Consider the following 144,179-nt stretch of genomic DNA (forward strand, 5'->3'; position numbering starts at 1 on the left):
ATTCCTATACTGGCCACAAGACAACAAGATAAAGTTCAAAGTCTTTATGATGTCATCCTCCAACAAGTTCTATTCTATTAACTTCAAAGTCTAGCACAAATTGTACCCAATCAAATTTATTCTACTCTTTCACAATATCCATATAAAGTGCTTTTACTCAATCAATTCAATTATCATAACAATAATGACATAAGAACACTCTCACCATAGAACACAATGAACTCAACACAAAGTTTGAGTGCCAAATATGTTTTCTTTATGGATTGAATTAGAAAATCATAAATGAACTCAAAGTTTCACTTTACTTTCCACTTCAATAGAGTCTAGTTGCATATAGATAAAAGTTGAAAATTATAATGAGCACCCTCATATATATATAGGAGAGGGGTTACGAAAAAATTTAGGAAACAATCAACTAATTATAAATAAGTCAAAAGTAGAGTTTGATTTGACTTAGGACAAGTGTGTGCTCCTACATGCAAAACTGTATATACAAAATAACACATGAAGTGTCGATTGGAATTACAAAAATGCATCTGTAAATACAAAGTATGAAAAATGACTAAGTGTCTAGATATCCATCTTGAGCATCATTATCTCCATTTTTCTTTAATAAATCTTCAAACTTTTGGAGAGCAACTTATACTTTTGAATCCTTTGGTTCATCAACATGACCTGAGATGACTTGAGCTTGTGTAATTGAGTCTTTCAAGCTGAAATATTTCTCTTTCGATTTCTTCAAGATAGTTCCCAGACTATCCAAGATAACTTATATTTCTAATAGTTTATCAATTGATGGGAGAGTGAAATGAACCCTCTTGACTTCAACTTGGACAAGCAAATCGAATTCTTGTATGGCTAAATCAAGAGGTAGTAGATTACGATATTTATTAAGTAAGTCATAAGGAAGTTCATCAACTTTATTAGTGATCCTTTTAATTGTCTTCTCACCCAAACCCTTTGCCTCCTCTAGATCTTCAATGAGCTGCTCTAGAACTTCCATGTGATGTTTTAGCAACTCTTTGTGTTGGGTGTACATTTTCTTGGAAGGAATTACATCATGATCAACCAAAACATCTAAGGGGAAATCCTTGATCTTTGTCCAAGCATCAAAATCCTTCTCATACGTAGTAATTACCTCCAAGAAAACTTTTAGTGTCAATTTCAATTCGGATTGAACACTCTGCACATTGTCGATCAAATTGGTGGAAGAACTCAAAAGGTGAATTCCTTGTTTGAGCATCTTGTCCATCCATTCCCCTGTTTCTGTACCTTGTGAGGTAACTCGCTCGGATTGCTTTATGACTTTTTCATCAACCAATGAGATCACTATCTCAATCACTTCTGAAGCATTTGTCATCTTAATTAACATAGTGGTGAGTTGCTCCACTTGTGCCTTAAGCTTATCTTTCTTGACCTTTTCTTGACCGTATCTTACCACAAGAGCATCGAAAGCTAATTGAGCATCTTCCACTGTATCCAAGCTCAATTCTTCCTATCACATAGTCCTCTACTTGGAATTCACTTATATTTTTATCAAGGGGAGGTTCTGCAACTTCTGCATACTTGTTCTTGGCACTATCTACCTTAACTGTTGAGATGGTCTTGGCTTTCTTTATGGTTTTTGGTTTGATAGGCACTAGTTGACCGAAATCAAAATAATTAGGAGCTATAGCCCACTTCTTCCTCTTGGGAGTGTTAGAAAGAAACTAAGGTGGCAAGATGGAATCATCATCAATACCTATAGCTAATGGTTGGGAAAAATTTCCTTGGCCTTGAACAATAGTAGCTACAATTGGAGGAGTGGAAGTCATAACAAAAGATGGGTTTTTAATAGCCGATACATTAGGCAAGGGCCCCATATTTGACATGAACTCAAAATCCTCAAACATGGATGTAGATACTTCAAAAAAATTGGGGAAAGGGGAGAAATCATTTTTGATATCTCGAGGAGTATCTAAGACAACTTCACTAGCATGAGAAGAAACAATAGGAATGGTCACACTAGGAGAATCAGACACATGAAATAGTGGACCCAAAAGGTATAGATTTGAAAACATGAACTTGCAAAGAAGTAGCAACTAAAATAGGTCTTGACACCTGTGGAACATGACCTTATATGTCTCCAAGTTCAGTGGCTCTAGAAATTTATGGTAAACCTTATTCATCAAACTCTTCTTCTTCTTTCTCTTGTTGATGTTGTCGTTCCTCCTCAAGCTGGTACATATCAATAGGTTCTTCCTAACACTCCCCTTCTTCTGGTTCTTATTCTTTCTCTTGCTAAGAACCTGATATAGAAGACTTCTCTTGTTCCTACAATGAAGTTGTACTTGGGAGATTTAGGAGAAGAAACATGATCTTGCATATTCTTTGTTCTCAATTCTGGTCTCTTTGCAATGGGCCCAACAATATCATCCTTTGATCTAATGGCAAATGGATTTAATTGGATTCCTTTTTGTGCTAGCCAAATATTGGTATTTGCAAGAATCTTTTGAAATATCGCCCTTATAGAAACCACCTCCTTTTGAGACCATTGAATGAAAGGGAGAGGAGTATTGGAAATATTCCTATTTTCATAGACCGGATCTAAGACATTACCGTCATCAACCAAGTCATCAAGAATATCTTCTAGGTTGAGATTGATTATTTGATCTTTCATGAGGCGACAATAGTCTAGTCTCATGATATCTTCCTTAGTTAGGCAATCAACCCAGATATCTTCAACTCTGTAGTTCTTTTTCAGTTTGTTCTTCATACCTTTGTCATCAAAAGCATTCCTGGATTTGAATTTACTCATTGTCACTCTTCTCATCTCATCCTCCATAGCTTTTGCTTTGAAACCTAAGTTGATAGAGTATCTCTTAATAGACAAAGTAAACTTGAAACCTGTTTAATGAGAGCCAAATTGTTTCTCATGAACCACCACCATTTGCCTTTCCAACTCCATCAAAATAATTTTATCAGATGGGTACCTCGGTAGCATGAAAGACTGATCATTATAACATCCTATCCTTAGATAGGTGAAGGTATGGAACTATAAAAAACATACATCCATATTGGTTGATAACTTCCCAAGCCTCATCAGAAACCATATTCTTCTCAAGTTATTTAAATCAAACATACATATATATGAACCAAGGAAGGCATCATTAACTCTTGTAAAATGATGTAAACTTCCTTTAAGAGCTAATTGGGAATAGTGTTTCCAAACTAGACTTGTCTTCTATCTCCCTTGAGGACAAACTTGTGTAATTCCTCATAGCAGCAACAACATACACCAAGTAGGAAGTCATATGGAACTTCAAGGTGGTAGGTATCATAGTGAGTTGCTCACACAAGGCGTCACTTATCTACTTACCCCAGAAGATTTTCTTATTGTTTTGTTTGATGATATGAATTTATTGATACATCCACTCATAGTATGTATTGGAAGTTAGAAGCTCTTTTACTCTACTGAGAAGAGTAATTAAATCGTTCACTTCCTCCTTGAAGTCACTTCAAGGAAAGGTCTTGCGCCATCTGGAAATTGTAGGCCTAGGAGTCTTCAACCAATTATCATTGATATGCCTTCTGTATTTCTTTGAGTGCTTTTGATAATGGGCCTTATTAGACTTTATGTCTATATCTACATATTGCCCTATACTTGGACACTTGAATAAGGAGTCAAATAAATCCTCATTCAACATTAACACTTTATTACCATCCGCATCCTTCACACTTCGACTCACTGGATTAAAATGATTTACCACTGCATGCACAAACTTTGGGTTTTGCACAGACATAGGGAAAGCTGCAACTGAATGAATACTACTATTAATAGTAGGTTCCATTAGATAGTAGTGCAGATGATTCTTAATTTGCCTTGGGAACTCATCGATATCCACATGGCCTATCTCTATGTCCCTAATATTTGTGATAGTTGACGCTACTGCGGATGGTAAAAAGTCTGGATGAGGATTTTTTTTTGTGAACTTCACTGTTTTCTTTCTCGGAGACAATTTTCACATCTAAAAATAGCTTGAATTTCAAAAAGGTCCTCTAGAAATAGTGGAAAAATATTTTCAATACTGATAAATCTTCAACATTGGAAGAATTTTAACATAGATTTTTTTTAAGTATTGATTGTAAATTGGGCCTATAGACCCAATTGGTACATTGGTGAACTTAGACATATCACTGGTTTAGATGCAAATCAAGCCTATAGACCTAATTTTTACTTCAAAGTGGAAAGGTATGTAAAACATGTAAATTGGGTCCATAGGCCCGAATTACATTTAAAATAGCAAGCCAATTGTGGTGTAGTTCGGGACCATAGACCCGAACAACATCATATGGGTAGATTAAAAAAAACTCTTTGGTATGGTTCAGGTCTATGAACCCAAACAATACCAACAAAAACTATATTTGGTGAAGTTTCGGTCTATAGGCTCGAACAACACCAATGAAATAAAAAGCATGAATGGTGTTATGATGTAAGTTGGGTGGATAGACTTGAACTACACCCAAAGGTAACATTTGAATTGTGTAGTTTGGGTTTCCCAATCCGAGCTACAACAACGATGGTCGAAAGATAAGGTTGGTGTGTATCGGGTCGAGGAACCTGAACAACACCACAATACTCAAAGGAAGTATGGTTTGGGTTCACCGACCCAATCCACAACATAGACTAGTAATGCAAAAAAAGAAATGCTATAGGTTGGGCCTGTCGACCCAAGCTAAACCAAAGGAATGAAAAAGGTGTAGTTTGGGCCTGTAGGCCCTAACTACATAATGCACCCATAAAGACTAAAGAAAACAAAGGTAATCACAAGGGCATGGATGCAAACCATACAAAAATGCGATGCATTGTGGTGTGATTTAGAGCCATGAGCTCGAATCACCATGGAAAAAATAGAGAGAAAAGAGGGTTCTCAAGTCCATGGGCCCGATTAATCTAAAAACCTAAGCTAAAAAATTAAAACAAGAGAAATGAAAAAAGGAAAGGGAAAAATGCAACATACCTAGCTTAGATCAATATGAAAAAGCAAGTAATCGATGAGCTTTGTCTTGAGAACCAAAAGAGCAAGGCAAAAATAAAATCCAAAGCTATAAAAATAATTTCAAGGGACAAATGAGTCCTATTAAAACTCATATTAGAAATCATTAATGCACCAAAACATGGGCATTAAAGAGGTCCAAATCGGGTCTTGAACCCGATTTGCATGAAAATATGCATTCTGGGTTCGTAAACCCGATTTGCATCAAAATGTGGAAAATAAAAACTAAGTGGTGTGTCAGGTTTAAGGTCCGATAATGCACCCATGAGATCAGAAATAAAACTAACTCTAAAAATGATCCAAAACATAAATTAATCGCTTTGGATCAAAATGAGCTTAGAGATTATGGGCCACAATTTTTGAAGAAAATTGTGGGGGCTATCCCAAAATTGGACTCAACTAAAGCTGGGATAACATATATCATTGAAGTATTGCATGGAAACTTTGTAAATAATTTATAACCACGATTAATTTGGATATACATTAAGTTATGTGGTGCTTTGTGTTGGCATTATGTGAACCAGCATGAGCCTTATGTAAACTGGCATGAAGACATAATGATATTGTATGTTGTCATTGATGTCAATATGAGACATAGTGTTAACTGGCACATGAGATAAGTGAAGAAAGAGATACCGACATATGTGTGAACCGGCATGCAGTTATGGGAACCGGCACATGGAAGCATTGTATGACTATCGGTTGGTAAGGCAGCTTCCACTTCGGGGTTTCCAGTTGGAGTATCTCAAGTCTGAGTGACTCAATCGTGATCTTTGTGTGATGAGTTAGCAGTATGATGGAGGACAAATCGTGTTACCACGTAAGCTCTGTGCATGTGAAGGATCTTGCATGAAGAAGACTATTCCTATCTACCTCGGGAATGTGCAAAGTTTGTCAAATGGTGATAATGCGTGATGGGTTATCAGCCGCCATAAAAATGGTGGATAATGGACAATGGAGAATGTCTTGAGATCGACTCAAGACTGGTGCATTTAATGCAATATGTTTTAATGGTCAGGATTGAACTGTTTAAATTGCTCAACCTAACAGGTTTAGGGTTTAAGGTTTTTGCTACAGACCTATATGTTCCCTATAAGGTCAATGTTAGGTTTCTGTCTGAAGGTGTTGGCAAAATTTGTGAGTGTGTATCCAACAAAGGTGATACAAGATTCTTGCCAGACCATAGGAGAGAAGAGATACCTGCAAAGTGTATGTGCAGAAGGAAAAGAGGAGCCTAAACGGATCTGTATTAGTATTAAGTGTTGTTAACAAATCATTGTAATACCTGTTGATCTCTAACCACTTCAACAGTTGCAAAATCCCCTAACAGGGTAGCCTTAACTGGCTTGATTCAAAATCCCTTAAATCGGGTGGCCTTAACCGACTTGCTGTAAATCCCTTAACCAGGTAACTCGAAGCTAATGAGTTCTGAGAAGCTAGAGAAGCTTAGGAGACCCTTTCAGCTATTGAGTTCTTAAAATCCTCTAACAAGGTGACCCTACCGGGTTTAACCCTTAACCGGGTGATCCCTAACAGGATCGGTTCCTACCAGAACCTATTGTAATGTTCTTAACCGGACAAGGTTCCTAACAGAGCGGACTTCTAAAGAGTTCAAAAAGCAGCTTGTGGGTATTCATCCCCACCGTGGTTTTTCCCAGTTGGGTTTCCACATGAAAAATATGTGTGTCATGTGAAATGCTTTTGTCTTGTGATGCTTTGTTTTATCTGTTATGCACATGAAGTTTCTATGTTTTATGCCTGTCTATAAAACATATTGAACTCACTGTTGTGAAGATTTGATGGTTAAGTTTACTAGTTCATGCATGAGAATATTATGATAATGTGGTATTGAGCTAAGAGAAAAGCTTAGTGAGTGACTGGTTCATGACTGATTGAGCTATACTGGATGCTACCGGTTGCACTCTGTTTTACTGGTATCTTTGTTTATCAGTCATTGCGAGTGTTTGTTGTCAAACTGATTTTGGACTGTATTTGTGTCTGTATTGATTCACCCCCCCCCCTCTCAGTACCGGTTTGGTACTAGTGGTTCATCATCAAGTTAACACTTTGGAGATCAGGTTTTTCTCAAGGCACATCTATGTTTCTTATCTTCTCATGGTTGCTTCAATTCTTATTGTCAATCTTTTTTAAGTATTTTTTTAATTAAAAAAATTGGTTTAGGATCTAAGAACCATTAAAATTAGGGGACAATCCATATCACTAAGCTATTCCCCATATATCTCTCAAGTCCAATGATAGACCAAACCAAAAATACATACCCATCTAAAATACTAATCCATATTGAAATACCACAAAAAAGGTTGAAGCCATATAATATTACCACTTAGATATCAATAGGCTATAAAATTAGCATATATGCGAGTATCAATGTAAGGGTTGAGGCAAATTACACAAGCCTCATGAAACCCTTATTTATGAACTTACAATGAACACATATAAAATTAAGGACCAAAGCCTTCTTCTCATGCCTTCCTCCACTTTCTCATCATCATTATCACAATGGTTCAAAAATATTGGAATTGTATCCTTCAACAGTGTCACCTTAATCTACATTGAAATATCTTCCATAACTCATTGGAGATAAATTTGACATTATTAAATTCTATGGAGGTGTTAAGGAAGTCAGAAAAATGAACATCTACCTAATGCATGACATCATCAATACCATCATGCAAAAAATAAGAACTAGTAGCCATGAATAATGTAGAAGTAGCAAAGAGGAATTAAGTAACATTGAAGGTATTCCACCTTCCTCATGTATAATTGGAGTCTAATGAAAGCTTATCCATCACTAGGGAATGCAAACTCTAAGAAACCCATCCATATCTTTTGCCAATTCCCAAATCATAACCATCCACAACCAAAGAGTAGGGTTTGAGATCTATTTATCCACAAAATCCTTTAAATCCACTATAGCCTCCTCTTTATAAGCTCCACACTTACACTTTATGCGAGTCTTAACCTGAGCCACTTTATGCTTCACCTGGGCACCACCTCACATTCTACCACCCAAATGATGCACACTAGTTGCAAATGCCATGGTAGAGAGCTAAAAAATCGAATTCCTACACTTGATATGAATGAGTCAACTCTTTCTATAATCCCCTTCAATGAAAAAAATATGTCCAACCATCTCTCCCCATAATCACTTCCCACACCATCCTTATTATTACTCTAGTACTTATTGTCGTTATTCAAACCTATTACCTATTGATTATTTTTTTAATGTTATTCACATGTAATGTTTTTCAATTTTAGAGATGTATTGTTTGTAATATTCTCCTCAAAATATGAAAATACATGTTTAGTAGTTGAATTTTATTGTAAATTTAATTCCTAATGCGTTTCTATACACTTTTTTTAATTGTGATGATGAGCTCAAGATTTGAGGAAAACAATAATTCATAGATGAATACAAATGGAGTGAATGATGCTCTTTTATTTTTCCCTTATTAATCCTTAAGAATTTAAAGGAATGATATCATATACATTATTTTACAACTATATTAAATATTAGATGTAATAATTTAGCATGACAATATTACCTAAATATATAAAAAGAAGCATCTTATATATTATATAAAATACTAGATCAATTATTACGAAATTACAATTTTTTAATAACGTAATTAATTTAAAATTACAGATTGCAACCATATAGTATTATAGTCCATAGTTTATAGTTAATAATTTGCACTTATTAAAAAATCTCATTTATTCAATCCACATGTTTGGCTTTCATTTTAAAAACAATTGGTTCTTCTATGAACTATTGAAAGTGGGAAAAAAAATAGGGAATGTTAAAAACTATTGCACCTTCATTAAAAATTACAATTTTATTAATGCATAGGAAGCACAAATTGGATGTTCTCTTATGAATTAATAGTTGAAAATTGAAATGGACAATGATCGGTTTGAGAGGTAGAGTCTTCTCTTTTTCCTATGATTTTTTTAATATAAAAAATATGTATTTGAAAGGAATTTAAAATATATTTGAACTAGATAATTTGTTTTATTATTCACTAATGAATTACCAACATTGTCTTCAAAAGAATCATATTCTAAAATCTATTCTATCTTGTATTATTGCTTAAAGGAGATTATATACATTAGGTATGTTAGTTATAATAAACTAATTTTTAACCAACAATCAACTAACAATTATTATTAATACTATCTATGATATAATATTTTAATTCCAACAAGTAATATAATATATGTTTAAATTTGTGTTGATTTATATATTGTTGAAAGTGTTTTTTATTATCAACAATTTAATTAATAACATGAAAACAAGATAACATTTAAATGAATAAAATAAAATAGAAGAAAAATGTCTCACTTTCTTATGTTAGAATCATGTTTTTATGAGGATAAACCTAAACAAAATAGAAGAAGAATATCTCACTTATGTTAGAATCTTGTCTTTAGGAGGATGAACCTTAATGCAATCATATTTTACCTTTAATTTATTTTGTAGTGTAGTATCATGCTCATGTTATTGCTTAAGTGAAATAACAATATAATATAGGATCACTTGATAGTCGTTTGATTAAGATTAGAATGATCTTTCAAACACTCATGGAGACTAAAAGTGAAATGTTCTTTGAAAGTGTGTATAAAATCTTTAAATGGAACATAATAATCGAGTGAGAATCATATTATAATGGGGGCTTTGTCCATTAAGGTTTAAATGCATGAATTAAAAATGTGTCTTCATGCATGTGAGAACAATAAAAGGGAGGAAATGTGTAAAAAATAATATATGCAATGCTTTGATAACCATCTTCAATCCATGTATCTTTGATAATACAAGCACTAGAAGTCATGGGATCCAAACCAACATGAGACATATCAAAATTTTGCACTTCGAAGAAAGCACAATAGCTCACTGGTCTAGCTCCATAGCACCAAGACCATCCATAAAATTCATTACTTTGAGAATATGGTATAAAAAATCTTAGATGTATTCATAAAAGTTAGTGATTAAGCAGTAATATAAAATTAAAGTAGTGGATTCATTAGAACCATAAGTTATATTATTATCAACTATAAGGTGATTGATATTAATTTTTAATGTTATAAATTGATTCATATTGTCATTAAAAATTATATTTAACCAATATAAAATCATTATAAAATTTTTAAAAGATAGTTGTTAAGATGCTAGCCCTATATAAATGAATAAATGTCATTCTAAGAAATTTGATAAAGTGATAATATCTTGTATTATCTTATAATGTAGTGATCTAAATTCATATTGTATTCTATTGACATTCATATCACATCTTTGAGGTGATTTTAACTTCATGTAACTTATATCATGATTAAAACAATAATATTTCTTATTGTTACAAAATATAGTTAGAAATTTAATAATAGCATGATATATGACTTTAGGACACAAGGAATTTCAAACATATATTTAATATTAAGATGAAGTTGCATGTGAGTAGAAATTGATGAGATGAAATATTTATACTTTTTTTAAACACCCATTTTAAAATTCACTTGTTCTCATCTCTTCTCATCTTAGTTTCTTTATCGTTTCCTTGTCCAAAAAGTGCTTTGGAAACCCATGTTTCAAGGGAAAACATCCTTAATATAACAATCTAGTCTAATGGGTTATTTTAAGTTTTTTTGAAAGTTAGAAGGGGAATGGATGCCACAAGCTAGAAAATTACAATTATTAAAAGTTTTTCTGCATTCCCTCTTAGTTATAATTTGTGTTAATTAAGTAATTATCTAATATAATTGTTATAAAAATTAAAACTACTTAAAAGTAATTTTTTTGTGGTGTTAAGTACTTAAAGAAATATTTAGATATAGTGTTCTTAATTCAGAAAATAATTTGTAAGATAAAAGAGAAAGGTGAAGCGCAAATTAGAGATATTAATAATCATTAACAAATTCTTAATTACTAAAGTGATTGGGAATGTTTACAAGTATAGGTTTTGGAGCAAAGAATTTACACAAAATCTTCTTGATAACAATCATAACTATTCACTAATAATTGATATTCTAACAACATATGTTTTTTTTTTCAATAATATTGCATGGTTTAAGTAAACGACCCATCGAAATTGGGGAAAATCCAATATCCAAGCCTGAACCCCATATTGTTTTGCTGGTTGACAAGATATCTGACCAAACAAATTAACAATAGTGAACTTAAAACCACACTACCACTAAAACAAGACAAACAAAGCCTTAAAAAAATGCTACCCCAACCTCACTATCTAGCGTAGCATCAAAAGAAGTTTGAGAAACTAACATGGGTCAAGGCAAATTACACAAACCTTGCCACTCCCTTAATTACATGATTACATTTTTCACATACTATGTTTTAACCCAATACTTTAGTATCCTCACCTTTGTCTTCATCCTTGTTTGGATCACAACACTTTGAGAACAACAAAATATCCTCCATGAGAAGAGCAACCTTTAACTTATTACCCTCAATAATTTCTATAGCCATTTGAAGACATGTTTGCCTCATTTAAAATCATGAAGGTGCTTCAAAAAGCAATCAAAATGTATCTCATCTAGGTGGACCATGTTTTCAATATTGTCGTGAAGAAGGTAGGAACTAGCTATTGTTGAAAATATGAACACACATGAAAGTGATATAGAAACATTAAATGTATTCCATTTACCCCTTGTATAGCCTGGATGCAAAACTGACTTTTCCATTTTCAAACATATACTCACCCTTAGAGAATCATCCATTCCCTTGGCCATCTTTTAGATACAAACCATCCATTGTCTAAGTGTAGGGTCACTCATTTCTTGATAAAAACCATCATGAAGCCCACCGCTACTTCTTTGTTAGTCACCTAATGTTTGCTCTACTTCAGTGTTTTCTCCTCATTTTCCTTTACATGACCACAACCTACCAAATTATCACCCAAATGGCAAGTGCCAACTATTGAATCCATGAGAATTTGTCACAAGAAGCCACCATACCTCAAAAATATCAACAAAAAAGAGAGTAATGAAGGTCCATTCCATCACCTTCAATGGTTATACTTCAGAATTGAAGGCCACTGTATCTAGTAATTACTCCACACTCTCTCCACCTCATAGTAGTCATCTTACCCCCCATCACTCTATCCCATCAACGAGAGAATTCCAAAACAATTCTTTATGGATTACATGAATAACATTAGATAAAAAAATTTCCACCAATAAACAAAGGAACACCCACATTTACGTTTCAATTCGACTCCTTTGTTATCTATCCTATATGGGATAATTTACTAGTATATCTTCAAACCACTAAATTTGTATAAAATATTTAGATGGTATCGATTCCAATCTTTAATTCTAAATGTTACATCCTTTCATTACTTTTATCACAAATTTTGAATTGCCCTCTATCCATTTTTTTTTCCATCCTTTTTCTCTTTCTATCTGATAACTCAATGATGAACAAATAGTACCAAACTGGTACTGAGAGGGGGGGGGGGTGAATCAGTACAGACAAACACACACTCTTAAACCAGTTTGTTAGCAAACACTGTGCATTGACAGACAAACCGTAACACTGGTCCTTAAACAGACTACAACCGACAAATCCCAGAATTACTGAGATAGGCATAAACTAGTTGACACTTATCTTCTCATACAATCTAACACTTCATTTCCATTTCACCCTAATGCATGAATAGGTAATCTACCATCAAAGATATACATATAAGCAACTAGATCAACATGATTCACCGCTTGACAGAAAACAACATAGCATCACATGAAGAAGACATCACACATGACACACATATTTTTCACGTGGAAACCCAACTAGGAAAAACCACGGTGGGGATGAATACCCACAAGCTTGTTTTTGAACTCTTTAGAAGTCCACTCTGTTAGGAGCCTTGTCCGGTTAAAGACTGATACAATAGGTTTTGTTAGGAACTAGTCCTATTAGGGATCACCCGGTTAAGGGATGGCTAGAATACCTGGTTAAGGGTTAAACCTTGTCAAAGGTTACCTTGTTAGAGGATTTCAAGAACTCAATGGTTTTGAGTCACCCTGTTAAAAGATTTACAACAAGCCGGTTAAAGCTACCCTGTTAAGGGATTTACCAACTGTTGAAGTGGTTAAAGATCAACAGGTATTACAATGATCTGGTAACATCACTCAATGCCAATGCAGATCCACTTTAGCTCCTCTTCACCTTCTGCACTTACTCTCTACAGGTATCACTTCTCCCCTCTGGTCTAGCAAGAATCACGTATCTCTTCTCTTGTATACACACACACAACTTTTGCCAACAACCTCAGAAAGAAACACAACATCAACCTTATAGGAAAATAGATAGGTTGGTAGCATAAACCCTAAACCCTAAACCTGTTAGGTTAAGGAATTCAAACGGTTCAATCCTGACCATTGAGCACATTGCATTAAATGCAACAGTCTTGATCTAATCTCAAGACATTCTCCATTGTTCGTTTTCCACCGATTTCTTGGCGGCTGATAACCCATCACATGTTATCACCGTTTACAGACTTCGCACATTCCTGAGGTAGATAGGAACAATATCCTTCATGCGCACAAGGCTTACATGGCAACATGATCTGTTCTTCGTTACCATGCTAACTCATCACACAAAGTCACCGGTTGAGCCACACATGCTTGAAGCACTTCAACCGGAAACCCTGAAGTTGAGACTACCAACCGGTAGTCATACAAAGCTTCCATGTGCCGGTTCCCATAATCATATGCCGGTTCACCTTGAACAAACACACCACTTCACTTTGGCACAAATGCCAGTTCACAGTGTTATATCGGTTCTCACATACGCCGGTTCTCACCTCTTCAACATATTGACATCAATGACAACATACAATGTCATTATGTCCTCATACTGGTTCACATAATGCCAACAATCTCCCCCTTTGGCATTGATGGCAATATACAAAGATATCTCTCCGCTTCACATCTTCTCCCCCAATTTCTGCAAATATCTTCTCTGCTTCACATCTTCTCCCCCTTTGACAACAATGCCAAAGTGGAGGCACAAGCTGCCCTGTTCCATTATGCTTTTCCCCCTGAGGAGTAGCATCCTTCAACACATCAATCCAATTTTTTTTTGACTATGCAATACCTGACTGATGTGGAGCATATGCCTTTAGTTTACCTCCTGAAGGGGCAACACCCCTAGTTCACCTCTTAAGTACATAAATGTAGCCTTTGGGAGAGGCTTGGTGAATATGTCTGCTAACTGCTCCTTGCTGGAAACATGTTCCAGTGTAATCTCTTTGTTCTGAACCTTTTCCCTCAAGAAATGATACTTAAGCTCAAAGTGCTTGGTTCTAGAATGCAAAACCGGATTCTTGGAGATGTTAATTGCACAAGTATTGTCACAAAATATACTTATCGGTTCAGATACAGGAACTTTGAAGCCATTTAATACATGCTTCATCCAAATTTTCTGAGTGCAGTTCATGAAAGCTGCAACATACTCTGCTTCCACTGTAGACTGAGAGATACAACTTTGCTTTTTACTTATCCATGAGACCATTCTACCACCAAGAAAGAATGCACCACCGGTTGTGCTCTTTCGGTCATCTACATTACCAGCCCAATCAGCATCTGTGAACACTCTCAGGTTAAAATCATTATTGTATGGATACCATAACCCATAGTCAATAGTTCCCTTTAGATACCTAAGAATTTGCTTGACTGCAACCAAGTGGGATTCTCTAGGACTTTTCTGGAACCTTGCAGTAATGCTAACTGCATGTGCAATATCCGGTTTGCTGTGTACTACATAATGCAATTTACCAATCATTGATCGATATTCCTTCTCATCAACCAATGTTGAGTCATCCTCTTTGGATAGTTTACAACCGGTTACCATCGGTGTACCAACCGGTTTGCTATCTTCCATGCCAAAGGCCTTCAACACCTCTTTGACATACTTGGACTGAGTGATAAAGATTCCATCTTTCATCTGCTGGACCTGCAGTCCAATGAAGAACTTAATCTCCCCTATGAGTGACATCTCAAACTCTTTCTTCATCTCATCTGCAAATTCATGACTCATCTTGTCATCTCCACCAAAGATAATGTCATCAACAAATACCTCACAGATCAGGATCTGATCTCCTTCAGACTTCAAGTAGATATTGCTATCTTCATTTTTTCTCTCAAATCCAATCTTCACAAAATGGGAATGCAGACGTTCATACCAAGCTCTAGGTGCCTGCTTTAGACCATATAAGGCTTTATGTAGCCTACATACCATGTCATTGTCTTCAAATAGGGCAAACCCATCTAGTTGCTCTATATACACCTCCTCTTCAAGTACACCATTTAGGAATGCAGATTTTACGTCCATTTGATATACTTTGAAACTTTTAAAAGCTACATATGCAAGAAGCATACGAACTCCTTCCAATCTGGCTACAGGAGCAAAGGTTTCTCCATAGTCTTCTCCTTCTTCTTGGGCATATCCTTTGCACACCAGTTTGGCTTTGTTCCTAATCACTGTGCCATCCTCATTCAACTTATTTCTGAAAACCCATTTGGTACCAATGACATTTTTATGCTTCGGTCTGGGTACCAAAGACCATGTACCATTTTTGTCTATCTGATCAAGTTCCTCATCCATTGCCTTGATCCAGTCTTCATCTTTATGTGCCTCTTTGAATGATTTAGGCTCAAATTCAGAGATCATACATGAGTTTTCTCTGACCTTTCTTCTTGTAAGGATTCCTGCATCCTTATCTCCTATGATCTGCTTAGGATCATGATTCAGCTTAACATACCAAGGAATGGTCTTGATAGATTCCTCTTGCTTTTCTTCTTCATCCTCATCTCCATCAATATCAGCATCTACATCTACCGGTGTAGGAACATTGTTACTGGTACTTGGTTGACTGACAACTGGTTCCCAAAAGGTTACAACCGGTTCATTTACCGCTTGCTCACTACCGATTTCCTTCGTTTTCTCAGAGGTTTCATCAACTCTTACATTGATGCTTTCCATGATTCTCTGAGTCCTATTATTGAAACACTTGAGAGATTTTCTCTTGGTGGAATACCCTAGGAATATTCCCTCATCACATTTCGCATCAAATTTGCTCTAGTGTTCACTCCTCTTGATGTAACATTTGCTACCAAACACTCTAAAGTAGCTAACCACATGTGTCTTACTGGTCCAATATTCATAAGGAGTTTTATCCTTACCTTTCTTGATGAGTACCCGGTTCATTGTATAGACTATAGTGCTCACCACTTCTCTCCAAAAGGTGTGGGCTACCTTTCCTTGAATCAACATAGTTCTAGCTGCTTCAACCATAGTCTAGTTATTCCTCTCTGCTAGGCTATTCGAATGTGGAGTTCGGGGGGCAGACAGTTGCCTCTTGATGCCATGTTCTTCATAGTACTTGTTGAATTCATCGGAAGTGAATTCCCCTCCTTGATCAGTTCTCAGGCACTTGATCCTTTTACCACTTTCCTTCTCCACTAATGCTCTGAAAGCTTTGAACTTTACAAAAGCTTCAGACTTATGTTTCAAGAATGTGACCCACATCATTCTTGAGTAGTCATCAGTGAGAATCATGAAGTACCTATCACCCTGCACACTCCTAGTTTTCATAGGACCACACAAATCAGTATGCACAAGATCAAGCAAATTGTCAGTAGTGAAAGATTTACCTTTAAAGGTTGAGGAAGACATTTTCCCCAATTGACACTCTCTGCACCAGGTATTATCCGATTTGCTTAGCACCGACAACCCTCTAACTGCCTTGATCTTACTAGCCTTCACAATGTTATCGAAGTTTACATGGCAGAGTCTCCTATGCCATATCCAGCTATCATCAAATTTAGCCATAAGACATGTACTTATATTTGCATTCAGCTGAAATAGGTTACCTTTGGTCTGCATGCTAGTGGCCACCAATTCACCATTCTTTCCTTTGATTCTGCACACTCCATTCTTGAATTCCAGAGTGAGACCACTATCATTTAACTAGGCAACACTCAGAAGGTTGTGTCTGAGACCATCAACCCAATACACATTGTCAGCACTACTCTTTCCATTCAGAGAGATGGACCCTTTGCCTTTGACCATGCATGGTGCATCATTACCAAAGCAAACCACACCACAATCATACTCTTCTAAGGATAGAAACTTGCTCCGGTCACCAGTCATATGGTGAGAACAACCACTGTCAATAATCCACTCATTGGAATTATCAAACCGGGCGACAAGAGCCTTCTTGTCTGACACATCTTCCTTGACAGCAACAAACACAATATCTTCATTTTCTTCATCTTCCGATTCCTCATCTGTGACACCTTCATCAACTGCCACAAAACAGTTTCTCCGGTTTCCTCCTTTGAATTTCTTGAACCTTTCCGGTTTGTCCTTGTTGTCGCCAATAGGACAGTTTACAGCAATATGTCCTATCCGGTTACAAGAAAAGCATTTCAAAGGAAGCTTACCTCTGTATTTGCCGGTTCCTTTAGGAAGTTTCCTAGCAAGGAGAGCTTCAAATGCCATCAAAATCTCCTCATCATCCATTTCTCTGCTCTGTCTTGGTTCACCACTGGTGCTAGCTTCTTTTCCTTTTCTGGATGGTACAATAGAAGCTTTAAAAGCTGATTCAGTCGTTTGAACACTGCCATCAAAACTATTTAGCTCATAGGCTGTCAACTTTTCAATGATGGAGTCTAGGGATACCTTAGTCTTGTCTATTGATCTCAACTCCTGAATAGTAGCAACCCTTATTGCATAGACTGGCAATAGGGATCTCAGGACTTCGCTTACCATAGTGGAGTCTTCCATTTTACCACCTGCACTCTTGGTATCTCTGACTACAATTTTGATTCTTATTCCATACTGTTGAATGGTCTCACCTTCAACCATCTGCATGTCTTCAAACTTCCCTCTAAGGCTTTCTTCCTTAACTTGTTTTACATGCTCATCACCGCCATAGATATTTTCAAGAGTAGCCCATACCTCTTTGGGATTTACCTTATCTTGGACATCAATAAACTTAATGTCAGATAAACTACTAATTAGGGCTTCCATGACTTGCCCATTCCCCTGCATTTCTCTCTTTTGGTCATCGGTGAGAGTACCGGTAGGGGCAACATAGGCATTCTCAACATAGCTCCAGTGTTGAGCACCCATGCTTTTGATGTATATCTTCATTCTGTCTTTCCATATACTAAAATTTTCTCTGTTAAACTTTGGACCTTCCCTCTTCATCATTTGACTGGGATCTTTACCTCAAGTGGTTAAGCTTATAACACAGAGGACCTGGAGGATGCTCTGATACGAATTGATAACTCAATGATGAACGAATAGTACCAAACCGATACTGAGAGGGGGGGGGGGGTGAATCAGTACAGACAAAAACACACTCTTAAACCGGTTTGTCAGCAGACACTGTGCATTGACAGACATATAGCAACACCGGTCCTTAAACAGAGTACAACCGACAAATCCCAGAATAACTGAGACAAGCATAAACCGGTTGACACTTATCTTCTCATACAATCTAACGCTTCATTTCCATTTCACCCTAATGCATGAACATGTAATCTACCATCAAAGATATACATATAAGCAACTAGATCAACATGATTCACCGCTTGACAGAAAACAACATAGCATCACATAAAGAAGACATCACACATGACACACATTTTTTTCACGTGGAAACCCAACTGGGAAAAACCACAGTGGGGATGAATACCCACAAGCTTGTTTTTGAACTATTTAGAAGTCCGCTATGCTAGGAGCCTTGTCCAGTTAAAGATTGATACAATAGGTTCTATTAGGAACCGATCCTGTTAGGGATCACCTGGTTAAGGGATGGCTAGAATACCCGGTTAAGGGTTAAACCCTGTCAAAGGTTACCTTGTTAGAGGATTTCAAGAACTCAATGGTTTTGAGTCACCCTGTTAAAGGATTTACAACAAGCCGGTTAAAGCTACCCTGTTAAGGGATTTACCAACTGTTGAAGTGGTTAAAGATCAACAGGTATTACAATGATTTGGTAACAACACTCAATCCCAATGCAGATCCGCTTTAGCTCTTCTTCACCTTCTGCACTTACTCTCTGCAGGTATCACTTCTCCCCTCTAGTCTAGCAAGAATCACATATATCTTCTCTTGGATACACACACACAACTTTTGCCAACAACCTCAGAAAGAAACACAACATCGACCTTATAGGAAAATAGATAGGTCGGTAGCATAAACCCTAAACCCTAAACCTGTTAGGTTAAGGAATTCAAACGGTTCAATCCTGACCGTTGAGCACATTGCATTAAATGCAATAGTCTTGATCCAATCTCAAGACATTCTCCATCGTTCGTTTTCCATCGATTTCTTGGTGGTTGATAACCCATCACACATTATCACTGTTTATAGACTTCGCACATTCCCAAGGTAGATAGGAACAATCTCCTTCATGCAAGATCCTTCACGCGCACAAGGCTTACGTGGCAACACGATATGTTCTTCGTTACCATGCTAACTCATCACACAAAGTCACCAGTTGAGCCACACAGGCTTGAAGCACTTCAACCGGAAACCTTGAAGTTGAGACTACCAACCGGTAGTCATACAAAGCTTCCATGTGCCGGTTCCCATAATCATATGCCGGTTCACCTTGAACAAACACACCGCTTCACTTTGGCACAAATGTCGGTTCACAGTGTTATACCGGTTCTCACATATGCCAGTTCTCACCTCTTCAGCATATTGACATAAATGACAACATACAATGTCATTATGTCCTCATACCAGTTCACATAATGCCAACACTATCATCATGTCCCATAATAGGTCTTTTATTTTCCATGTTATTAGTGTCCCTACAAAATTCATAAGAAAAAATAGCCTAAAGGATAACCCTTATTGTCTTGATATACTTCTCAACCCCCAATATTGCCTGGGTTATTCTTTTCTACCATGTGAAAATAAAATTGAACCATCCTTCCTCTAGACTCAGTTAGGTGCAAGGATTTCCCTTATGGATTATTTTTTTCTTACTATGCATGATCCATCAAAATCTAGGCCACATGTATGCTTATGCAAATTAACCTTGATGAAGGGACCTCAAGTCATCTTTGTGAACTTCTCCTAGCCGATTAATAATTATTTTAGTTTTATCCCAAATACACTTCATTGCCTTGCCCTCTCATTTTTTATAAAAATTCTTCTATTCCTCTCCAACTAGAGATTTCAAACCATTAAGGTTGAGAAAAAAATCCATATAAAGTTTAATATGAGACTCTTGATTTTTATATCCCAATTAGCCAAACAGCTAAGATAATGAGGATGATTGACCCAATACATCCCCATCTCCCCCCAAAAATTCCATAAATGATTGGAGAAATCAAAATGTTGAAATGATCATTATTTTAATATCTCTACATGACATGAATGATCATTATCTTAATATCTCTACACGACATGCATAGGGAGGGGTCAACCTTGCCAAACTATTGAAGTTTTTACCATGTAAGAGCACACCTTCTTGACGTAATCTACAAAAAAACATTTGCCTTAGGAAGCCCTTTTGGATACCAAATCTTTCACTCAAGAGAGAAAAGGATCATTTGGGTTCCCAAAGAATTGAAGAAAAATAGATTGAACAAAGATATATCAACTACAATGACTTCCCCACACCATCATACCTTTTTTCTCCACCACAAGGATAGGCCAGTTATCAAAATTCATCTAGAGGACATCACAAGCCTCCTTTAGCTCTAGTATAAGAGGCATAAATTTTCTCCTTTCGAAGGAGAATACAACCTCCTCTTAATAATCTCTTATCAAATTACCCACATTGTCTTGAAAATGAGACATTAAAGGCCTTATATTTTAATGCCTTGTAAGGAATTATTTTCTAAATAGTTATCTTGCCAAAATTTTATATTATCACCTCTTCCTAATTTCCATTTGATATTAGGAGAAATCAATTTGTAGTAGGATATTATGAAATTTTATATACTAGAGACATTGGGAAGAGAGTCATCTTCCTTAAATATCTCATCTACCCCAAAAGGAATGTATTTAGATTGCAAAACCTTGTCCCAATTTTTTTCATTCTTCACACATATCCTTAGGTGCAACTTTGACCCTAATGCTTTGTTCATTTTTTTTTTGCATTTTGAAACTTTATTGACCCATTTTCTTGTTGGAATCAATGAACACTGAGAGGGGAGGGGTGAATCAATGTTCCGATATTTATAAATTTTTTAATTTGATTCTTAATCAACCAGATGCACAAATAAGAATCTAAAATGCAGAAACACAAAGCAAACAAGCATATAACCATAACACCAATATTTTTACGTGGAAACCTGGAAAGGGAAAAACCACGGTTGGATTTGAACCCACAATATTATTCCACTATGGCCAGTAGCAAAATAATAGTACAAAAGGGGAATGCACTTGCATTCAGGCATACTACTTAGAGCTCACTGTTGATCAGTTACAAAAACAGGGCTACAACCCCGGAGGAAGGAAAATTCCTTAAAGCTAATATAGGATGATTACAATGAGTAATGAACTAAATAAAGTATTTGACCATGTCAAATAACAGTTCCGGTTAGGCACAAAGTGATCCGCTGCATTGTTATGATAAACTGCTCAATTTTGCCTTGCTATTGATTACCGGATCAACAAAATTCAAGGTGTGCACATGAAACTATGCTCAATCTTTCCAAAATAATCACAATCATCATATCCACACCCAAATGAATTAACAAAGTCAATCTTATATACACACACTAGCAAATTTGATCTCCTACAAGTCGACTTCACAAAAAAACAAAGTATGAAACGTGTAATGCTGCAAGTTGGCTCAAATCCTTTTTAAAACATATTTCGGACCATAAATACATGTTCACATGCTTCCTATAGGTCTCACCAATTATCTCAAACACATCACCAATCACCAGAATCTATCCAAGAAATCCGGATCACACTTTACACCAATAATAATGAAGATAACACTATTTTACTGCTCTACCGGATACCGGATTTTCAAAGAAGCTTGGGAAGCAATACCGAAGGGTGGATTTGCATGATAATATGCTTCTGATATTCAACTAACTAACCTTGTTCACTGAAACCAAAATCTTCTTCATCGGAAATGAGAAATGCCCAAAAAATTATACACTAAGCTTCACCAGGCAAACTTGATACCAGAAAACTTACTCAAGACATCCGGTTAACCAAAAATCCATACCGGATAATATCAGAAAGATGAGTTGCCATCAATGACAACTCCTAAGAATCTGCATGTATCAAATATCACCAATCTTCACCAGAGCATCACCAGTTAGCATCAAATGCCAACAATCTCCCCCTTTGGCATTGATGGCAACACTGTGAAAAATGATAAGTACTCCAAAAGCTGCAAGCAATCCGACAATCTGAAATCTGTGCACTCAACTATCTCTAACTGACTTCTCCTAAGAATAAGTATCAATTTTCACTGCCCTATCCAATTCTCTCCCCCTTTGACATCAATGGCAAAGGGTAGGAATCTGCCAAAACTTATGTACAAAAGAATGCAATAATTTACATGAATTTAAAAATATTTGTGTAGGTAACCTTCAGGGATTGTAGGTACCCATTCCATCCTCTCAGAAAAAAATCTAAAACACTAATTAGAGCACTGAACATGTATGCATGCACTTCAACACCTTTGAGAACAGATGGCACCTGTTTACCTAAGGCACTGACTGCATCTTGCTAAGCTCCGAGTAAGGTGTCCATCCAGGGAGTAATCAGACTTCTCAGTTCTCCCACTCTGCTCAACATTTTATCTTTTTGTTTATTCAAGCCCTTTATTTTGTTAGTAAAATCCATTATTTAGGCTTCAAGGGAACTAGGAAAAACTGAATGAGGGGCAAATGAATGACCGATACTAGCTAGCTTCCCTTCAAAATCTCTTATTTACTTATCAATATCAGTAGTAAACTTAGGCAAAAATAGACACAATTTTTTTTATTTTTCCACCTTCACTTAATGCATCCTCTGCACTCTTCACCGCAGTCTTCAAAACTTCTCTATCATCTACAATTGTCTTCAAATATGTTTGAAGCCTCATCTTATTGAATTTATTGAAAATCTTTATATCTGTCGCTTTTTCTAATAATACAAAATCATATTCAACTGTATTCAACATATCCTTAAGCTTACCGGATGCTGAGTCATTTGTAATCTACTTAAGGGTAGGAAAAACATTTTCCAAAACTGCAGTGAACAAATATATTACTTTTTTCTTCCAAAGTGGACTCAAGTAAGTCCTCACTGGCCTTGATATGCGCAAGAGTGGCTAACTTTAATGCTTGAAGAGGGGATAAGGTCCTTAGATCAACCAGACCATGGGAAAGATCATCTTCAATTGTAATATGCTTTCCCTTATCAAGGACAATAGCCTTGGTTAAGGTTACTAGAGCTTTAATTGTTTCCCCTTCATCCTTCTCCTTCATCGGTTCTAAATTTATATAATTTTCATCCTCTTCACCCTTTTCACCAAATTTGCCAACATTTGCAGTCTTTCCTACTTCACCTAACTCCTATGCTATCATCTCTGCAATTATTTCTATTTCAGGAGGATCCTGAGTAGCATCATCAGAGTTATCCACTACTTGATTATCTGGGACAACCTGTTCAATTGAATCAAGTTATATAGTTGGCTGAACTTGTGGAACTTCTGTCTATACATGAATCTCCAGAGTAGAAGTATCTTTGCTTGAATGCTCTTCTGACTTCTCCAGAATAACTTGATAATTATTCTCTTTCAATTTTTTCTCAAAATACCTTCAGTGTCTTTCACTACTTCATCCACCCTTCTGACCATTATTTTATTCACTCTATGCTTGCTTCGGAATTTTTCCTTTGCAAGTCACCAAATCTTAGGTATTTATTCTCTAGTTATTTTTAGTTATTTTCAGACACATATTTACTAATGTAAATTCTTTCAACCTTTCATCTTCTATGCTAGCGGTGTGTCACCGAGCATCCAGGATATCATACAACTCTTTGGGATCATAGATGATAACTCTATCAAAACCTTACATAATTTATCCATATACTCTATAATTTCTTCTACTGCCCGCTGGTCTTTATCCTCAAAATTTTCATAATATACAGAAACATTTTTCAAATTACCATCCTTCAAAATCTCATCACTCAACTGTTGCAAGGTCAATGGAGGCACAATTTCATATGGGCTTTCAATCTTACCGGACTTGCGAGCCTCATCTATTTCAGGCTTCTACTTCATTCCTGTTCTAACCTTTCCAGATGGCTCTATTTGAGACTTGGCTTTCTTAGCAGGAGGAGCATCACTAGATGTAGGATTCCAGACTACCCTTGCACAAGTAGTAGTCTTCTTAACTTGCCTCACCTCTTTATCCAACTTTGTTTCCTCTTTTGCTGCAGTATATTGTTTTGTAGACTTTTCTTTCTTCCTTTTCTTTGCTCCACTGGTAGATACTACTGGTTTGGGCTTAGGTGGAGGTAGTAGTTTTTGCACACTGAAGGCAAGTGCATATTTACTAGGCTTGGCTTGTGTCTACTTGGGAGGAGCCGATTTAGCTTGTTGCTTCACCATATCTTCCTCCTTCAGAATGTTCTTCTCTTTGGCCTTCTGCACTATTTCCCGGGTAATACCCATCTGCTCTGCAAGTTCCTCTACCTCCTTTCTTACTTTCCTCTTCCTTCCGACATCAGTTAATTTCTTATGTAGGTTAAGGTCCTTTTCCTGAAAAGTTCCAAATCTTTCTTCCTTCTGATCTACCGATTGACTCAATATATGTTGTGCATATACTTCAAGTGTGTCTGCATCAACCTCATACCCCATGGGCATGATCCACAATGTCCTCAACTCAACAACCTCCATATGGCATTGATCTTTATTAGCCATAAAACAAATTATTTGCTCATATTTCTCAACTATCTCCTTAGGAATTCTTTCTTGGGATTTCATAGAGACTTGGAAGGTCTTAAAATAGCTCCATAATGTAGATATTTGCATTGTGGCATCACCTATGCCCCACAACCCTTCCTTAATTTTCATTGCCACTAGTTTGTCATAAGCCCATTGGACTTTTCCTTTTATTCTGGGGATCTCATTTAATAAGTATAATGCCAGACAAATAAGAAGGGACCCAAACTTGAAAGTGTGTTTCTTGTCCTATTTAATCTTCTTCAAGTTACTTATCAATTCATTTAGGAGAACTGTGCACAAATCATATCTTTTATCTTCCTTGATCATCTGATATGCTGAAAATATTGCAGTACTAGAGACCGAGTTTTGCCTGCTTGATTGATAAAATTTGTAACCTACCACCATCGAGGCAAATCTGACATCATGCTCCAAGATATCACTAATAGTCATTGCCCTGTTGTCAAATTTGGAACCAATAGCAGCTATCACAGTGTTGTTTTGTACTTTCCTTAGTCCGGGCACTTCACCGGTTACACTTAAGCATGTGACTGCTTGAATAGCCTTCTTGGTAATTTTATAAGGCTTGTCTAGCCAAATGAATTCATCATGGACCCTGCTAAGGACATACCAGACCCATTCCACTTCATTGAATACAAGAAAATGAATGAATTGCATAAAACCCTTATCATGAAGAATTTTATGTTCTAGCTTTAGGTTTCCAAGGCTTTCTGTGAAATGCTTGTTGTAGAGTGTAAGCATGTCTGCATTTTTGAGTTCTTCAATGTCACAGTGAATGTATGCTCTTATATCCTCATTGTGAAGAACGTCGTATGAAACTAAAGAAAATAGTGCTTCCGGATCATCTTCAATCGATTTGAAAGGGTGTCTCTTGAAAACAAGCCTTGCCCTCTCAAAAATCTCAACAACCAAAGGGGTCACAATTCTGGACGTAGATGCCATATCTAATTTGGGGTTTAAAATAAATAGCTTGTGAAAAATAGATAAATACCTTTAATTCTCAACCAGGTAAAAGAAATCGCTCTCTAATCGCTTCAAGCTTGGTTTCGCTGTCAAATCTCTTTTACTCTATAGCTCTGCTCTTTTCTCTTGATCACATTGTGAGGAATAAGCTTTCGAAATGCCTTTTTAACCTAATTTTTCAGTTGTAATAAATGCTCAACCTCAAAGCTTCTGGTTACATTGTTTTTCATAAATTCTTTCATTAGATTGCCAAACTGCTACAAAAATATTTCGGATATCAATTGCATGCTCGATTTGAATCTTCTGCAACCTTCTGGAATTGGTTACAAATCTCTGCAAAGTTTTTTTTAAGAATATGCATGAAAAAATCCTCCTAAGGCCAAAAAGCCCTAGTTACTGGATGAGGTTCCATCATCGGATTCAGGTGTGGAGCCATTCTGCACATTCTGATCTTCTTTCTTTACCCACATCTTCTTGTGATGATCTATGATTTCATCTAGCTTTTCTTTTCCTTTCTCATCAGATTTGTTCTTGTTCACCAGTGCATTCCTGCTTCTGCAATGTCTTTCAATATGTCCTACTTTGTTACATGCATGACATACAATATTCCTTTGCATAGACCTAAAGTTTATCTGATTTGGTCTCATCCTGCATTTGTTAGATATATGTCCAAACATCCCACATGCAAAACATCCTTTGTTCTGAAAATTGATCATCATTTTGCACATATTTGACTTATGTCCAAAATTGTTACATTTGAAACATTGACCGGTAAAGGTAGGACCAATATTCATCATCCCATTATTCATCCTACTTCTACATTGGTTTTCAATATGACCAAATTTATTGCAAGTAAAGCATCTACCATTGAATTTATAACTATTAGGCTATCTTATCGGAGGTTTCTTGTTCTTTTGTTGATGATTGCTTTGACCAAAACCAAAGGATTCTCCTTTCTCAAATCCAAGTCCTCACATGTATTTTCCATGTCTCTGACTTTCCAACATCTCATCCAACTAGACTGAACTAGCTTTGAACTTCTCTTTGTACTCATTAGCAGTAGTCAGCTCATCTCTCAGAATTATGATCTGTCTCTCAAGTTATTGTCCATCATTCTTTGTCTGCACCAGTTCAAGCTTCAACCGATCATTCGCATATGTCAATCTGCAACATTCATTAGATCCGTCCTTCAAGGATTGAGTCAATATGTCTTCATTCTTCTTCCTGTCTTCAATCTCCTTAGTCAACTTCATCACAGTAGATTGCATCTCATTCTTCAAAACTACATTCTCCCTGGCCAACTTCTCACATTCATCAATCTTGTCTTGATTTTCAATGCTTTTCTCTTCTTTCTCCTTTAGCTTATCCATTAGCTCCTTTCTCTTTTCCCAAGAAGTGTTTAATTGATCTTTCAGGGTTTCAATGAAGTCTTCAGTTGCATTCAAATTTCTTTTCAAGCTACTCTTTTCCTTCATTGTTGCATCAAGATCTTCAAGTGCCACTACAAGCTGTCTCTGCAAAACAGAGTCCATTGATTCAATCTTCTGGATATTCCTCAAGCTGTTAGGCTTCCTTAGAGGAACTAAGCTTTGATACTAATTGTTGGAATCAAAGAACATTGAGAAGGGGGGGGGGTGAATCAGTGTTCTAGTATATATAAATTTGTTAATCTAATTCTTAATCAACTAGATCCACAAATAAGAAACTGAAATGCAAAAACACAAAGCAAACAAGCACATAACCATAACACCAATATTTTTACGTGGAAACCCGGAAAGGGAAAAAACCACTATGGGATTTGAACCCACAATATTATTCCACTATGGCCAATAGCAAACTAATATTACAAAAGGGGAATGCACTTGCATTCAGGCACACTGCATAGAGCTCACTGCTCAGTTACAAAAACATGGCTACAACCCCGGAGGAAGGCTCACTGCCTTACAAGCTAATAGAGAATGATTACAATGACTAATGAACTGAATAAAAGCATCCGACCATACCAAATAATAGTTTCGGTTAGGCACAAAGTGATCTGCTGCACTGTTCTAATAAACTGCTTAGTTCTGCCTTGCTATTGATGACTAAATCAACAAAACTCAAGATGTGGACATGAAATTGGGCTCAATCGCTCCAAAATCATCACACCCATCATATCCACACCCAATTGCATTAACCAACTCGATCTTATATGCTCGCACTAGCAAATTTGATCTCCTACAAGTCGGCTTCACAAAATATCAAAATATGAAACGTATAATGCTGAAAGTTGGCTCAAATCCTTTCCAAAATATATTTCGGACCCAAAATACATGTTCACACACTTCCTATAGGTCTCACTAATTATCTTGAACACATCACCAATCACCAGAATCTATCCAAGAAATCCAGACCACACTTTACACCAATAATAATGAAGATAACATTGTTTTACTGCTCTACTGAATACCAGATTTTCAAAGAAACTTAGGAAGGAATACCAGAGGGTGGATTTGCATGAAAATATGCTTTTGATACTCAAACAACTAACCCTAATCATCGAAACCAAAATCTTCTTCATTAGAGATGAGAAATGCCCACAAAATTGTACACTGAGCTTCATTGGGCAGACTTGATACTAGAAAACTTACTCAAGACATTCAGTTAACCAAAAATCCATACCAGAAAAGATCAGAAAGCTAAGTTTCCATCAATGATAACTCCTAAGAATCTACATGTATCAGATATCACCAATCTTCTGTGGAGCATCACCAAAACAACATCAAATGCCAACATTTCTTAACCTAATAGACATTCTCCCATTTGAATAGACTATATTTATGTAATTTATCACTACCATACCAAAGGGATTTCTTTGCATCTCCTCTAGAGTTTCAACCACTTTGCTGGGAATCAGGAAAACATACATGGTGTATACTAGAATTGAGGCCAAAGAAACCTTGACGAAATTAATTATTGCAACCATTTAAATCCATTTGCCTTTACAAGATGCTAATCCTACGAACTTTATCAATAAAACTCTTCTATTCTAATTCTAAATTCCTTCTATCCACTAGAGGCATCCCCAAATATTTACTTGGTAATTTATTAACCTCAAATTTGATAATTCTTTGAACTTCCAATCCTTCTTGACATCTATCATTTAAAAATAAAATTGTCGATTTGATATCGTTCACCTTCTATTCAACCACCAACTCATATTGCACTATAGTTAATTTTTATTGAATTGGCTTATGTTTAGTAACTACTCCAAATAGAAGAGTGTAATCAATTAAATGCATGTAAAAAAAATCCTTATGCTTGAAGGGACCTGAAGCCCATTTAGATTACCTCTCTCCATCCCAATCTTCAAGGATTTATTGAGAACCTCAACAACAATATTGAATTAAAAAGGAGAGAGTGGATCACCTTGGTGTAATCCCCTTTTGGAATGAACAAAATCTGTTGGGGAACCATTTTTGAGTAGAGAATATGGGATTGAAGAAATACTACTATATACACAATTACACTAATCTTCACAAAATCTAAACTTTCACATTACTTTATTAAGAAACTCCATGAAATCTTAACATAAGATTTATTCAAGTCTAATTTAATGACCATGCCTGATCTGTTCTTCAACTTGATGGGGTGAATAGTCTCATGTGTTATGATGATACCATCCAAAATATATGCACCCTTCATAAATTTACTAATATAATCCCCTACATACATTTCTTAAGCCTGGTTGTCATGGCCTTAGAAACAATTTTATATATTGTATTACGCAAAGCAATCAATCTGAATTCATTAAAATATGTGAAGTCTTAAACCTGGGGATCACGATCACGACAACATGGGTGGAGTTCCAAGCCTTTAATATTTCTTTTTACTTCTATGCTCTTGAATAACCTTCTAGACATCTTCTGCCATTAACTCCTAGAACTCTTGAAAAAACTTTGCTTGAAAACCATTTGGTCTCAAAGCTTTCCTAACACTACATATAAGTTCATGATTTCCAATATGGAACTTAATTATAGATAATCTCTTGTTGGGATATTAGAAATGGCTAGCATGTCAAACTTCGAAAGAATGCATCATTTCTTGCTAGACAATAAAATATGTAAAATTATTTACAATTTAAGATAAAACGGATAAATCAAAAGTTTGAAGTTTATGTTTATCAATAATAAACTAGTAGCAAATGATCTCCATTGTGATATCAATGATGGACAATATACATACACCTTTTGTACGATGCATGCCTCTAGAATATACCTACAAAACATAAATAATTTAAATAATAGTTTGCAACATGGAGATATATATAATGTTTTTTTTATTATTGTAATGAATGATACTATGACGAGTGGAAGGAAGGAAAAGGGAAAAACTTTAATTTCAATGACAAAGTTTTCTCGAAAAGAAATGCAATCGAGTGAAGAAACTTTAAATATGTAGTACACAATTATGTATAATATTAGTAAGGATGAGTTCAAATGAAATCAATCAAATTTTAGGGCTTCAATTATGTACACTTGAGCTGGTCTAGTTGTAGAGAACTTGCACTTTTGAAAAAGAGGTCACAAGTTCAAAATCTCGTAGGGGATAACATATACATGCCTTGTTTGTAGCACAATTAGGTGCCTCTCGCAAGAAGTATGGGGTAGTCCCATATTACTATAAGCCATCTATAGATCCATAAACAAATCACTCGGTATCATAGACTATAAAATGATCCCATACTTCCATTTCCATAAGAATGATTATAGTCAACTCATTTAATTAGACATAAGAACTAATTTTACTACATTAAGATGAAGAAATATGATGTATACTAACTAAATTATCTTCCAATAAAAATGGTTAATAATAAAATATTATCCAAGACAAAATTTTGATAAAAGAATTTTAAGATTATTTGAATTGTATTTTGTATAAATAATATTAAAACCTTAGATATTTTTTATTTTATTAAAAAAACACTATATAACCTTTTTAATTTTATTCTTTTGTAAATTGAAGACATCTCTTAAAATTTAGATTCAATTAGAGAGAGTTATATTATATTAGATGAACATATTTCAAAACAAAAAGATTTTAAAAAACCCATGCTCTTTTAAGCCTTATGATTAGTGAGGAGTGCTTGATTTTACAAGAGATGGAAGAGATATTACTTTGATCAAGTTTGAATTACTTTTGCTTATATTGTTTTGAATTTGAGCAAGAGGTTATGTCTAAGGACTTCTTTCTTAGGTGTAAGGATCACCAACTTCCAGTGTCTACTAGGAAGACTTGGTTACATGTGAGATTTAATCTTTTCATTTCTTTTTCACATATTTTTAAGAAAGGTTAAATATTAATGATATTTTGGTAGAATATTAATTATAAAAAATAATTTATTAATGAAATTAGAAGTTTCTTCTCTTTAAATGGATTATATAAAGAATATTAAAAAAAAATTTATGATATTTTTTGGATGGAAAAATGGATGGAATGTCTAGAATTTAGAAAAATTATAATTTGAAAAATTATATTATTTATTTTTAGTTACTTATCTAAAACATTGCTATCTATAAAATTTAATGTTTTTTTGAATTAGGATTATGAATTATTACAAAATCTAAAATAGATCAAAGAAACTACTTTCTACAAGTTTGCTAAAATGGTCTATATGATCTATTAATTAAGAATAAACAAATAAAACATGAAATGTTTTAAATATAAATTATGCATAAAGATGAAGATGTAAGAATTTGTGATCTTTTTATATGAAATGAGAGAGATATTGCTTTTATTTGCTTTTATGTTTGAAAACATTAGTTGTTTCTTAAACACTTGACAAAATGAATAATGAATTAAAAAATTTATCCATTAGTTGCCACTATAAACTAACAAGCATGCACTTTTAAAATGTTATTATACAAATCTTATCTAGAAATGTTAATTGCATGTTTGGTCTTACTTGGTTAAATAATATATCATATGAAACACTATTTGATTAAGTTTTATATACAACATCTTATGTTTGATATTCTATGGATTCTCATTTGAATTGATATAGTATAGTGGATATGAAATGATAAAAGAAAATATGATTTAAAAAAAGAGTTTAGAAAAGCAGTCATTTATTTAATCATCCACTAATTTGCAGATCTCATTTGAGTTTAATATGCAAAAATATGACCTTTACAATTCTATAAAGACATGAATTTTTAAAATTAGAGTAAAATATAATAATTTTAAAACAAGACTAAAGACCTTCTCTCCTTCTAAAAGTGGAAATTAGTAACAATAGGGATAAAAAGATTGATGTGGACATGGATAGGTCATTACCACATTGATTTAGAAGACAAGGATAAGAATAACAAGTTGTTCTATTTTTTGGGGTTCATGTATCATAAATAAATCTTAAGAGAAACTTAGAGTGGTACATTTCTACTATTGTTTTATAGGAAATTATTTTGTTAGTTAAAAAAAATAAAATGATATAAATATATTTAAAATGTCTTTATTTTTGTTTTTTTGTTTTTTACCATGAAACTCTTTGAATATATATTACCTATAAAATATTTTACATAAAAAACTAGATATATACACTCTCTCCTCAACATTAATTCCATATATTGTTAAAGTTTTCACACTCTTATAATAATGACAATGATAATGCCTCTTAATATTTGTTAGATGATTTTTTGTCATTAATTTGTGTGCTCAATAAATGACTAAAATTGGTTATTTTTGATGTTATTACTTTTCTTTTAATCTTTCATCTGTATCCATATGATATATGACTAGTTATAAAATATCATCTTTAGAAGTTAAAATACTAGAGTTTCTCTATTTGATTATTTAAAATTTGTTTCACAATTATTCATATTATTTTAATTTAAATTTTCAAGTATATATATTTAAATTTTTGATTTAAAAATATTAATTATTATATTATTTTTGAAATTTAATAATTTTAAAACAAGACTAAAGACCTTCTCTCCTTCTAAAAGTGGAAATTAGTAACAATAGGGATAAAAAGATTGATGTGGACATGGATAGGTCATTACCACATTGATTTAGAAGACAAGGATAAGAATAACAAGTTGTTCTATTTTTTGGGGTTCATGTATCATAAATAAATCTTAAGAGAAACTTAGAGTGGTACATTTCTACTATTGTTTTATAGGAAATTATTTTGTTAGTTAAAAAAAATAAAACGATATAAATATATTTAAAATGTCTTTATTTTTGTTTTTTTGTTTTTTACCATGAAACTCTATGAATATATATTACTTATAAAATATTTTACATAAAAAACTAGATAGATACACTCTCTCCTCAACATTAATTCCATATATTGTTAAAGTTTTCACACTCTTATAATAATGACAATGATAATGCCTCTTAATATTTGTTAGATGATTTTTTGTCATTAATTTGTGTGCTCAATAAATGACTAAAATTGGTTATTTTTGATGTTATTACTTTTCTTTTAATCTTTCATCTGTATCCATATGATATATGACTAGTTATAAAATATCATCTTTAGAAGTTAAAATACTAGAGTTTCTCTATTTGATTATTTAAAATTTGTTTCACAATTATTCATATTATTTTAATTTAAATTTTCAAGTATATATATTTAAATTTTTGATTTAAAAATATTAATTATTATATTATTTTTGAAATTTAATTATTTACGTGGTTTTTTATTAAGGGTTTAAAAAATTTAATTTTTGACTTTTTTAATGGTTATTAAAAATAGAAATTCTATTCATATTGTCACATTGTAGTTCAATTTGTTGACCATATTTTATAAGGATGAAGGTATCTTTCTTTATTACCTTATTTATCAAGGTTAAAATGTAGTACAGTTGAATTAAGTTCAATTTCTTGATAAATTTGAAAATTATTTTTTAATGAACAATAATTTAATTGAAAGATAACTGCCAATTTATGTATATATTTATTTACAAACATTATTTATTAAATTAAATAACTAATAAAAACTCAACCATACAAATATAATAATTAAATAAAGAACTCTGAAATTCTTGAACTTGAAATTCTTGAACTCCATTCTTTTAACATAATATCAGTTTAAACTCCCACCCCACCTCACAAAGAAAAAAAAGAAAGGGGTACGGAAGTAACGGTGTCAATTACCGTTGGCAAAGCCCTTTCACATGACAAAGTTTCAATACCATGTCCGAACAGAAACAACAAACACCATATGATGCATGGCATCATGTCACAAACATCCTCTACGCATGCATCTCAACTAAGATCAGATCCCCGCCAAATAAGAGGATGCACTGCCACAACACGTGGACTATCTCAGCTAAATCTGGCGGCAATCCAAATCGGTATGTTTATTGTTTTGGCACCACCACCACCATGATGAGTGGGAGGACATATCCATCCTCCTCTGACTACACTCACTACCTTTGGTGCATTGCCTTCCCATGCTCTTCATCCATAACAGTGGTGTTGCCGCCTCAAGTCTTCCATTCTATTCGGTTCAATGCAAATGTGAAGGAGAAATTTGGTTCCTCAGATTCGGTGGATTCAGTTCTTAAATTATGTTTGCCCCTAATTTGAATGCATAACTGTAACTCAATTGAAAGTCCATGTGGGCAGTTTTTTTTTCTAAGTCATATGAGGTTGGATGCCAAATTGGATTACTGTTAGTTTCTTTATTTTCATGAAGGAATCTCTTCTGTCTTACAGGAAACATTGTTTCTTGAATGCATAGTCTAACTCCATCTAAAGTCTACTTGGGCAAGTTTTTCAAAGGCAGACGAGGTTGGATGCCCAATTGGGTTATTTTTAGTTTCTTTATTTTCATTAAGGAATCTTATATGCCTTCATAAAGACAGGAGGATTTGTTGTGCCCACTGTATGTATGGTAGAGAATTCAACTCGATTCAATTGCTGGTTGCAGAAGATAACTTCACAGTTTGTTTGAAGTTCTTTTAGAGGGATTGTGGTCTGCTGGTGTTCTCTGAAGTTTTTCTGCAGCACGATTCTCTCATATGCTTTATAAAGACAGGGAGGATTTGTTGTGCCCACTGTATGTATGGTAGAGAATTCAACTCAATTCATTTGCTGGTTGCAGAAGATAACATCACAGTTTGTTTGAAGTTCTTTCAGAGGGATTGTGGTCTGCTCGTGTTCTCTGAGGTTTTTCTGCAGCACGATTAAATAAACTGACCTTTATGGAGGCCAGAGTTTGATTTAGTTGTATTTTCCATTGGCAAGGTAAGCGAGATATTGGGGATTCTGATGGCATCCAAAGGTGGATGCAAGAAGACTGCTGCAATATTTGAAGATGATGATTATCTGACTTTGGATCGACTGTTTCTCAGTTTAACAAAGGAAGTTACCTTTTCTGATGGAAGCTTCACTCTCTGCATGTGGATTTATGTGGTGAAAAGTAGCAAGGGAAACATTATCATAAACCAGGTAAAAGTGGCCCTTCTTGCTATTTCTTTGAGCTGGTTTAGTAACTTTTTTCTAGGTTAAGGTTAAGAGTTTCCTCAGATCATTATATGGAAATGCACCAATGCCAATTCATTTGTTCTATGGGGTTTGAACTTCGGTCCATAATCATGGCATTTGTTCTATCTTATCACTGCACCATTGCCCACTAGACAATCATGTTATTTTAATTTGGTTTCAATTCAATAGAAATAGATTCTAATCCATAGGAATCGCACCAGAAAGTAGAATACCTTTATGCTTGGAAATTGCGTCTTTGTGTTTTGCTTTAGTACAGGAGCATGCCAATGGGACTTAGCATCGTTGCGCCAATTTCTCTATCTTGTCACTAGACTGTGGCCTACTAGACAACCCGGCTATTTTATTTTGTTTTCAATAAAATGGAAACATATAATGATCCACAGGTAATGCACCATCAAGCTTAGAGCACACTTATGCTTAGGAGCCATGAACACGGTTTTTTACACTAGCACAAGAAGTGTGCTCAATGGAACTTTAGTCGGGTCATCATCGTGCCAATTTCTTTGTTTTGTTGCTGGCTAGAGAAGCTGGCTTTTTATTTTATTTTAAATATAATATCAAGATACCTGCTTTTTGTCTGCTGCTCTATTTTCTATTTTATTTTGGTACTGTTGATTGATTGGTTTTATGTTTTTCTGCATATCAATGTAGACACCGCCTTGTTAGCGATCATGTATAGTCATAAAATTGAAATACCTACTTAATACACAAGCATATGAAATTTAGGAGGAACCTCTTTGGCTAAAAAATACTTGAATTTGATTTTTTCAGGTTCAACAGAATGGTGAAGCTGCTTTGCCTTTTCTCACTTTGGATAGTGACAGGAAATTATCGTTATTTCCTGCTATGTTGTGTAAATTAGATGTTGATGGTGCTCTTGCTGCTGCTATTGAAAATTGCTCTGTCACTGCTGAAGTACCATGCCCTTTAGATAAGTGGGTTCATGTTGGATGTGAGGTTAGCTCTTACTATTTATTATAGTCAAATCAATTTCTAACATAAAAAAAAATTGTGCTTCATTACTAATGTGGGAATGTTAAGCCATATGATATAGTATGTGGTTGGTTTGGATTCTTTCAAAATTAGTACTTACTAGCAGAGATCCACCTTATCATGGATCTTGTATTTGCTGTGGGGTATCCAAAAACTTGAGATGACAATTCTTTTGCTCTTACAGTTATGTTATATAGAATAGCCACCTTAAGTCTTTTGGATACCTCTCAACACATATCAGATCCATGTTAAGACGTATCTGTGCTAGCAGTAGACTTATCCTAGTTCCTTTATAGCTACAATCCTTAGAGACAATTGACTTGTAGTTACCTAATCTTTTTGAGTCTTGAATGGGCTGCCATCTTGGACAAGTTTTCTCTTCTTTTCTTATTAAAAACAGTTATATCTATAGGAATGTTGGCAGTGATTATTCCCCACTCATCCACCAACACACACCAAAATTCCAAGTTGATGTGGGCGTAAAATGTGTCTCTCATCACGAACCAGCTCTTTGAAGTAACAAAGATCTCCAGTACTCCTTAAAATGAACACAAAAAGATATCATGAGTGGATATGACTAACTAGGAAATTAAAAAACATCACCTCAAACTGATTTGTATATTCAAGGTGGCTGTTCGAAATCCATTTATTGAGGTTTCCATGGTAGCTTCATTGGGACAATCATAGTGGCATTCCATTTACACAGCATAACTTAGGTTTAAAATGGGAAAAAACTTGGTAATTAATCAACAGCTTACTATTTGTAAGATCAGGAAAAAGCACTTTGACGAAGGGTTTGTGAAAATCTGACAAGGCCAAAACTAGAGTGGAATACATGGCAGTCTTGAGAGTAGTAAATGCCAATTCAGCTGCATCTGTCCAGACAAAGGAGTTCTTTTTGAGAAGGGCACTCAAGGGCCCAACAATTTTGCCGTAGCGATGAACAAATTTGCAATAATACCTTGTCAAGCCTAAAAAACCTTGCAAACTTTTGAGGGACTTTGGTCTTAGCCACTCTTGCATCACCACAAACTTGTACATCAGCATGTGAAACAATGTGGCCTAGATACTGCACCTGGTGGACTTCAAAGGTGCACTTAGAGCTCTTACCAAAAATGGAATGCTCCTTTAAAATCTTGAGTGTGATCTCCACATGGTGGAGATAGTCCACGTGTGATTGTAAATGAGAATGTCATCAAAGAAGACCAAGATAGATTTGTGTAGGCAGCCAAAAAATACTGTTTTCATGAGGCTTTGACAAGTAGAAAAAGCATTGGTTAATCTAAAGGGCATTACCAAAAATTCAACTTCTTTGACATGAATTTGGCGATAATAGCCAGAACGAAGATCCCGTTTTGTAAAAAAATTGGCCCTTGAAAGCTCATCCAACAAATCATTAATAATTGGATTTGGAAATTTACTCTTGATGGTTAATTTATTGAGTTCATGGAAATTGGGGCACATCCACCAGTCACCATCTTTCTTGGGAACCATAACTACAAGAGAGGTGTAAAGATTGATACTTGGGTGATTGATACCAGCCTCTTGTTGCTCTTCATCCATCTTCTCAGTTTCACTCTTTTGCTAAAAGTGGTATCAATAGGGAAAAATATTTGGAGGATGGCTATTAGGAATGAGGGGGAATGGCATGGTCTTGAGACTGTGACAGGGGCAATCCTGTAGTGTCCTCAAATACTTTTTGATACTTATCTATGAGGCATTGCAATTTCGATGGAGGAGAAGAATTTGAAGGGGGTTAAGTCTCTAGAGAGTGGAACTAGGCAAGGATACCAAAACCCCTTCTTTAACAAATTTCCATAAATTAAAAAGACCATTTAAACAGTGCCTAACTTTAGCCCTTGTAATGCATACTCTCTACCATTATGGTTGAATTCAATCCATAGTTTGGAGTAGTTGCAAGTGAATGGAGCTAAGGTTTGTAACCATTGGAATCTCAACATTACATTTGCCTTGCCTAAGGAAAGAGCAAACATAATAGTGGTCATCTAATAGTCCCCTAGAGTAAGATTTACATAGTGACACTTACCTCCAAATGACAAAGCATTACCATTAGCAATCATAATCTAAAAACTGTTGTAGGCATGGACATAGTAGTGGAGTTGGTTGACAAGTTTTCTATTAATGAAATTATGTGTACTAGCTTCATTAATCAAGACCACTTATCTTTCAGCATTTGATGTTGCCAATGACTTTTTAAGTATTTGGAGGAGGAGAAGAGAAGCTGGCTAGAGCATGAACAGAAATATGGGCATTGATAGTTGATTTCTGTTCTTATGGAGCAAACTCTTCTTCCTCTTTAGAAGAGTCTTTTGAATGATTGAATCATTAGTGCCCCTATAGAATCAATGAGATACAAGCATTGCTCCCAACATTTGTGAGCTTTTTCCCATGTTGAAGAGAGGCAAGAATAATGATTTCAATTCATTCTCAGGCCAATGGCCAAACTTATAGTTGTAGAAATGCAAGAAAATATACAAATATTCAAAAGAAGTGAAAGAGTATAAAATAGCTCAAGGCAATAGGGAGAGAACCCTTTACAATGAGGCTTAAAAACCTATATATAGCAAACTGGTCACAGAGAAGAGACCAATGGTCAAAGAGGGGAAGCCTTGACCCTGTCATATGCAGAGGAATGTCAATTTGGGAAGATAGGGAAGTGCACGGAATTGACATGGTTGTGCGTGCAAGAAACCCATCCATACCTTGACAAGGCAATCCCAAGAAGAAAAGAGTTCTAGAAGGTGGATTGTCTGACATTCCAAAATCAGAGTGTACAAACCTAACATGAAGGCCATCAAGTAACCATAAATAAGCATGGCCTTGGACTCCACTTGATGGCAATTCTGCAAAAAACATTAAATGCGCTCTTGTAGCTCCATAAATTAAAGTAGACAAGTCACAGAATTTGGTGGATCATTAAGAGCCTTGAGTGTTGATCATGCCATCTAGAAGTGCTGATGTCATTGAAGGTTAGACGTTGAGTCTTCGGGAAAATGCTACAAGGAAGAGGAGGTGGGAACCCCAGGGTTCAAAGGGAAGAGAGGGAGGAGATAGGAGGAGTTTGGATTTCGGGGTTCGGGGAGACAAGATATCTCTTCCCAAAAGGGAAGGGGTAGACTGGTTCCCCACATCCCTAAATCCGGAAAGGAAGGGAAGGCCAGGTTTTGGGATTCAGGGAGACGGGATGCCTCTTCCCAAAAGGGAAGGGGTAGGCCGATTCCCTGAATCCCGAGATCCGAAAAGGAAGGGAAGGTCGGGTTTCGGGGTTCGAGGAGATTGGATACCTCTTCCCAAAAGGGAAAGGGTAAACTGGTTCCCCACATCTTGAAATCCAGAATTCTTAAGAAGGAAAAGGGAAGAAGAAAGGACCAACAGAATCAAAGGTGTGAAGGCAAGATGCAAGGGGAAAGAGAAGGCCCGAAGCCTGCCTCATGACGAAAGAACACTGAGCATTTCATGATTCCATTGGTTTTGTGCTTGATCAACTAGGGCAGCACTAGTCCATGGAACATATCTCTGATCAGTTCTCGCTGATGGACCAAGGGTATCTTAAAATAACAACACCGCCCATCTCAGTGCTGTTGTCAAATATATTCTTAGCATTCCCCACCCATTCGGGAAAACCATAGAGAGGAAGTTGAAGAGGCATCTTCCTTCTTTAACCCTTGAGGAGGCATCTTCAAATGATGCAAGAAGGTTTTTAACCTACATTTCTTTATTTCTGAGAAAGGAAAAGCAAAATGACAGCAATGTCAAAACATTTCAATTGACAATATTATCTTTGGGCAGTTTAATACCAGCATATACAAAAGAGATTTTTTGATCTAATAAGTTGAGTAAGTGGTGCCACATGAAACGAGCATTGAGTATGTACACCCCAGCATTATGAATACTATCAATGGTGAAGTTTGGGGTAATATGTGACTGCTTTAATCACCTATCTGCATTTATACAATCTATTTTAAATCATTTTCCAGAGGGGCCATCATGGGGTCGCATGATCAACAAATGTAAAGGTGAACTTTATAACAAAGTTTTGGAAGAGGGATTTGCTCATGATGTTGAAGCTTACACATATGATGATAAGGTCACTAAGTAAGCAAGGGTGATATGGAAACCAAGATTAGTGAGTATTTTTTTTCTTTTGCTCTATAAGATGTTGGAGGTCACAAGGGGACCTCCTCCCCATTCAACATATTCAACTTAGAAGCAACATAAGCCACTTAATCAACTCAAGTCAACATAGAACCCATATAAATGTCACTTTGGGGGATTCAAACATGGATCTCCAACATGAGAACCTTATGGCCTTGCCATTTGAGCACGACCCTATTGACCCAAGATTAGTGAGTATTCCTGCTAAGAAAATAGTTTATTTGTTGCAATTCCAAGGATCGATCAACATGGATCCATGTTCTTTTGTCTTGGCATGAAGTGAATAAAGGTTTTCGGAGCTGTTATTGCTCGAGGACAAGCAATCTTGGGAAGGGTGGGCTGTAATGCCCCCACCTAGAAATAAATCATTACTAGTCACCTACAATAGGAGGGATCAAAGAGGAATAAGTAATATCATAAAAACTAAAAATTAATTAAGTAGGTCAAAAAGGTACAAAATGAAGGGTGATGACAATTAAAAAGAAAAGGTATATAAAGGAAGATATAACCAAGAGGAAGGCATCAATTTATCAAAACATATTATTTAAATTTTTTCGTGGAATACGAACTAAGGAATTGGTAATTTGAGGACGAAATCCCTCAAGATTAGAAATTTAAGGACAAAAAACCTTAATTTCTATTGTCAAATTAGTGGATGAAAACCCCTAGCTTAGGTAGAAATTTAGGAACATTACCAAGGCATTCATATAGAGAGAGATCATTGCAAAATTGAAAGAAGAATTATAGTAGAGGCTAAAAGGATAAGTTTTAGATTTTCAAGAGACACATCATAAGCATTAAATCCAAATTATAATTTTAAAGATAAATTATTATTAACTGACTATGCAATTAATATTGTGGGTGAGGGTTATTTATTTAAGGCAAAATAAGAAAATTTCAGATCACAACATTACACCTAGGCTCTTTCATTTTTGTCCATCCCTCTAAACAAGATTTAGTTCATTAGCACCTTCCTTATCATCCATGAAACTAACAATCTTCATTTTATTGGCATTCATCATCTAGATGCTTCTTTCAATAGGTGGGACAATAGATGGCCAAAGCTTTTCTCATCTTTGCTTGTCTCCTTGTATGCAATATATCCAATTTCTGAGCCATTGTGTTCAAAACACCCATCTTCAAGTCCAAAAAACTGCCAAGGTCTCTTTTGATGATACCACTCGAAGCTTCAATGGTACTAATAACATGAGATGGTGCATAGAACAATCTTTCGTTGCCACCTTTTTTGTGCCATAGATGTACAATAATTCTTGCACATGTCACAAATGTTATCTAAACCCAATTGAAAAATATTGCCTTCATCCATATAAATCGAGGGCTTCTATACAATCATCTCACACTCCTCTTAGGAATATTAACTTCACGGACTCCAGATCTAGTCCATATTGCCTAGATCTATAAGATTGAAGTGGAACTCTTCCATGTAATCTTCCAATGCTTCATTTATCCTTTGTACCATATGGAAGATCGTGTCATGGTTATCGACAGTCCTAATATTTCTTCAAGAAACTTCCTTTCAATTTGATTCTACCATGCCCAAGTCCCATAGACCATTGCAACACATCTTTACAAGTTGCAGGAAACATTTTTAACTTTAGCATGTCCAATTGATAGTCATAACTTTGGGATAAAACATCAAGCTCAAATGAAAGGTATCAAGATCTTAATTAGAAAGACCGTGGAAATCAAGCAATATTGATACAAGAAGTGAAAATAGCTCTCCATGCAAGTTGAGGAAGTGTGTGTGTATCAAACACCTAGAAAGTCCATTGCAACCTTTTAATCAAACGTCTTCACCTTTTAGAGTCTTGCTAAGATGTAGTAGTTGACCATTTTGTGGAAGGGGTTGACCACTCTATGTTGGAGTGCTTCTTAGTTGGTCTCAATGGTGATGTTTCGATCTGCTCTTTTGTTGTAATTTATTCCTTTTCTATTGATGGTTCCCAACTAAACCTACATCATTGTCAGTTTCATTTAGAAGGAATCTCCCCTTGCTATTGCGTCTACAATGCATGCAACTAAATGATCTAAACTCTATAGCAATGGAAAAGAATACTGTATAAAAAAGAACTAATGGAATATCAACCTTCCTGCTATCTTGAATTTACAATGCTGTATCTATCTTAGCCAAAGAGGCTGTGTGCTTCACATCTCTCCTGAGCAATGGCAGCAAAAAGTGATGGGTAAAATTTGTTCAATGTCAAACAAGGATTGTAAGCTTGAGAGATGAATGTTCGGTATGCATAGACAAGTAGCTTTTATACAAGGCTGAGTCGCTATATGATCAATGCACCTAAGTTGGGGGGTGAGCAAGAGATCATATGAATGATCTAATCTTAGCCTATGGGAAATCTAATTGTAGGAAATTAAAAAAAAACTACTATAGGTAGGAAAATGTTGAAAGTAAACCAAACTTTTCTTGAAAGATAAACAACCAATCCATAATGGCTGAATGATACATGCCTTTTTAAATATTAATACTTTCAGATTAATATAAACCTAGAAAACCAAAATTTAGTTTCTAACTAAATTGATTAGATGAAGGATTTAGAGTTTTCTAGATTTAGGCATAACATAGAAATGAACAAAAATAAGAACAAGACACGGTTAACCTGGGAAAACCTCCTAGGAGGAAAAACCCAACCAAAAAAGATCCTTAGATTTGATTATGGATTATAGTCATATGAAGATTACAAAAATTATCTCAAGTACTTGAAGATGATTGCACATAGGGCTGATAAAGTCTTCAACAAGTCTGCACTTTCATAAGCATCAAGCCTGCCCCATTTAACACAACAACCAGCAATCAAATCCACACCCTAGGTTTGCACTTTATTGTATCTTAAGTCTGCACCTTTGCCTGAGACTGGACTGCAACCTTAGCTCCTTGAATCTGGAACAGTTTGCCCTCCTTATGATGGTATTTGCACTTGGTATTAGTGCCTTTTATGACAGATATAAATCGCCAATATTACTTCAAACTTCGCATTTTAGCCAGATGTATAATTCACATGGAATGATTGAGTAAGTGAATGATAATGTGAAGTTGTCATTTATTTATATGAGGAGCAAGGTCTTTAGTTATGTCGGCTTGCTTTATAATTTACTTTTATTTATTACTATTCCTTTTAGTGAAATGCCTTGATTGAATAGGGTCGGCTCTATTTTGGGGGAGCACGTTGAGTGTGGCGTGAGGAATCAAGGAGTGTCGTGAGAGATAGGGCCCAGCCCTACATGTTGAAGAAGGGGCCAGCCCTTTGGGCGGATTCCAATGTTGCCCAAGGCAATTGGAATCTGCCATTCCTTAATTACAATCAACACTCCCTCTTAATTAGGGAGGAGAAACATAACCATAATCTTCCATCTTGCACACAAGCAAAGAATGGATTACATAATCAGAATATTGTAGTCTTCCATCTTGCACACAAGCATATAATGGAACTACATAATATAATCTTCCAGCTCGCACACAAGCATAGATTGGATCCACCTTACATTGCCTGCAGAGGGTGGAGAGGATCTTTTCTACCATCTTACATTGCCCGCAGAGGATGGTTAACAATTACTCTTCTCCTACATTGCCCGCAAAGGGTGGTTTGATACAACACAATGTATCACTGAGGTTGAGACTCCCTCTCAATCAGGGTTTCATTTTCCAAAACACCGAGTCTGTCCCTGAAGTACACAAACTTCACTTTGGACAGAGGCTTGGTAAGAATATCTGCAACCTGCTCATCAGTGCTGACATACTTCAGCTGAATGGCGCCTCTTTGCACCATATCGCGAATAAAGTGATAATGAGTTTCCACATATTTTGACCTGTCATGAAACACTGGATTGACAGACATTTTGATACAACTCTGATTATCACAATGAATAACTGTAGGATCCCAAGGCTGACCAAACAGCCTAGCAAGAAGCTTACGAAGCCACACTGCTTCTCTCGAAGCTACGCTTGCTGCAATATACTCAGCTTCAGCAGTACTTAGTGCCACTGAGGATTGTTTTTTGCAAGCCCAAGAGATCACTGCAGATCCTAAGCTGAAACAAATGTCAGAAGTGCTTTTCTTGTCTTTGATGCTTCCAGCCCAATCTGCATTTGAATAACCTTCCAAGGTTATTGAAGTGTTAAGTGGATACTTCAGCCCATAACCAACTGTGCCTCGCAAGTATCTTAGGATGTGTTTGGCTGCAACAAGATGAACATGTTTGGGCATGCTCATGAATTGGCTGAGAGCATTCATTGCAAAGCATATGTCTGGTCTAGTGTTAACTAGATACATCAGTGATCCAATCAACTGCCTGTACTCCAATGGATCTGCAAAATCAGAGTTAGCTGCAGAAACACTTAACTTCTTTAAGTTAGATTCCATAGGAGTAGACATAGGTTTACAATCCATCATTCTAAATCTTTTCAAAATATCAATAGTATACTTTCCTTGACTTAGAAAAATTTCTTTAGATCTTTGCCATACTTCTAGACCTAGAAAATAATGCATTAGACCTAAGTCTTTCATTTCAAATTTTGAAGCTAGTTCTTTCTTACATCTAATGATAAGTTCATCTTTACCAGTAAGAAATAAATCATCCACATATATAATTAGAATTAGCATTTCATCATTGGATAATTTAAAATAGATGTTAAAGTTAGCATCATTTTTACAAAAACCTAAACTTAACAAGTATTTATCAATTCTTTCATACCAAGCACGAGGGGCAGGTTTGAGGCCATACAAGGCTTTCTTCAATCTGCACACATGAGTTATTCCATCCTGAATCTCATAACCCTCAGGTTTTTCAATATAGACTTCTTCCTCAATGACACCATTAAGGAAGACAGTCTCAACATCCATCTGTAGCTTCCAACCTCTAGCAGCAACAATAGCTATTATATTTCTAATAGAAGTATATCTAGCAACAGGAGCAAATGTTTCTTCATAATCTATGCCTTCCTTTTGAGAAAAACCACGAGCTACAAATCTAGCCTTATATTTTTCAATACTACCATCAACATTATGTTTAATTTTAAATAACCATTTAGAGGAAACAACAAATTTACCTTTGGGTCTAGGCACAATATCCCAAGCATCATTCTTGATGATTGACTGATACTCTTCATCCATAGCAAGCTTCCAGGCATGATGGTTCAAGGCTTCTTCAACATTGCAAGGTTCAGATTCAATGAGATTGCACATCAATGCAACGTAGTTGGAGAATACTTGAGGTCTCTTGGTTTCTCGGAAGGTGCCACTGGGAGCAGCAAATCTTTCGGCTTCTTGAATGGTGTTTCTTACCCACAGTGGCCTCTTTTTGGTAACAACAATGTCACTAGGTATGTTAGTGGGATTCATAGGCTTTGGTGGATCATTATGTTGTTCTTGAGGTGGAGGTTCAACAGGCTCCCTCTGAATCTCAAGGTTAGAATCAACATTCATATCTTGATTGTCATTAGCTTCATCAATAATAGAAGAACCTTTTGATTTCTTAAAAGCAATATCTTCTTCAAAAGTAACATCCCTACTTACCTCAACATACCTTTGACCAGGAATATAGATCCTGAAGGCCTTGGAGGATTCACTGTATCCGACTAGCATGCCTTTCTTCCCGGAGGGCTCCAACTTGGTTCGCTTTTCCTTGGGCACATGAACATAAACAAGACTTCCGAAAATTTTGAGGTGATTGATGTCCGGTTTGGATCCTGTGAAGGCTTCTTTAGGAGTCATGTTCTTTAGAATGCGGTGTGGACATCTATTCTGAATATATACCGCTGTTCTAGAAGCCTCAGCCCATAGAAAGGTCTGCAAATCTTGATCATGAATCATAGCCTTTGCAGCCTCAACAATAGTTGTATTTTTCCTTTCAGCAACTTCGTTTTGCTGAGGATTGTATGGAACACAAAACTCCCTCTTAATTCCTGACTCAACACAAAAATCATAAAAGCTACCGGAGGTGTACTCACCTCCATTGTTAGATCTTAAACATTTAATTCTTTTACCAGAGGAGTTTTTAGTTAATGCCTTGAACTCTTTAAATTTACTTAAGACTTCATCAACTTCTTTAGATTTCAAGAAGTAGATCCAAGTTTTCCTAGAGAAATCATCTATGAAGATTACGTAATACAGAAATCCACTAGGAGATGCTATAGACATAGGACCACATAAATCAGAGTGAACAAGTTCTAGTTTATCTTTAGGTCTATTTTCACTTTTATGAAAAGGACTTTTAACATTTTTACCTATAGCACAACCTTTTTAAGTGTTATCATGAATTTGACTGAGTTTAGGCATACCTTTGACTAACTTTTCAAGAGAGGGAAGTGCTTGATAGTGTAAGTGTCCAAGTCTTCTATGCCATAGCTCACAGGATTCGGGAGCCTCATTAATGAGGGCTTGAATAGGGTTAGTAGAGAGCTTATATAGATTATCATATCTATTACCAATTACACGAGTAGATTTAAAACTAGATTTCTTAGGCCAAGCAAGTACTTTTCCCTCAGAAAATGCAATTTGATTACCTTTATCTTCTAGAGCAGAAATGGAAATTAAGTTTTTTTTAATTCCAGGAACAAACAAGATGTCACTAAGGTGAAGTGAAATACCAGAGTCTAAATTTAAAGAAGTAGTGCCATAACCTCTTACCGAATATCAAGCGTCATCACCAATTACCACGTGAAGACTGGTATCCTTTTCTACTAAGTTTGAAAGATGATCACGGTAGCCTATGATGTCTCTGGAAGCACCACTGTCAATCAACCATGTATTACTGTCTGTAGGTATGCTGCTTGACAGGACAGAGATGAATAAGAAGTCATCATTTTGTTCTGAGACTTCATTTAGGTTGGCTTCTCTTTGAGTAGGATCATTCTGACATTCTTTAGCATAGTGACCAACTTTGTCACATCTGAAACATCGAACACGAGAGATATCTCTTGGTTTCTTCCAAGAGTGCTGAGAACTAGGTGGTCTGAATTCTCTATTTCTCTTTGGATAATAATTCTTCCAATTTCCACCTTTCTTGCATTGGGCTGCAAGCATGTGTTGGTCATCTACATGAGGACTTTTGGTTTGCCCTCTTGTGATAAGGCGAGACTCTTCTTGAATGCAATCATTCTTAAGGCGATCAAGGGTAGGTAACTCAGTTCTACCACTTATGGTTTGAATAAAAGACTTCCATGAGTGTGGTAAACCATTTAGGGCAATAATGACAAGGTCCTTGTCGTCCATGTTATGTCCAATTGAACGTAGCTGATTCTTTAGTTCTGAAATTCTGATAAGAAATAACAAAATCTTCTTTTGACATTTTGATATTAAGTAGTTGCTGTCTTAAAGTAATTGCCCTGCTGAGATTGTTAATTTCATAGGTACCTTGTAGATGATTGAACATTTCCCTTGCAGTAGTGAATGATGCAATAGAGGTGACTAGGTGGTCTTTAATTGAATCAATGAGAAGCTTTCTGGCCTTGACAACATCCTTTTTGAATTGTTTTAGCTCAGCTGCATTCGTAGGTTCAGTTAGCTCTTTCGCTTCTATGAAGTGAAGAAGATCTTCTTCCTCTAGAGCCAACATGATTCGAACCTTCCATGCAACAAAATTGAGATTTCCATCAAGCCTATCTTCAACTTTCAGCCCCATTGACCTGACCTGTGAATGAGACAACAATCTGGAAATAAAGGAGTACTAAATTCTGAAATCTGAAAGTTGATCTAGCCTATAGCTCTGATATTATGTTAATTTTAATACTTTCAGATTAATATAAACTCAGAAAACCAGAATTTAGTTTCTAACTAAATTGATTAGATGAAGGATTTAGAGTTTTCTAGATTTAGGCATAACATAGAAATGAACAAAAATAAGAACAAGACACGGTTACCCTGGGAAAACCTCCTAGGAGGAAAAACCCAGCTAGAAAAGATCCTTAGATCTGATTATGGATTATATTCATATGAAGATTACAACACTTATCTCAAGTATTTGAAGATGATTGCACATAGGGCTGATAAAGTCTTGAACAAGTCTGCACTTTCATAAGCATCAGGCCTGCCCCATTTAACACAACAACCAGCAATCAGGTCCACACCCTAGGTCTGCACTTTATTGTATCTCAAGTCTGCACCTTTGCTTGAGACTGTGCTTGAGACTGGACTGCAATCTTAGCTCCTTGAATCTGGAACAGTTTGCCCTCCTTATGATGGTATTTGCACTTGGTATTAGCGCCTTTTATGACAATTATAAATCGCCAATATTACTTCTTCAAACTTCTCATTTTAGGCAGATGTATAATTCACATGGAATGAATGAGTAAGTGAATGATAATGTGAAGTTGTCATTTATTTATATGAGGAGCAAGGTCTTTAGTTATGTCGGCTTGCTTTATAATTTACTTTTATTTATTACTTTTCATTTTAGCGAAATGCCTTGATGGAATAGGGTCGGCCCTATTTTGGGGGAGCACGTTGAGTGTGGCGTGAGGAATCAAGGAGTGTCGTGAGAGATAGGGCTCAACCCTACATGTTGAAGAAGGGGCCAACCCTTTGGGCGGATTCCAATGTTGCCCAAGGCAATTGGAATCTGCCATTCCCTAATTACAATCAACATGCCTTACCCCACACATATGTTCTTTTTACACTATAAATCCAAACAACTAATTAATCTCACAAAATAAATATTGCTAAAACAAAAATTAAACTGACTAAACGATAGTTATATTCACAATATAGCACAGGTTTACCACACAACAGGAATTAAACCTTATATAACTAGGAGGAAATTTACTGGATACTTTTTCCTTCAACAGGCTCTTTCCCAAAATATTATGGGCAAATTCCTTTCACACACAATTATTAAATAATTAAATACCAGTGTTTTTCAGCAATATCTGCCCTTTCTCAAATTTAGATCTGAATGGAAATTGTAACTTAGCTATGTTGTCTATACTTTGGTGCTAACTAGTTTATATAGACAGATTGTTCAAACTTCAAACTAATTTTAACCTTTTCCAAAACAACCTCGTCTAAATTAGAAAATGAAACATGTTTGATCCTCCCTTTTTCAACTAATCTTGAGTCTATCAGTTTGCACATTTGAGCATCCAAAATGGTTGATCAATCCATAAATTGAGCCTCTGTCACAAATGGATATAAACAGATAGCTGGGAATACTGTTGACCTATTTTCAATTACCATTATTCCACGGTGACACGTCCCCCCTCCCCCCCCGAAATCTCCACATTTTCGGGATGTGGGGACTTGGGGGGAACACCCCCCATCATTGGGATGTTGCTGAGATGCTGGGATGTCCCAGGGACATCTAGGAGTCTCTTGTGGCTCCTAGTTAGAAACTCCAACTGAAAATCAAAAAGGCGATAAATTTGTGAAAATGACATTTGTAATGAAGGTTTATGAGGTTTTGCAGGCCTTATTTGACAAAGACCTATCCCCAAATCCCTACAAGGGGTGCTACCCCTTGATCCCATTGGGGAATCTGCCCCTAGACCTCTGCAAGGGGTGCTGCCCCTTGACCTCGTTGGGGGCTCTGCCGCAAATCCCTACAAGGGGCACTGCCCCTTGACCTCAAATCTCCACCCACCATTGTTATTGTTAATGCAATCATTGCCATATTTTTAATGCTTATTTGTTTAAACTTCACTTAGTATGCCAAACTTTAGTTTGCAATTCTTGTATTTATTATTGGTTTGCTCCCTAAGTTTCTGAAAACTCTGCCCACCATTGTTAATGTTCAAGTTTCAATGCAATCATTGTCATGTTTTTGATGTTTATTAGTTTAATGTTTAAAGTTAGAAATAAAAATCGCCATGAATCGCCTAAACTCGGCGAGTCCGAGTACGAGTCATGCTCGCTGAGTCTCTGGGACTGGGACTGGGACTCGTCCGAGTCTGGCGAGCAAAATCGCCAGACTCGCCGAGTTGGCGAGTTTGGCTCAAACTCGCCAAACTCGGCAAGTCCTAAGCCCCAAACTCGGCTACTCGTTGGGTTAGTAAAATGGCAAAAATTTTTTTTTTTAAAAAGTTTTTAAAAATGAATGGTATTGTCTTTGTTCACTACAACCTCAGCCTGAGAATGAGAAAAATTAGGGTTACAACATGCCAGCCAATAGAAAAATAACACTCGACGACTGCCCCTTGACCCTGCAAGGGGCGATGCCCCTTGACCCCACCTTGGGGGCGCTGCCCACAAACCCCTATTAAAAAATATGGGGGGAAACTGTGTTGATAGAAGTAGGGAAAATTTAACCTTTGAGTCTGACACTGATTGGATCGACCAGGTAGATATAGAGGCTGAGACTGTAGCCATGGCAGAGGAGGAGCGGAGAGCACGAGCACAGACAGGAGATTCAGAGGCAGATAGTGACATGGATGTTCCTGATGTTGGTGAGCATGGCATGGTGTCACGGGGAGCGGCTATGGGTGTCGAATCATCTAGGACCTACCTTAGACGCCTTCGCAGGGGGCCGGGGCCGGAGGGTGCAGGCTCCTCTGAGCCATAGGCTTGTAATTGTATTTACCTTTGGTATTTGTATGAAACATTTGATGATGATCATATGATGACATGGATTTTTTATTCCATGAGTTTTGTAATATTGTATACATTTGACAATATTTATATATCTATGTTTGTTATTTCCTTCAGCTACAATTTGCGTTTATGCTGATGTGATTGATGTATACTTTTGTATGTAATCAAATGAGCCGAGTTTGATGATGTTATTGTGTCTTTAAGGTGTATTCAATAAAGGGTGCCTGAAACAAGTTTTAAATCTTAAAAAATCTCTAAATTTCTTGAGTTTTTCACTTTCCCGAGTCCAGCCGAGTCTAGAGCCGAGTCTGACGCCAAGTCCCGAGTCCGAGTTCGAGTCGGCCTCGCCGAGTCCCGTTTCTTTGGTTTAAAGTTTACATAGTATGCCAATGTTTCATTCACAATTGTTATACACTTATACTTATTCCTTATACATCTTTTTATAACTAATATTTCAAGAACTATATGTATTTGTGCCACCTCCCTCCCCCCCACCTCCTGTAATGTCTCCACTTTGAAATAGAATTTAATAATAAATAATAATAATAATAAAATTAAAATACGAAAGAAAAAAATAAAAATAAAATAAAAATATAAAAGAATATAATTAAATATAATTAAAATTTGATTAAATTTAATGAATGGTCAAAAGGCATGAAATGATAAGTTGTGACTCCCCCAAATATGACGTATAAAAGGGAGAAGAGAACTCATTTGAAGGGGGGATAATTTGGGAATCAGAAGTGCACCTCGACTTACAGGTTTGTCCATGAAATAATAGTTCTCGCACTTGCTGAGACGAAGGAGATACTTGCAAAGTTCAACCTGAGCTTGCAAAATTGGACCAACAGCTGGAATCAATTATTATAAGTAATATAGATAAAGATACAGATACAGTGAGTATGTGTGGAAAATTATTATATGGTAATTATTAATTATTGTTTGCTATTTGTGAAGAAATTTATTTATTTAGTATGACGATGTTCAAATTGTAAGAATTGCTCCTTCAATTATTAAGTATTTATATTACTTTGCATCACCCCTAAACCTATCTTGTATCTGCTTCCTAAGTGTCGTTTGATAGTTTGATCTAATCATCTATCCATTTAATGATATGATTATAATTATCCATCATGTAGGGTAAGGTAGGAAGGAATCTGCAATTAGGGAGAACAGCTAATGGCACCCTGCTATAGTGACCAGTATGGAGGGGGCACCCAGAATGGCTAAGGGTCCCCTATTGCAATTTCCCTTCCAATCCCTATATTGAGGGACTGTTAATGAGTGTAAGGATCTCCAGCCATGGATGTGTGGAGGAGGATTGCATGAAGGGAGAGAACAACTATTTTAGGGCACCCTTTTCCTTATTTGCTTCCTTTTGTGCTCTTAGGGAAATTATTTCGTCAAAGGGCAGAAATAATGAAGAGTTGCACTCTTTGAAAGGGTGCTAATGGTGAAAGGATGTGTCTCTTGCCAAAGGGCATACATGATGAAGAGGTGTGACCTCTCCCTCACATTGAGAGATATAAAGGAAAGGAATCAAAGCATCCAGTGACATCACCATCAATCAGATCCGATCAGATCATAACTGTTATTAAGTTACAGGCAGTAACATCCTTGTTCTTGGTGGTATGCATGGGGATGTGCTTAATATATGAAGCCTGATAATGTTCTTATGCAGAATTTAATAGTAATATTAATATAGACTGCAATATGTATGACAGTCATACTTAATTTCATATACATCTATAGTACATGAAAGACCAATATATTAAACAGTCTAGTCCTTGATCTTTTGTTAATGCCTTCGTGAGGATGGGAATGATTTGTGCAAAGGGAAAGACAGTCTAATTCCAACCAATTAGGTAGTTCCGAGATGGGGTAAGGATCAGATTCTGTAAACCTTGAGGGTATAATCCCGAGATGGGGCAAGGGTCTGCATCTGTAAACCTTTCTCAATGCCCTGGCAACATAATCACCCATTCCTCCCTTAGGGTTTGGTAGTAACAAGGTGAGATCATAATATAGAAGGCTATGAATTATGAAATGTAGAATTAATTGTAAAAATGCATTCTAACTTGGTAATGCATTCAGTAATGTATAATAATTGTTGGAAATATGAGAGCTTCCAAGTAGGGACATTAGACCTCTTGGTCTCCCCATCCCTGAAATCTGTCCCCCTGCCCCCCGTCCACCCATCGAGAAACTCTGTTGGACCATGGCAATTATTTGCTTCCCATTTTAGCTTTTTTGATTGACTCTCCCCTTACAACCACATCCTTCTGATAACCACCTGCCACTATTACATGGTTATAACAAAAAAAAAAAAAAAAAGTTTGCTGCAATGTCAGATGACAGATTCCTTAGCAAACAAAAATAACTGTCTTACAAATTCCACAACAAACTGAAATAATTCTTCACTCACCTTTCTGTGGCAATGACAGTTGTCTTACATTACATAGCAATAACAGCATCTTTGGTAGCTACAGTACTTCTCGGTTACAAAGCAGTACCACATTTCCTCACTGACAAGAGCATCTCTTTGTACCAGTAGTTGTACCTTTTCTTTCGATAGCTTGCCATTTTAAGTGGTGCAATTTTCTGTAATGACACAAAACCCTTTCAACTACTGGAGCATTACAGAAATGAGGAATCTGGTAGGAAATGAATCCGCAACTATCAATTAACAGTTTATAAATCAAACCAGAATTAAGTACTTCTGATAATTCTACCTATTTCAACTTTAAAACTATAAAATTAATTCATAATTAGAAAATTATGACATCTAAAGCAACTGTGTATTTGTCAATATTTTGGTAAATTTCAATAGTTTTTCGGACTCCAAACTGCTGTTCTGAAAGGAATTTAGTGGGCTGTATTACAGAGAAAACTGCTCTTAAATGGTCGGAATTCTTAAAAAAAATTCTGGGTTTTGTTCTTCATTCTTTCCCCTTTTAAAACACATTGGTTTATAAAATTTGTTTAAGGGACATAAAAGTTATGATTGTTTTAAGTTTTAACAATGTCCTGTTTCGCTGCAATCAGCAGATTGAAAATTGATAAGTGTTTTCAATAGGTATTATTATATAAAAGTATTATAAGTAACTGAGTGAATTTATTAAATGATATTCTCCCTTCCATTGGATTCTAGAAAAGTTTTTAGATTTGGAATTAGCAAATGAGTAAGTAAAACTTTCCGTCCTTGGTATTAGTTAGTGTTGAGTGGAGTTAGGGAGTTATGGTTGGAATTTTAAATTATTTCTTGGGTGGAGTATTCAGTAAATGTAATTACCTTGAAATTATATTATTGAACTAATGCTAGTATGGCCTTTGTCCTTCGGTTACTATTTTAGCCATCTTATAGAATGTCATGGCATCATTGTGAGATGATTGAGATATTCTAGGCTGTAAACTTTGAATGTCATTATTTTCTATACATAAGTACACTACTATGTGGATTTACGTCCTCTTCCAGGATATGTTTAACAATGGACAAGCATATTAGATGCCTGATGCATGAACATATAGGTATGTTAATTATCAATGATTCACTCAATGAAGTGAATTCCATTATGCACGCTGGCCACATACTACTAGATCATTTGTGATGGGTTGGGCTTCTCCTATGGAGTAGTGTTGACGTGTCTAAAGTCGTATCGCTACAACTCTATCCGGCCAACGCAGAATAGAATGATTTCGCCGAGTATCCTATCCTCTCTTGTATAAGGAAGCCCTAATGCTATTTTTAATTGATCAAAGGGGACTGTTAGTGTAGGTTTTTTTATTTTCCTTATGTTAGGGGGTATTTATTTTTCCTACACATATATTATTAAGCTTGTTTAGGTTATTAGGTGTGGTTAATATGAGGACACGTGGTGGAATACATTAGTTACATGTGTAACTCTCCACCTCACATGGGTAGTTGAGTTACACACCCTCTTTTGGCTTGTTGTGCCACCTCTCATAACCACTATTTTGTCATTTCCTAAGTGGGTTATGGGGTAGTTGGGTTTCTCACCCTCTTTTGGCCTTATGTGCCACCTCTTATAACTCCTTTTTTGTTTTCATGTAAGGAGGTTATGCCACATGTTTTGACATTTACCAAGTAGGTAAAAACCTCCCACCTTTTATGGGGTAGTAGGTAAAACCTCCCACTTTTTATGGAGGTGGGAGTTAATGCACCTCTTGGTTGTATATGCTATTATTTTTCTATATAATAAGCAATATACTTTCACCTTCACTAGTTAAGTGATAGCTCGGTGAGAGTCTTCTCTAAATTCTCTTCTTTATCTCTATTTTTCTCTCATATCAGATTTACCTTCATTCAGCTATTTTGATCTTCGATCATCCGTTGCTTGGAGTTGCATGTGATCTATGACCGACATCAGATCCTGGCTCGATTCTTGCTTCTCACAGAATTTAACATGGTATCAGAGCCGTGTTGTCTGGTATAGCTCATTGCTTTTCTGATTTATTTGAGAGATTTGAGATTGTTAGATAGCTAATATTTTTCTTAAAAACCAAGTATGCTCTTCTCCTGCATTTTCGTGTGATCTAGAGAATCAGAACAGTTTAAAGGAAAATAAGCTTCTAGTTAAATCTGGTTTTATATATGTGTTCTTTGAGATCTGGGTGATTGCAACATTTTTGGTAATATTGGAGGCTTCTTTAGCATTTCCAGAGTGTCCAAAAGGCTTGTGAAAATCATAAGTGACTTTTATTTCACCAAATTCAGAGTTTGGAGAACACAGTAAAAAAAATCAGAGTGAAATATTTTACTAGAGCTGTTTTTATTTCGGCCCTAGTGTTCTAACCTCCGTTCATTTTCAGAAAAAAAGATTTCTGGGTTTTGTTCCCAGCATCGAAAAACTTCTGGGTTTTGGAGGGTTTTTCTAGAAAATTAATAATTTTTGCAGAAATCGAGTTTCAACAAGGCTTAAGCCGTTTTTCTATCAGGTAAATTCAGCAACCTTTCTTAAAAGTTGCATAACTTTTGCTTCGGGTGTCAGTTTTTTGCAAATGAGTACTTGACGGAAAGCTGGAAATGAGCACTCTTCATAATTGCAGGTCTTATTGAAATATTCTACCCTTCTTTGTTAGATATTGCAGGTTGAATTAGCTGCATGTTTTTTTTCCCCTTCTATAGATCATATCTTTCTTCTCACAACTCTATTTTACAAAAACGAATAGTTGTTGGAAAGGTATTAAGATACATTGAGCAGCTATAAGGCTAATTTTTTCAGATTTTGTGTTAAATTTATATGTATTTAAACTTTCTATTTTAGCCATTAAAGCCTTAGAAAGCATTGTAATCTGATAAAAGCCTTGTAAATGCACTAATTATAAAGTGCCAACCTTGTAATATTTGGGAGGGGGTGATTTCAAAGACTAGTGAAAAGGGGGGGTGTCTCTTGTGTCTTCTTTCTTGCACTCTTCTTGACTCTTTGCAATCTTCTTTTCTGCTATCATGGATGCATCTACAGTTCCACTTTTAACACCATATAATTACTTTGAATGGAAATCTAAGATGATAATATATCTGAAAAGACATGGATATCATCATGTTACTATGGGATTTGAAACTGAACTTCAAGATGCTGCAGAAAAGATTAAATGGTTTAATAAATGTGATGAAGCTTTTGGTACATTGTGCATGTCAGTCTCTCCTGACCTTCTTTTTCACATTGAATCTGCTACTACACCAAATGCAGTATGGACTACTTTGGGAAACCTCTTTGGTAAGCAGGATGAACTAAGAGGTCATCAATTGGAGAATGAACTCATAGGGTTGAATCCAACCAATTTTGATACTATACAAGACTTCTTCACTAAACTTAAGTCTATAAGATTGCAGTTGGAACAGTGTGGAACTAAGAAAGATGATAAGCAACTGATCTTGAGTATTCTTTCTAAGCTTGGTCCTAACTATTCAGTGTTTGTTTCTACATTCTATGCTACCAAATGTGCCCTAGGTACCACATTTAAAATGCCTTCTTTAGATGATTTTGCTGCAGAACTCACTAGGGAGCAGGACAAATTGGTTCAAATGGGTACAATAAAGCCCTCTAAGTCACATGCCTTAGTTGTAAATCAAGGCACAAAAGAACAGAAAGGGTCTAGTAAGCAAGATAAGAAACAAAAGAACCAAGGAGAGAAGAAGAAAGATCAGAAATCTGCTACTTCAAAAGCAGACAATGAGACCTCTTCATCAAAAGGTGAACAACCTAAGAAGGAAAAGGTCAAGTGTTCTTATTGTAAGAGGCCTAGTCATGATGAACATAAGTGTTTAAAGAAACAAATTGATCACCTTTCAAATCTTCTTGAAAAGAATAATATCAAGGTTCCTGATTCAGTCAAACAGAGTTCATCAGAAGGATCTTCTAAGGACATAGATAAGAGTAAGGGGAAAGGAAAGGGTAAGGCCCTAGTTGCTATTGCTTCACAACCAAATTCTTGGATAATTGACTCAGGTGCTTCACACCACATGGCTTCTTCAAAAGATGATTTCACATCTTTAGAGCCATGTTCTATGCCTTCCATCCTAATGGGTGATGACACTCTTGTTGAAGTGCATGGGAGAGGGTCTGTTGATGTGGGTGAAGGAACATTTCAAGATGTCCTTTGTGTTCCATCTTTATCAACTAATCTCCTATTTGTTTATCAGATCACTCACACTGGTTCTGGCAAGCAAGTTGAGTTCACACCAGATGCAGTGGTAATCAGCGAAATGCATAATGGGTCTACTGTTGCTGTGGGAAAAGCAGATCATCATTCTAGATTATATCAGTTTTCTCACTTTGTTCCTGACTCTCCTTCGACAGTTTTACTTACTCATGCAGATGAGGTGAGTTGTTTGTGGCATCAACGGATTGGCCACTTGAACTACCGTTACTTGCAACAACTCGGTCAACAAGAAATGGTTTCAGGGTTGCCTTCTATTCGATTTTCTGATGGAGTTTGCCAGGGGTGCATTTTTGGTAAGCATCCAAAGGAGAAGTATGATAAAGGTAACGCTTGGAGAGCTACACAACTATTGGAGTTGGTACATAGTGACTTGGCAGGACTATTTCCACAACCATCCTTCAGCAAGGCTAGATATGTCTTGACATTTATTGACGACTTTTCCAGATATACATGGGTTTACTTTCTCAAACAAAAGTCTGAAGTCTTTGAAAATTTTCTAGATTTCAAAGCCTTTGCAGAGAAACAATTTGGGAAGTTCATCAAGATTCTGCGTACAGATAATGGGGGTGAATATGTTAATAATCAGTTTGAACAGTTTTGTGCTTCAGAAGGTATCAACATGCAGCACATAGTTCCATATAGTCCTCAACAAAATGGTGTAGCAGAACGAAAGAATAGGTCCTTGAAGGAGATGGCTAATTGTATGATTCACTCCAAGTCTTTGGCACCTCAGTATTGGGCAGAGGCCATCAACTGTGCGTGTTACATCCAGAACCGAGTTCCTCATAAAGCTGTGAAGGGGGTAACTCCCTTTCAAGCTTGGACTGGTCGAAAACCCACAGTTAAACACTTTAGAGTGTTTGGTTCTCTTGCATGGGCCCACATTCCAGCTGAAAAATGCAAGGCTATGGATCCGCAGAGTAAGCTTTGCATATTTGTTGGATATCCAGATGATGTCAAAGGGTATAGGCTTCTCCATCCCACTACTCATGAGTTGTTCATTGAGAGGAGTGTTCGTTTTGAGGAGAGTTCTTCTAGTTCTTCTCATACCACCTCTCCATCCACTATCACATTGGAGAAATTGCATTATGATGACAGTTTTTCAGAGGATCTTAATCCTCCTAATCTTGATGAGGAGTCTTCTTCCTCTACTTCAGATGGTGACAGTGATGATGAGGATTCACATTCCTCTCATAGTCATCATTTAGAGGCTGATGATTCTCCCCCAGACTCTCCAGCCTCAGTGCCTCTTTGGACTCGACAAACTTTTGAGTCAGCAGGAGATTGGCTTGGTGATCCATTAGATACTAGAAGAACAAGGTCACAATTTCAGCAAGCTCCACATCTTTTCATTGCTTCAGCTTCTGATCCACAGTCCTTTCGAGAAGCTTCAGGTGTTCCTGAGTGGGATGCTGCAATGCAAGAAGAGTTCAATTCCTTGGAAAGGAATCACACATGGGATTTAGTTCCTCTTCCTAAGGGAAGGAAACTTGTTCGATGCAAGTGGATCTATCGAACAAAATTTGCAGCGGATGGGTCGGTTGATAAGTATAAGGCTCGCTTGGTAGCAAAAGGTTTTTCCCAAGTTCCAGGGGTTGATTACTCTGAGATTTTTGCTCCAGTTGCTAAGATGAATTCCATCCGACTTGTTCTTGCTATAGCTGCAGCCCATCGTTGGGAAGTTCATCAGATGGATGTGAAGAGTGCATTTCTTCATGGTGACCTTCAGGAGGAAATCTACATGGAGCAACCACAGGGGTTTGTTCAGGATCCTCACTTTTGTGTCGACTTCGAAAGTCTCTCTATGGCCTCAAACAGGCTCCTCGAGCTTGGTATGCCAAGATGGACTCATTTCTTCTAACGGTTGGTTTCACTCGGTGCCATTCCGATCCGAACGTATACATTCTGCAACAGGATGAAACTCTCACATTTCTGGTTCTCTATGTTGATGACTTGTTACTCACAGGGAGTCACTCATCCACCATCAAAGCAGTGAAAATTGCTCTACATGATAGATTTTTGATGTCAGACTTGGGTCTTCTGCATTACTTCTTGGGAATTGAGATCACTCAATCATCTTCAGGAATCTTCCTTGGACAACCCAAGTATGCACTTGATATGCTCTCCAGATTTCACATGGCTGATTGTAAGCCTGCACCTACTCCATTTTTGTCAGGAGTCAAACTTGAGGCTAAGTGCTCTTCACCCTTGGTTGATGGCACTTTATATCGACAGCTTGTTGGAAGCCTCATTTATTTGACTCATACGAGACCCGACATTTCTTATGCTGTGGGCATGGTCTCTAGATTCATGCAGGAGCCACATGAGTTGCATTGGAAAGCAGCTAAGCGGACCCTCCACTACATTTAGGGTACTCACAATTATGGAATTCAGTATGTAGCAGGTGTGGATATTGACTTGGTAGGATATACGGATTCAGATTGGGCAGGTGATTCTCAGGATCGCAAGTCTACTTCTGGGTATTGCTTTTCACTTGGTTCTGGTCCAGTTTGTTGGTCGAGCAAGAAGCAGTCTGCAATTGCTCTTTCATCGACAGAGGCCGAGTATCGAGGGGCAGTCAATGCCACCACTGAGGCTATTTGGCTTCAAAATATTCTTACTGAGTTTGGTATTCCAGTTAGAAAGCCTACCATCATCTTTTGTGATAATCAGAGTGCTATACAAATCTCAAGAAATCCAGTTCATCATCAAAGGACGAAACACATTGAGATACATATGCACTATATTCGGGAGCTCATTCAGGAAGGCATCATCGATCTTAAGTATTGTTCTACATCGGAGCAAACTGCGGACATCTTCACCAAACCTTTCACTGAAAGCAAGTTCCTTCATTTGCGATCTTTGCTTGGGATGCAAAAGGTGTCTACTTCAGGAGGGGCTTCTTAGTCCTTCATTCTTTCTCTCTCTATTTAGGGGGGTCTATTCCTCTTATGGGGGGGCTTCTTCTTTTGGGGGGGGATATTTATGTACATGGGTACCTAACATGGCCTCATTTGCCGGGACCCATCTTTTCACCCACCTAAGCTATGCTTAAGGGGGGGTGTTAGTGTAGGTTTTTTTATTTTCCTTATGTTAGGGGGTATTTATTTTTCCTACACATATATTATTAAGCTTGCTTAGGTTATTAGGTGTGGTTAATATGAGGACACGTGGCGGAATACATTAGCTACATGTGTAACTCTCCACCTCACATGGGTAGTTGAGTTACACACCCTCTTTTGGCTTGTTGTGCCACCTCTCATAACCACTATTTTGTCATTTCCTAAGTGGGTTATGGGGTAGTTGGGTTACTCACCCTCTCTTGGCCTTATGTGCCACCTCTTATAACTTCTTTTTTGTTTTCATGTAAGGAGGTTATGCCACATGTTTTGACATTTACCAAGTAGGTAAAAACCTCCCACCTTTTATGGGGTAGTAGGTAAAACCTCCCACTTTTTATGGAAGTGGGAGTTAATGCACCTCTTGGTTGTATATGCTATTATTTTTCTATATAATAAGCAATATACTCTCACCTTCACTAGTTAAGTGATAGCTCGGTGAGAGTCTTCTCTAAATTCTCTTCTTTATCTCTATTTTTCTCTCATATCAGATTTATCTTCATTCAGCTATTTTGATCTTCGATCATCCGTTGCTTGGAGTTGCACGTGATCTATGACCGACATCAGATCCTGGCTCGATTCTTGCTTCTCACAGAATTTAACAGGGACAACCTCAAGGTTCCAAATGTCAGTTCTTGACTGTGGGATAGCTCAACGGTCGATGTGTTTTGCTTGGAGCACAAGGGGCCTTACGTTTTGCAACAAGCTGGTTTGTATCTGATTCTTGAACTGGGAAATAAAAGCAAAAGAGAAGGGTTTAGGAAACCTAAAGTTAATAAGACTGGTATGCGGGTTGACGGATTCAACATAACCAATCCCTGCTTGGTCAGAATGGCTCACAACCTCGTAGGAATAGTGCAATCTTCAAGGGGACTTGGAAGATTTTCAGACTGCAAATGCATGGCCAAACAACCAATTTTGGCGTAGCTCAGACAGACACCTGCAATTGAACTAAACACGATTTAAAGGCTTAGGCTAACCATACACAAGGATACACGATCAACATATCCTCAATGGTATGAGCCTGAATCCATTAGATACCTACACACCAAGAAGATCTATCTAAATTGCTGAAGAAAACCATGCAAACGGAAAAAAACCAAGATAACAAACACCATTCTTCAATGTTTATATATTGATTTTGACTGCCCTTACAACAATTTTTTGCAGCATTTCTATGCTAGTCGTAAAATCTAACTTTCTACAAAACTCTAACCTAGTCTAACTGAAATCTAACCATCTAACAATAATCTAACTATCTAACCCTTTACAAAAGAAAGGCCTCTGCCTTTTATAGATTTTGCAATTCTGAATTAATGGCCAGGATTGACTACATCCAAGGGTTGCAATCTACCTTCCAGAAGCATGGCAGCTTTAACCTATGCCTACTCAATTCTCAGTTATCCCTTCAACCACCTTCTCAACTGCCTACCACTATTTGGCTTTAATTTGGTCTATTAGGTAGCTAGACATAACTGTCCACAACTGACCTATGTTCCACTTTGTTTCAAAATATCTTGAAAAAAAACCCACAGGTAGCTTTACATTAAACAATTTCAGTTTTTAGAAACTGAACTTCTGGAATTAAATTCAGCAGTGTATCCTTCTGAGAATGCATATTTGTAGCATTTTGAATGTTCTTCGGTCTTTGGTCTCGGTGGTGGACTTCAACTTGTCGTCCAATGGCACACTTCCCAATGCTTGCTTCCGATCTCACGCTCCTGCATCTTCTTCTCCAACTCCCAATGCTTGGCTTTGATGTTGTGTTAAGTCGTCACTTTAGCTCCTCCCGATGTCGTTTTCCTACGAACAATCAATTTCACCTTTAATCAATCAATTTGAAAAATTAATTAAATTAATTTGACAAATATTAAATTTTATTTAACGTTTGGCTTCGTCTCGGTGGAGTTCGGGCTTGAGAAGCTCTTTGTGAAATGTATCTTTTAAATGTCTCTCCTCAAACGTAAAATCCGATCCTTCATCTTGATTCGCTCTCCAACTTAGATGAAATTTAGGCCTGAGAGGTGTACTGCGAGATGTTAAGTTTAAGCCTTTTTAAAAAGCATATCCAATTTTGAACGCTTCACCTAAAATGTGAGATTTTGGCTTTCCATTTTAACACCACCCTTGTGAAATTTTGCGTGATTTTACCTTTTAATCACTTAAGTCCTAGAATTTCGGGCATACTGGGGGGTTTTGAGAGATTTACTTTTTAGGTTATAACCCCCCTTTTGGCAATTTCAGTTTCAACAAGTAAAATGAGAGATGATCTTTAACTTATGTTTATTTGCTCTCCTGACTTTTCGGCCCTTGGAGCTGGAATGAGAGATGTTTCTAAGTTTATAAAATGTCTTCGCCTTCACTTTCGACCAACTCTGGCGTCTTGAGAGACTTGATTTCATGTTTTACTTGCTCTCAAAGTCGAATTTCGGGCCTCTCAATGTTTTGGGGAGAAATTTTAAAACGCCTAGCTCCTTTGAGTTTTCGGTCTTTTCATGTGGGTTGAGAGGAGAGACTTTATTAAAATACCCCCACTTTAGCAAACTTCGGCTAAATGCATCCTTTTGTGAGGCTTTATCTTGAGTTAAAACACTTTGTTTTACAAACTTCGGGTCACTTGAACGAAATGAGAGATTTCATTTAAATGCGTAAGTTGGAAAACTTTCATTGGCAAGTTTCAGGCTTATGAGTCATTTTGCATGATTTAATTCCTTTTCACCTTCTCGACTCATTGGGCGATTTTGACTTGTTATTTCCTTGTTTGCTCTCTTCACTGATGATTTTTGGCTATAGAGCTTATCGCGCAAACTTTGGGTTGTTTTTTTGTTATTTTCGGCTTTAGAGTCCAAATTGCACGATTTGGAGTTTTTTTTTGCTACTTTTGATTCTATGACCTTTTGTCTTCAAATTTCGGCTAATCGAGCTGAAAAGTTCGAATTTCGTTTTGAATATTAAAGTGCCTTTGAGAAAATTCGGCCATTTTATCCAGAATGCGCGATTTTGGAATGCAACGCAAGGTTTGTTTTTACGCCTTTCACTTTATTGATATTCAGGTTTTTGAGGATTCGCGCAAAGTTTAGGGTTTGGAATTTTCAGCCTACCTGCCGATTTTGAAAGTTTAAACTTCATTATTCTTTTTTGTCTTGAAAGACACTTTGGCGAACTTAGTCTATGTTATGATTTCTGGCTCATGAAGTGAAATTGCCAACTTTGGTTTTCTTTCATCACTTTCGGCTTATTAGCCAGTTTTGCGTGATCTAGAACCTTGGAATTTTCGGCCATGAAGCCAATTTTGTGCTCTAAGCGCTTTTACCCTTTTTGGCATGTGAGGTGAGTGCGATTATTGTTCTCACAAACTTCGGCACCTACTGCAAATCGCGCGACTTTGCTTCGTTTTTCCCTGCGATGTTGGGTTTGCAAATGAAAATGCGACTATAGTTTATGTTTGCCTTTCAAAAATCGAGCCCTTATGGTGAAAATGCGCGAACTTGTGAAACTCGGGCTTTTGGATGCTTTTGTTGCTTCACTTAGTTTACACAGTGAATCGGACCTCTGAAGATTTGTTTCCTTTGCCCTTGCGACCTCACATGCCTATTCTCATTCTATCGGGCAGACTGCAACTAAATTGGGGGGTCCCTGTCAACAGGACAGGGATGTGGTGCAATATGCACAAGTAGCATACAAAAGATAATGTTTTGTGGTAGGGTGGATATCACCTCAATGATGCTCTCTCTTTCTCTTCTGCTTCAAGTTATGGAGAAGGAAACGAACAAGGTTTGGTAGTACAAGTGTTGATGTATTTATTTGTCTTGTGATCTATTGATTGAAAGAGTAGTGTTTTAAATTTGCTACGAAAGAGAATGGCTAATTTAATTAAATTGTTGTATGTGTTGTCAATTTGGTTTCAAGGTGTGTGTACTTGCATTTGTACATAAAATGATTTGAGTTTTATAGTTACGATGGCGTATTTTAAATTGATTTGCAATAATCATGATGATTGTAGAATTATTTTATATATGATAAGAAAGAAAAAAAAAGATTAGTCCAGTATTTGACTCCTTTGACTTTGGATTATGTTTATTTTTCTCTTTTATTTTCATATTTATTGAGTGTTTATCGGAGTGGATATTACACCTTAGGGATGTGTGTGTGACTGAAATTTCTGAAAGTGTCTTTTTATTTGTATGGTTTAGTAAATTAAAGCGGAGAGCTTTCAATTTTTGTGACTGTTTTGTTTATCTTTTGTAAGGTACACGGCTAGGAATTCCAAATCCATTTCATCCATTCAAGTCCTCAACAAATTTTAGTCATAGTTCTCTTTTGATACGAGTAGCTTCAGCTAGCTTGTTTAATTGTATTGCAAGACCTTCTCCATACAAAAGAATTGCCTTGTGTGTGGTCAGAGCAGATCCCACATACTGCAGCAGGAATGGGTTTCCATTGGAGGCTCTATCTATATTAAGTTTCCACCATAACAAAGGAGGAGATAATTTTGCCAAGATGATTTGCAATTGCTTTGTGTTCCACCCCATCATTGGAGATTGATGATATTTATATATGCTTATACAACTTTTACCTAATTAGTGGATGGATACTGCAACTCGAAACCAGTATTTCTTCAAAAGATTATCTTCAACTTATATGAATAAAGTCCAAAGCATAAATGTACGGAAGATTTTGGGTTATGATGTATCCTATTTATTTTCTTATATGGATATATATGGCATCACATTATGCATCTGGTTTGTGTGGCAAATGATGATTCTTTCTTCTGTTTTAACTTTTGGTATTTGGAACAGGTTAGCACAAATGTTATTCGTCTTCACATTGATGGAGTAGTGGTTGGAGAAAAGAGAGTAGCATATGCATCACAGAATGGTGTCATAGAGGAGAACTTGAAGCCTCTAAACTTAGTTGGTACTGATAGTAACTGTAATGGTGTACAAGGATATGCTCATTATGTTAGGATCTTGATCCAACCCGCTGTTACAAATCATTATGTCAAGGTGCATAACTGTAAATACAAAATAGAAACCAGAATGTTCTTGTTCTGTAGATTTATATAAATATTAACAACTTTGTAATGTAAGAAAATTCACTTATTCTCCAAGGTTTTTGCTTATCTGAGATTAACAGAATCCACCGCTGGAATTGGCACTTGATGGCTCATCTGGTGCTTCAGATGATTACAATCTTGAGGAAAGTGGTGATGGTATATGGAGTGTTGTTGGAGGCAAGGTGGGCCTGTTTGTTTTCTCAAATTTCTTTCTTGTTGTTCAATCTTTTTTTAAATGATTAAACAATTTACTCTCTGAAAAAAGAAGAAAATTTTCAGAGAGTGGTTGAAAAGATTTTTCTCATTTCTTGAGGGTTACTAGAAAATTTCCACTGTCATGAATTTCCAAGAAGTTATAAGGGTCAATACTCAGTTTTGGTTTAGCACTCACATTGAATTCTCTCTGTTGGTTAAGATTTCAATGAATTAATCTCAAAAAATAGGTTTAGTTATAGAACATCTTTTTCCTTTAGTCTGTTTTACATCCCAAAAATTCAGTCTTACAAAATTGGTACATTTTCACCTAGCAGAATTTGTGGTCTTATGTTGTGACCCTTGTTTGAAATGCCTCTTTATCTTTCCAGGCATCCTGTCGAAGGAATTTTGCACTTGATGTTGTCTTATTAGATGCACTTGGTCGTTCCATTCACAAAGATATGGAGGTGCTGAATATTTTTAAAGCTTTGTTTATTATGTGAACAATTTCATTTGGTGTTTAATCTATTCTATGATTTTCAACTAGGTGATTTGTGTACTTAAAATTATATTTTCCAGCTTGTTGCATTACTTGTGTATGCGGATAATGGAACCCTTGTTGAGAAACCAAAAGACAATGCAGAAGCTCCGCTTCTTACCACCTTTGATGGTGTTGAGTTTCCTTCGACTGAGCGTCCAATCAGACTTATTCATGGGCGTGCATCTTTTAAGCTCAAAATATCCCAGGTATCTCTTATACCTAGTTATATTAACTAAAATCTTCTGATGCGTAGGAAAGGTAATTTGCTGCTTAGTTGCTTATTATAATTTTTTAATGTGTTATCTCAGTCTTAGAAGTTATAACAGTTTCTCTTAATATTAGATAAACTTCAACAAGTTATAATGGTTCTTGATTGTGCCTTTTCTTTCAATTTACAGCTGTCCTCTAAATGTGACAATAGGCTGTTTCGAGTATGTTTTGATTCATCTCACAGTATGAACTATCCATTTCTTCGAGTATTCTCACGACCAATCCGTTGTGTCTCAAGAAATCGTAACAGTCGAACACTATCTGTATCATGGAAAAAGCCTAATGCTTCTGCATATCAACTTGACACAGCATGCTCCCCAAGAACTGATGAGCCTTCAGAATCACAACTGGTAAATGGAGACAACCTTGTTCATGGATCAATCACTCAAACTACAAAAATTACACCAGTATTGAAGCGTGTAAAGGTGGGACATGAAAAACTGTCCATAAGACTTGCAAATAGTAATAGTGATTTAGATCAATATTCTAATGTAGAAGGTAATGCTTGCAACTTATCTGGTAATGATACATCGATTGCATCACCTACAGAACTGCCCAAGGTTTTACATGGGCACAGTCCCTTGGGAGCTGCATATGGACATTGCAGAAATGACTCTTCTGATCATGCAATGCCTCTGCCAATAAATTCAAATCAAACAGATTCTTTGTTTAGTACAAATTTGAAAATCAAGTCAGAAAATTTTCAAGGAACGAATAGTATTTGTGACAATATTTATGCACAAAAGTCAGCTGCCATGAGATTTGGGGCATCAGAGGGAGCATTTTCAGACTATGTAGTTTTTAAATACTGTCTTGAAAATATATTTAATCGTTCTCTTTTCTTGAAAGGAACTGTTATGTCCAGAAGTGACCAGGATGTGGCAGATTTTGCAGCATGTGTTTCTCAGTATACAGGATGTCATCATAATGGGTAATTTTTGTTGTTTTATCGCAGTCAGGTGCAGGCTTATTAAATACCATAAGGACATAAAATTTCTCTTTCAAAAATGCATTATATCAACTTTTCAGTCATTTTGGGTTGAAATCAGTATGTTTGATAGAATTTCATATTGCTTGTCAAATCTTAAATGGATTGATAATTAATATGCTTCCAAAAAACCAGGTATCAGATTTTGATTGCAAAGCAGTTGATCCAAGAAGGAATTGATCTCTGGAAGATGCTTACCAAAGACATGTATCCACTTCCATGGGACACTGTTATACATCACATGGAAAAGAGATTTATTATGATTACAAATAGTAAAAGAAGAAAGTTCACTTCTCAGGTCTGGTTAGAGCACTCCAAAATACCTTCCAGCTCATTTGATAGCTTGCAAAATCTTTTTTCTTAAAACATTCAATTATGTTTGAGTCGTAGAATAATCATGCATAATGCTGGCAGGACAAGGAGTTCTTGCGGAGAATAGCTGGTTGTAGTGAGACTATTGTCCGTGAAGAGTTTGACCAGTTGTGGCAGTGGTTATTCCCTGTGGCATTGTCTTTGTCCAACCCCCAGATAAAGAGAGCCTGGGAAAGTATGGAGCCTAGATGGATTGAGGGAATGATATCACGTGAGGAAGCTGAAGCTTTACTTAGTACTTCAGAGGGATCTGCAAAACCCGGATCATTTATAATTAGGTTTCCTAGCTCACGCAGCTGGCCACATCCAGATGCAGGTGCCTTGATTGCTACTTATGTTGGTACAGATAATGGGTTGCACCATAGAATTTTGTCACTTGAAGAAAGGTGCGTGATTTCCTTTCTTGGGCCTGGAGAAAAACCTATCTTCTGAGTATGGTTTCTGCATATATGAGTTCAACCTTAATCATCTTTCATTTATTGGAAATCAGGCTGAGATATTTTGCATATTTGTCTGAATGAACTTTTTTACTAAAATAAATTATAAATAAAGAATTTGGAAGGTCAGCTTCCCTAACTAGTATAACATGTATTTTTGTATATATCATTACTGTGAAAATTAGGAAAATCCTGTAGTGATGCTGGATATAAATTAGCACACCTACATATCATTCTCAAAGCACCTATTCCATTTAAATCACAAATCAAGGTAAAAATATGTGCTCTTCAGATAAAAATAAAGTAAACAATGTAAAAAAATAAAAAAATAATTCTAAATAGTTCTAAAGTAAAATAAAATAAATCTTAAGGAAATTAAAGTAGTTCTTCATTAAATGGCCTAAATAAATTAAAATAATTCTTAAAAGTTTGATAGGTTGTGAGGTTGCTGGCATCTTAATGTAACTTTTTTAGATTGTTTATACTTTATAGGATAGATCTATAAGTTATTTGTTATATCAGCGAGTTATTCTATTTACTTGTTATTTTATTTGCGTAAGAGTTATTTTATTTTAATTCAGAACTATTTTATTTTCAAGGAGTTATTTTATTTTACTTTAGAACTATTTAAAAATTATTTTATAGTTTTAATTTTTTTTGAAATATATGTTCACTATGCTTTAGTTTTTATATGTACATGGTCACAACATGACACACTGTTGATGGTACTGTAGAAGGCTCTCGGTGTAATTATAATCCTAATCTAACAAACAGGATCCACAAGCATTCATGAGAAAGAAAGTAACCTAATTATTATCCCACTAACCATAAATGGGATAAGTCCAAAATTCAGATTGAGAAAGCTGCGTGCTTCGCTTGAGGTGTTGAGCTTTGCGTGCTGGCTGGCTAATTGACTAACTCTGAGCTAATAGAAGAATGCTGCGATTCATTGCTGTGCAATTAAGATAGCAGCTAACAAAATTGTTTGCTTTAGTAAGCACTCTGAATGCGAGCTTGAATTGTAACAAGGATGCTCTGCAATATGGTGGCTGCATGGATGCTTCAGATAGCTCAGTTTGCTAACTGCTTTGTTAACGGTTATGGATTCTGCTGTGCACATACACAGATCAAGAGTTGCACAATGTGTAGGTTGTTTTAGTTGGTGCATTTCTGGCATGTGATGTGCAAATGCATAGACAGTATGTGATTATGTAACAGATTGATTTGTTTGTATGGGACATTGGCATGGCTAGTACACAGTCAGCCAAGTTTTTACTTGGATCACAGTTTTATTAACTCTAAGTAAGCCACCTTTATTTTGTATGTTTATGCATTGGATGTGAACAAGAAAGACTTTTTGCTTGCATGTGTGCAACAAAACCAGGTTGCTTAACCTTGCACATGTATTGAGATCTTCAGGAAAGGAAAAAATTTCTTTGAACCAAATTCAGTACATGCAGGGTTTCAAGGGAAGTGCTTTAGTTTGAAATGGTTAGCAGTAGCACCATTGTTTGTCCAAACTTCAGGGATGGGGGGACATGCGACGTGGGGATGCAGTTTAAGGGATAGCAAAAGTTTTCCTACATTTTTGGGACAGCTACTAAAATAACTTAAACAAAAAAGTAAAGCAACTGCAATTTTTAAAAGAAAAAATATTTTGACTGCTGAATATGCAATGAAAATCCTCCCCCTATTAGCTTTTGAGGGATATTTACATATTTTATCCTGAAAAAATTCCCTTCTAAAAAATTTCTTCACCAAATGGAGCAGGCTGACCAGTCCTGAAAAAGCAGGCATACCCCTCTAAGTTCCTTACTCTTTGGGATGTTATGGATGTCACATGAACCCCTGGGGACATGTACCTGTAGAACACTGGTTAGCACTGAATGCACTCAGAATTTCTGGGTGCAAAGAAAAATTCCAAAACAAGAGGGACTGGGTTCCTAGAGTTACAGTAGAAATGGCATAATCCTAGAGAAATCAACAATACTAAAGGACGATTTTGGAATCTCTTGTGCTGGCTAGTTCACCAGCTCCTAGCTAAATAAATGAAAGAATCTCATGAAGTAATTTTATACAATTGCGTTGAAGATTGGCCACAAAAAAGTTTGTTTCAGTAATTACTCGTAATGTCAATCTGATTCCTGATAGCTCTACAGCTTGGTGGTTGTGTGGTTAATTCAGATTCCCTTACGTTCTGATAGTGCTTACAAATTCTATTGCAAAAACATGTGAATTGGCTGCGACACAACTTGCAGGTGTTCTTAGGTGGCATATTAGGTGTCAACACATTAATTATGTGCGTTGTTTTTGCACAAAGGTGTGCAGATTGATTTTGTTGTGCAGGAATTTGTCACAGCAGGCTGCTGTCTTTCAACTCTGTGTTTGATAATAATTCTATTCTTCAATAAAGCCACCTTCTTGTTGTTTGGTCATATCAGTCAATTTCTCTAAGCAGAGAAAATTGCTTCAGATTTATCTCCTATTTAACTTGGCTGAAACATAATGAAATGAATACTTGGATTCAATTCAAGCTAACTCATATAGGGAACCCTCGAGACAGTCACCCTGCACTTCCTTACCAGTAAATATGTCTTCCACATTTTCTTAATCACATGTATATCCTAATGGTTGCTAATCATGAGATATACTTGGTCAGAATTTTCTTCTTTAGTGCATGCAAGCTTGTAAGCCTTCCTGTTTTAGCCATCAATTGTACATTTTTTTGATTGAGTTGGCAAGGCTTAAGTTTGAAGGTGGGTTGAAGGCTCCATTGCTAAGCTGCATTTTTCAGGGTGCTTGAGTTCTAGGCTTGAATGCAAATAAATTCTGTAGTAGGAGATATTGAATGCTAGAGGCTAGGTGATTTTGTAAACTAGGGATTGCAATTAGTTGTTGGAGTTGCTCCATCCATGTGAAGGATAAAAACCTAATGGTCTCAACTCTGTGTCCCATGTAGGAGAGTTTGCTCTAAATGATTTGAGCAAGAGGGTAGAATGACATTGCTTGATGAAGGCAATAGAGAAAGTAAGAACCAATCTGAATTCACATGCATTGAAAGTATGACCCGCCACTCCTTTGCCATTACACCAATGTAATCAAGTCTCATTTTTAATCTTATAACACATACTAAGGTTAACTCTGTTGCTGAGTTGATTTCAAAGCCCAAAATGCTACCTTCATCTCCACCCTTCCCCATAATGTTGAAAACAGAACCACAATCTTCCAACTAATCCCTCTTTGCCTTAGCATGTGACTCTTGCTCCCTGAAAAACCTGTAATCCATGAAGCAGTTGCCATCCCTATGCATGCTTTTGCTAGCAATGTTGAGAATGAGAAATACCATCCAAACGCTTCAAATTTTAATTGAGTCCTCTGTCCATATACCACTGACTAACATAAAGAATTTACCCTGTTGAATCCTTAAGGTCCTTCAAGCTTAAACTGCCCAGTAAGGAAACACCCAAAACCTTTCCAACTTGTTGCCCTACAATCTTTAGGTCATCAAAGAAAATTGAAAGGGCATTATCAACTGTCTATCTAAAAAGCAGAGGGCCTCTCTATTTCTAGGTTTTGTTATCAAAATGTACTCCACCATAATGAAACAATTGAGAAAATTCTTGTTGCCGATCGTATGTGGAGGAAAGAGACCGCCCCTTCTCATTTTCTCAGCAAAGATTTACCACTAAAACTCAAGTTGGGAAAAAGGCAATGCACGGCCCGCAAAAGCATTGGTTGATAATTGCGTTCTTCTCTGGCTAATGTTTTTTTTCTCATGTCATATGTCTAAAACCTTTGTTAAGTTCAGCTAGTAAAACTAAAACTATAACATTTTAGGTTTGCCGTTTTGCTTTGGTTGATAAGAGATATATATGTAAATTAATGTAATACATGTACTCTCCCAACTGATGCTAAATACAGGGTTTGGAGGTTTTGTAAATCTGTAGCATTTTCAATATTTATATATATTTTTCTTTACTATAAAAAATGGTGTTAAAGAGAGTTGTGGCATGATTGCTTCTCATGTATTCAGTCCACGTATTTTATAGCTACAATATTGATAGAGTAAGACCATTCACCCTAAAGGATGGCAGCTTGAAACTATTTAGAAGTTGGATTAAATACGTGTCATTGAAAAGGCAACTGCAGCAAACACCCTTTCAATCTGAACAAATACATAGATGAGTTACTAGTAGAAAATTTGTTAGACAGCAAGTAGTACATGCTTTAACAAAGTGATCCACAAGGAATCGAAACTGTAACCTTTCTTTCAAATTATATTTGTCAAACCATAAGTTTCAAAAGAATTTAGCATAAAGTAACTTGCAAACTGAAAAGCATCACAAATTTACAGGCTTAGCAGTGGTGACAGAATGGATGCTTTGAAACCAGTAGAGGAACTTCTGTTGGCACAACCTGAGTTATCTGAAGTCTGCCGGTAAGCATATTTATGCAACATGTACTGTTTCAGGTCCTACCGTTATCCTTTTATAGATATTTTCAGTTAGTTCTGGGTGGGAAAGACTTCAATGGAATAAATGTTGTGTTGATGCCTTTGAAAACAGAGTTCCCCGTTCTCCACAAGAGGCATGAAGCGTATGAGCTTGAAATATTATTACCAGCCACAGAAGAATGTTTTTTTAAATCACAAGAAATGGGTTTTTCTACCTGGTCTCTGAACAATTGGTTGTGTATATACTGAGGTGAGTACTGCACTTTAAAGTGCATGTATTTCACAGCATCCATTTTGTTAAGGCTTCCGTTGGTGTAGGCTTCAGGTCAAAGAGCTTCAATATAAATATATACAAAACTGGAAAGTCAGCTACAATCATCCAGGGCTTGCTTACCTCGTACCAGCGACTGAAGACATTTTTTGGTGAAAATATGATAAAAAAGGTTCTTATAGTTCTCTCTATACGATTACATGCATATTCAAAAAGGTTCTTGTATAAATTGTCTGCATGTACTTCCATCTTACAGGCTTTAATCATCTGAAAAACAAATGGGAAGAATGTACAGTAATTACATTCATTGTATCTACAGATTCATTGTGATGTAAATCAGGTTTTTTCAGTTTTGACCTTACGTCTAAAAATTGTAATAATTTTAATTGAGAACATGTGCAAGTCCATGTTTATATCAATATAATGCTATTGCTTCAATAACATTAAGAAAATTTTATTTGCAGAAAAAAAATTGGGAAAAATTTGACAGAATGGATGTCACTCTAAAAAGTTAGAAACCAAAAAAATTCAAGATGGACTGCTTTTAGGCAAAATTTCGGATTACAACTAACAATTCCAGAAACAAAAATTGATAAATTCATAACGCTTTATGCAATGCAAATGCTGAAGTGAACAAAATCCATTAACTATTGTTAAAGCCGAACCTTAAACAATCCAACTGAGATTTTCTTGTCTAATGTCACGCTTGGCCTTTTTCACTAAAATTGTTCGTTATTTTGACTTGAACAGAGAGATGCTTCTTGCACAGTTAAAAAGAGGGAGATCCATTTCGATATAATCTACTCTCATTTTTGCCACCTTTCAAATTTGCTTAAGCCTTATATTCATTACAATATACTCTCTTCTTCTTCTTCTTCTTTTTTTAAAGACATATATCAAATATTTTTGTAACTTGTATTAAATATATTATTTTATGAATGAGGCTTTATTATTTTTTATAAATGAAAAAGAGAATAATATACTATCCGTTTAAAAAAGGTGGGTGATAAAGAACTCTCAAAGATTAAGTTGGACTAGTCTTAAATAAAAGACGAGAAAAGTCTAAGGAGAGCTAGGCCCAAATGTTAAGAAATAACAAGGTAAGCGACGAGAGAAACACCATTAGAAGGGAGAGATCATGGTCATTTGGTTTACCCAATACATCAACAAAGATGGACCCATCATCAACCAATTCCAACAAGTGAGAGCATATGCTTTCTCTTGGTCTTAAGTTGCAAGTTTTTTAGCATGAACAAGAGAAATAGCTAGGTCTACGTGAGGAAGTTTGTTAGAATTTGGCCAATAGGGGCACCACCCCCACGAGAAGTGGTAGATGTGGCCAAGGGGGACTTCCTTGATAGCCAAGGTGGCCTCATATAAGTTTAAACAATGTAATATGGTTTTTTCATAACCTCTATGATATAAGGTGCCACCAAGGAGGGTGAAATAGGTCTTTTGGACAAAGTTTTTTAATTTGGGCATGTTCAAAAGGACGGGGACCAAAAAGAATTTAGCCAATAGGGGCACCACCCCCATGAGAAGTGGTAGATGTGGCCAAGGGGGACTTCCTTGATAGCCAAGGTGGCCTCATATAAGTTTAAACAATGTAATATGTTTTTTCATAACCTCTATGATATAAGGTGCCACCAAGGAGGGTGAAATAGGTCATTTGGACAAACAATTTTTCAATTTGGGCATGTTCAAAAGGACGGGGGACCAAAAAGTGGCACCATCTATGACATAACATGAGCGTATTATAATGCACTTGAATTATAATGCATGCTATTTTAACATGAACGTGTTTTAACATGCTTGTGTTATGATATTTATAAAAAAGTATACATAGCTACTATTCTATCTTGTCCTTTATATATCTATCTCTTCCTCTCTATCTCTCTATCACTACTCCCATGGACCCCTTGGGGATAGAAATGGGATGTGCAAGCCCACCCAAATCTCTCATTAAGAACTAAGATCCAAACACAACTAAAACAAAAATCTTTAAATCAAGAAGATAATTAGGCTCCATTACCAACACTACCTCCCTATATCTATTTTTATCTCTCCCTCTTCCCCTCTCTCTCTCTCTCAAGTTATATCTATCTCTAGATATATTTCCCTCTTTCAATCTCTCTGCTTATCACCCCCTCGTTATATCACTTCACTTCTCCTATCTCCTCTTTCTATTTCTCTCCCCCACCCCCTCTCTGTATTTATATATCTCTATCCCTCTATATATCGATCCCCACATCTCTATCTCACTCACACACTCCATGTTTCTCACTCCCTCTCTATCTCTCTCCCTTTCTATACCTCTATTTCTCTATTTAGCTATCTCTCTCCCTCTCCTCCTTTCTTTCTTTTTAACTCTCTCTCCCTTTCTTTACATCTATTTAGCCATCTCTTCCTCTCTCCTCTCTCTCCCTCTATCTATTTGGTTATCTCCCTCTTTCCTCTCTCTCTCTCTCTCCCTCTCTACTTATCTCTCTCCATTTCTCTCCCCCCTCTATCTTTCCCAACTTCTATCCATCCCTAGATATCTCTAGATTTTTCTCCTTATAACTCACTCTTTTAATCTCTCCTTTTCCCTTTCTCTGTCTACCTATATCTTTCCCTTTTTCTTCCCCCTTTATCAAGGGAAAGCGAGTGCGTTAAATAAATAGAGGGATAGAGAGGAAGAGAAACAGAGGAGAAAGAAGTAGGGAAATATAAAAAGAGTACGTGATATGGAAAGAGGGAGACGGAGGGAGAGATAGGGATAGAAAGACGGAGATGTCTCTCCTCTCTCTCCCTCTACCTATTTGGTTTTCTCCCTCTTTCCTCTTTCACTCCCTCTCTACCTATCTCTCTCCACATTTCTTCCCCCTCTATCTTTCCCAACTTATATCCATCCCCAGATATCTCTAGACCTTTCTCCTTTTAACTCACTCTTTTAATCTCTCCTTAAATCCCTTTCTCTCTCTACCTATCTCTTTGCCTTTTTCTTCCCCCTTTATTGAGAGAGAGTGTGCGTTAAATAAATAGAGGGGGAGAGTGGAAGAGAAACAAAGGAGAAAGAAGTAGGGAGATATAAAAAGAGGAAGCGATATGGAGAGAGGGAGAGGGAGGGAGAGGTATGGATAGAAAGAGGGAGATATGTCTAGATAGAGATAACTTGGGAAAGATAAAGGGGAAAGAGAAAGGGAGAGAGATATCTTTTTTATCCCTATCTCCCCCTCTCCACACCTCTATACTTATCTATCTATTTACCTCTCCTTTTCCATTTCTCTCTGTTGATGTGAATAAGGACATATTTTAACTAGTTCTTGGTTAGCACCTATTTATACATGTAGCTTGGTTGTTACAAGACACAATCATTTAATATTGTTCATGTTAGTTATCTTAGGTATCATTCTAGATAGAGATGAGTCAACATTATGCATTTAATTTTGTCACGTGATAATTGTTGTTGGGAATGTGAAGCCCAATGGTCACATGACCTTTCACATTCCCATCTCTTCGTCTTTTAGCTGAATATGAATGTATAAATAGATGTGCACAGTCTATGTACTGTTGTATTGTAGATTAGTTAATATATGAGATTTCTCTGCTTGAGGGTGGTTTTAACCTTTATGGTGAACCACTATAAATATTGTGTCTCGTGTCCTTGTTTATTTTTCTAGTTCGTTTATGTTTTAGTTTAGTTGCTTTTATTATGTTTCTTTGCTCATTTTGAATCAACAATTGTTATCAGAGCCATGGAGAAGTTTTGAGCAGAGATGGAAATCGATTGGGTGTTTGATCCCGGAGCTGGGTGCTTTTATATAGTGAATAGAGAGGCTGAAGTGGGAGTTTCAGATGATGAAGCCGAATCAGTCATCGATGAATTTCTTGGCAATTTAGACTCAGTAGAGAGTGGTGATTTGCAAGTGGAAGCTGACAAGAAACACCATGTTCTTTGGGGGGATGGTTGGAAAAATGAGGATACTTCAGTTGCAGAAGAAGAGGGTTTGAAACAAAGAAATGGGAATCGCCATGAATTGCCTAAACTCGGCGAGTTCGAGTCTGAGTCATGCTCGTCGAGTCTCTGGGACTCGGACTCAGACTCATCCGAGTCTAGCAAGCAAACTCGCCAAACTCGCCAAACTCGGCGAGTCCCGAGCCCCAAACTCGGCTACTGCCTGAGTTAAGTAAAATGACAAAAAAAAACATTTTAAAAAGTATTTTTAAAATGAATGGTCTCGTCTTTGTTCACTACAACCTCTGCCTGAGAATGAGAAAAATTAGGGTTATGTTGACGTGTATTTTGTACACTATCAAACATAGAATAAAATACCCAAGGGTACCTTATCCTCTCTTGAGTAAAGCCTCTGAATGCTGAAGATATCGCGAGAAAGGATCAATCAGGGTGACTTCAAGGTTCTTCGTTGTAGGATCTCTACGTGTGGATAAGCACCAGTGGTCGTTGTAAATGCTGTTTCTTCAAGGGGCCTTACGTTTTCGAGTTGCAGGAACAAAATTTTCCTAAAGCTAACAGGTTCTCAAAAAAGATCAAAAGATAGGGTTTGCAAGAGATGAATTCTAATCTAATCCTAAGAATGACTCAATGTAGGCTAGACTTGGTAAGATTCTACCAATTTCAGTATTGCCAAGGAATTACAACTCTACTGGAATTGATGCGATCTTCTAAGGTGATTAGTGATTTTTCAAATCATCAAGAATTATAGATACTACCATAAAGATACATATCAATAGTTCAATAATGACCGAAGGTTCAAGCAATCTAAATATCTCCAGTTGACCACACAAGGCGTCCTTACAATCAGTAAGAAGCTAGTGGTTTGGAACGTGAATCTCACCAAAGATCAAGCACAACACGTAGTCCTTCAAACTTAAATACTACTTCGACTGAGAATGATTCAAGAAAGTAAACAACCATGAAGATAGCCACAAGAATTGCAATAAAACACCATAACTTCAATATTTTATTGATCTCAAAGCCAAAATAGACAACAATTGTTTGAAATTCTTTCTTCAATACTCAATCTTGCTACAAAATAACTTTCTTCTCTCCAAAAGCTCTAACTATCTATCTCCTTAATATCTACTCTCCAATCATCTAATTTCTAATTATGACAAAATGAAAATGAGTGAGGGTATATATAGCATCCTCAATTACAATGAACGGCCCAGATCAAAAGAAGATCAATGGCTGAGATTTTGACACCTAAACCCTAATTAGGGTTTGTTACAAAAGTTCCCTTCTTAGTTGAACATTATTAAATGCATAGCCAAATATTTAATTGGCACAAAAATCGAGGGAACATAGACCAATGATAATTAAGATGCCACATCATTTTATAACAACCTCTCTTCTAGAACCTTATTCCCCTTCCAATGTTCTTTCTTAGCATATGCAACGAATTTGGACACAATTCCTTCAATCTCAGCAATAGGAATCTCGGGAAGATTCCTCATTCGCTCCTCCAAGTGGATAACTTGATCAAAGGCCTTGAGAAGAGCAGCTTCCCATCCAGGTTCGAGTTCTTTGATCTTCTCAATCAGGAGCATAGTAGTGAACATTAGATCCCGTTGCCCGTTTGTGATGACATTCTCATCTTTGCAAAAGATGACCTTGACTCTCTCTTCCAACTCTTGAAGGTCCACATCTGTCTCAACTTCGATCCTTCTGCCAAGAATGGTTCCTCAACTTGATTGCATTTGGTGCTGATGTCCTCGAAAAGAACCTCCTTCATCTGGAGTAGAGTTGACCACTGGAGTAAATTATGAGCTCCTCCATCCATTATCTTTTCTTGTGCTAGGATCTTCCTTGGTGTTTGCCTGATCACTTGCAGACTAGGAATGATAACATCCCTAGTGTTAGCGAAAGCGGCTACCGTTATCATTAGGTTGTGGACGATCTCAAGGACCTGGATAGCTCGGTGGATTGTCTGCATCATTCTTGTTGTAAATTCAACGGCTATTGTGTGGGATTTGTCAATCCAAGAGCTCATAAGTTGGACCAAGCTCTTGACTCTTTCTGCCTCGCCAACTGATTCAAGGGGAAGTGCTTGCACAAGAGACACTGCTGGATCCTGACGTCCCAAGGGCTGATTGAAATGGCCAAAGTAGCCTCTCCAAGCACCTCTCTCTCTCTCAAGCTTTCTATTCTTTTCCATTTCTTCCTTAAGTTTGTCTTTAAGTGCTTCAAATGAATCGGTTGCCTCATCCAGTGCCTACTTAGCAGTGAGTGGACCAAGCTCAAATGTCTCTACATAATACTCTTCTGCAAGAATTTCACCTTCATACTTGTCCACTATTGGTGTAGCTATCTGCAACTTCCTAGATCCTGCCAATCTGTGATCATCTTGGACATCTTGGTGGCCTTCTTCTTCTCCATTACTTCTTGAGAATTTCCTATAAGGCTCTCTAAGTCAATTACATCATCTTCATCTTCAATCACAATCACCCTTGTCAGTCTCTCCTTCAACCAATCTGGAATGGCGGATCTCGTCTCTCTAACTTGTATTTCCTTAGGCAATGGTTCGTCTTCTCGGAGAGGAGATGTCACTTCATCATCATTCTTCTCTTCATGTAGCTCATCGACTTGGGGAGATTGACTTGATGAATGCTGAGGTGCCTGCCCCTTTTTAGGTTTATCATTCTGTACCATCGACTCCATAGATTCATCAACCTCAGGCACCGTCTTCTCTTGTCCTTCAACTTGACTTGTCCTTTTTTCATGTCGAGAAGATGTGCCTGATGAGCGATCTCGATTGGCCTCTTGCTTCTTCTTGGAGGGTTCTCTTTTCTCAGGTCTTTGTTTCCTCTTCACGCCTCTAGGATGAGAATTGCCTTCACTTGCGCTTGCTCCTCCCTCTTCTGGTTTTTCCTCCAAAGTAAAAGTCATTGGTATGTTCTGTTCTCTTAACTTTTGATGTTGTACATCCACCCATCTGCGAGTACATGACAAAATTGGGGCCATCAAAGCTCTCAAGTCTAAAACCTCAGGCTCGTTCCAATCTGTCTTCACTGCTTTGTCTTCTCTGTCATAGGATGACTGGAGATGTCTGCCACTATCCTGAGCTTGATCGGCCACTCTGTAAACTTTGCATTTCCTGATGAAATCTAAAGGTAATCTGGAATGCATCTTTCTTTTCACTTCTAAATCACTTGAGAGATTCATCCAAAAGTCCTCTACCTGAAATTCGTGCTTGTATTTCCTACCAGCTGTCTCTTCCATATAACCATAAGGATCAAAATTCTCCCTCAAGGCAAAGAATGTGAATGAATATAAAGCCAATTCCCTCTCTGCATCATCCAAGGCTTGAGCATTAGGACATACCTCAACTGAATTCCCCAATATGATGGGCACGGGAATTCCATTTCCATGCCTGTGTCTGAATGCCTTCGCATAAGCTGCCAACTGCCTAGTCACCTCAAGTAGCACTATCCTGTCTGTCGGATACCTCGGCAACATGTAGGGAGGTGAAGGACACCCATGAACTTTGATATATGTAAATTTTTCAAAACTGGATGAACCAAGCACCATACCTCTTCACAAGCTCCTGTGCATCCAGAGATAGTCGATTGTGGATCCCACCCTGCAATATCCTAGTGATGTTCATCGTGAAGGTGTCATTGACTAACTTGTAGTCACCTCTAGGAGGATGATGCAAATGAACATAAGAGTCACAAACTCTCACTTCTCCGGGTCCTCTTCCGATCACTCCTCTGTGAGGTAGCCCCGCATATTCGAAACTCCTGATCAAGGCATATATGACGTATGAGCTCATGTGAAACGACTTGGTAGGCTTTAATCTTCTTAACTACACGTCCAGGCAATGGCTAATAATTCTAGCCCAATGAATCGTTCCTTTCCCTTGAACTATCACTTGTATGAAGTAGAACATCCACTTCTCAAAGTAGAAGGCTTGAGGAGCCCCTGTAACTCGATTGAGCAAAGTTATCAAATCTCTGTACTCCTCCTAGAAGTCGATCCTATGTGGTGTGTTGGGAATCTTGCTCAGGCGGGGATGACTTTTGAGCAACCAATTCTTATTGATGATACTCAAGCAAGTGTCGGGATCATCTTCATACATTGACCTGGCTCCTTCTAGGCTTTTGTAAATCATATCTTTATGCTCTGGAAGATGGAGAGCTTCACTTATAGCCTCCTCTGAAAGGTAAGCCAAAGTGTTCCCTTCCTTGGATACGATTGATCTTGATTGTGAGTCATAATGGCGGGCACACTCGATCATCAGCTCATGACACTGGACTGCTGGAGGGAAACCGGCCGCCTTGATGATGCCACTTTCAATTATTCTCTTTGCGACAGGTGATGGCTTGCCAATGTAAGGGACCTCTCGAAACTTCTTCATACTGAGTTGGTATCTCCGATATTGCTCCACTTGGACACGATCCTAGTCTCCAATTCTTCGTTCCTCTGATCTTCCTTCATGAGAGCTGGATGGCTAGTAGATGCTCCTGCCTTTGGAGTCGTCATCTTGACACCTACACAACATTTCATAATGAGTAATATACCTTAAAGCGTAGGAATATAAAGTAGAAAGGAAGATTCAAGATTTTAATTTGGAAACTTCATGATAAGTCTTGAGTTATCATTTCCTAATTAACTACATCAAACATAAAATTTTCAAAACAAAGCGCAAAATTCAAATCTTTAATCATTGGGACTAGGATGATCTGGCCATACCTCCACTTGAGTACTAATTCTAAGAAATGATGCAAAAATAGAAGAATTCGCTAGGCAAAATGTAGATCAAAGTTCTCCCTTGAGCAAAATGCGCCTCCTTTAGTCTTCACAAGAATCAACTCCACCACCTTCTAGCCTCCAACACTTGAGATAAATTCGCTCAAATAGACCAGATTTCGCACTTCCTTCTTGCTCTCCAAATTCGCACTTGAAGTAATGAGTGAATGATTGATTAAACTTGATCAAAACACCCTTATTATATAGGGCGCTCACCATTTTGCTCCCCCTAGGCCGACTTGTCAAAAGAGGCCTAAAAAATAAATAAAATTGTAAAAAGGAGAGGCCGACTTGATAAAATAAGTAAAAATAAGCCCTCAAGCGCTCCATTTTTAATTTTAATTTCACAAAAAATTAATTTTAAATGCCTTGATAATAAAAATTCGATTTTCTAAGGCTCAAAATTAATTTATTAAATACCAATGTGCCTTTTATTAAATACCAATTTAATTTAATTTTTTCAAATATTTCGAAGTTAGCAATTTTGGCATTTAATGCAATTTGGAGGATGTTAATGCTCAAATATGGTAAGAATAAAGAACGCCACTAACTTCGCCCTGGACCCTTGGAGAGGGATAGGAGCGAACTTTCAATTTAGGCCTTGCATTCCTCATTTTCACGTTCAAAACTTCATCTAGGCGTTTAAAATGGCATTTTTTAATTGGAGCTTTGAGTTTAATTTCACTTGATCTCTAGGAGGAAAGTGCCTTTAGGACTTTTTTGCCCTAGACCCTCAGAGAGGGACAGGAGCGATTTTTCACTTTTGGTCTTAATCCTTCACCTTTTATTTGTCGATTCTCGTTGTGGGGTAAGCAATGATTCCCTTCATCCATTCTATGCATGCTTAACTTGTTTTTGCAAGGCAAAATAGGTTCTCCAAAGATTTTCGCCCTGCGCCTCCAGTGAAGGACAGGAGCGACTTTTGCATTTTAGCCTAGGATTATCAAGTTTAAAAGTCAAGTCTTTGTTCACCATGCTTTAGAAGACATTTTCCATCCTTGCACAACCTTGCCTTAGCGTAATCTTGGAGGGAAGTTATTGGTTTTGTAAAAATCACCATGGTCCTTCAGTGAGGGACAGGAGCGATTTTGAGTCCTTTGTACAAATTCTTGATCACTTCAACTTCAACTTACCCTCAAGGCGTAGAACATCACACTTCACTCCCTCTTGAGTCTTGGAAACAAAAAAGTTATCTCGAAATGCAAGGAAAGTGGGCACACTTAGAAATTTCGCCCTGGACCCTTGGAGAGGGACAAGAGCGATTTTCCTTATTGTCATCAAAACTTGTAATCCTTGCATCTCAATTCCACTTCAAGGCATTTCAAACATCATTTCAAACTTGCGCCTTGGCTTAGATTTGTCCAAACTTGGAGAGAAAGGTTGGATATTAGGTTTTTCGCCCTGGTCCCTCAGAGAGGGATAGGAGCGATTTTGCAAATTCAAGCTTATCCGTCCCTTGTTAGCCCTCCAAATTATCTTCAACGGGCTAAACACGTCTTCTTCCATTCATTTCAATCACAAAACTTGCCTTGTCCTTGCAAGAAAATTGCACTTTTTAGAAAATCGCTCTGGACCTTCAACAAGGGACAGGAGCGCCTTTTGTCATTTGGGTTGATTTCCTCCTTTGCTGACTACTCAAATTATATTCAATGGACAAAACATGCTTTCCTTGATCTCTTCCAATCATAAAATCACTTTGATACTGCAAGAACAGTGCAAATTTGAAAATCAAGCTCTGGACCTTTAGTGAGGGACAGGAGCGAACTTTGCCTTCTAGGCCAAAATGCTTCATCTTTCATCACGAAATGTCCTTGCTAAGGAAGACTTCACCTTGTCTTGTGTTATGAATAGGTCTTTATGTCCAACAAGGGGTAAAATAGTGTGTTCACAAGAAATTCGCCCTGGACCCTCAGAGAGGGACAGGAGCCAAATTACCCTTCTAGGCAAAACTCCATCATTTCATTGTCTTTAATCAAGTTTGGATGCTCTATCACATTCATTTCATCCTCCACCATGCCTTTGATATCTCAATTTGACCAAACAAGGTCAGGAATGACTCCACTAAGTCTTTTTGCCTCGGACCCTTGGTGAGGGACAGGAGCGATTTTGATGATTCAAACAAAATCCTTCATCATCTCGAGCTAAAACTCCTTCAGGTGGGTGGAGAAAGTCACTTGTTTTCCAATCATATCCAACACTTGGTCCTTTTTCCCTGTCAGATGAGGGAAATCAAGATTTCGCCCTAGGCCCTTGGAGAGGGACGAGCGATTTTTCCCTAAACCTCCAAAATTCATCATTTTCATGCCTTCAAAATCTTTAGAAGCATCAAGTCACGCCCAACCATCTCTGGTGAGACCCTGCACAAAACAAAAATAGAAAAGTCAGTGACAAATATGCATTAAATAACATTTTCGCCTTGGACCTTGAGCAAGGGAAAGGAGCGATCTCATCCTTTCTGGCTAAAATATCCAAAGTTTAAGTCTCCAATTACTTCACAAGGCAGAGTTAGGTCATTTTCAAGGCCAGGAACCAGTTAGCAAGCCTATCAAAAACAAGGAATTACACTTAGAATGAATTTCGCCCTGGGCCCTCAGCAAGGGTCAGGAGCGATTCCTCTGTTTCAGGCATCATCTTACCTCCAAAATTTGATCAAAATTTACCTAGGCAAGGACACACAATTTCACCTCCAAAATGCTAACACTTAGCCAAAATTTTGGATTTTTCCCCAAAAACCTTGATTAGACCTAACCTGAGACCTATCTGACTCTCCTGACAGACACACCTTACTTCAACAATCTCAATCCTAGGGAGGACACTTAACAACTTTCAAAATTTGACTGGACTTAGCTTGAATAACATCCAAAAGAAACCCCTAAGGTTTAGCCCTAGCCCAGACAAACCACTCACTCACTCAAAACCCTAAAAGCAGAGAGAAGAACAGACAAAACAAAAGCGAAAAAGAGGGGGTCCCCATTCTAATGGGGCGATGTGTGAAATGGTCACAACAGGTTACAACATGTCAGCCAATAGAAAAATAACACCCGACGCCTTTATTAAATAATAAGTTTTTTTGGCCTCGCGGGGCGCTGTCCCTTGACCCCACCTTGGGGGCGTTGCCCCCAAACCCCTGTCGAAAAATATGGGGGGAAACTACATTGATAGAAGTAGGGAAAATTTAACCTCCGAGTCTGACACTGATTGGATCGACCAGGTAGATATAGAGGCTGAGACTGTAGCCATGGCAGAGGAGGAGCGGAGAGCACAAGCACAAACATGAGATTCAGAGGCAGATAGTGACACGAATGTTCCTGATGTTGGTGAGCATGGCATGGTGTCACGGGGAGCGGCTATGGCTGTCGAATCATCCAGGACCTACCTTAGATGCCTTCGCAGGGGGCCGGGGCCGGAGGGTGCTACCGTGCAAGCTCCTCTGAGCCATAGGCTTGTAGTTGTATTTACCTTTGGTATTTGTATGAAACATTTGATGATGATCATATGATGACATGGATTTTTTATTCCATGAGTTTTGTAATATTGTATACATTTGACAATATTTATATATTTATGTTTGTTATTTCCTTCAACTCTAATTTGTGTTTGTGCTTATGTGATTGATGTATACTTGTGTATGTAATCAAATGAGTCGAGTTTGATGATGTTATTGTGTCTTTAAGGTGTATTCAATAAAGGGTGCCTGAAACAAGTTTTAAATCTTAAGAAACTCTAAATTTCTTGAGTTTTTTCACTTTCCCGAGTCCAGCCGAGTCCCAAGTCTAAGTCTGATTCGGCCTTGCCGAGTCCGAGCCGAGTCCGAGTCGAGTTTCTTTGGTTTGAAACAATTGTTGGTTGAAGAAGGAGAGATTATGGAGTTTGTCTTCCAAGATGAGGATGCCTCCCAAGGTGAGGAGGATGCAGTCTCGAACTTGGCGAATGAAGATGAACCTGTGGAAGATGAGGTGAAGAGCTAGGAGGATTACCACGAGAAAAAAATTGTTAGGCTGAAGGAAGAGAATTTCTTACTCACAGACCAACTAATTTGTATGGAACAGAAGTTGGAGGTTTTGTGTCGTATGATGAATGTGGAAAAAGACAACTTTGATAAAGAGTGGGAGTTTTTTTAAGAGACCTAGATTCAAGAAGAGGAAAGTGATAGGAAGGTCCATCAGAGCTTGACATAGGACTCTTTCCTCGCAAAAATGCATCTCTTGTTGATAGAGAAGTTTCTCCTTGGTGGAAAGAAGCCACACAAGGCCATTGTGACTAGACCGGTACAACTGTCCAGGCGACGATTCTGAGTGGCGAGGGTAGCCCTTTATAGGGGAGTTTGGGGCTAGAAATTGTCAATGGCATGATGACCATGTGTATTCCAAGGAATACGATGATTGTTCTGGAAATTTTTGTTAGTATTGTTGAGTCGGCCTCATCAGACATGATGTCTGAGAAAGATGATAGGTTTCTTGATTTTCTGTTAAGGGGGAGCACAAGTAACCATGATGAAGAAATGTACATTTTAAATCAGAAGTAAGTGATGTTCCTGATTATGGATTAACGAGTAAAGTTGTAAGAGAAGATTTCTTTGACTCTGGTCTGATTTGGAGAAGACTAATTCGTATTGTCCGTGAAAAAAGTTTGGCGGTGCTCAAATCTTTGACCGGCCTAATTGTAATGTGTATTTAGAATTGGAAACGCAAGGGATTCACAGTGCATGGCTGTGTCGGTTGGACTTCAAGGGGGAGATTGTTGGGAATGTGAAGCCCAACGGTCACATGACCTTTCGCATTCCCATCTCTTCACCTTTTAGCTGAATATGAATGTATAAATAGACGTGCGCAATCTATGTACTAGCGTATTGTAGATCAGTTAATATATGATATTTTCCTGCTTGAGAGTGGATGTAGCCTTTATGGTGAACTACTATAAATATTGTGTCTCGTGTCCTTGTTTATTTTTTCTGGTTTGTTTAAATGTTTTAGTTTAGTTGTTTTTATTATGTTTCTCTGCTCATTTTGAATCAACAATTGTAACTACTCCCTCCTCACCTGCCTATATAAGCAAGCTCATTGTAACATATGAATTCATCTCAATACAATCCATTTTCTTGAGAAATGATATTATTTCTCTCTCTACTGTGGAAGGTGCTTGCAGTCATGGTCCTAGGTTCAGAGGCTACAAACTCCAACATGGTATCAGAACTTTTCAATTTGTATCTCTTTCCAGTTGAGACCACTCATGAGCTTTATTGAGGTACTGGGAGTCTCTAGATTGGTGACATATATTTCCACCATTTCATTTGGCCACTCAGTCTATGCCATATCTCATACTTGGTTAATTGCATCAGTATTTTTCAGTCTGTTTGTGGGTGTGCATTATCATTTCCCTGCGAAAATTTCAGACTGCATACATCGCTCACTCCCTCCCACAGGCCATTTTGTAAATTGGATAGGAATTCAGCGTTGAAAATTCTTGGAATTTTCAGAAGTTGTCAGTATGTCATTTCATCTATGGCGATACTATTTAGTTGTTTTAAGCTTGTTCGCTGCGACAATCCTACCTGTTAACAGTGATATATATTCCCTAATTCTGGTTGTAGCAATTATTTGAGTTATTACCTTCAACAATAGTCAGATGTCCTGCGATCTGACATATTGAAGAGCACTGATATCATTCCTTTCTGCTAGCGGTTATTATTGGTCTGATTGCAGTGATATCTACCTTATCATAGTAGCGATTTTCATACAAAGGAGATAATATACATTTTTTCCCTTGCCATGATCTGTTGTGATCCAACCTGTCTTCCCAGCATCAATATCTTATATTTGGCAGTGATAATTATTATTAGAGGCATTTTTCATGGACTGTGATCATTTGACTAAGTTGGCAGAGTTTCTATTGATCGGGTTTAATTGTTTAGTCGCCACTCTTTTACATTGACCAGTGCTTTATATTGCCTTGTACTGGTTTTGTATCCTCTTTGGCATGAACGGTTGAGCTATTTATATTATCAAGCGAGTCGTCTTCCTTCACCATCGTGGGCGGCATTTTATGTATTGGCTCGATAGCCTATGTGGAGTGCTTATCAAAGCAATATTACATTGCTCGAAGGAGAAGCCCATTAACTACAAGTTCGATGCATATTATTTGATGCATTAACAATAACGATATATGTCACTTCGAATTTTATTTCAGAAGCATCCATTTTACTGATCGAGGTCTTCTCATTTATTGGTTGTTCTTCATCGAATTATGTTCATCATTTCATAGCTCTGCACTCTCAATGTCGAGCTATCTCCCACCAGCCTTAAACCACACACTAAGCAACATATTAAGCTTATAGAATGTTAGTCAACTCTGAGTGTGTAACACTGTAAGCTTAGAAATGTATTCTTAGTGTGACCACACACCTTAAGCAACATACTAAACCTAGAAAATATCAATCAACTCTGAATGTGTAACGCTTATAAGTCTAGAAGTATAAGCTTAGTGTGTGTGATTTAAGCCTAGAAATGTAAGCTTAGTGTGTGTGATTTAAGCAGATATCTCCATTTTATACTTGTCATTCTTTCTACCACGTGGTTGAGGTTTTTATTTAGCCGTATTCTCCATCATTACATGGTGACAATATTATTCTATTTGGTAGCGATATTATATTGTGGAGCACACATTCTTGGATGTGATATATCATTGGCGCCATTTTTTTTATGGCTGGTTTTGTATTCAACCTTTGGTGGCTAGAGCATCATTTTGGCATTTGCCATAGGCATTTTAATTCATGGCAACATTACTTGATATCATCGTATGAGTAGTAGGATCTGCATTATTGGCTCGAGGCATTTTCAGTTTTTGGGTCGAATTTTTTTTAGGCAGTTGCCTATAGTCATTTTTTCTCAGGGAGATATAAAGCATATCATCCATTATTCGAAGCTTTTTCCCTATTCATATCGCCTTGTGTGGTAGCGTGCTTGGCATGTGAAAGTTAATTGGGTGGTCAAAGATTTAATTTTGGTGGTGCATTTGTTTTATATCATGTATATTAGAATATTTAATTATATTTTAGTCACCTATATTTAGTTCCTTGTTTAATGGTCATTTAACTTTTTAGTTAATTAGCTTTTAAGCTTTATTTAGCATTTAGCCTTTTCTTTTTAGTTAATTAGCTTTTAAGCTTAATTTAGCTTTCACGCTTAATTTAGCATTTAGCTCTTTAATCTTTAATCTTTTACTTTAACATTATGTTCTAATTATAGAACATCATCTTGTAACCTCTATATATACATGTGTATATCGTTCAATGTAATCATCTGATTATTGAATCGTTCATTCAATTTATTTTTCATGGTATCAGAGCGGGTCGATGGGATTTTTTAAAGTTCGGCGAATTTTTTAATAAAAATTCATGGCCTATTTTCTGGAATATTTTTCAGATTTTTTTTATTGTTTTTTTACACAAAAACGATTTTGCTTTTTTGAAGGTTTTTTGTGGGTTTCGAGGGTTTCTTGTTCATGCGCGAATTTCTTTGTGTTGGGCAACAATTCATGTTTTTTTTAGTGTTCTGGAGATTTTCGAGCCTGCAACCTGGAGTTGTTTTTTGCAGATTGAAAATTTTCCTAAGGTTTCTGCAATTTTCCACTAGGGTTTTAACCATTCAGTTCAAATTGAAATTTTATTCTAGTTACAGATTCTTGGTGGGTTTTTTGAGACCTCAACTGGGTTGTCGTCAGATTTTTTTGGGTGCATCATTTTCCATGTCTTGATTTTTGAGCCGTCGGATTTGCATTTTGATTTCAGATTCTTGGTGAGTTTTTTGAGAGTTTTTCTGGGTTGGTCTCAGGTTTTTTTGGGTGCCTCATTTTCTGTGCCTCAAATTTTGTAGCAGCAAATTTGCCTTGGAATTTAAAAATAGTCAACGATTTCTGCTAATTTTGTGGACGTTGGGAATTTTGGTGTCTTCTGGGCGCCGTTTATGTTGTACATCTGACCTAGAGTTTCTGCCCCTATTTTTTTTTGCGTTTTTTTGGAAAAAAAATCGTCAATATTTTTCTCTTTTTTTTTACACAAAAATCAGAGGTATTTTTTTATTTTCTACAAATTATTATTATTTTTTGCTTAATTTTCAGGAAAAAATTCAGGTTTTAAGTTTGCAGAAAATTTTAATTTCTGGGTTTCTTCCAAACCTCGGAATTTGTGCCTTAGAATTCGTGCCAGAATTCTCCTCCAGGGTTTCAGTTTTTTTGTGCAGTTGCTTCTATTCTGTTTTTTGAATCAGATTCTTTTGTCTCATGCTTTCACTAGGTTGACCTCGTTCAACCTCCATTTTCGTGATGGCATCTTTGACCAACATCATGTCGAAACACAGTCAAAAGTTCAACAGTTGCCACAACACCTGGAAACAGTGCATGTTCACGATATCTGAATATCGTTGCCTTGATCAGATTGATTTAGGCCAAACCTCGTCTTACAGGTCTCAGGTTTTTCACAATTTTTTCCTAAAAAATTGTCTGTCGATTTTCTGATTTTTTCCATAAAAAATCATGAGAGGGTTTTCACGATTTTTTCCTCAAAAATTGGTCGTAGGGTTTATAATTTTCCCTTTAAAATTATCTCATCTGTAATCCACGATATTCGCGTCAGATTTTAGTTATTTGGGTTTTACCGTTTTTTTCCACAAAAACGATGATTTGTAACCTCAGATTTCTTGGTTTTTCGATTTTCTCCTCAAAATCGTAAACTCTCTTTTCGAGAGTTTAGAATTTTTTTCCTTAAAAATTATCATCTGTCATCCACAAAGCTTGCGTGGGATTTCTAGGTTTTCTCGATTTTTTCTTTAAAAATTGTTTGCTGGTTTTTACGATTTTTTCCTAAAAAATCATCTGTAATACGTGAAGTTCACGTGGGATTTGTGATTTGCGAAGTTATCTGGTTTTGATCGATTTTTCTCCTAAAAAATTGAGCTTTGTTGCAGTCAGTTTGGGTCGCACCTATCAAGGCGAACATCTGCAACTATGGTATCTTGCAGTCAGTTTTGGAGTTGGTACTCTTCTGCAAAAGGGTTTGTTGATTTGTTCCTCAAAATCATTGTTTCAGGCTTCAGTAATTCGTGTGTGCCAGATCTCTAATTTGCATGTGAAGGCTACATTCGCTTGGATGGCTTTTGGTACTCTTGGTCATTTACATTCTGTAGATCCTGGGAGGGTCTCTGTAGCAGCAAAGTGTTCTTTGCATCTGTGATCATAACACATCCAGAGGAGCTTGCTCCAGATATTCCAGGCACTCTTCATCTTGCATCAGATGTTGGTACTTCTACTTTCCGCCCTAAGTGGTGGGCCAAGACCATTGGTGATCTTCATGATGATGAGCTCATTGAGGGTAGATCAGTTAGGGGTAAGAGCAAGCAACACACAGTTAATTTTTATCTTATGGTCAACATTCACAGTATTTATGAGCCTCAAACATATACAGAGGCTAAAGGTGTACCTGAATGGGAAGAAGGCTATGGCAGCAGAGCAACATAGTCTTCTGAAAAACAACACTTGGGTATTGTCTGATCTTCCTCCAGGAAAGAAGCCCATTGGTTGCAAATGGGTGTTTAAAGTCAAGTATAAAGCTGATGGGAGCCTTGATAAGTACAAGGCTCGGTTGGTGGCAAAAGGGTTTTCACAGAAGGAGGGCATCGACTATGAGGAGACATTTCTCCCACAGCCAAGATGAGTACCATTAGGCTTGTCCTCACTCTCTCAGCTCAATTTGGATGGAAAGTCCATCAAATGGACATCAAGAGTGCATTTCTCAATGGTGATTTGCAGGAAGAAGTCTACATGATGCAGCCTCCAGGTTTCAAGGTTGCCGATAAGGAACACCAGGTATGTAGACTAGTCAAAGCACTCTATGGCCTCAAATAGGCTCCTTGTGCATGGTACATCAAAATTGATAAGTACTTGATTGATCAAGGCTTTCAGAGGAGTAATTCAGATCCCAATTTGTATGTCAAACATACTAGTGATGATATTCTATTTCTAGTAGTCTATGTTGATAATCTCATCATTACTGGCAATGCAACACATATGATCATGTAGGTCAAATAGAATTTGTGTCAACATTTTGATATGACAGATTTGAGACTTCTCCATTATTGTCTCGGTGTAGAGATTTGGCAGACTGATAGCCACATATTCATTTCTTAGTCAAAGTATTCCAAGAGCCTACTAGATAAGTTTCGAATGCAAGATTGTAAACTTGCATCTACACCTATGGAGATAGGGCTCAAATTATCAGCCAAATCAGATTCACTTGTAGTGGATGAGTCTTCATTCAAGCAACTAGTGGGCAACCTCATCTATCTCACCGCCACTAGACCTGACATCAGTTATGTTGTGAGCTATATTTCTCGCTTCATGTCAGCCCCAAAAGTTGAACATTGGGTTGCAGTGAAACGTGTGCTTAGATATGTGAAGGGCACTCCCGATTTTGGCATTCTGTATAGCAGAAGAAAAGATCCTAGGCTAGTTGGTTTCACAAACTCAGATTGGGCAGGTTGTGTTGATGACAGAAAGTCAACTTTTGGGTATGTTTTCAGCTTGGGTATAGGTGCAGTCACATGGACCAGTAAGAAGCAACATGCAATAGCTCTTTCCTCGACCGAAGCAGAGTATCGAGGAACTGTTAAGGCAACATGTGAGGCAATATGGCTACGTAGAATGCTTGCAGACATGCAAATGTCTCAACCAGGACCTACTCCCTTGTTTTGTGAAAATCAAGGGGTTCTAAAATTAGCCAAAAATCCAGTCTTCCATGAGCGGACAAAGCATGTGGAGCTTCATTGTCATTTCATCTGCCAGCATTTTGAAGATGGATCAGTGATACTGCAGTACATTCCTACAGAAGATCAGACTGCAGATATCCTCACCAAGTCCTTGAGCCCAACAAAGTTTCTCCAATTTAGAGGGCAGCTTGGTGTGATTGATAGCATGACCATTAAGAGAGGGTATTAGAATATTTAATTATATTTTAGTCACCTATATTTAGTTCCTTGTTTAATGGTCATTTAGCTTTTTAGTTAATTAGCCTTTAAGCTTAATTTAGCATTCACGCTTAATCTAGCGTTTAGCTCTTTAATCTTTTACTTTAACGTTATGTTCCAATTATAGAACATCGTCTTGTAACCTCTATATATACGTGTGTATATCATTCAATGCAATCATCCGATTATTGAATCGTTCATTCAATGTATTTTTCAATGTGGTGCGTGCAACTGCCATCATAACACTCTCTTCACCACCACTCATCGGGCAATCGTCTTTTAAGTTTTTGTTCAAGTCTCTGCATTTAGATTTTGCTCATGTCTTTTTATTTACATATGGTTTTGTTACTTCTTAAGAAGATACAAGTGGTTTGTAAGCATTGGATCATGTTTTTCCTTCAATCACTTACCATTCTTGCAGGCGATTATTCATTGTGGGGGGGCTACATGGTCTCTCTCTTTTCTTTTTATGGGGGGCTATCATTTGGATCCTCGTGATGGATCCAATTCTTGGGGGTATTAATGTTGAGATCTCCATTCATCACTCATCCTATCACTTATCTTCATTATCTCTTTTTTGGAGAGGAGTTTTGTCCCATGAGGTTTTCTCCTTTTCTCCGTTTCTAAGATATTAGTTGTACATGAGTACCTAACATGACCTAGTTGTTGAGACTCATCCCCTACTTAACATCCCCTACTTACTCTATAAGAAAGGTATAAATGTCTTGCAACTACTTTGGTTCTAGGGGAAGGCTGAATTCCTCATCTAATAGTGCCTCAAAGAGGTTTTCACTATTAGACGTCTTTATCTTTACTTTTATGGACCAAAGCGCCCCAAAGAGGTTTCGCTAGAAGATAATTTTTTTTCTTTTTTCTTTTTCTTTTCATTTATTATTTTTTATGACTAAGGAATTTGCCTTGCTCCCTAAAGTATGTCATGGAATCGTGATTGATATAAAAACCCTTTTTATGATCCTTTAGTGGGTTGTGAGTCCTATGAATTCTACAATTGCTTCATCATTTTGAAAACAATCAAATGGTGGATGATCTTCTTGTTCCTAGTTGATAAGGTTGGGGTGTTTTAGTTCAACGTAGACTACAAGGATAGTTGAAAATGTCGCTACAAAGAGTGGTAGAGGCAAGATCATTGTAGATTGTATGGATGTACTTTATTTCATCAATTTTGTTGGGTGAAGTTCTATAGGAAGTTATAGAAGTGTCACAAATGTATTTGGTTTTCTCATCAAGGGACATGTATCCTAGTGTATCCTAGCCCACGTGTTCCTATATTCACATGCACATGTATAGGTTTCCAGAATCCCTTGTTTATGGATACCTAGGCCTTTTCCTTTATATTTTAATATTTTCATCATCTTAATATCAACATGATATTTATTTTTTGTATAATAGTCTGCTAATCCATCTTCATAAAACCATGAGCCATTAGTGCTTTCTATAATTTCCTCTATAAGAAAACTTGAAATAATGAATGACCAAACGAAAATGAAGTTGATGTGCTCTTCTTGTTTATCATGGATCTACCATGTGTTTCGGGTAAAAGGGGAAGCTTCCCTATGCGAAAGGAATCATGGATTTAATGCTACAATGCTTATCAATGATTTTAAAATGACTTTTGGGTGATGAAACCTTAGCTGTGGATTATAGATCATCGAGATCTATAGGTGAGGAACACATTTACTATTCAAATTTATGGCTCATTTATGTAATTGGACATTGATTACTCTTGTGATATTTCCATTCTGTCATTTTATAATATTGGTATGGGTGTGGATCACCAAGGACTGTAAACTCTATATCTAAATAGATAAACTTAAGACAATGATGAAATGTTGATGGGATAATTTGCATTGTATGGAGTCAAGGATGACCAAGAAGGATATTATATGGAATGCCAAGGTCTATAATATGTAATAAAGTTTGTTGTGTGACAAGCCCAACCATGATGGGAAGATGAATAACTCTTGATGATTTTCTATTTGCATTGTCATTTGCTTTTATAATTATAACTTGGGTATCTCATGCTTTCCTTGAATAACCAAGTTGCTTGATCAACTATAAGGTACATATATTTAGACATGATCCATTGCCTACAAGAACCCTTTTTACTTTGTGTTTGGAAATAATGACTTCTTTGCAAGTGGAGATTATGGAATGGTCTCTTTGGAGGCATATCATGTTGACTAAAGGTGAGGTGTTGAGTGGAGGCTAAGTGGCCAATGAGGGCTTGGAAGTTATTTGGGGCTATATTAGTAAACATTATTGATTCTTGTAGGATTTAATAAAGGACATATTTATGAATAGTGGTGTAATGGTGGGAAAATGATGAGTGATAGATCAAGAGGAAAACTAACCCTTTCCCTCAAAGAGAGATGAGAGTTTCACTATTGATTATCCTTCAAACACTTTTCACCATTACATTAGGAAGATAAGGGATAATTCACTAGATTCAATCTCCACACAAAGATGATAGATTGAATTCTGAATGAATCAAGAATGTTAGGATGATCTCTTCTTCCTTTGTTTGATTTGGAAAGGAAATTGATTGGATTATGTAGTGCAAAAGTGACAAAGAGTTGATTATAACTTGAGATCGAAATATGGGATGAAGATGTGCACCTGGATTTGGCAGTAAAATGTCGAGACGAAGTCGCCCTACAAATTTGACGAAAAGTTGTCCAGACCGTGGCGGGAATGTACACGATCTTCCGAAAAATTCACGAAACGAAAAGGGTTTTGTCACCTTTGCAAAGGAAGCCCGAATCCAAAAGTACAGCTACACACCTGCAACCTACACACATAAAAGAGAGGTAAATGTTTTGGGATTGGGGGTTTGCCTTTAGGTCAAACCCTAGTTTTGGAATTAACCAAGTAATGAAAGAAAGTACTTGCAAGTAGATGTAAATGAAAGACTGAATTGTAAATCACCTCAAGGGAGGTTGTAGTAGCAATGTTGATATAAATGCTTGTATGGAATTGTATGTTGAAATCAATCTCCTCTTCAATGGTTGAATCCTTGACTTGAATGCAACACCTAGCCTTGAAGGGAGACTTGAGAATGCTTGAATGCTCTTGATCACTTATAATCTTATCAAAATTCCACCTATTGAACTTATGCAAATGAGAGAGTGAATGCCCCCTTAAATACACGTTTGAAGGATTTCAATTTCGTCACGGGCCGACATCGGGGAGATTTCCCGCTCACTGCACAACCCACAATGCATGCTCTAGGAAGGTCCTGCCCCAAAATAGGGCAAGGATAGGGGTGCCATGCCCTGTCCTACCCCTTTCTCCAGGGCAGAGTGCAGACAAAGTGATGTGGAGGCCAAAGAAGAAGCTATTTTTGCAAGCCGAGCACTCTCTGATCTTCGATCATGCTAGAGGATTCGAGTTCCCATGCGTGAGGACCCTAATGCAGTCATAAATTGCTAGGGTTGCAATTTTATGACACTACATTTAGCTCCCACTTTAGCGAGAGTATAAGCGTACGCCAATACTGTCGGTAAAGTACAAGGAAACAAGATTGAAAGATTTTCACCACGTCAAGGAGGCAAGATGCGCCAAGCCCCTAGTGGACTTAGGATCTTACAACTTCGATTGACAAAGTAAAAGGGAAGATCGAGAAAGGGAGAACCATGACTACAAGTAGAAAAGTTTCCTTCCCTATGAGTCATGAAAGCAAGGATACAAAAGATTACAAAGCAAAGCAAAGTTCACTAAGTAATTCTAAGTATCACAAGAAGGAAAGTATGAGCGAAGTGTATGCCCCCACGTTAAAGCGATCGCAGGCGCCTTATCAGGGGCGATTGCTTTAAGGTAGGATACACCCAAGAGAAAGAGAAGAGAGGGAGCATGTTATCGTAAGGATTTAGCCCCCAATCGAGGAATAAACCCAAGGATAATGAACACAAAACATGAGGTAGTATCGCTTTCCTCAGAGTCAGTATGATGTATGATAACTCATGTATATCATGTATGTATATGCATATAATAATCTTCATTCCCCAAAGAAGGACACTACTTTAGAAGAAAGGGAAGAGAGGATGTCTTTTGAGTCAACATGAAAGAGACCAAGAGAAGATCTCAATGCTTTGCATCATCCCCAAGTAGACATTAAGGGAACAATAGAAGAATAAGGATACACATAGAAGAATGGTCACAAAAGAGAAAGGAGAGAAAGATCTGCAATGCTAATATTGCTAATCTAGCACGACATCCACCTCTTGACCTTGCTGATCACTATTTCGGGAAGGCGAGCAACACGCCAGAGGAGAGACATCGAGCACAACAGATGGAGCTATCACAATATCCAAACAAGGACTATGTGCATGTGGTGAGTCACTTTGTTCGATTCTAGGAGCTAGGATGAAAGTTTGTGAAAACTCATTCAATAAATGTTTGTCCACATCAACATACTCATACTCACGGTCATAAGCATTAGGAGTTGTATTACCATTATGAATAACATTTTCACCCATTTCTTCATCAAAGTTTAACGCAAGAGGAGCAAGAACATGAATAGGAGTAAAACCATCACATGTTTTATGCAACTTATGATTTGGAGATGTTGGTTGAACATCTTGCTTAGGAGAAAAGGGAATCATGTCAGCTGCTGGAGTCTAAGCAGATTGAATATTTTGAGGGATAACTTCACAAGCGCGAACACAACGTCTTCGTCGGCATTCTCTCTCACAACGATTCCGTTGAGACTTAGTGGAAGGCTGAGAAGGAGGAGGAATCTTTGAAGAAGTAAGAATGGTTTTCTCCTTTATAGTGGAAGGTTTAGGTTGAGGTCTTTTTGGTTGAACAATAGGAGAGGCAGGCCTCTTCTCTCGATAAGAGGAAGGCGATGGAACTGTGCCATAGAAAGGAGGAATATCAGGTGTAGGAAGGAGACCAAGTCCATCATGGGGAGGAGGGATAGGTCTAACCTTAGGAAGAATATTGGTGTTCTCCTTAAGAGAAGGTAAATTCATATCCATAGGAGTAGGTGGACAATTTTCCTTAGGAGGGAGTTTAGTTCTATCTGAGAGGGGAAGAATCTCATCTTGAAGAATAATAGGAATATCAAGTGTTGGCGATCTAGGTTGACTTAAGAATAAGATCATATCATTCTTCCATTTTTTATAAGATTGAAAAAGAGCACGCTCCTTGATGAAAGAGATTGAAATTGTTTGGGCCAAAAGAGATCAATAGGAACACCGGGGCTTCTTTTGGACAAAATAAGATATGGTTCACGATTATGATCTCTCCATTTTGAGGGAATTTAAGACACTTGTGGATTGGAGAAGCAATAGCCTTCATGGAAGATAGCCAAGGATATCCCAACTTCACACGAAATTGCTCAGAGGAAGGTATGATAACAAAGTCAACATCCATGGATTTAGTATGGACTTCGATAGGAAGGGTGATAGAACCAATGGTAGGACAAGAGAAACCATCAAATAACTTCACAACTACATTAGAAGCATCATATAGTGGTTTATGAAATCGTAAAGTGAAAAGATACTCTTCAATTATGACATTAACCATGCAAGAGGGATCAATCAGGGCACTACAACAAGGGATATCCTTAACCTTTGCAACTATGTGTAAAGGGCCATCAGGTGCTCTAATAGTCTTGTTAAGGATGTAGCCTCATTCAGATTGAAGCAAACAACACAAACAACACACACACACATACACACACACACACACACACACACACACACACACACACACACACACACACACACACACACACACACACACACACACACATATATATATATATTGATTAATAGTAACCGATTGTTTACGACAGATTAAACCGAGGACTGTCGAAGTCGAAGTCAAAGTATCATTAAACCCGGTAACATCAAGCACCGTTAAATGTTTTGATGCATAACTAAAACTGTGACTATTGCATACGAAGAGTCATGTTCACGTAGGGTCATGACTCTATGTGGCATAAGCCACGTAGAAGTCATGCCTCTACGTGAACATGAATTTTCACGTCCATACATATACTCCGACTTCGATACTTGTTGGTGATTGAAATCAATTACATTGGAAATTTCATGATCCAGTAAGTAGTCGATAATATGAAAGATTAATTGACATAAATATATACATACATCAGTGGTCAATATATTCATATAAGTAATCTCATCAAAAGTTTGTTCTTCTATATATAATATTAGACTATTGTTTTCTCTATCTCTGATCTAAATTCCTTAACATGGTATCAGAGTCAGGTTGGTAGAGAAATAAATAAAAGATAGTGACACTTTTAAATTAAAATTCAGACTTGCATTTAGAATCAAAGGAAGAACAATCATTGTGAACAGTGTTAGAGTGGAGAATAGACTCGAAGGCGCATCCAACTTTGTCTTATGGAGAATCCGAATAATAGCAATTCTTCAAGAACTCGAACTAGATACATACATAGAAGAAGATACAAAGATGCCCAAAGACGAACCAGAGAAAACAACCTGGAAAAGACACAACAACAAGGCTAAGAAAATAATAATTGATGTTGTTAAAGATCACATTCTTCCAACCATATCAAAACTAACTACAACTTATGATACGTTCAAGACCATTCAAAATTCATATGAAATAAATAATGCGAGCAGATTGCTCACCTTAAAACAACAATTAATGCATTTCTACATGAACAAAGGAGAAACAATCACATCCCATTTCATGAGGATTTCAGAGTTGAAAGATCAATTGTCAACTATTGGGAATAATGTAGATGACATGGAGCTATCTCTAATAGCACTTAAGGGATTACCATCCAGTTGGGAATCCTTTATTCAAGGCATTAGTGCTCGACCGACACTACCAAAATTCGACCAACTCAAGAATGATTGCACTCAAGAAGAATCTCGACTAATTACAAGAGGGATGGGTCCAAACAAAGAAGGAGAAATTCAAGCACTAAATGCTAACTCAAGCAACAAAGGGAAGAAAATGAAGTTCAAATGGAAGAGAGGAAATAATCACAAAAGCAGAGACTTCTCTAAGATTCAATGCTACAGGTGTGATAAATTTGGACACACTCACAGGTTTTGCCTAGAAAGAAAGAAAGCTCAAGCAACCATAGCTGAAGTTAAGGAAGTAGAGAATCCTCTATTCTTCTTAGCCTTATCAAGTGAACTAAACTCAAACAAACATATGTGGATAATCGATAGTGGAGCGTCACGACACATAACCGAATTTAGAGATCAATTCAAAACCTTTGAAGGACACTCAACTGAAGAAGTTACAATAGGAGACAATTCTACCTATCCAGTGAAAGGAATTGGGACCTACTCAATTCAATTAAGAACAAAAGTTACATTACAATTGAAAGGTGTTCTTTTTGTACCGGGTATCAAAAGGAATTTGGTCTCTATATCAAGACTAGTTGATCAAGGATATCGTGTTACCTTCCATGAAGATAAAGTTATACTCTGGCCTAAAATTCTAACATAAAGAATGCTATTCCTATAGGATCTAGAGATGGTAGTTTATACAAACTATGTAATACTAAAAAACAAGCACTAAATCATGAAGTACCAAATTCTAATGAAATTTGGCATAGAAGATTAGGACATCTTCGATTTAGTGCCCTACCTTCTATAGGAAAGATCACCACAAGATTACCCAATCTAAAATGTGATCATGTTGGAACTTGTAAAGGATGTGCTCTAGGGAAGAACTCAAAAGGGTCTTTTCCATAAAGTGAAAGGGTCTTTTCCATAAAGTGAACACAAATCAAAAGTTGTACTAGAACTTGTCCACACTGATTTGTGTGGTCTAATGTCATTACCATCATTGGGGGGATTTTTGTATTACGTGATATTTGTTGATGACTACTCTAGGAAAACTTGGATTTATTTCATAAAACTCAAAGAATCAAATGAAGTGTTATTAAATGTTAGAGTAATTGGGTATTTACTTGATTAATTAAACAATATTTGTTTAATTCTTTAAGTTCCCTATTATCTTTTTACACTTAAGCTAACATTAGGTGCATAATAATAAATTCTTTTTATTAATTATTATGTGCAAGCCTAGGGTTTTCCTTTTTTAGGGTTTCTTGACCTATTAGAGGTTAATTTGCTTTTCATTGTATTATTGACAATACATTTTTGGAGATTATTGAGCTCTCATTTTTTGGAGCATATTTTTCTTGTGTTTTTTGTCTTTCAGATTATTTTGCTTCTTTGCTTCTCCTTATAACAGGTTATTCAGCTTGCAGAAGATCTTCAGGCTCCTGTGGTGCTGTATTTTCTCAACTCCAACATTAAAATTCAAAGAATTTAAAGCCTTAGTGGAAAATCAAACTGGGAAGAATATAGAGACTCTAAGATCAGATGATGGGGGTGAATATATCTTTGAAAATTTTAAAGAATTCTGCATTTCTGTTAGGATTAAGAGGGAGTGTACAATACCTTATAATCCTCAATAGAATGGAGTTGCAGAAAGGAAAAAAAGAACCATCATCGAAGCTGCTAAAGCCACGATGCATGATCAAAATCTACATATCTCATTTTGGGTTGAAGCATCAAATACAGTTGTGTACATTCAAAATAGATGCCCTCATTCAATCCTAGAGAATATAACACCTGAAGAAGCCTTTACAGGAAATAAACCAGATTTAAGCCATCTAAGAATCTTTGGTTGTCACGTGTATATTCATGTTCCTAAAGAAAAGAGAACCAAACTAGAACCCTCCGGGAAGAAAGGCATATTTGTTGGCTACAGTGAAACCACTAAAGGATACATAGTCTATATTCCAGGATGAAGATCTATTGAAATCAGTAGAGATGTCAAATTTGAAGAAGATGCTACTTATACACTCTCTCTAAGTGTAGAAGATGATCAAACCATAGAATTAGATGAAAATATTACAATGGAGAATCAAAGGGAGAATAGCATAGAAGATTATGAACCTCAATCATCTAATTTTGAGAATGCTGAAAATCCTAACAAGAAGAAAAGACCCCTATGGACAAGAAAGATGATTGAGGAAAATAATGTGGAACCTGATGAAATCTTCAAAGAGAATAAGAAAACAAGAAGTCAATCATGCTATGTTGCACTCATGACCGAGCTTACAAAATCCGAACCATCAAATGTTGAAGAGGCTTTAACATGTCAAGCTTGGAAAGATGCAATGCTTGAGGAATACCAGTCTATCTTAAAAAATGATGTCTGGGACATTGTACCTAGACCAAAAGACAAATCAGTTGTCTCTTCAAAGTGCTTATTCAAAATCAAATATGTACTAGATGGTAGTATTGAAAAACACAAAGCCAGATTCGTTGCTAGGGGGTTTTCTCAAAAGGCTAGAATTGATTACGAAGAGACATTTGCTCCAGTTGCCCAATATACTTATGTAAGAACCATTATTGCCATTGCAACATCTAAAGGGTGGAGGATACATCAAATGGACGTAAAGACCACACTTTTGAATGGTGTTATTGAGGAAGAAGTATATATAGAACAACCTGAAGGCTTTTCTACACATGATAGAAATCTCTGTGTGCAAATTGAAAAAAACCCTCTACGGCCTTAAGCAAGCTCCCAGAGCATGGTACGAAAGGATAGATAGTTATCTCTCCAAGCTAGGATATTCCAAAAATGAAGCAGATTCTAACATATACTTCAAAATATCGGATGGTGACATGTTAATACTTGTTCTCTATGTTGATGACTTGTTAATAACAGGAGAAGATCATCTCATTGCAAAATGCAAACAAGATCTTGTGGCTGAATTCGATATGAATGATCTAAGTCTACTGCACTATTTTCTGGGTCTAGAAGTATGACAAAAAGAGAATTATATTTTCCTAAATCAAGGAAAATACACCACTGATATCCTGACCAAATTTGGTATGATAGATTTTAAACCTCTATCTATTCCAATGGAATCAAATCTTCATAAGCTCAAAAGTGAAGCAGTAGATTTAGAACCTACAGATCCTTCATACTATAGACAAATTATTGGATCCCTTATGTACCTGGTAAACACTCGCCCTGATATTTGTTATGCTACTAATGTGTTAAGTCATTTCATGTGCGAACCCAAGAAGATTCACCTAATGGCTGCTGAGCATATTCTGAGATACTTGCGTGGTACTATTGGACTTTTCCCGAAGTATAAAAATGTTGAGATACAACTCCAAGGGTATTCTAATTCCGACTGGGCAGGCAGTTCCATTGATCATAAAAGTACAACGGGGTGTTGTTTTAGTCTTGGATCGGCTATGATATCTTGGTTTAGCAGAAAATAGTCAGCACTTGCTCAGAGTTCCACTGAAGTCGAATACATGGCTGCCTCCATGGGAGCTCATGAAGTAGTGTGGTTAAGGAAATTGCTAGTTGGACTATTTGAGAAGCCCCTGAACCCCACTATGATTCACTGTGATAATCAAAGTTGCATCAAACTTTCTGTAAATCCAGTTTTTCACAATCGATCCAAGCATATAGAAATCCCTTACCATTACATAAGAGATATGGTAGAAAGAGATGTTACCAAATTGACCTACATCAACATTGAAGAGAAAAGTGCCGACATATTCACCAAACCTCTTGCAAAGTTGAAAGTGTTTTAGAGGTAAACTTGGTATGACTAAATTATAATTGAAATTGAATCTTAATCATATGTAATTTGATATATTCATGAATATCTTGGATGCAATATTGCATGTATGTGTTATGTCATGAAGGGTGACGATCTTCCATGAGATGTATGTGTAAGATCGCTATTGTAAGGTGACGAACTCCACAATAGCCTGATCTGTTATCAAGATTGACTACATTAAGTTGTTGTCTCGGAATGTGCCGGAAATCTTGATACTAAATTTGTTATGTTGAGTTATTGATTTGTTGTCATTAAGTGTTGTTCCGAAATGTGTCGGAGATTATGATAACAATCATATCATGATTGACTACATTAATTTGTTGTCCCAGAATGTGCCAGATATCATGATACTAAAATTATTGCATCTGTGATAATGATAATTTTACATTTGTCACTAGGATCAAGGTTGTTATCTAATAAGACTTCATGTAGTTGTTGTACTAGAGTGCGGGATATCAGATAATCCATATCTCTCTGAGATATGAAGTATTTCACTAGTAAACATTACTGATTGAATGTATATGATCATGCCAAATGAATATATATATCTAGAATGTTGTTCCTTAAACTTAATTATGAAATTCAATCCTCTTTTGCTAAGAGGGAGTGTAAGGATGTAACCTCATTCGGATTGAAGCAAACAACACACACACACACACACACACACACCACATTATATATTGATTAATAGTAACCGATTGTTTACGATAGATTAAACCGAGGACTGTCGAAGTTGAAATATATATATATAGTGACTGTCGAAGTCAAAGTCAAAGTATCATTAAACCCGGAAACATCAAGCACCGTTAAATGTTTTGATGCATAACTAAAATGGTGACTATTGCATACGAAGAGTCATGTTCACGTAGGGTCATGAATCTGCGTGGCATAAGCCACGTAGAAGTCATGCCTCTACATGGACATGACTTTTCACCTCCATACATATACCTCGACTTCGATACTTGTTGGTGATTGAAATCAATTATAGTGGAAATCTCATGATCTAATAAGCAATCGATAATATGAAAGATAAATTGATATAAATATATACATACACCAGTGGTCATTATATTCATATCAGTAATCTCATCAAAAGTCTATTCTTCTAAATATAATATTAGACTATTGTTTTCTCTATCTCTGATCTAAATTCCTTAACAGGTCTCACTAGGGTCAAATGTAATACAAGGATCCTTAGGAAAATCTTGTGTTTCTACCATATTAACCAAGTTTGGAGCCATACAGATGAATGTTTCAGAAGAGATAGAACTAGGCACAATCTCAATAACGTTAGAGGTATGAGATTGTAAGGGATCGGTGAAAATCTTAAGATTTTGATTAGGAAGAGCAACTGATTTATTCCCTTTATCATTCACACTTGCCACATATATAGTATTATTATCAATCAAGTCTTGAACCTTGTTTTTCAATGCAAAACATTTCTCAGTATCATGACCAGGTTGACAATGAGATTGGCAAAAGGAATTGTTATCAAAATGAGGAGATGCAAGTTTGGAAGGATCAACTTGTTTTATAGGAGGAAGTTTGATAACATTTCTATGTAATAACTGAGACATAATACTATGCAAATATTCATTCAAAGGAGTAAACTATCTTCTCTTTGAAAAAATTTAGAAATAGGAGGCACACCTATTGTAGCATTCACATCCTTGTTGTTGATTGGAGCATTGAACTTGATGAATCTTTTTGCTAGTTTGAACTTCGCAAATGGTTGTTGAACACTCTCCCCCTTATCACTTGAATCCATAGGAGTGGATTTCTCCATTTGACTCACAACTAGTTGATAATTGTGGAGTGTTGCGCACAACTGTGGAAAGGAAGTAAACTCAAACAAAAGAAGTTTTTCCTTGATATCTTTTTGTAAATTAGAAATGAAAATTCTTTGAATATCATTATCAGGCACATGAAAATAAATTTGAGCACACAAATGCTTCTATCTACCAATGAAATCAATCACTTTCTCTTTTACACCTTGTTTAATGCATTAAATCAGTCAAAGTGATTTTAGGACCAATGTTGTTTTGAAATTGTTGGATGAAAGCATTTTCTAGTTGTTGAAAGGAAGTGATAGAATAAGAAGGCAGAGAGCAATACCATTGTAAAGCCTTATCTCTTAGTGTTCTTGTAAACAATTTTGCAAGCAATCGTTGATCATAAGAAAAATCAGTACACAAGGTTTGAAATGTTTTGACATGCGTAAGAGGATCACCTTTTCCATTATAGAGTTCCAATTGAGGGATCTCAACATGTTTAGATGGCACGACTTTAACAATATCAAGAGAAAGTGGGTTCACAACATCAAAGGTGGGCACACTAAACTTGGATTGACTCATAGAAGCAATTTGTTGTTGTAAAGAAGACACAGTTTGAGCAAGATTGTTAATTGCCATTTTGGTAGAAGAATTCATGTTAGACAGAGGTGATTGAGAAGGTGGTGTGATGTTGTTGAAATAATGCATAGACTGAGAATAAAGTGGTGGGACACTATGATAAGTATGCATTGGTGATGATTGGGTAGGAAAAGGGACACTTAAAGGAGGAATAAAGTTGTTGAAGGAATTGCCCCCTTGTGTCACATTGATTGGTTGAGGAATAGTAGGAATACTCATGGAAGACATAGGTAATGATAGAGGATTAAATGAAGAAGAGGGATTGCCCCCATGACCTATGGTTGTAGGAATGCCATTTTGAGTTGAAGTAGTCATGATGTTGGATGTGAAAGTAGGAATACTAGTCATAGGATTGGTCAAAGGAATAGAGGAATTGACTTGTGTTGAAGGTTGTGAGTAACCTAGGGTTTCGGCACAACTCTTGATAGGCATGACATTTGAATCAACAATATGTGCAATGCCACACAATATATCAATTTCATTCTTATCACTTTGAAGCATGCGTTTAAGACCTTCAATTAATGGAAGAGCTTCACTATTAGGGTATTCTTGGGACATACATTGTTGAAAGCTATCAAATTGATTGTCCAATGTAGAAAGTTGATCTAAAGAAACCCTAGTTAAAGCTTCTTCTTCATCATGGGATCCATCAATGGGCACATTATTAGGATGGGAAGAATTAGTATGATCCTCATTAAAGAAGTCACCCAAATTAAGCTCCATCTCCTCAGTAATTAAACCTTGGGAAGCCTTAATTCTAATGCTTCGTCTAATAGGGATAGGATAGGTAGGACTAATAGTGGTAAAACTCATGCACTAGAGGGAAAATTTGAATTTTGATTCGTGGAATAAAGCTTGCAAAAATTGAGTAATGCAAAATTTAAGAAAAAAATGATTTCACAATTTGAACTTTGTTGGAGGAAGGGAATAACACAATTTCCAAAAATGAAAGGAAATTGGAATTTTAAAAATAAGGCCAAGGGAAGACCACTTAATTTTAAAATTAGAATTTTTAAAATCAGGGTTGACAATAATTAACCTCTTAATTTAAAAAAAAATCATGAAAGTTGAAATGTTGAATTTTGAAGGTATTTTCGATCCCAGAGGGTTCAAAAATCGATAAAATCAGCTAATCTTCTGGATTTAGGCTATTAAATACAGTCTTAACAGTCCCCTGAAATTTCGGAAAAAAAGTCGAGGATCATGGCAGGAACACACATGGTCCAACCAACTTTTTTCGAAATTTTCAGGGATGGATATTATGATGATTTTAAAGCTAACCCCCCAAAATTGGCAAATTTTATGATCTCTAGATGGGCAAAATGAAGACACAATTTTAAAAATAGGACCTTGTTAGGGTTTTGAAGAAAAAAAGGAATTGAAGTGCAATTTTGAAAAGGGTCAAACCTAATGGATAGGGATACCTTGGAAAATGTTTAAGAATCTGAATGTAAATGAAATTGATTTGAAATTCACACAAAATCCAATTAATTTAAAAAATTAGGGTTTGATGACCTAACCACTTAATTTAGAAATTTGAATTTTGGGAAAAGGGGGGAATTGAAAATTTGAATTGTAGAATTGAAGACAAATTTGAGAACAATCAGAAATCTGAAAAATGGAAATCCAATTTTTTGTACAAGTTCAAGATGATTTATGAAAATTAGGGTTTTAACAAGTAACCTCTTAATTTTGTAAATTTAATTGCAAATTGAACAAGACAATGAGGAAATTGAATTTGACAAACAAAGCAATTTTTAGATCTAAGATAACCACAAGCAATTTTTACAAATCACAAGTTCAATTTTAATCTTAAAAACTAGGGTTTTTAATGATTTAACCACAGCCTGTAGAAAAATTAAATTTGCAAATGAAAAATATGCAATTTTGTTCAAAGGAAAGCATGCAAGATGTCGGGTTCACCAAAATGTAATGGTGGGAAAATGATGAGTGATAGATCAAGAGGAAAACTAACCCTTTCCCTCAAAGAGAGATGAGATTTTCACTATTGATTATCTTTCAAGAACTTTTCACCGTTACATTAGAAAGATAAGAGATAATTCACTAGATTCAATCTCCACACAAAGATGATAGATTGAATTCTGAATGAATTAAGAATGTTAGGATGATCTCTTCTTCCTTTGTTTGATTTGGAAAGGAAATTGATTGGATTATGTAGTGCAAAAGTGACAAAGAATTGATTATAACTTGAAATTGGAATATGGGATGAAATTGTGCACCTGGATTTGGCAGTAAAATGTCAAGACGAAATCGCCCTACAAATTTGATGAAAAGTTGTTTGGACCGTGGTGGGAATGTACGTAGTCCTCCAAAAAATCTGGGAAACGAAAAGGGTTTTTCCGCCTCTGCAAAGGAAGCTCGAATCCAAAGGTACATCTGCAACCTACACACATAGAAGAGAGGGAAATGTGTTGCGATTGGGGGTTTGCCTTTAAGTCAAACCCTAATTTTGGAATTAACCAAGTAATGAAAGAAAGTACTTGCAAGTAGATGTAAATGAAAGACTGAATTGTAAATCACCTCAAGGGAGGTTGTAGTAGCAACGTTGATAGAAATGCTTGTATGAAATTGTATGTTGAAATGAATCTCCTCTTCAATGGCTGAATCCTTGACTTGAATGCAACACTAGCCTTGAAGGGAGACTTGAGAATGCTCAATGCTGGAAAAGAATGTTTGAATGCTTGAATGCTCTTGATCGCTTATGATCTTATTGAAATTCCACCTATTGAACTTATGCAAATGAGAGAGCGAATGCCCCCTTAAATACATGTTTGAAGTATTTGAATTTCATCACGGGCCGACATCGAGGAGATTTCCCGCTCACTGCACAAACCACAATGCATGCTCTAGGAAGGTCCTGCCCCAAAATAGGGCAGAGATAGGGGTGCTACGCCCTTGTGCAAGGGGCGACAGGGGCGTGGCGCCCTTGACCTACCCCTTTCTCTATGGTAGAGTGCGGACAGAGTGATGCAGAGGCCAAGGAAGAAGCTATTTTCGCAAGTCAAGCACTCTCCGGTCTTCGATCAGGCTAGAGGATTCGAGTTCCCATGCGTGAGGACCCTAATGCAGTCGTAAATTGCTAGGGTCGCAATTTTATGACAGTAAAAGTGGATGTCTTGAGAAGATCCATTATTGATATTTGTGTAGGAGTTTTCTTACTCAATTATGTTATATTGTCCTTTGGGAGTGGATGAACGAGGACCTTGGACAAATATCTTAGTGCATTTTGTTGTAACAACAAGGCGGGGGGGACTTTCATTTTAATGGTGACAAATTGGTTATCAATGCATCTCACAATGGTATTATGTGAATAGATAATATTTTCAACATCGACATTATTGGTATGACTTTTGATCTTGGTTAGATTGCACACATGATTGATCATACTTTGGGAAGGGGTCTTGATGAATCCCTAATGTGCACAAACTAATTTGGTTAGTTTGTGTAGTCTTGAAAATTTAGGGACTTTGTCCTAAAAAAAGGAGCAATTTTCTAATATGGTTAGAAAAAGGTTGGCATCAAGGACACATGAAGATAGTGATAGATTTATGGCTGAAGTCTTAGAGGAAGTTAATTTTTATATATCAAAGATGACTAATGAGGAGGCAAGATAGATGGTAAGGGATAAAGGATGTTTTTTATTAGAAAGATGCTAGGACCTCTCTTCTACAATTGTATTGGTAGCCATGAGAAAGGAATCTTCATACTTTCTAGCTTTACCAATTAAAGAGCAAGCTCATGAGTTGTTAACTCTTAGTATGAGGCACTTGCAATGTGGTCAATATTTCTTGATGACCAAAAGCTCCAAATTACAAAGAAGGTAGGAATCTTACTAGCAACTTGGTTGTTAGAAAGGCTAGTGACACATGCAATGCAAGCAACTACATTGATAGTCAACACTACTCTTTTTTGTTAGGTAATTGTTAACAAACTTCAAGCTAATTTGAGTAAGTTAAAATTGACAATGAAAAATTGCTTTGAGAGTATTATCAAGTGGTGTCAGTCCTCCCTTCTCCATATGCTAATTTTGCTTCTTTTGCTCCTTCCAAGCCATCAGCCTTAGATGCTTCAAGCTTAGTTTAGGAGATAAAGGCCCACAAGGATGAAATAACAAGGTTGGAAGATAAGCTCAATAAGAACAAATAGGTTGAGAAAAGGTAAAAAATTGAGAGTAAATATTCATTGATTTGCATGATGAGTATAATAAGTGTTAGCATTATGCTATATGCTATCATTGATGTCAAATCATGTGGTTCGGGTTAGGTTTGGATGTGGTATGTTGAGCAATAGTGTGTGTGAGAGATATTGTTGGGTGTTTGGAGATTTCTCAGATGTCTTGGTTTTTCAGAAGATGTGTCGTTGATGCTACTCAGTGCTATTTTTCGGTCCAGATGTTAAGGTTGTGTAACATTAGTTGTATAGCGTGTGGATAATGTTTTGGATCTGGCTTTGGCGATGTATGTAATGTGTTGATGTGTTCGATAAAGACTGTTGTGATATGGTCCACTTCTCATTCCTTCCCACCACTGGAATGTTTAGTGGTGACCTATTTCAGATCTTTGTCTTGGCTGAATAAGGGGGTTATATTTTTTTGGAGATAGTATATGTTAGAGTTATCTTTTATTAGCTAATAATTATTTATTTAATTATTAGTCTATTATACTCTATGCTTAAGCTAAAATTAGGAATCTTATAATTCTTTAGGGTTTTCACCTTTAGGGTTTGGATTATCTTCTTATAAGGATTCTCTCTTTGTATTTTCATAAGAATTTTAATTATTGAATTGCATTCTTGTTGCACAATCAATATGACTCCTCTTTTCTGGATCTCTGAATTCTGGCCTCCATAACTTTTTTGCTTCTCTCCTTCTGTGACAGGTTTGCATTCAGGTGATCTTTGGGAGCTGTAGAGTTGATTTTTCCTCAAATCCAATATGGTATCAGAGCTCCAGATCTACATGCCCTTGTTCTCTTCATGAGAGATTTTGGGTCTTGTTCTTCAGATTTGTGTATTCGGCGGGGGTTTGTGTAGTTGTTTTTTTCCATTTATGGGGGTAGCTGATTTTTTGGTATATTTTGGTGCCAAAAAGACCTCACGGTTGGATTCAGGAGGTTGTTTCCACAAATTTAATATAAAATTTGATATATTTTGGTGTCTGGTTTTCAGGAGGCAAAAAACAATTTAAGCCCAGGTCGTACGACCTCAGGTACGCAGTTCGAAAAAAATAAAAAAATTGGGTGCAGTTTAACAGCTTGCCCAGGCCAATGGGGTTAATGCAGACCGCCAGTAGTCTATTAACCACCAGGGCCACGTTGGCGGTTATCGCCGGTCTCCTAGGCGGTCACTGCCCGGTGATCTCACCTGGTGGTCTTTACACCGGTCGGGAGCTATCGTTGCCATCATCATCGCCTAGGACTTGCCGCCGCCCAGAAACCCACCTGTCGCTTTTGCCCGAAAACCCACCTGCTCTACCCAGTCGCCGCCTAGCCGCCGCCACTCAGACACCACCTCCCTGCCACCAACAAGGGGGGTGTTTTTTTTCTTGAAGGGTTTTTATAGGCTAATGGTGTTTTTGCCACAACTTGGGCAAACGTAGTCATTTTTTGCAAAACCTTATATCGTCAGAAAACTCTTTTTGAGCTCTATCCAGATCTGGAGGTTTGAATTTTTTTATTTTTCTTTTTTGATGGTGTTTTTTGTTGTCAAAGCCAGAAGTTCTTTTTTGCACTCCAAGAGACATAACTTGAGCATCTGAACTCCATTTTTTTAAAACTTTATATCGTTGGAAAGCTTGTTCTGTGTTCTTTCCATTCATACAAGTTTTATTTTTAGATTCTGCTCTAGGTATATTTTATTTAGTTTTTTCTTTTCAGCACTCTAGTGAATATCTTGGATGTTTCAGGTCCTGAGATCTCTTTCTTTGAGTAGGATGTCTCGTCTTTGGTTGTTCTTTCTATTTCCAATCTTCTATCTCTTCTGATCATTGTAGCATTTTATTTATGCAAACACACTGAGATAAAGTGTCATCATGCATTGTATACTTGGGATCTTGTATACTTGGAATCTTGCACATCTTGTGCCTTATTGTACATGCACTACTTATAAAGTGCCATGGGGGGGTTGATGTTTGCCTTTTGTTTGCCATCTACCTTTGTCAGGTGAGTGTTCCTGCCATGACATTAGCCTCATGATGTGTGTCAAGTGAGTGTTCCTCAACAACACTATGTACTTTTTCTGCACCTTTGATGTTCCTAGTTCTTCGTCATGTAGTTCTTATTGGTCGTTCTTTTCAGTGTACCTATCCCTCTCCCTTTTTAGAATTATGGGGAGGTTTGTCCTATTGTTCTAATGCTTCCTTGGTTCGATTGATCAACTCTTCAGGCTTTGGTGTTTCATGCCATCTGTATCTTCTGATCATTGTAGCATTTTATTTATGCAAACGCACTGAGATAAAGTGTCACCATGCATTGTATACTTGGGATCTTGCACATCTTGTGCCTTATTGTACATGCACTACTTATAAAGTGCCATGGGGGGGTTGATGTTTGCCTTTGTTTGACATCTTCCTTTGTCACGTGAGTGTTCCTTCCACGACATTAGCATCATGATGTGTGTCAAGTGAGTGTTCCTTCCATGACATTATGTACTTTTCTCTGCACCTTCGATGTTCCCGATTCTTCATCATGCAATTCTTGTTGGCCGTTCTTCTCAATGTACCTATCCCTCTCCCTTTTCAGCATTATGGGGAGGTTTGTCCTATTGTTCTAATGCTTCCTTGGTTCAATTGATCATCTCTTCAGGCTTGGTGTTTCATGCCATCTGTATCTTCGAGTTCAGTTGTTTGCCTTTGTTTGCCATCTGATTCGAGTAGTGTTATTTGAGGGCACTCATGCAGATTATAGTCTTCTCTACTTGGTCATGTTCTATTTCAGTGGAGGTTCTTCAGATCAATAGTTACTCTTCGACAGTGTTTGTAGCTATTTCATGCTTCAGTGGTGTTCTTCATGCTCTTCTTTTTGTTCCTATCTTCTAGAACATTCTTTCTTGGAGTCTTCTTAGTCCTTCACTTGAGATTTCATCTCTTCTTCGAGAGGAGTTTTGTTCACATGGGGTTTTCTCCTTTTTCTTCACTTTACAGAGATTTTATTGTACTTGGGTACCGCATTAGGCCTAGTTGTCGGGACCCATTGTTGCTTTCATTAGCTAATAATTATTTATTTAATTAGTAGTCTATTATACTCTATGCTTAAGCTAAACTTAGGAATCTTATAATTCTTTAGGGTTTCGAGTATCCTCTTATAAGGATTATCTCTTTGTATTTTCATAACAACTGTAATTATTGAATTGCATTCTTGTTGCACAATCAATATGACTCCTCTTTTCTGGATCTCTGAATTCTGGCCTCCATAGCTTTTTTGCTTCTCTCCTTCTGTGACAGGTTTGCATGCAGGTGATCTTTGGGAGTTGTAGAGTTGATTTTTCCTCAACTCCAATAGTATATGTAGGAGTATGATCTGGATGAGTTGGTGTGGCTTTTTTTGTGTTGAAGACATGAGATATTGAAAGAATCTAGTTGATGTGTAAGAGTTGTGTTGTGGATTGCTACCGAAAGCAGTTCTGGCAATGCAGACTATGTTTCAGTGATGGATTCTCTTTTATCTTTCTCTCTTCAACAATAAGCCTTTTTTTGGGTAACGAACCCTTCGACAGTGAGCATTTTGGCAGTGAGCCATCCTTTGTAAAAATCACCTTAACCAGTTTCACCTTAACTGGTGTTTCTATATTGAGAATTAGCATTCTCCGTGGTTTTTCCCTTCTTGGGTTTTCCATGTAAATTCTGGTGTTATATGTGTCTGATCTGTTATGTGCATATGTTTTCATGCTTTATTTGTTTTGATTTATTTTGCTAGTTCTTGATTTGTGAATGAGAGTTTTAAAAAATATTATTGTCAAGTAATTCACCACCTCTCTCAGTTGCTTGGATATTTATCAATTGGTATCAGAGTTGTGGTTCCTTGATATAGAGCTTAACTTCTTGAAGTAGATCTTTGATCCAATGGTACAAAAATTATCTATTCATATCTTTGAAGGATCTGATTATAGTTTCTGGAAAGTAAAGATGAGAGGTTATCTAGTTTATCTGAGTTACAACACTTGGAAGGCTATGGAGACTAAGTATGTTCAACCGACAAATGCTCTTATTACTCTAGAAGAGATTCAATCCTATGAAGAAAACAAAAAGGCAAGGTATGTTATCTTTAGTGCATTATCAAAAACTGAAAATTGACAAAAGTTCTCTTTGAATACTACTTATGAGGTTTTGCAAAAGCTAAAAGACATTTATGAAGGAAATGAGAAGAGTTAAGTTGACAAAGAGGCTAACAACTAAGCAAAGGTATGAAAACCTTAAGATGGAAGAAGGAGAAGACATAGTAAGCTACTTTGAGAAGGTTGATAGTGCAGTTAATGAAGTCAGAGAACTAAGAGGTATCTTGAATGATGAAGATGTAATTGAAAAAATCTTGATGACTTTACTGGTGAGTTACAGTGATAATATCTCAGCTATTGAAAAAACCTATGATCCGAAGAAGTTCACTAGGGAGTAGCTATTTGGTACTTTGATTGCATTTGAAGTGAGAAAGTTTGGAAAAAACAAAGATAAATCAGAGGCTGCATTCAAAGCATCTGAAGATGATTCGGTTGGTGTTGATAGCTCTGATGAGATGGAAGCAAACTTTGTGAGAAAACTGAAGAAAGGCACCGACAAGTACAAAGGTATGTTACCCTTCAAATGTTTTAGATGTGGAAAGATTGGTCATATAGCTACTAGATGTACGAAAAAGGGAACAAGACAAAAGTTTAAAAAAAAAAAGAGAAAGTTCAATAAGAAAGCCTATTATGTTAAGGATGATGTTGACATTTTTTATGATGAATAAGACTATGAGGAAGGTGATTGTTTATTTCTGGTAGAAAAGGATGTTCCTAGGTTTGATATTTCTAAGACTGTTGCTAATGCATTTCATGCTAGAAGAAACATAAATGAATGGTTGATTGATAGTGGATTCTCAAATCATATGATTGGTGATAAGAGTAAGTTCATAAAGCTTGAAAAGTATGATGGAGGTTTTCTTAGGTTTGAAGATGATCAAACAACACAAATTGTTGGGATTGGTTCAATTACTTTTGATGGAAAACATATAACACTAACAATTTTTACTATGTGAAGGGTTTGCATCATAATCTTTTGAGCGTTGGATGGGTGTATGAAAATGGATATAATATTTTTTTTTGGTAAAAGGCATAGGCCATATATATATATATATATATATAAGGTAATTATAAAGTGAACAAACAAGCGAGAATTCTAGTACTGGCTACGATATTACAAATTGCAAGAGATACACACTTTGCTCATCCAGTTTGTTCAACATCTAATCTATCATAACAAAAAGATATCATGTAGCATTGTTTTCGTTGATGCTTTTAACTAGACCTTTATCTAAAATTCATATGTATAAACCATTGCTGCAGCTGGGCGAAAATATTTACTAATGCTGAACCATCGATCTACATTCAGGAAGAATTTCCATCTCCTTTTTCCACACTCAACTTCATTCTTTTTAATGAATGATGACATTGAAGTAGAATTTGAAGTTTGTATTTTCTTCTCCCTTATAGCAGCGATTGATATTAAAGATTGTAACAATAAATACCAATAAGTCATTTTTGGTTTTAACTGTTCTTGACAACACTATATGACTGTGATAATGGTTTGAGTCTTTTGGGCTACCATTTGGTTCATTAGAATAAAACTTGGGCACTATCTTTAAAATTGAACCTACTGTTCAGAGTCTGTGATGTCTGGCTTTTGACAGTGAACATTATTCAAGTCAAGAATTATATTTTCCTATCTTCAAAGAAGACTTCACTGCCTTGTATCTTCCATCTTTGTGGTTACTCATTTAACTAATTGTTACTTGGTTGTTATGAGACCTCTTAGGTGTCCTTGAATGTCTCTTTTGGAGCATGATGTGACTGCTCATAGCTCTATTTGAAGGGTTTGTTAGCTCTTTGTACCCCATGTTGAAGGTCTTCTATGCATTGTGGTTGTTTGATGGGTCTGTTAACTCTTATCACTGTCATATGGCCTTCAAGAATAATCTTGTTGCTGCAATAAGGACTTTGATGCAGTTGTCTTATGTATGCTTTGCATTGAGATGGGCCAATCATTCATTGTATCTTCCATCAAAGCATTGTACTCGGACAAGCCACTATTACTCATTAGAATCTTGGACTAATAAAGACATATCATTGTCATTCTAAATGACTATGAGGGGAAAACATAGGTTGTCCTTATTGGTCAACATAGAAGCCTTATCACGATGCTTTCCATGTGTAGACACATAAAATTGTCTTGTCTAATTAAAAAAATATTTTTATTTATTTAATTAATTCATTTATCCTCTTCTAAGCCTTTCCTCATTTAAATAAATATATTTATTTATTTAAATTATCATTTTTCGTAAATTAAATAAATATTTTATTTATTTAATCGATTCCACTTCTTCTATAAATTAAATAAATCTTTATTTATTTAATTAATTCATTAGCCTTTTCTACCCATGACACATGTCATTCATCTCTTAATTCCTACACTACCCACGCTCTCATTATTTTCTTATTTCTTCTACCTACCCTTTAATCCTAGCCGACCATCTATCTTTTACACCTCTTAATCTTATCTCTCAATTTCTTATAGTGTCTTCTATATAAGAGGATTCTTCTTTCATTATCAACTCTCCTAAGCATTATATTCAACTAATGAGCATTCTAATCAATCTTATGCAATCAAGCCTTTTTGCGATCAAGCTATCAACCACATTTCCATTCTTTGTTGAGAACTTGTGCACACATAAAATCTGAGAGAAAATGTATTAATGAGATCAATGGAGATATGAAGAATGAAGATTCAAACCCTAGTGGATATGTGATGGTATAATCTTTTTGATTTTGTTGATTTGCATTGTCTTAGGTAATCTTCATATGTTATGGTGAATCTTTGTTGTTGTTAGGCTAGGGTTTTGTGGTTGAATTCATTTAGTCTTTCAATATCGTTGTTTCCATTATTCACTTTTCACCATACACATTTTGGCACGCCCGGTGGGACACTTGTCTTTTTGCATTTAACATTTTCGGTTGCAGATTTTGTATTCTTAAAGTTGCAGATCTGACATTTTCCGACAACATTTTGACTTTTTGCATTTGCACCTTCTGGAACTGCGTTTTTGTTTTTTTGTCGCATCTGTGAACCCCTTAATCGTGTTTGGGTTTTCGACAATATTTTCATTTTTCCAGATTGTAGGCTTTCATTATAGGTGCATCTGTGGGAAATATAATCTCGTTTGTGATCATTTTAACTACGTCTGTATTCTGTAGGATTTTCTGTTTTGCATTTTTGTAGAAACACATCTATGAGGTGTTGAAACGCATCTGTGGTGGGGAGAATCACATCTATGTTTGGTTTCCATTTTTCATTTTTCATTTTTTCATTTAGGGTTCCATTTCGCCATTTTCTTGCATTTAGTGTTTCAGATCTGGTTTACTTGAGCTAATATCTTGTGATCCAACTAACGAAGTGGTGCAGTTTGTCTTTGAAAGCGAATCGTGTGTCGAAGGCCCCTAATTTTCACAAAGTGTTTTAGAATTTTGTTAAAATAAACCTAACTTGTCTGCTCGCTGGAAGGGTTAATCATCTTAAACAACCCAAACTACTAACAAATCCTTGTTGTAGGATCTTGGCAAGGGTTTTCTTTTGATTTTCATTGTGTGTCTTGTTTTCATAGATTAACAAACACTTCAATTGGTGCACTAAAATTGAACCAATGTCTTTTGTGTCTTGAGCAATAGGCTCTTTGTGTTTAATCTTTAGAGGGCCTGCCTCCCCGTGTGGTCAATAGGACTACTAGTGAGGAGGGAATGACCCAAGTGGTAGCAAGGCAAACCCCCCTCTTCCGAACCACTATAAATAACTATATCCATGGTGAAAGCCATGGGTAACGTGTGCTAATTAGTCTAGACCGACATTATATATCCCCATAAACCTGTTTGATCAAATTTATTTGATCAATAGTAGGGTGTAACCCCTACTAGTTGGGAGCCTTCTGTATTTATTGAGCTCAAAGTGTTGCATGTATGGTCACACGAGCGAATGCCCATACTAGCACCTTTTGTTTTAGAAAGCTAAAATCCTTCTAGTTGTTGGGGTAGGAGGTCGGACCTCCTAGAGCGGCCCACACACATTCGGTTCTTAGTAGAGGTACAAAGTTCGTCACTGGGAGTTTTTGTGGGGACTGGTGGTTGGCTGCCTCAGAGAAGTGAGTGCCAAGGGTGGAGCTAGTGGGGTCAAGCACCTAAGTATCCACTTTGAATAGCGTAGCCTTGGGGGAAACCCCATGTGGGATCAACAATTATTGTCCTAGCCAACCATAGGAATTGTGCTTATCTTCTTTTAAACATTCAAACATTCAAGATCAAATATCGAAACATTGTGTCTTTTGTGTCTTCAAGTGTATGCAAAACATTTTTACATCAAACAACACACTTTCTTTTGAGTCATTTTGAGTCCAAACACCTGCAAACATAGAGTCTTCATCAACATTGTGTCCTTTTGTCATGAAAAATGGTCAAAATTTCAGATTTGGTTACAACAACACAAAATTGGAAAAATCGCACTCGGGTTTTAGAAATGCCTTTGTGTCTAATAGAAACATGTCTATGTATTGTAACCACGTCTGTGTAGGACAGAAACACATCTTTGTCATCATAGAAAATTGTATTCACAAGATTCTTAGAAATGCGTCTATGCAGTATCTAGTCAAGTCTGTGTTGGGTAATCGCGTCTGTGAATTATACATGTACGTCTGTGTTCAGTATTGGGAAAATTTACAATCCAGCAAACAAGAGCAATTAGTTCTAGAATTCTTGAGCTTCCGAAGTTATTTCTTCAGGTTTTCATCTAGAATTCAGCCTATTTTTGGGTCTCACAAAGTTCATCATTGCTTTATAGCTTGCATTACATTCACATTTGTCTAAATTTGAGTCAAAAGGTCACTTGCTTGTCCCCATCTTACTTTGTCAACACAATACATACAACATTTTCTTAAGTGGTCCCTCATCAAGATCTATCACCTTTGGGTCTCATTTGGTCTTACTTAGAGTCAAGGCCAACTTACCTCATCAAGAGATCTATCATCTCTTTGGAAGTCACACCTACTCTACTACATACATACTTGATCTTACACTTTGGACATTGCAAGTACACCTCATATTCATTTGCATTCCATCCAACTCTTGGTCTTCCACACTCTTTCCATTTTCATCTAGTCTCACACATCTTGGTCAAGACCTAGTTCATGGCTGAAACCCATTCCCAAAAATCTTGGAGGTAAGCTAACGAGGCTTAAGAGTCCGCAAATATGAGTGGCTATGAGTACGACAATGATATCTTTTTCAATTCTGATCATACCACATGGACATCTATAGAAACATTCAGAATGTTGAGAACATGGATGATACAAACAACAATGATGCATAAAATGACAATGTTGACAACATTTCAGTACATTCAACAGAGATGGAGGAAACTATCATGGATCTCCGTTTTAATAGATTGGTTGAAGAGATCATGAGAAGAGAGACAATATTTCCTACAATTGATGGCACAAAGTGGAGCTAAGATACCTCATGATTTTGACATGTCCCAAATAGTGGAAAATCGACCTACTCAAGAAAGTCAACTCAACATGGATCAAAGGAGACCTAATAGTGGAGGTAATAGAGGACCAGGTTTCGTGCCTGAGTCACCATCATCCTTGTTTCAAAAACCTGAGATCCCAAATACACATGGTCAAGCTTATGATACTCACGAAAGAACATCTCATAAACAACTCTGTATGTGTAGACCCTTATGGAAATCTTATGCGGATAAATACAATCAATCGCATACCAATGTTAAGGACCAACCTCAAAAGCAATTAGATATCCAGAGGCATGCTCAAAATTTGGACACAAGAAAACCCCGTGTCAAATTTGGGGGCAATACACAAGAGCAAACTCATGATATGTCTTATGACCCTATATCAAGTGGTCCCTACATGCATCATCATTATAAACCCCCTCCATATGAACATGTTTATGATCAATACCATCCATATATACAGTATCCTCCTCCTCCAGTTGGTGGCTCAGGCATGGGATATGGTCCAAGAAGTCGGTCTCCACCCAAAACTAATTTGGAACAACAGATAAAGGACTTACAAAAGAAGATGGAGGACATCAATACACCAAAACCATCTTACACAATGAGAGATATATGTCCCTATCCATTTGATAAAAGAATTCCAATGCCTCTATTTCCTACAGACTTCGTAACACCAAAGTTTGATAAATACAAAGGCAAAGGAGACCCTAAGGCACATATAAGACAATTTTTCACAGCTTGCATTGAGGTAGCAGCAGAAGAAACATACTTGATGAGATTGTTTCCACAAAGCTTAGGTGAACAAGTTATGGAATGGTTCTCCCAGCTTCCACCTGGAATTAATTCATGGGGTGATTTAGCAGAAGCTTTCATACAACATTTCTCATATAACATAGAGATAGATATATCAGTTGCCACTTTGTGCAATACCAAACTGAATGATGGGGAGTCATTTTCATCATTCTTACAAAGATGGAGGAATTTAGCCAGCAGATGCTCTTGCGAAATTTCACAAAAACAAATGGTAGAGATGTTTACACATAATGTCCACAGAGAAATTGGTTATGAATTGAGGATATCTTGTTTGTCCACTTTCAAGGACATCATTGAGAAAGGCTTAGCAACATAGAAGGTCTTAGTTGAGCAAGGAATCATCAAGATATTCAAAGAAAATAAAGAGGATTTTAAAGGAAAGGACAAGCCACGATTTTGGAACAAGAACACAACAAATGATGGTGTTGTTGATGCTAACACAATGAGACCAAAAATCGTTCTTTTAGGATCAAGTCCTTCTACAAACAACCAAGCAAATACTCAAGCAACTTCAAAACCATGAAGGAAATACACCCCATTGGGAGAACCACTTGAGTCAACTTTGGAAGCTAGTGGCAAACAAGATAATAAAAATTCCAGACAATCCTCCATATGAGCCAAAAGTCAAACCAAATTGGTGGAATGATGATGAGTATTGCGAATATCACAAGAGCAAGAGACATAAAACAGGAAATCGCCATCGCTTGAAGAACATCATACATGATCTTATTGATAGAGGTGACATTGAGATCGAAGGACATACATCTAATCAAGAACATGAGATTTTTAAGGAACCATTCCCTAAACATGACAAGGGAAAAGACAAAGCCACAGATGAGCAAGCTAATTATACCAAAGTGTCCTATGATTATGATTCAACCATTAATCACATTTTGATGGACAACTATATTTCTACTATTATCATAAAGGACAAAACACTTGAAAGTTCTACTCAAAGAGCCAAAGTTGTCCTAAAAGGCATTGGAACTTCTTATAAATCTACCTCTAAATGTAATGACACTGAAGAGGGGAAATCATAGCAAGGGAAGATCAAATGGTTAGAAATCCAAAGAAACATTCAAAATGCAAACAAAACCATTTTATACCTTGCTATTTTTACCTCTCCCTCGAATTGAGCTTGATGAAGTGGATGATGAGGATGCGCCCTTGATGCTCCACTTGATGTGTTGCTTGCTTGATTTGGATGTGGATTGGTCTCCTTTGCTCAACAAGATTAATGGATTGATATTTGGATTGGATTGTGATAGATAGATGAGGATTTGGATTAGAAGAGGATTGGATAGAAGATCATGAAGACATTATGATGGCTATGAAGAAGATGATTTGGATCAAGGAGAAAAGAGCAACATGACAATGCATGAGAAGTGGATGATTTGTGAGGAGAAGAGACTCCAATTTATAGATTGGAGGAGGCCAATGGAGGGCCAAGATTGATTTCCTTATGGAGGGTTGAGATTGATTTTAGATAGAAGGCATAGATCAAGGGTGCCTTGGGAAAATAAACAAGAATATAAAATTCCTTGAGAAAAGAGGGAGAAACTTGAATTTCAAATATGAGGAATTAAAAATTCCAAAATAAGGATGCATTGAGGGATTCAAACAACTTTGAATTTCTTTGAGAGACTCAATGTTGATGTGACATGAGTGGGAATTAAAAATTGAGGGATAATGATAATCATGATTATGAGAGATTCTAGAATGATTAATTAGGCTAAGCGGGATTAGGAAAAGTGATTTGTAGGAATCACATGACTAGATTAATTAATTAGAATTAATTAATTAAGTGGGTTTAGAGGAAATAATTATTGGAGGGGACTTTAGAAGAAGAATAGAGAAATAATTAATTTATTTGATAAATTAATTATTGGACAATAGTGACAGGATTAATTAAATTAGATTTAATTGATTCTGAGAGGAATAAGGATAACACAATTAAATTAATTAATCATGTTGATATGCTTAAATTAGTTAAATTAAATTTTAGGTGTCTACAGACACAACTCGTCGAGGTAAGGTCACCTTGAAAGGTGCTCTAGCTAAAACCACCATTTCCTCATCAGCCAAACCTGACTATGACCTAGTAGAACAATTAGGGAAGATACCCACACTTATCTCAATCCTAGAACTGTTGCGTATCTCTCCTTCGCATAAAGCCATACTTGACAAAGTCCTAAGAGAAACCTCTATACCCACTAATCTGAATGTGGACGAGTTTCAAGCGATGGTGGGATACCTTTCCATTCCACATTGCCTCACATTCACCGAAGCTAACGCCTCCGTAAGCCAATCGTATAATGCACCTTTATACATTAAGGCCTTCCTACACAAACATCGAATAAAGCGAGTCCTGATAGATTGAGGAGCCGATCTCAATATATGTACTTTGAACACAATAATACAATTAGGATATTCAGATAAAGTTGTGAATGCTACAAACAAGATTACCATCAAGGCATATGATGATGAAGAGCATTCATCTAAAGGCACAGTCACCTTACCTCTCAGAGTTGGGCTAGTTACGAAGGATGTTGTATGTCAAGTCCTTGACCTAGATCTCGCATACAACATATTGCTAGGACGTCCATAGATTCATGAGACGAGAGAAGTCCCATCTATGTACCATCAATGCATTAAGTTTCCTCATAATGGAGTTGAAGTGACAGTTAATGGTGATCCTAATCCGTTTATATACTACAATAATTTGAGGCCAAAAGTTGAGACAATAATTCCAATTAATAGAGAGGCAATCCCATCTTCAACATATGTTGATCCTGAATCATTGAGAGCTTCTACATCAAAGCAAGCAGAGCTCAAAGAAAAGTTCAAGGTTAAAGACATGGGATGTGGTGAGTATATCTTTCATGTTGATCAACTCCCACTATCTCCTAACACATTTAGCCGACAAGAACAACCTACAAACAATTCACAATGCCAAGGAATTGGGTACGAAGCACCTAGAGTTGTGGCTACTAAGTCTGAATGCAAATCTCCTCTAGTGGTGCAAGCAGCTCTTGATATCAATAGTCCTAAGAGTGGTTCTAACGAAGAATCTATTGAGCATATCACCAACCCTCTTGACAACTCATATAGCCTTACCATTTCATCCACTCATTCCATTTCCACTCCTCTCCCAGACTTGGATCAACAAGAATTACAAAAGCCCTTACTCATTGGGGATCACAAATCAAGATTTGAAAAGAAAAATCTAAAAGTCAAAAATAAAGAGAAGTCCTTTAGTCCAAATCAAAATCAAAAGCTATTCGACTCTGCAAAAATCAAAGTCAAGGATAAAAATCCTATGAAGAAAAAAGAACAAGAGTTTATCTCCCCTAATATCAAAATAACTTGGGGCAAAAGTTCTACAATTTCAAGTCAAAAAGAATACTTGTTGATCCTAAGTCTCCACCATGCTATCTGACTTTCACTTCTTTTCGCAATCATAAGCCTTCATAACTCATCCACTTGTTCTCCACATCCATTCCTTTCTGGTGATACATCATGGACCTTTAATGAAGCTTCCTCGAGGGACTTTGTTATCAGGGATGCCCAAACTTCTTTAGGTGACATGCATATAGGCTTGTGTAGTCCACACTCTAGTAATTCTATTTCAGTTCCTTTATCAAGGAAGATAGTCACTCGAGCTACACATCATTCAGTTAAGGAATGACGCAGCTACAATCATAAGGTAAGTCTCGCACATTTGAGGTGGGTGACTTAGTTCTCAAGGAGAATCCAAGAAATCAACAGGATCGAGAGAAGAAAGGAAAATTTGAGCCCAATTGGCTTGGTCCTTATGTCATCACAACAGTCTATGGATCAGGTGCATATCATCTTTTGACCCTAGATGGAGAACCTTTGGAAGATCCAATCAACAACATGCACCTTCGCAGGTTTTACACATAGCTCTTCAGAATATCCTAATTCAAAAATATAATTTTATTTATTTTTATTTAAAATACAAAAAAATCATAAAAATAAAAAATTGTTACTTGGTAAAAACCTGACAAATAGACACCTTGTGACACAAAAAAATTGAAAAATCAAAAAAAGTAAAGAGAAATAAATTCCTCCAACGGTGAAAACCACTTCGGTGGCACCCTGGGCAAGTACCATGGTGAAAACCAGGTTACCGACGCCATGCGTAGAGACATTTCTCCTCCCTCCTTTAGGATTCAATCTCATCCCTTCACTTTGCACACACTCACAACCTATCCATCCATAATAAACTTACCCATTCCCATCATGACTTGTTATTGATCTACCTAAGATTGTTTAGCCATTCATAATAATCCATCCTTTTCACCCCTTTCCATCCATAATAAATCAGCTCCTATCTGTGGCTAAGGCAAATCCTACGTCTAGTGATGGGTGTGGAACTAAGAGCATCACATGTTCTGAGGAGTACAATTTCTTCTAGTTTTCTTCAGTCTATCCACGCACAATCCACACTAAAGCAACACTTACATCACAGATCCACAATAAAGTTTCGTCTTTTGCGCAATAAAGTATCAGTTTTAGATGAGATGTAAACATCAACAATGGGCTTCAACAAATCAAATCTTTCAACAGACTCAGACAACATTATGGTTCAATGCTATCTATCCTTTTGTGAACATAAATATTGTGACCACAATCAAATAGACTTATACAAGTGACAATAGACACTAAACTTGAGGACAACAGTGGATGTTGGTGTCGAGTCTTGGTTTTCTTTTGATTTTATCTTTTTGATGACATGTCTTTTAGCTTTTCTGGGATGTCTCTGACTAGAGATTCTATCTCCAGGATGTCTTTGACTAGAAAGGCAAGGATGGGATATGTTCACCTATTGTTTTGTTGTATGTGGATTGTCTCTTAGTAATTCTATGACTTGTCCAAGGATATGAGGACACTGTGAGTCTAGTATGAACTGGAGCATTCCTTGTTTGCGATTGTCTGATCTCCATGCAAACGGGTACAATGACTTTCTGGGTTGAACATATACCTCGATTGTCATAACCTATTTGCCATAATAAAGCTCAATGATGATAAAGCACAAGAAGCTCTTTCACTTCCATATATTCTATCTTTCATCCCCCTTTCTTGATTGACCTCCATCGTCCTTCTTGAGTCCGTATATCCCGTTATCACATGAATAAGTATAATGATAAGCCAAAAATATATGCATTTAATGTAGTCTGCATCTGCAACATCACATGTTAGCATATCTCATTTCATACATACATATAGATATCACAATTACATCACATTCTGCACACACCACTGATTAGTATATCATAAACACATCGTGCATCTCATCTTGTACATTATCATATTCATCTGCATTTAATACATTCACATTTGCATTTGCATAACATATAAAACATAAAAGAACAAAAATATATTGCATTTCATCATGTACATATTTGCATCCATATCATAAGCATCACATAGAAACATGCATCACATAGAACCAACATCACATAGGTACACATGCATATAGTTTCTGCAAGGATGAATCATCTCATATATATCTCAAAAATCATAAGTGTCATGATACAATGATGTCAAAATACATATGGCTACAAAATCACCCAAAGGTGTCTACAACAATGGTACAAAACTGATACATAGGGAGCCCTCTAAGGCTATGATGAACTCCCTCCCTCGGAGCCAGCTAGCTTCGACGGAGTCTGAGCCCTGGATGTCCCCACCCCAAAATCATCTCTCTTGCCCCCCCTATCTGGTGGTGGTGGAGGACCCATGACCCCACCAATAGACACCTGTCTCTTGTCTCGCCCTTTAGTGGTCGTCCTAGTTCGCGATGGTCTCCAGAAGCTTCTTGCCTGCTGATCCAATGGCACAAATCCATAATACAGGTCTCTCTAGTAGGCTATCTCCTCCCTTGCTCGTAGAACATAGGCATATTCGGCACTAGTGTTGTCCTCTGCTCATCTCCTTGCCCTCAGTGCCTCCTTAGCCTCCGTGTAGTGCTGAATGGCCTAATCTCTCTCTTGCTCAGTGTCCCTCAGTTGTCTCCTGAGCCTATCCCCATCCCTCTCTAGATCTTGAATCTCATCTGCATGTCCCTAGAAGATCTCTCTCAAAGATAGTATCTTATCCTCCTCCTCTCCTCCCCCCTCACCCTACTCATGTGGCTGATCATGTCTTGTCTAGTCCCTGTCCCTGTCCTGGAACCTGTGTTGTTGGCACCTGTAAAGGCAATCCACCTCTACCTCTGACTACATGAGTCAGTCTCTCCTCTCCACCATATCTCCTTTGAGCTACCCTCCCCTCTGCTATTGCACCCCGCCTTCGCTGTCTGCATCTGCCTCCACCACCCCCACTATCATCTCCACCATCCCCACCATCACTCTCTATCGGCTCTCCTGGATTTGTTAGCCATGGAAATGGATTATTTGCCCAATATGAATTGTACTCAGCATCCATCCCTGCGTCCTCCACATCTGCCCAAATATCCCAAGACATGGGAACCATCTCCTGCATCTGTGCCACTACCTAATCATAAGACAGTAACGAACCTAAATGTGCATGATCTCTCACTGTCTGTGCATACATTCCTAAGCCACGTGGCATCCGATGTATCTTGCCAAACTGCCTACATAATCTATCAATCAATTGTCGCTCTATGACGTATGGTGTCCACCCAATCAAATACCTACTCGTGAACACGTATGGCAGCTCCACTGCATCATCCTCCCACTCCTCACAATCTCGGTAAGGCCTCCATACTACACTGTCTACCTCATCAATCACTTGATGTCAATACTCTAGCCTCCCAATCCATGGCTAGGAAGTAATCATATCATACAAATGTACATAATTGGACCCATGTCCCCTGCCTCTAATGTGTATCGGTCATGTAATCGGAAGATGCTCATATGCCCAAACCTACATTAATGTCACTCCACACCCCAATCCCGCTGATCTATGATATTGATGATATGATGAATCAATAATGATCCAGTCAACTACTGAGAGGGGGGGTGAATCAGTAGATAGAAAACAAACTAAACTTTCACCAAACTCAAACCCAACTCATAAATCAATCACTGACCTAACCGGTTTAAACACTGTACCATAAACTGCAACTGCACTGTCAAGTTTACCAGCTGACTAGAATACCAATATAACAGTGTAACAAATTTGAAACTCATATACTATTTAACTAAAACATCAAACCACTTTACTAGCATTAGTAATAGTAGATTTTAGATCAATTCCATTCATCTTAACACATCTAAGTAGCTTTATCAGTTAAACAAATTAACCATATCAAAACATAACCACAAAAACCATTCACCACTTGACACAATGATTTTTGACGTGGAAACCCAAATGGGAAAAACCACGGTGGGGATGAATACCCACAAGTATTGTGAACTCTTCCGAAGTTCACTCTATTAGGAGCCAAGCCTTGTTAGAAGCTTTACAAAAATGTCTTGTTAGGAACATATCCGGTTAAGGACCACCCAGTTAAGGGATTGACTACAATACCTTGTTAGGAGTAACCTCGATAGAGGGATAGAGGATTTCAAATCCAAACTAATGGATCATCTGGCTAGAGGATTTAGAAAATACCAAGCCTGTTAAAGCTTACCTGGTTAAGGGATTTAACTGTTGTAATTGTTAGAGAACAACATGGTCTTTGCTGATCTATTAATAGCACTACTTTGCTTGATCAGATCCTTTTTATGCTCCTATATGCCTTCACACATTCTGCAGATACTCCTTCTAGTTCAACAATCAATCACACTGACACACTTAACCAAAATTGCCAACACTATTACAAAACAACTCATCGACTTTATAAGAAAAACAATAGGCTAGTAACACATCACAAAACCTAAGATCTCATACAGATTACAAACAAATTGGTTCAAACATGACCGTTAGATTACATAGCAATCATTTGCACATTGTCCTAGACAACCTCGATCGCTCCTGGATCACCGCACATTGGATCCTGTAACTCATCACGTTGTTTCCACTTCATGCAATGCACTTGCTCATTCCCAAGATAAAATAGTTATCTCTATGCACCAAAACCACTTGAAACTCATCACATGCATCATGCATACATGGCATAACCATCTTTGATCACCATTCGGTCATAGACCAACACAACCGATTCACCAAGATCCATTGGTTAGGGTTCGACATATCAACAGGTTAGGGTTACCGATTAATCTCTCTTCTACAATAGTAATATCAGTTTCCTTCACTGCTCAACTATCGATTGCATTACTGCATCACTATCGGTTGCATTCCTGCATCACTATCGGTTTCAATACAATACTATTACCAATTACAATTGACATCAATGACAACACTTATACTTCATTAATGCAATTTTCATGCAATGCCAACAACACAAACTGGTGCAGCTCATAATACAAGTGTGCCAGCAGACACGGCCCCCATGCAAACCTAGTGTGCTCCGTCACCAATGTCTCCAAAGTCCTCCACCATCCCACAACCAACCCTCATGTCGCCCTATCTGGACAGAGGAACCCACTGATAACTCCTACCAGCACCGTCGGTAGAGCCAATCCTGTAGTTGTCATGGTGTCCCAGGCCATATGTCTTGCTCTCATCTCTAGTCCTCGATCCTGGAACACTCATCTTAGTGCCTCCCGATCTCCCTCTCGTTCATAAGGAACCAACTCCCCATTGATCGGTATCCGCAGTATCCTGTACACATCCTCCAAGGTGATTGTCATCTCACCCATTGGCAAATGAAACATGCATGTCTCTGAGTGCCCTCTCTTAGCTAGTGCAGTCAACAACCCCATGTTTTCCCAAAACTCAGGCATATACATAATATATCATAATCTCATGGCCTCAACTGCTTCTCTATCCTCCAATGTCAACTTTGGTCATAATCCCTGAGTCAAAGGGTATCTCTCCCGTGACTCTAGCATAGGTAGGTCCTCTTGTAGCCAAGCAAGTCAACTGTGTCAATCCTAGTAGTACTCCCTGTTCATCACAAAGTGATGTTTTATTATTCTAGTGCTTATATTTATCATATGACACTCTATCTTAGTAGTACTCCCTGTTAATCATAAATAGTTGCTTTTATCTTATCTTTTAGGTCACCTAATTAAGTGTATCATCTTGAGTAACTTATCCAATTGACAATGTATATTCTATTACAGAATTGTCAATTTCAGCCTAATCCAATTGACAACATATGTTCTATCACAAAATTGTCAATTTCTATGGTACTCCCTGTTCATCACAAAGTGCCTTGCTCTATCCTACCCTAGGGCCTCTGCTTGAGTGTATCCTCTTGAGTATTTTTTCCTGATTGGTAGCGTATGTTCTATCACAAAATTGTCAATCCTAGCCCTATATGTTATCGTAGTCTTCCCTAGAGGAGCTATTTGAGTGTATCCTCTCAGCAGCTTATCCAATCGACAATGTATGTTTATCACATAACTATTGATTCGACCTTGAAGACATAAACACGCATTCATGACACAAACGTACTTAAATACTACATAAATGTTCCTACATTTCATAGATGCACCTGGATTACACAAACATACCTTTGTTATGTACGCCTACCCTGCACAAACGTTTCTACATTTCAAAAACGTGCTCGCATCTATCATAGGCGTTTTTCCAATCTTAGCCGCGTTTAAACAACACATAGCCACGTCTAACCTATCCAGATGTGTGGCACCAACACAAACGCGCCTTAATATCTTTTGCCCTGCTTGACAAGTTTCTATGACATACCTAATATGCATTTATTGACCTACCTAACATGAATTTATGACAACTGTAGACACCTAAAATTGTCATGTCTAATTAAATAAATCTTTATTTATTTAATTAATTCATTTATCCTCTTCTAGCCTTATTTCTCATTTAATTAAATACATTTATTTATTTAAATTATCCTTTTCCTAAATTAAATAAATATCTTATTTATTTAATTGATCTCACTTCTTCTATTAATTAAATAAATCTTTATTTATTTAATTAATTCAATTGCCTTTTCTACCCATGACACATGTCATTCATCTCTTAATTCCTACACTGCCTACCCCTCTTATTATTTTATTATTTTCTTTACCTACCCTCTAATCATAGCCGACCTCTTTTACACCTCTCAATCTTATCCCTCCATTTCTTATTGTGTCTTCTATATAAGAGGATGCTTCCTTCATTATCAAACCCTAACTGGCTAATCGATTTATGCACTTGACTACACTACGCTTTTCATATGAGATCCTACTTGCAACCACATTCCGTTCTTTGTTGAGCTCTTGTGCACATAAAATCTGAGAGCAAATATATCAAGCAAGATCAATGGAGATAGGAAGAATGGAGATCAAAACCCTATTGGACATTTGATGGTATAATCTTTGTGATTTCATTTGATTTGCATTGTCTTAGGTAATCTTCATATGTTATGGTGGATCTTTGTTGTTGTTAGGCTAGGGTTTTGTGGTTGAATTCATTTAGTCTTTCAATATTGTTGTTAATCATTCAATCAAGGAACAATGCAGCTACAATCATAAGATTAAGCCTCATACATTTGAGGTGGGTAACTTAGTTCTCAGAGAAAATCCTAAAAATCAGCAAGACAGAGAGAAGAAGGGCAAGTTCGAACCAAACTAGCTTGGTTCTTACATCATCACAGCAGCATATGGATCTGGTGCATATCAGCTCTCAACCACAGAGGGTGAACCTTTGGAGGATCCCATCAATAACATGCATCTTCGCAGGTTTTACACATAGCTCTTCGGAGTATCCTAATTCAAAAATACAAAAAAATAATTTAAAAAAAAATATTCAAAAATACAAAAAAAACATAAAAAATATAAAAAATCGGTACTTGGTGAAAACCTGGCAAACAGGCGCCTTGTGACACAAAAAAAATGAAAAAAAAAATAAAAAATTTGTCTAATGGTGAAAATCACTTTGGTGGCGCCCTGGGCAAGTACCATGGTGAAAATCAGGTCACCGACGCCATGTGTAGGGACATTGCTCCTCCCTCCTTCAGGATTTCATCTCATCATTTCACTTTGCACACACTCACAATCTTTTCATCCATAATAAACTTACACATTCCCATCATAGCTTGTTATTGATCTACCCAAGATTGGTTCGCCATTCATAATAAACATTCCTTTTCGCCCCTTTTCCATCCATAATAAATCAACTCCTATCTGTGGCTAAGGCAAATCCTACGTCTAGTGATGGGTGTGGAACTGAGAGCATTGCACATTTTGAGGAGTACAGTTTCTTCCAGTTTTCTTCAGTCTATCCGCCCACAATTCGCAATAAAGAAACATTTGCATCACAATCCGCAATAAAGTTTCCTCTTCTCCACAATAAAGTATTAGTTTCATGGATTCAGTTAGTTTCAGATGAGACACAACAACAACAATGGACTTCAACAAATCAAATCTTTCAATAGACTTAGACAACATTATGGTTCAGTGCTATCTATCCTTTTTGTGAAAGTAAACATTGTGACCACAATCAAATAAGACTTATACAAGTGACAAGAGACACTAAACTTGAGGACTACAGTGGATGTTGGTGTCGAGTTTTGGTTTTCTTTTGATTTTATCTTTTGGTGACATGTCTTTTAGCTTTTCCGGGATGTCTCTGACTAGAGATTCTATCTCCAGGATGTCTTTGACTAGAAAGGCGAGGATGGGGTATCGTCACCTATTTTTCTTTGTTGTCTGTGGATTGTCTCTTAGTAATGCTGTGACTTGTCCAAGGATATGAGGACACTGAGAGTCTAGTATGAACTGGGGCATTCCTTGTTTGCGACGGTCTTATCTCCATGCAAACAAGTACAATGACTTTCTGGGTCGAACATATGCCTCGATTGTCATAACCTACTTGTCATAATAAAGCTCAATGATGATAACACACAAGAAGCTCTTTTCACTTTCATATCTTCTATCTTCCATCCCCCTTTCTTGATTGACCTCCATCATCCTTCTTGAGTCTGTGTAGCCTGCTATCACACGACTGAGTATAATGACACGCCAAAAACATTTACATTTCATGTAGTTGCACCTGTATTATCACATGTTAGCATTTCATACATACATATAGATATCACAATTGCATCACATCCTGCACATAACACATATGATCACATTTTACATTTTCATCATGAAAATAATCATTTGCATTCTCATATTCATTTGCATTTCATACATTCACATTTGCATTGGCATAACATCTAAAACATAAAAAATAAAAAATATTGTATTTCATCATATACATATTTGCATCCATATCATAACCATCAAATAGAAGCATCACATAGGTACACATGCATATAGCTGCCGCAAGAATGCATCTCATATATATATATCAAAATTATGTGTCATGATACAATGATGTCAAAATACATATGGTTACAAAATCACCCGAAGGTGTCTACATCATCATACAAAATGGTACAAAACTGATAAATAAGAACCCACTAATCACTCCTCCTAGCACTGCTGGTAGCGCCAATCCTGTTGCTGTCATGGTATCCCAAGCCACGTGTCCAACCCTCATCTCTCCAGTCCGGGATTCTGAAACACTCGTCTCAGGGCATCCCTGTCTCCATCTCGATCATAGGGTATCAACTCCACATCGATCAGTATCCTCATAATCCTATAAGCATCCTCCAAGGTGATTGTCATCTCACCCATTGGCAAATGAAACGTGCATGTCTCTGAGTGCCATCTCTCAGCTAGCGTAGTCAGCAAACCCATGTTCACCCGAAACTCAGGCACATACAGAATGTATCGCAAGCCCATAACCTCAATGGCGGCTTTGTCCTCAAATGTCAGCTCCGTTCATAACTTCTGAGTCGATGGAAATCTCTTCCGTGACTCCAGCATAGGTAGATACTCCTGCAGTCAAGCAAATCAAATGTGTCAGTTAAAGTGACACTCACTGTTCATCACAAATTGTTGCTTCTATCCTAGTGGTACTCCCTGTTCATCACAAAGTACTACGTGTTTTGCACTCCCTGTTCATCACAAAGTGCTACTCTTTTTAGTACTCCCTGATCATTACAAAGTATTATGTCTTGGTACTCTCTGTTCATCACAAAGTGCCTCGATCTATCCTATCCTAGGGCCTCTGCTTGAGTGTATCCTCTTGAGTAGTTTCCTAATTGGCAACATATGTTCTATCATAGAATTGTCAATTCTAGCCCTATCTGCTATCCTAGTCTTCCCTAGAGGACCTACTTGAGTGTATCCTCTCAGCAGCTTATCCAATCGACAGTGTATGTTCATCACATAACTGTCGATTTGACCTTGAAGACATAAACGCGCTTTCATTACCTAAACGTGCTTACAAATTGCACAGACGCACCTGGCACAAACACAGACACGCCTAAGCATTTTTCGACCTTGTTTGACATATTCTAAAAGCACATTTATTGCACTACCTAAGATGCATTAATGACAACAATTAATGTGACAAAGTACAAAGAGGTTTTACGGTACTTACCAGCTCTCCTACATCTGCTGGCCTTTGAAATCGGTGAACGCGATCGAATATGTGAATCAAAGCCATCGTTGTTGACTGTTGCTGCTCTATTCTCTCTCTGCACTCTGATCTCTTAGATGTGTGGATGACAATGAGGATGTTTTCCCCTCGTGGTCTATCTTATAGACTACCCTAGCCCTAGCCCTCGTCTCTCGAGTCAGTCTTCATTATCCTGTGACTCTATCACTCTATCTTGTCCGGTCTATCCTTTCTAGCCATTTTTTCTTATTGAGAGATTGTCTGCGATCTTTTCAGACATTTTCATCCAATCTCTCGAGGGGGCATATCATTCCCTTGGGGCAACTTTGTATCAGTTCATCTTATCTTCTTTGAAACAACGCAATAAGCTGCATTGTCTCAAAGAGGGGCAAAATGTAGACACCTAAAATTGTCATGTCTAATTAAATAAATATTTTATCTATTTAATTATCTTTAGCCTAATTCTTCTATTAATTAAATAAATCTTTATTTATTTAATTAATTCATTTATCCTCTTCTAGTCTTATTTCTCATTTAAATAAATACATTTATTTATTTAAATTATCCTTTTCCTAAATTAAATAAATATCTTATTTATTTAATTGATCTCACTTCTTCTATTAATTAAATAAATCTTTATTTATTTAATTAATTCATTAGCCTTTTTTACCCATGACACATGTCATTCATATCTTAATTCCTACACTACCTACCCCTCTTATTATTTTATTATTTTCTTTACCTACCCTTTAATTATAGCCGACCTCTTTTACACCTCTCAATCTTATCCCTCCATTTCTTATTGTGTCTTCTATATAAGAGGATGCTTCCATCATTATCAAACCCTAACTGACTAATCGATTTATGCACTTGACTACACTACGCTTTTCATATGAGATCCTACTTGCAACCACATTCCGTTCTTTGTTGAGCTCTTGTGCACATAAAATTTGAGAGCAAATATATCAAGCAAGATCAATGGAGATAGGAAGAATGGAGATCAAAACCCTATTGGACATGTGATGGTATAATCTTTGTGATTTCATTTGATTTGCATTGTCTTAGGTAATCTTCATATGCTATGGTGGATCTTTGTTGTTGTTAGGCTAGGGTTTTGTGGTTGAATTCATTTAGTCTTTCAATATTGTTGTTAATCCATTTTCACCATAAACATTAACAATTAATACACCAAGGTACAAGGAGGTTTTGTGGTATTTACTGGCTCTCCTACATCTGCTTGCCTTCGATATCAGTGAACGCGATCGAATTTGTGCATCATTGCCATCGATGTTGACTTCTCTCTGCTCTCTCTGTACTCTGATCTCTTAGGTGTGTGGATGACAATGAGGATGTTTCCCCTCGTAGTCTATCTTATAGACTACCCTAGCCCTAGTCTCCCGAATCAGTCTTCTTTATCCCGTGACTCTATCACTATATCCTATCTTGTCCGTCTTTTCCAGCCTTTCTTTCTTATCGAGAGATTGTCTACAATTTTTTCAGACATTTTCATCCAATCTCTCGAGGGGGCATATCATTTTTGTCTTGGGGCAACTTTGTATCAGTTCATCTTATCTTCTTTGAAACAACGCGACAAGTTGCATTGTCTCAAAGAGGGGCAAAATGTAGACACCTAAAATTGTCCTGTCTAAATAAATAAATATTTAATTATTTAATCCTAATTCTTCTATTAATTAAATAAATCTTTATTTAATTCATTCATTCATTTATCCTCTTCTAAGCCTTTCCTCATTTAAATAAATACATTTATTTATTTAAATTGTATTTTTTCCTAAATTAAATAAATATTTTATTTATTTAATTGATCCCACTTCTTCTATTAATTAAATAAATCTTTATTTATTTAATTAATTTAGTAGCCTTTTCTACCCATGACACATGTCATTCATCTCTTAATTCCTACACTACCTACCCTCTCATTATTTTCTTATTTCTTCTACCTACCCTTTAATCCTAGCAGACAATCTATCTTTTACACCTTTTAATCTTATCCCTCCATTTTTTATAGTGTCTTTTATATAAGAGGATGCTTCTTTCATTATCAACTCTCCTAAGCATTCTATTCAGCTAATGAACATTCTAATCAATCTTATGCAATCAAGCATTTTTGTGATCAAGCTATCAACCACATTTTTGTTCTTTGTTGAGATCTTGTGCACACATAAAATCTAAGAGCAAATGTATTAAGCAAGATCAATGGAGATAGGAAGAATGAAGATTCAAACCCTAGTGGACATGTGATGGTATAATCTTTTTGATTTTGTTGATTTGCATTGTCTTAGGTAATCTTCGTATGTTATGGTGGATATTTGTTGTTGTTAGGCTAGGGTTTTGTGGTTGAATTCATTTAATCTTTCAATATCGTTTTTTCCATTATTCACTTTTCACCATACACACCATGATTGTAAACGACTGTTATGATTGTTCTTTTTCAGAAATTCTTGATCTGCATTTGCTATGTTCCAACTTTAATGATTGCTTTGTTCATAGGATATAGTGTCTTTTGTGATGTATTCTTGATATAGTATATGACTGTAAATTGCCCTATTGACCATAGAGCCTTGGAAAGTGACTGCTACATTTGCACATACTTTCTTATCTGACCATGACAAGCTTTTGTGACCATGAAATTACTATATCCTTTTTCTTTATGACTGCCATAGCCTTGGGCATGATTATTTCAATTACTTCTCTTTTGTTTTGCTACTAACCTTTATGGGGATTGGCACTACCCTATAGCTACAAACTTGAAGCTTCTATGTAGGTTTTGATTGCTCATAACCATGAAAAGTTGTCACTAATCTTTCCACTTGTCGAGAGTTTGCGATTACCTGTCCTTATTCATTGTTCTATGTCAACTTGGTAACTTATGGCTACATCTTCTTGATAGCCTTTGTAACCTTTGAGTGTGATCATTGGGCCACATCACTGAGCTTCTACTATCTCTATATTGCTCTAGCATTCCCACTTGGAGTCATCTATCCCACATGTGTTTGATTTGGCTTTGAAACCATGTCATTGTTTTTGTTGTAGGTGTCCTTTGTGGATACCATATTTGGGATCATTGTTCATTTCCTGTGTATATCTGTCTAAGGTGATGATGATATTCATTAGTGACTAATCCATTTGTGAGCAAACCCCTTAAGTTGCTCGATTGGCTAACTCTCTACCCTGATTCCTTAAGATAGAGACTTCTATGATTAGTATTTTGAATACTTCTTTATGGGCTTGTCATTGTCTATTAGTGAATGACTATGTACCACCCTTTGGTATTGTACTATCAAATCTACTCAAAGTCTGAAAAATCTATCTTTTTTGGCTCTATATCTGCTTTGTAAAAGGCTGCTCACTAATCCCTTGGCTCACAGTTACCTTCATAACAACAATATGATTGCCTTCTTTTCTATAAGGACTATTTACCTTGATCATGAGACATCATTATGTAGATTCCTTGAAGAATTGTGTCTTTTTTCCCTATGATGGCATCACAGTTCGACTATAATTACTATAGAAAATGGAAAAAACATCATTATGAACCCCTTGCAAAATAGAAATAGACATTAGTATTCAAAATACCTGATCATATTTATGATCTTGTGTCTTCTCCTTGACTATAAGATGTTGCAATTGTGGTGGTAGAGAGATATCATCTTGCAAAAATATTATTTGAGAAACACTTTGCCCACTAGCCATGTTTGCCAGGAAATTTGCCACCTGATTAGCTTTTCTGTATACATGAATTAGTTGAAAAGAATCAAAACATTTGACGAGTCCCCAAATTTGATTCATAACATAACTAATTTTCCAATTGCAATTGTATTTTTCTCTACAAGCATTGATTACAAGTAAAGAATCACCTTTGATCACTAAAAGTTTTAAGTTTAAATCCTTTGCCATTTGCAAACCACAAAGCATGGCTTGAACTTCAGCTTGATTGTCTATGCTTGCTGGTAGCTTTATAGCTTTTTCCCTGATTAATGAACCTATGTGCTCTCTCACAATAATCCCTACACCAAATTCTTCTAGATTACCTTTAGAAGAACTATCAAAATTTAACTTGATTGATGGATGGTGGGACCCATTTGACTTGTCGCCTATCACTCTTGGAATTATCCCCTACATGTTGATTGCCCAAGTTGAAAGGTAGTTTTAGATTAGGCCATGTTTAGTGGTGACCCATTTTAGATCTCTGTCCTGGCCGACTTACAAGATTATGTTTTTTCAAAGATAATATATGCAGGAGTATGATCTAGATGAGTTGGTGTGGCTTTTTTGTGTTGAAGACAAGCGAGATTGAAAGAATCTAGTCAATGTGTAAGAGTTGTGTTGCGGATTGTTACCAGAACCAGTTCCGGTAGTGCAGACTATGTTTCAGTGATGAATTCTCTTTTATCTTTCTTTCTTCGATGGTGAGCCTTTTTCTGGGCAGTGAGCCCTTTGATAGCGAGTCTTTCTGGGCAGTAAGCATTTTGGCAGCAAGCCATCCTTTGTAAAAATCACTTTAACCCATGTCACCTTAACTGGTGTTTTTATATTGAGAATTAGTATTCTCCAAGGTTTTTCCCTTTTTGGGTTTTCCATGTGGATTCTAGTGTTCTTTGTGCTTGATCTCTTATGCACATATGTTTATATGATTTATTTGTTTTGATTAATTTTGCTAGTTGTTCTATATTTGTGAATGAGAGTTTAAAGAATTTTTTTTTTGTTAACTGATTTACCCCCCCTCTCAGTTGCCTCGATATTCATCAATAAGGTGGTGTCACTTCTCCTTTCTGATTCCCAATCACTTGTGTTAGATGTTTTAAGTGAGTTGATTGCAAATTTGTTAAGCTACAACACATCCTGCATCCATGACCTTTTTGAAAAGGTTTGGGTGTTATAAAACATTGACTAATATAATTAGAAACTATTACATGGAAAATAATGAAATGCTTCCAAATAAAGTTGTCTCCATTAAGTTAAATTTTAAAAAATCTTGCTCAATCATGCAAATTTTGATGTTATTAATCTCAATTCAATTTCAAAAATTATTGTAAAATTTGATGAGTTAGGAACTATTCTCCATGCTCATAATTTTTGTCATGACAAGTTAATAAAGGTGTTGAGTGATTTTGATGAATTTCCACTAGTTGAGATGCCTCTTATTTTGACTAAAGAGGGGAAGTTGGAGAAATATTCACATTGGAGAACCGATTGTTTTCCTTAGAACTCATCGCTCATTTCATAGAGTTGATAATTTTGGCATGATAAACTTGTGCATGTTGAATTTGAAGTTGGACAAGATTTATTCTATTGACCATTGGATGACCATTTTTGCAAGGTTGTGGAGATAGTAATAGGACATTAGTATATTGATCATATGGCAATAGTCAATCTATTTCTTGAGCTTGAATTTTAGAGAGAATTTGTCCTAGCCCAATTTCATCCCCCTAATCTAATTACAATTTGTTTTTATTTTCTGAATTGATTTTAAATAAACACCAAGTTATATTTGAAAGAGAAATTCTATTACACTGGCTATATTTTATTTAATAGGACAAATAATTTTTGGTTACTGGTGTATAGTAAAAGGTGGGTTTCAACTTAATAGAGCTATAGTTCAAATAGGTCTTTATTCATTGCCTTTGATATGGTAAAGTCTACCCTTCTATATGCCACTTTCACCATCACAGACTACCATACCAATAGATCAAGGCTAAGCAGATAAAGGGAAATGGGAGATTCAAATAGGCTCAGATGATGTCATTTTCCAATAGGTTTGATGAATTTATGTTATTAGATGGGGTTCAAGTTGTGACTTTTTATGAATCATTCCATAGATATATTGACTCTAACATCCTTTATGAAATCAATCAATATGGATGATCTTGGTTCTGTAAAGAGATTTATTAATGTAGTCCTCACCTTTGCCTTTTCATAGGTGGCAAGTAAATTGTAACCTCAACATTTGACAAATGTGAAATTATGATCTTATGTCTTTGTGGTTTCTTAAATCATATTATGGACATTATAGAAACGAGTTTCATTAGATGAATTATTATAGTGAAAGCCACTACCAAAAGCTTGTTTAGAACTTCAAGTTGGATCTCTCTTATCATCTAAAATGCCTTTTGGTAGCATATAAAAAGGGACATGTGTTGGGGTTATAATAAAAGTGTAAGCTAGACATTCTTTTGGATTAATGGATTAAATTTTAGAGGGTGAAATTAGATAAGTGTTGCTTGCAATTTGAACCCCACCCAAACTTCTAAATTTTTTGTTATACTAGCTGGCAAGAATTTCATTGGTTTTGAAAACTTCATTGAAGTTTGATGAGGTTATCAAAACTTCATGGGACTCCAATGTCTTGTTTTGAACCTACAAATGGAAAAGGGAAGTGAATGTTTGAAAAAATTAATGCTTAATTTGCATTTCCTTTCATTTTCAAAACTATCCTTCAAGCCTGACAATGACCCTTAAAAGCAAAGGAAATGTGAAGGGATTAAGTTTTTGAATTTTTCCCAAAGATTTAGAACCATTATTGACATCTGATATAGTTATGGGGACTATAAAAAGGCTCGACGTTGTGAATAAATGCAAAGTTTTAGACACAAGCAAAGTTAATGTAAGTTGTGCAATCATTGTTGAGCTTCAACAAGATTGTCACAACCACATCAGACTGTGAATTGATTTCAATTACCACATAAAGGCCAACGTGCAAATAGGAAAAGAGTGAAAGAAAAAGCTTAGTGGTTGGTAGCAAATATTATAAAATTTCAAAATGTCATTGGCCTTCGCAATGTTGTGACAATTGCTTATTGGCCTGACGCATAAACATAATCAAGGTTGTATGAAAAGGTTATTAAACCGATCTTGGAGCCTAACAAGGTTTTGGAATCTCAATTTCAACCCAATGAGAAAAATGAAAATGTGTTAGAAACTTTCATTCATATGCAATTGGGTAGACATTTTAAAGGTTTTGGAAACCTTATTGGATCCTGATGAGGTTTTGAAACCTCATTGGATTGTGACTCATCACTCAAAACCATATTTTAAGATTAAAAACAGTCATTTGTTTCAAAAAATTCATCGTCCCGCAACGTATCATTGACAACTATTCAAAAGGCAAAGGAAAGTCTGTCGGGAAATAAGAGAGGTTTCACAACCTCAAGTGGAGCCCAAAGTGGTTCCGAAAACTACTAAAAAGGTTGATGTCCTTATCCAAAGTTGAAATGTGCACATAACCAAATGGAAAAGAAAAATGAATTATCAAAAGCACCATGAAATGGTTTCAAGAGTTCTAAAGGTGTTTGATATGGTTGCAAATTAGAAAAGGCAATATGCCCAAAAATAACAACACAAGGTTGAGTAGTTTGGATTTATTGATTTCAAGGATAGATTTGACATGTGTTATGTCATATAAAAAAATGAAGAAAATTTGATCGGTCAACTTCTTACTAATATGCAAGCGATAGCTCTTCCTATTGATAATAATTATAGAGTAATGCATATCCATGGATCGAAGGATGGACTTTTACTATTTTCATGTTTTAGATGGAGTTGGTCGATATTATATCCATCATTTAGATGAGTTGACATATTTTGTTCTAAAATTATTATGGGAATCCAAGATTCAATAGCTATTGCATAATCAAAGATTGAGCACCTATACATTGCTAGTGGTACTATAGGCATATGACAGTCAAAATCACAATGAAGGCTACTATTAAATTTTAAATGTTCGTTTTAATGATTTTTTAACTAATTTTCAAGTTATGTATTTTGTGCATGAGAATGTGAAGGGTCATATATAATTCTTATTTGTAATTGATTCTTTTTTAAGGCAATCACGAAACTCAAAGGGCTCCTTGGAAAACCTTTAAATATATAATTAGAGGACATTAGAGGGATTTGATTTTTATCACCATCACACAATAATGTGAGAGTGAGATTCAATCAGAAAGAGGATCTATATTTGATTTTGGATAAACGAGGAAGGTATTTTCTCTCAAGCATAATCTCTTGTACATGAGTGGATGAGTCTAAAAACTCTTTGTTTTTTATTAGAGAAAGGAAGGAAATATATCAAATTTGCGTGTTTATGTATATTCCCTTTTGATTGTAGATTTCCCTGTGTGTTTTCACAATTATTCTTTGGTGTCTTTTTGTTCTATCAGAGTATGCATATATTTACTACAAAATTTGCGAGCTCTAATATATTCATATATTTGAAGGGAAATTGTTGATTCTATCTCTTGTTTATCATTTGTGGGCACGAGGTGAATGATCTGCATATTATTTATTTTCATTCTAAATTTTCAATTGCATTTGTATCATGGCTATGAGCGAATGTTATTTTGCCTTTCCTGCTTTTTGGTCAAAAGAATACCCCCAAAAACCAAAATCATATCATACAAGGGAGCTACCCCTCCCAAATACAAAGGAAGATCATTAATGCAATGGTGATCTCTCCAACTATTAGTAATGTTTGTATTTATTAATCGAGCAAATGGAGTTGAAATTTAATTAGTTTTCATAAAGACAAATGCATTTACTAACAAATTTTTGGTGGCTTTATTGGGGAACGAAGTGTCGGTGCTTTATTTACTAAAAAAATTGAAGGTACCTCCTTGAGGATAGAGGCTCAAGACTTTGTATTTTGAAGCTCACACAAAACGTTTTTATGGTAGAAGAATTCAAGTTTTAATATTAAGGCCTTGATTTCACACCAACCATGGGGAATTCATTTTGGACCTTTGGCTCTATCATAGTAGACAACCTTACCTACAAGATTGAGAATATGTATTCCCAATTTTATTGGTGAAACCATGTAAGATCCAGATCGTCACATTCAATCTTTCACTATTTCCTATTGAGTTCTCGAGGTTTGTGAAGAAAATGTTTTTGCTCGTTTTTTCTACAAGATTGAGAATATATATTCCCAGTTTTATTAGTGAAACCACGTAAGTTCCAGAGCGTCACATTCAATCTTTCACTATTTCCTATTAAATTCTTGGGGTTTGTGAAGAAAATGTTTTTTCTCATTTGTTTGTTGAATCCCTCACTAGAGCTGATGTAGTTTGGTTCCAAAATTTGGAAGATGGATGCATTACAAATTGGCGTATATTGAGAGACAAGTTTATTGTGAGGTTCAAGTTGATAGTCAATGTGGGTGCTCTTTTATGTCACTTTTCTAGAATTCAAAAAGGAGAAGAATGCATTAGGGACTTTGTTGATCGATTCAACCAATCATTGAGGAAAATTTTGCATGCCAATCATCCTAGTAAATCAAACCTATTATCCATTTTTGTTGTAGCACTACATCCAAAAATGCAATTCCATTTGAAACGAAATAAGGTATGTGATCTTGAAGTTGCAAAGAAAGAAGCCATTAAAATTGAAGATGATTTGTTATTATCTAGATGGCGTTCCCAGAGTTAGATTATAAAAAAAAAAATTGAAGATTCTATGAATGGTTACTTTGAGCAATTGAATATGATAGATCTTTTACCTTGCATAGCCAAATGCTTTAATCTTACAATTTTTGGTCAAGAGCATTTTTAATATCATGAAGCAGACAACCTAGAAGTCAGACCTCATATGGTTGAAATATACAATTTAAATTATGAGGAAAATAAAAGGGATTATGATAGTTTGA

At 36.6% G+C, this 144,179-nt stretch overlaps 1 protein-coding gene across 4 annotated transcripts; it reads left to right on the top strand.

Moving 5' to 3' along the window:
• Window positions 1-34,146: 34,146 nt before the first annotated feature.
• LOC131041534 (SH2 domain-containing protein A) lies at window positions 34,147-73,938 on the top strand. 4 transcript variants are annotated; one of them, XM_059216728.1, is made up of 12 exons: window positions 34,147-34,759; window positions 34,899-35,419; window positions 36,248-36,433; window positions 65,801-66,007; window positions 66,138-66,239; window positions 66,642-66,719; window positions 66,832-66,999; window positions 67,192-67,994; window positions 68,187-68,349; window positions 68,466-68,809; window positions 73,215-73,298; window positions 73,426-73,938. In XM_059216728.1, exons 2-12 carry the CDS (start codon window positions 35,240-35,242, stop codon window positions 73,451-73,453), a joined length of 2,343 nt encoding a protein of 780 aa, XP_059072711.1. In that variant the 5' UTR covers window positions 34,147-34,759; window positions 34,899-35,239; the 3' UTR covers window positions 73,454-73,938. The 4 variants fall into 4 exon arrangements, with proteins under 4 accessions (XP_059072711.1, XP_057830645.2, XP_057830646.2 ...); XM_057974662.2 differs by having other exon boundaries at window positions 34,148-35,215; window positions 35,323-35,419; XM_057974663.2 differs by lacking the exon at window positions 36,248-36,433 and having other exon boundaries at window positions 34,148-35,419.
• The last annotated feature ends 70,241 nt before the right edge of the window (window positions 73,939-144,179 follow it).

The sequence above is a fragment of the Cryptomeria japonica genome, chromosome 2 (assembly GCF_030272615.1).
Source record: "Cryptomeria japonica chromosome 2, Sugi_1.0, whole genome shotgun sequence".
In the NCBI taxonomy this organism is placed as follows: Eukaryota; Viridiplantae; Streptophyta; class Pinopsida; order Cupressales; family Cupressaceae; genus Cryptomeria; species Cryptomeria japonica.

What these genes read in the sequence shown, in the direction of transcription:
- LOC131041534 (XM_059216728.1), top strand. Translation starts at nt 35,240, where the DNA reads ATGGCATCCAAAGGTGGATGCAAGAAGACTGCTGCAATATTTGAAGAT. An exon ending in ACAGGATGTCATCATAATGG is followed by an intron (nt 67,995 to 68,186) that starts GTAATTTTTGTT and finishes CCAAAAAACCAG; the next exon opens with GTATCAGATTTTGATTGCAA. An exon ending in GAAGAAAGTTCACTTCTCAG is followed by an intron (nt 68,350 to 68,465) that starts GTCTGGTTAGAG and finishes TAATGCTGGCAG; the next exon opens with GACAAGGAGTTCTTGCGGAG.